This window comes from Pinus tabuliformis, chromosome 2_2, assembly GCF_031772625.1.
Source record: "Pinus tabuliformis cultivar Carrire ecotype Pingquan chromosome 2_2, CPIR1, whole genome shotgun sequence".
Taxonomy (NCBI): domain Eukaryota; kingdom Viridiplantae; phylum Streptophyta; class Pinopsida; order Pinales; family Pinaceae; genus Pinus; species Pinus tabuliformis.
Window position 1 is genome coordinate 818,169,661 of NC_142300.1, and position 133,960 is coordinate 818,303,620.

Below are 133,960 nucleotides of genomic sequence, written 5' to 3' on the forward strand. Positions count from 1 at the left end.
CAGTGGTATCAGAGCGGTCTGCTTTTCTTCTCTGTTTTTCTTTGCATGTCCCCAACGAGGTCGGGATATAAGGAGTTAGGGCTTGAACTGGTCGAACCTTTGCAAGACCAGCCTCGCAAATCCCGACGGCCTCCCATGGCGGATGAAAAGAAAGACGAGGGGGCAGGAGATCCTATCAAAATCTTGCTCGAAGAAGCCCTCGAGCGACAAAGGAACGCGATGATGGACAACTTTGCCCAAATCCTTCAGCGGCTACCCAGGGGCGACGCATCGGCTTCCAACAGCAACTCTGGAAACGACACACCATTTAAGGTACAAGTTAATTTTGAAATCCCCATATTCGAGGGTCAGATAGACGCAGATGCCGTCGATAAATGGTTAAATGTGCTAGAGGGTTATTTTTCTGTTCATGATTTTTCCAGTCGGGAAAAGATTATTTTCGCTCTTCTCAAAGCAGCCCCCCACGTCAAGGATTGGTGGGAAACCTACTGCGAACAGAAAGATGAAAGTACAGGCTCACTATTTTCAGTCGCACCGACTTGGGATTCATTCCGAGATGCCATCAAGGAGCAGTACTACCCTGTCGGAAGCTATGAGGATCAATACATAAAGTGGACCACGCTACGGCAGGGAAGGGACCAAGACGTACTAGAGTTTACCAATATTTTCCATACCCTTCACACAAAGTTGGGTATCAAGGATACAGAGCAGCATTTGGTACTAAAATACCGTGGCTGCCTACACAAGTACATCCAAGAAGAAATAGAATTTCTGAACATCTCCTCGCTTGGCATGGCATACCAATATGCCGTCAAGGTCGAGCAAAAGTTTAAACAGAAGAAGCGAGACTTTGGGTCTGCGAATCCGAAACAAGGGAAAGGTGCCCCCAAACCGCAGAACAAAGGACAAAGTCAAGGCGGGGCGGCCCAAGACAACCCGCCAAAGCTGCAAGCAAAGAACAGCGCCGCGAAGCCGAAAAAGGACACCGGAAAGTGGTGTGAGTTCCATAAGAGCTCCACTCACAACACAAGTGAGTGTTGGGCCAAGCAGTCACTGGTGGCCGAGCTAAAGGTTTCAGAATTAGATGCATGTTCTGACTCTGAGTCAGAACTCGATAAGGGGAATGACAAAGGGAAGCAGATTATCGATGCGGAGCCCAACGCCACTGTTGCCACCACGAAGATCCAGAAGGAGGAACCTGAAGATCCAGAGGAGGAGGAGCGTCTCTTCCACCCCCAGATGTGGGTAAAGGGCTCCCCGCTATAGTTCATTGTTGACAGCGGGAGCCAAAAGAACCTCATTTCGGCAGAAGTCGTGAAATGGTTGGGCTTACTGACCACAGCGCATCCACAACCATACACCATTGGGTGGCTGCACCAAGGACGGGATCTTCGCGTGAGCCAACAGTGTCGCCTTCCATACAACATCAAGCCCTTCACGGATGAGGTATTGTGTGACATTGCACCCCTTGAAGTTTGTGATGTGTTAATAGGACAACCATACTTGTGGAAGCGACATGCTGTGTATGAGTCAAGGCCCCGTGCTGTTATTGTTACTTTGGGAAATAAGTTGTACAGGATACCAGAGGTAGCACCGCCTACCGCCATCTCTTTGGTTACTGCAAAACAATGCAGTAAGCTCATTTCCAAAACCAGGAAGTTTGTTTTCCTGATGATACGCCCTCAAGAAAAGAAGAAGACGGTGGCCACGAACTCTAGACAGGGCCCCTCCGCACGACAACTACAAATGGACAAGGTCGTGGAGGAGTATGAGGACATTTTCACCTCCCCCGCAGGGGTTCCTCTGCACTGTCAGGTCAAGCACTCCATTGATCTAACCCCAGGTTCGCCGCTGCCTAATGGACCAATCTATCGGCGCTCTGTTCTGGAGAACGATGAAATCAAGAGGCAGATTCAGGAGCTGCTGCAAAAAGGTCACATCCGTCCGAGTTCATCGCCCTGTGGGAGCCCGATCGTGCTGGTACAAAAGAAGGATGGGACTTGGAGACTCTGTATTGACTATCGGGCGCTGAACAAGATCACTGTCCGTAATAGGTACCCAATCCCACGGATTGATGACCTCCTGGACCAACTAAAGGGGGCAAAATATTTCAGCAAGATCGATTTGAAGTCAGGATATCACCAGGTACTAATCGAACCCTCCGATGTGTGGAAGACTGCCTTCAAAGCCAAGGAGGGCCTTTTCGAATGGTTGGTTATGCCTTTCGGATTGACGAATGCTCCTGCAACCTTCATGAGGCTAATGGACGACATATTACGGCCATTCACCAACTCATTTGTAGTGGTATACTTGGATGACATCTTGATCTTTAGCAAGACTTGGGAAGAGCACCTCCACCACATCCGACAGGTTCTCCAAACACTACGACAACACAAGTTATGTGCCAATTTGGAGAAATGCACTTTTGGTATGACCCAGGTTCAGTATCTGGGATACATTATTGATGAACGGGGGGTGCATGTGGATCCAGCCAAGATCCAAGTCATTCGGGATTGGCCATCTCCAACAACTCTGACAGAGCTTCATAGCTTTCTAGGCCTTGCCAACTTCTACCGCAGGTTCGTGTTGGGATTTTCTCATATCACTTGGCCCTTGAGTCAGGTCACCAAGGGAGGAGCGAAAGCAAATTTTTTTTGGTCCGAATCTCAACAGAAGGCATTCACAGAGTTGAAAGATCGACTCTGCACAGCACCAGTTCTTGCATTACCAGACTTGCAACAACCATTTGAGGTCGAGACAGATGCCTCTGACTATGCTATTGGGGCAGTCCTTACTCAACACGGGCATCCAGTGGCATATCACAGTGAGACACTTTCAGACACAGTCCGTAAGTATCCCACTTATGACAAAGAGATGTATTCCATTGTGCAGGCCTGTCGACAATGGAAGCATTACATTTTGGGGAAGGAAACGGTCATCCACACAGACCACCGACCCCTGCAGTTCATACAGACCCAAGGGAAATTGCAGAATGATCGCCATCAGAAGTGGTCCACATACCTGCAACAGTTCCATTTGAATATCAAGTATAAGAAGGGCAACACCAATAATGTCGCAGATTGCCTCAGTCGACCACCGATCATGGCATTAACCACCGTGCTCAACTCTTGTGGGCACGAGACTTCTGATTGGCCACTGCTCTACAAAAGCGACCCGGAATTCGACCACACATACCAGACACTCTTGGAGGGTCAACATGTTCAAGATTTTCACCTCCAGGACAACCTGTTATGCCACCTGGGTCACCTTTGTGTTCCTTCAAGCGAGCGTGCCAAGATGATCTGGGAAGCACACTACAGTCGGGCCGTTGGGCATTTTGGGGTTGAAAAAACGGTGGCTGTACTGCAGAAATATTTCTATTGGCCGAATCTTCGACAGGATGTCAGGAAGTACATCAGATCATGCACTGCTTGCGCCATTGCCAAACCGACCATCAAGAAGCAAGGCCTCTATACCCCGCTGCCTATCCCTAGTCGACCTTGGGAATCCATCTCCATGGATTACATGTCAGGCCTCCCTTCCACTAGGCATGGAAATGACTGTGTTTTTGTGGTCGTCGACAGGTTCTCGAAGACGGCCATTATGGCGGCCTGCAAGAAGAATATCACAGCAGAAGCCACTGCTAAACTTTTCTTTGAACGAGTATGGGTACACTTTGGGATCCCACAGTCTATCATTTCGGATCGGGACAGCAGGTTCCTTAGTACATTTTGTTCTAGCCTCTGGTCGATGCTGGACACCAAACTCACTAAGTCCACAGCCTTCCATCCTCAAACTAATGGCCAGACTGAGGTCGTCAATAGGATGATCGTACACATTCTACGCATGTACAACTCAAAGCATCCACGCACATGGGACGAGAGCCTCCCCTATGTTCAGCACAGCTACAACCGGGCTCTCCACAGCTCGACTGGCCACAGCCCTTTTCAGGTGGGATTGGGATTCCAGCCACTATGTCCCATCGATGTGGCCATGCCATTTGCAGCTACTCACACAGATTCTGCTCATGTCCAGTCTGAAACAGATAAGGCAAACAGCTTCATTGAGCACATCCAACATATTCGCCAGCAGGTCCATGACATTCTGGAGAAATCAAATGCCAAGTACAAGCAGCGACATGATCAACATCGGGTGCTACACAAGTTTCGAGTGGGCGACAAAGTCTGGTTGCATTTGCAAAAGGAACGCCTTAACGGAGCCTATCGAAAACTCAGACCACTCTGATATGGCCCTTACACCATTACCAAGGCTGTGGGAGAGAATGCATTTGAGCTCAGCATTCCCCCATTCCTTGGCCTGCACCCGGTGTTCAATGTCGACCGCCTTCGGCCATACTTTCCACCATTACTAGACACGTCCGACATTGCAGAACAACTAACACCCACAGAGTTAAATCCAGCTTGCATGGAACAAGCTGCAACTGATCGGATCATGGACACACAGATCAAGCGCACTCACCAGCAGAATATCCAACTGTATCGAGTTGTCAAAGCAGGACAATTCCTTCACCAGGGCAAGTGGCTCACCAAGGACCAAGTGCAACAGAAGTTCCCTCATCTCATGGAGGAACTCAACGCAATGGGGACCATTGCTTCCTAAGGGGGGAGGAATGATCCAGGTGGATATTGGTGGCCACCTGCTAATTCCACTTGGATCCCCTCTAATGCTTCTTACAGTTTTTTTCAGTTTCCTTAATTATAGCACAGTTTACTATTTTTAGCAGTTTTTCGGGTCCTAAACTTCCGGAGCCGTTTTGAGGCCCTAAACGACGTTTTTTGGGAAATCCACCGCCAACGATTTTTTTGATAAAAATCGTCTTTTCCGTCGTAGTCCTCAGAGAGATCTTTCCAACGGGCTATCATGCACGTCAAATGGAGATAGTACGACCAATTCGCGACCCTGGGAAGTTGATGTACCAACTTACCCAAAAACGGGGCCCACAATTTGGCGTTTCATCTTCTAGGGTTAGGTTTTGGAATGTGAAGGGTTTTCCATTGTTTCTCAACAATAAATAGGCCTTCGAGCCTCATTGTAAGACAGTTTAGAGGCATGTAGCCACCACATCTCTTCTCAGAGATAAGCTATCATCGCCCTAGCTGGTTTATTTCCATTTCTGTTTGTAAGCATATTTCAGTATTTTACAGTAATGAATTGAGGTATTATTTCCGCTGCATATCTGTCTTTATGGTTATCTCTGTATTTTATTGCGTTCCTGTTTAAATCCGGATCATTGATTCATTGAATAGAGAATTTAGATTATGCTACAGGGATTGTGGTTCTTTTGCTTGTTTTAGTCACGTGTGCAGGTTCTAATTAGAGCACTTGGAGCTAGAGTTGGAGCTTACAAGAAAGGAGGAAAGGAAGGCTTGCTTCAGAATCTAGGTAGGATTCTTTCCCATTCTCTAATTTCTCTAAGGAAAAATTGAATCTCTTTCTCTTCTTTTGTTCTAGATCAGAGCACTTGATCTAAGGAATTAACCTTTATCCGCAATCATGAAAATTCTATATAACAAATTGGCGACTTCGCTGGGAAATGACTCTTCCCTTAGTGGTTTCCTTGACCTTAGCATCTTTTTCACCTCTTAAAGCTACCTTAATTGACTCACTCAGACATTGATTGACTTTAGGAAAACACCTTTTTAATCTTGGTTGGGTTTCTTGTGTCGTTTTTTTTACCAAAATAGCCCCATCACATTCCCTATTATGAGACAGAGCGCTTCAGCGCACCTGTTCCTTCTTTGTGCATGCGCTGCAGTGCACTAGTGTCTATTATACACCTGCATTGATCCCATAGGATGCAAAAATTTGCATTCCTTGGCCTTGCTTCTCTTTCTTCTTGAGTTCAGAAAGTCCTATTTGTGTCTCTAAGTTTGTCTATGTCTCTGTAAAGCCAATCCCTAGTGTGAAATTGTGTGTTTTTATTTGTATGAATTTTAACCACCTCTGAGTGTCATCATATTTTTGATAAGATTTTGTTTCGTTCTTTCTTCTTATCAATTAGGGTTTGTATGCATAGATTGATTGTTGAATTTGAAAAGTAAATTTTACATTATAGTTAAAGTTTGTGTGGTTTCTCTTAGTCAGTAATCAAGTGGCATTCATATGTTTCTTTGCATTTGAAACATTAAAAGAAAAGAAAATAAAACCAATTATTTGTATTACGTATATGACTTTGGTTTTGATTGGAATAGTGGAGTTGAGGAGATTGATTGTTTCATCACTTGTTTGTTGCATTGTTGATTGATTTCTTCTTCCCCTACTTTGTTAGTGCTTTCATTGTTAAAAGGAAAATTAAAATAGTTTGTTTTGTTATATTAGTTGCATCATAGGTGTGTTTAGGTGACATCGAGTTTTGAGCCTTGAAATCCAAACATAATTCAATATAAACTCTAAAATTCACTCTATTAACCTAAGGAGCATTTGAAACTTAACGACACACATAAAGGTCTCCACTAGAGATGTCTTTTGACATCTTTAAACATAAGAGATATTGTTACTTGTCAGCGTTACATTCTAGGGGTGATATCCCATTCCACGTATTCTGAGTATATCAGAACACTCTCATCGAACGGTTACGCATTAGACAACACTAATATGGACTATTCTTCCACGTACCTCCAGGTATATTTTGGAAGTCATCCTTAAGAATCTTAATCAGTCGCGTTGTCACTCGTGATACACCGAACACAACATTCGGGGAGATTGCCTACACGTACGTAAATCCTTGGTTTTCCAAGGTGGTATATTGTAATTCACAGTGACTTGGTAATCCTTATCTACCTAGTTACCCTTTGTTTTATTTTGTGTCTTTAATTTTTAAAATCAATTAACCAATCGTAGAGCAACATCCTCACCATGGAACAACTCCTTAGTGGATCTTAGGTTCAGACTAATGGCAATAATTCTTGAGTCTACTAGTCAAGGAAACCCCTCTAACAAGAATCCTGGTCCTTTTCCTTCTTTTGGAAATATTTGTTCTCCTTATATGGCAATGTTGTCCCTTACCGGATTTACAATTGGTTTGTCAATTTGGTTGCTTTCATCCCTGTTGTTGCTGCTACAACGCCCTCTAAAATTTCACTACATTCTAATTTGGAAATTACTTCATGGTCATGTTATGTGTATCTTTTGTCGTCAAGTATAATTTTATATTACTTCATATGTCTTAAGACTTCTCAAGCCTTCTCAAGTGTCATCGAATTGACTAGAACATCTCTACACACATTTTATGGTTGTAACACCTTTTTTGTTGTAAAACGACACTTTCAGGGCACAATCACACACACTTAATTGTTTATAGTTGGAGAATGTGAATAAAGTGGTGTTTGCATGGATATTCATTGTTGGTTAAGTTTATCTAATTTTTCTCGATGAATTAGTATGTTTCGCACATAGTTTATATCTAGAAATCATCTTGACCACCCCTCGATCAATCATCCATAATTAGACAAATTTCGGTTTCAAGTGAGTCCATTAAGGTCAAGAGTGCATGAGCGCACTCCGAATACTTTATGGGTGATCCTTCATTGCTCAAAAGTGCGCCTTCTACCCTCTTAAAGAGTTGAACACACTACAAAAGCACGAAGCCCCTTCCATGTTCCGAACTACACCCTCAAAAAGAGTCTAATTCTTCCTTGAGCACACTCCTTCGAATCGAAGAAGTGCACCATCCTTGAGCGCATTGGTGCATCTTGAAGACCTGAATCTCAGGCCTTCAGCCTTCCCCAATGTGCCATGTGGTCTACTGACTTGAATTGAGCGCATTTCCGCACGCTTCAACATTCAACCATCAAGAGTGTGCCCTGCACCCTTCCTGAGGCCTCTTAGGCACATGAGCGGACCTTGAAGGCATGAAGCCTCAGCTTTTAGCCTTCAGAAGTGCGCCTTGTTCCCTCCCTCTCTCCCCTGAGTGCATAACGCACTTGGGAAGCTCGAATATTTCCCCTTCATCCTTTAGACTTGCGACATGCACCCTGCCTTGATTGATTTCTCCCTTAGGGTGCATGAGCGCATTCTGAAGCCTTGAAGCTCCTCCTCCCCAACCCTTCAACCTCTAAAAGTGCACCTATGTGCCTAGAAGCACCTTTGACATATTTTAGTGCACCAAAAGGGTGTAAACAGAAAATATGCATAAAACATGGTAGATTAGGAGATTTTCAGGCTGATAGTTGCACGTCATGGGTGATTACAAAAGCACACATAAAGAAGATCGAGAAAAGAAGATAAACAAAGGAAGTATGAAAAGAACCAAGAACACACTTGAAACTTGATAATCACGACACCCCAAAGACTCCAAGATTAAAGACCCTTTGGAGGGTGAAAGCACCATGATCAGAAGATAAACAAAGAGCAAAGGTAGAGTGGTAATCATGTAACCACTAGAAAAATTCCATGTCATTAGTCACTATCAATCCCAGTAATCAAGGATAGTGACATGTCAAGTCTCATCATATGATGATGTGGAATTCGTGATGTGGTATTGTAATCATTGTAAAAGACAAAATGTAATGTGTGGAAGTCCAAGATTCATATGTGGAATGTGGAAAGTCACTTAGTCATATATGAAAAAAATGTCTTTAGGAGAAGTCCAAAAGTCATATAGAGAAGTCAAAAAGACATTGGAAGTTCAAGAGTTGTTTAGAAGTCCAAAGGACACAATATAAGTCCAAGAGTCATGAAGGTAATTCAAGAGTCATGGGGATATGAAAGGTCATTCCCCTTATTATAAAAGCAACCTCATAACTCAAGCAAAAGGCTTTTGGAGGCTTAAGCTTTGGAGAGCTAGTCTTGGCTTCTCTACTTGGCATAGGAGAGAAAACTATTCTTTGGAGAAGCAAGGAGTGACTTAATGTTCCACTATTGGAACTAGTGTTCGCCATTGTAATTGATGTACTTGGATCTTTCACCTTATAATTGAAGCTCTATGAGCCAACACATTTTCATGCATGTATCACAAATGTTTTAGGACTATTCTTGGGATGTTTATGATATATGTTGTGTTCATATGTACTAGAGAAATTGAACTATTTCGGTGGCTTTGGTACTCATCTTGTTGAATGTGTGTTGTATTCACTTTAATATCATTATGTGAACTATTTCGATAGCAAACATTTCCATGCTCTCGTGGGCCTCTTGTAGGACAATACTATTACTTTCTTCTTAGATACTCACTTCTTGTCTCCCCTCGTGAAGGTTTCCTTTTACATCTTGCACTTGGTGCTTCACAATGTCAACTTACTTGCTTATTTAAGGTTTACATATATAATCTCTTATGTTTCATTGAAACCAAGATGAACCTTTGTGTTATGGTGGTTGGGTCGATACTCCGGATGGGGCTCCTACTCCAAATGGTGTGAGGTCTAATTGGGACTTCACATGAGGGAGACCCCCTGTATGTTGGTGGTATCCAACACCGTCAACAGAACCCTATGGTTCTGAATGTCCAAACTGCTTCTCAACCAAGTAATCCTCCACCTGAACAACATCAACCTCAAGTTGACCCTTTGCCTTCTTCACCTATTGTTTCCTCGTCCTTTTCTTCCTCCTCGCATGGTAAAATTCTTGATTCTATTAACCAGAAAGCTAAGAAGAAGAAGAAAAGGAAGAATAAGAAGAAGCAAAATAAGCAGAGTGGAAACCAAGCAAACATTTCTATTAATGCAACTGATGTTGAGAAATCTTCCAACAAACCCCGTAGAGTTAAATTCCCTTGCAAGTTATGTAAGGGTGACCACCTTCTTAGAGATTTCCCTGGTATTCCACAAGTACTAAAAGTGTGGTCCATAGGGTCACATCATCCCTGGTCATCAACATCTGGAGATCATGCTGGTGACAAACCATTAACTAGTGATAGTAAGAGCCATGGGAAAAAGGGTAAAGTTAAGTATCCATGTAGGTTATGTGAAGGGAATAATCCAATTCACATTTCCCCTTATATGGATGAAGCATCCAAATTGTTATGAAACCTTACTATTTCTCAACCACAACTTTTAGTTAACTACTTGAAGCTTTCCCCTAATCCTCCACTAGTTGATGAAGTGATTGATTAGAATCCATCTCCAATCAATCCCACTCTCTTTGAATGTGAATCCCATGAATCAGTTCCCGACCAACCATTGGTTGTGAAAATGGTTGACTCCATTCCACCTTTAGTTGATCATACCTTTCCTATAGAGAGTGAAGTTCATACCACTCAGGTTCTTCTCATTTCTTTAGGTTCTAATGAACTAGGGGATTTATACTCACGTTCCAACAACACAGGGGGGAAATCCTCCCGTTCCCATGACACGGGGGGACATCCTCTTATTCCCACAACATAGGAGAGAAGTTCTCTCGTTCCAACGCCGCAAGGGGGCAGTTCTCCCATTCCCACAACACCCCGTCCAAGTAGTATGGTCATTTCCAAACTTGTCCAGGTATTCATTATGCACATTGTTCGTCAAGCACATAAAGGTAGTTGGTGCATTGGTAAGTCTGAATGGCACCATGTTAGGTCCATATAATACTAGTGATGCCCCCATTAATATTGTAATTGTATCCCTTATTAATATTGTTGTGCCCCTATTGTCCCCATATTGTTATTACTGTTCCCCATAGAATCCCTCTATTGTTATTTTTGTTCCTTTATTTTATTATTGTTAGGTCGGCTTGGTTATATTGTGACCCCTTAGACTCCTATATATAGAAAGGAGGTTTTGTCATTTGAATCATCCAATAATTGTTCATTTGTGTAATGTAAAGGAGGTTGCCCCCTCAAAGAGGCCTATTTCTAAGGCGTTCATCTATCTTTTCTATCTTTTTGTGAGCTGGTTTCATAACACACCACCACAAACTCACAGTGTTTATACCTTGTTCTAGATGTTGTATTACGGATGTCTTCATCCTTGATTTTGACTTGGTAGTAGCCTAACCTTAAGTCAATTTTTGAAAACATTGTAGCTCCTTTCAGTTGGTCAAACAAATCATACATCCTCAGTAACGAACATTTATTCTTTATTGTTGCTTTGTTCAGTTGTCAATAATAGATGCATAACCGCAATGTACCATCATTTTTCTTCAAAAATAGAACTGGTGCTCCCTAGGGTGACATACTAGGCTTAATGTACTCTTTATCCAACAACTCCTTGAGCTACAATTTTACTTCCACTAATTCAGGGGTGCTCATGTAATAAGGTGTCTTAGATATTGGCACCAATCCAGGAATTAGCTTGATAGAGAAACCAATGTCCCTCTTAGGTGGCAATATTGGCATTTCATGTGGAAATACATCACTATATTGTTATAAGATGGGGTGGTTCTCAAATCTAGCTTTGTTGTCCTTTGCTACACTTGTTCACTTGAATCATGAATAGAGTAAACCCTTTTTTACTACACTACTTTTCCTGTAACACTGAAATTTGTTTAAGATAAATGGGGTTATTTTGTCCTTGCAATTTCCTTCCCTTGCCTTCATCATGCAGGCATTCTAATGATTTATTATAATAATATACCTTAGTCCTATGGTGATCCGGGTGGATGTTGGTGGCCACCCGCCTATTCCACTTGGATCATGTGGTCTGTGAGCCAGTCCATGCCAATCAATACATGATATGAACCCAACAAAAGGATGTTGATATTCACTATTGTATCCATACCATCCAACTCTGAGTGACATGATTCTATCAATTTCGTTACTTACTTTTTGGATCCTGTGGCTAGTTGAACCATCAACGACTTGGTATGCTACTTATTTTGTATGGTGCGCTCTTTTACTAATTTAGGGCTAATATAACCAAGGTGAGATCTAGGATCAATTAAAAATGAAACAAGTCAATCAACAATCTTAACTTCCATCTCGATCACTGAGGCTTGGTGATCTGCTTACCGATTTTCTAATGCAACATAAATTCGAGGCATACTCTAGACTACACCATTCATTGTCTCTAACTAATTTGGAGGGCTGCTCTTTATTACCAGGTTTTGTTCATTGGAATTCACTTTTGGCATGTGTGGTGAATTCCCTACCGTTTTCCATATAGTTATGCCCAAAGCGTTTTGGTCCTTTCCCCTTGTAGTTGCTCTAATGTTTCTTTTTCCAGTTCATCCAGTTCTTAGTCTTGTGTTTGGATTGTTCATATTAGTATAAGATTTTCCATATAGTATCTTCCAATTTTTTGGGTTCATCGAATTCGACCTGATCTCTGAACGACTGAGACAACCCATTGAGGTATCTCTGGATTTTTACTTTTTCGTCCTTAATATAAGGTACATACCTTAGTAGTTTTAAGAATTTATCTACATATTCATCTAGAGTAAGCTGACCCAACTTGAGTTCACGAAACTATTTGACCTTAGCGTCATAATACCTCATGGACATATACTTGTCTTAGAAATGTTTTACAAATATGCCCCATGACAAATCCCTTTCTTTAATGGCTTTGACATTGCTAAAATCTTCTCACCATATGTCTGCCTTTCATTTTAGGATGAAAATTGTTACTCTAGTCTTCATATTTTTAGAGTAGTCATGTACTCTGAAAAACTTCTTCATCCCTAGTAGCCAATCTTTTGCCTCTTTGGCTTTCTTATTCTCTCCATCGAAGGTGGGGTCCTTGCTTTCTTAAATTTCTCCAGTATTTGTCTCTTGTCACCCCTTCCATGTCAGTAATGTCTCTGAGCTATTGTTATTGATGATTGATTAGGGTAATATGCTCTTCTTTTTGGGTTATTAATGGAGTCTCTCTTCTTACAATATCCTCACTCCCTTTCCTATGCCTTTTTTATTTATTGTCTTTTGTTTTATCATCTCCAAACCCATGCTTCTCTATTTTTGTGGGACTTTGCCTGGATTTAAGTTTGTCTCGTAAGCTGGCACTAGGATCATATTGTTTTTGTCTTTGCATGTCTAATAGACTTTACAATATCATCGCTTTCATCCATACTTGTTTCTCTTGAGCCCTAATCAGTCTTTAATTATATGCCTTACAACTTCTTAGCTCGACCTTCATACTTTTAAGGTTGTCCATCCAGTAAAGAGAATTTTTCTCCACCCTCTTTCCCATGGATTCTTATTCTTGATCGTACGTAGCTCTGTCCATATTGTAATGCTCCATGTTGCTGCTTATCTTTTACTCTCTGTTTATGTATATGTTACTTGCTTTCTTTCTATGTTGCTTCACACATATGGTTGTCAATTAAATTTGACATAACATGTCAACATCCTAATGGAGTATTTATTCATAGTAATCATGAGTGAAATTACTAAACATACTTCACTTTTATCCATGAATCTTCACTGTCGAAGGCCCATTCAATCTAAGTGTTGAACATGGTATTTGATACCACTTTGTAACAATATCAATCATGTAATTCATATTTGCATGATTAGGAGTGGGGTTATAAACATTTTAATGAAAACTTCTTAACGACCATCAATATACTAAGTTGTCAAAATTGTTACTATCTAAAATTTTGTGGGAATAGGTATTAACATTCCATCAGATCCAGTTTAATGAGAGTTTTCTGACGAGGAAAACCTCTCTTCAACCCAAGACTTATATTAACACACCATTTAAAGAAAGGTTCCATAGGGTTCATAGATGTATTTTCTTTTTTAGTTGATTTCCTGATGTACTAATGTATTTATAATGATGGCCAAAACTTATCGAATGTTTTTATCCATATATACAAATGTATATATATAAAACTTCATATATTATTTTTATGTGCATCAATGATTCTATAACAATTATTAGTTTAACCAATATACTATTTAAGTGATTATATATTTATATACTTATCACACGTTATATATATCACAACTGTTATCACAAATAGAAAGACATAGTCAAACAGGTTGTAGAATGATATCACAAATATTATTTTCGAGTCAAATTCTCTTTAGATTTTTACACTATTCATAATCAAGGGAGTTAATATTTGATTGCAGTTTTTTTTTTTTTTTCAATAGAACGTGTAGCAATTTCATTAATAAAGTTGGAAACAAGCCAGGTCCCTTACATTCATGGAGAGCATGCTCTCATAATTGTTCAACAAATTAACAAGCAGAGAGACCCTATTGCTACCTGTGTTATTCACATACATACTCTTTACATATTTTATACTATAAACCTTCCAAAAGACTCCACAATACACTATTGTTCGACAAAACATAGATTTTAACAAGAAAGAGACAACTGCTACCCACAACTTCTAGGGTCGACTTCTCCTAGAGCCTCATCAAGAGGCATGATCGATTCTTCGTTTCTGCCTGCCCCAGGATCCAGGCCACGATTTGCAGCGCCAACGACACCATCAGCTTGAAGAGCAAAGGCATCAACGACACCAAAAAATTCTTTCAGCACACCCACGGTGGCTGTATCCACCTTTACTTCAATCTTCAATATTTTGTACCTTATGACTTAGGTTCATAACATATGTAGTCAGGAGTTCCATGGTTTTTTGGAGCAATTCCATATCCTTACTGAGACCAGACAACTGAGCATACAAGACCACCATGTTTTCATTGATTTCCTTCACAATTTCCTTGATAACTTGCTTACAGGAGCTATCAACTATATCCCCTATATTCCCACTGCGCCCAGACTCCACAGCGTCACTGCCACTTCCATTGCTTACTGAGGCCATTTTCCTGGCTATTCTCCCCTGCACCAGCAATATCCTATGGTTTATCTGCCTCAACCAACAACTATAAATAAGCGCTTGGTCCTTCCCGACATTCCTTCCTATCTTATCAACCATAAATGAATATCGTCTCTGCACCATGGCGAAGCCACTACCATCCATCTCCATCACCGCCGAATCTTGCTTGGTTCGAAATGCGATGGTACCAACCCTGCCCTCGATTGAATCCATATTAAATAACCAGGCAAATAACCAAGGACTAAAAGGCCACATGTCATGGTTCATGGCCTCCTTGCTCCCGCGTTCACACCTGTGCAATAACTTCCTACCAACCGCCCCCTCTCCCGATGCACTGCAGTGAAACCTCATAATGTTATCCATCTTAACTACCTGTTTATTCTTATGCAGTCTCGTACTCCAGTTATACTGCACAGATCTTGTGTTATTAAACAACATTATGGGATATGACATATATGACATATATTGTTAATTCGTATAGAACCTTGCTCTAACTTCGCACCAATGTTGGCATGTGCGTTCACCGATTGGTTATTGGCTCGTTTTACATGGAAAATTTTGTAATTTTCAATTTTCTTTAAGAGATACATTATCCTTATAAGAATTGGAGAGGTTTCAGACTCAATGAGGTTCTCATGCTTGGCGAGGCTCAAACATTTTTGGATAATCACCATAGAATCACCAACAATGATCAGGTTCCTGATGCCCTTGGAGACGTTGATTTTCAAGCCTTGCTAGAGAGAGAGAGCTTCTGCTTGATTGTTCGTGGCATTGCCAAGTCCCCATGCGAACTTTAATTCAGTCTTTTCTTCGAGGTTTAAAAGCACCCCTCCCACTCCAGCCTCCTTGCGCTTCTTAGTAGTGTTGTAAGAATGTATTTCCTTTTGAGTGCAAAATGTAAACTATACACATAATGTTTTAAGTAGCTTGGGAGATTAGAAAATTTCATGTTGATTTGATATGAACCCTTTAATAGGCATATTGTTGGGTCCCTATAATACTAGTGATTACCCCATTACTATTGTAGTTATACCCCTTATTTATATTGATGTACCCATGTAGTGCCCATATTGTTACTATTGTGCCACATAGAAGCCCTCTATTGTTATTGTTGTGCCCTACAATATTATTGTTATGTAGGCTTTGATTATATTGGGACCCTTAGACTCCTATATATAGAAAGGAGGTATTTTCATTTGTATCATCCAAGAATTGTTCATTTATGTAATGTAAAGGAGGTTGCCCCCTCGAAGAGGCTGAATTCTAAGGCGTGGATCTCTCTTTTCTATCTTTTTGTGAGCTGGTTTCATAACATTTGGTATCAGAGCTTTGGATTCTAGGGTTTCGCTGCTCCAAACAGGTCATCGTGGAATTTTCGCTATAACTTTTTTTCTGTGACGTTTCAGAAGTCGCAAAAAAAACCCATTTGAGAAGAAATCGCGCTGAACCTTGGGTCCGAAATTCAGAGCTTTTCGCGCGATATTTTCGGAGATATGATCTGAGGAAGTTGGTCTTTTTGCAGACTCCTGAATTACATTCAAAACAGGTGACCTGGGGAAAATCGTCATAACTTTCTCTCTGAGGATCGGATTGAAATTTCGTAAGAAGGTACAGAAAGAGGACGGACTGTAGTTTCTTGTGGGTTTTTTTCAGATCCAAAGGTTGAAACAGTGACTCGTGGCACGTCGTACAAGTTCGCTCTACTGAACCAGTCTAAAAGCAAGTCACTGTGGGAGATTTCACATAACTCTTCCTTGGAGAATCCAATTTGGCTCAGACTTGTGGCATTGGAAAGAGGACGCAGAAGGCTACTACAGGTAGCAATTTCAGAATTGGATGATCCGAAATTACAGAGATACATCAGATTCAATATCAGGCTTCTATAAAGTGAAAAAAGGTGTGTAGTTTTTTTTTTTAATTTTTGTGTAAGCTTGGTTTAACGGAATTCAAAGGGCATAGTAAAGCATTATTATCGGTAACTGATGCCCCGAGGAAAGAAAATGCAAACACCTAGTAAGGAACCTGAAAGCTCTAGCATGACTCATGAAGAAGAGGAAGAAATGCTACATGATATATCAAAATTACAAGAACAAGTGCAACAAATGTCACGCTCACAAAAGCTAACAGAAGCTAAGATAAGTGGCGTGGAATCTAAGGTAAATGGCGTGGAATCTAAGATAAAGGGCATGGAAGCTAAGATGGAGGATTCGATGGCAAATTTGAAGATAGATTTGAATACAAACATGGAAGAATTGAAGAAGTTGCTACAAGAAAGGGTCACTAATGGTGAAAAGGTAGTAAAGGAAACTCATGATGAGAACAAAAGAAATGTTAATCATGATTCCATAGACTCTAATGTTGGATCGAAGACTCACCATGTTCCAAAAATCGATATGAGGAAGTTTGATGGCAAGGATCCCGCCACATGGATATTACAGATGGAGCAATTCTTCGATCTCAATAATGTGCAAAACACACAAAAGGTACGTATGGCAACTTTATATTTGGAACCAAATCAGTTTGTATGGTATCAATGGCTTTGTTCTCGTAAACAATTTATCACTTGGGCAATTTTTACGGAAGAATTGATAGCACATTATGAGGATACAAAAAGCAACACTTTTTTTAGCCAATTGATAAGTCTCAAACAAAAGGGTTCAATAATGGAGCACATTGAGGAGTTCCAAAAATTGAACATAAGGGTAAAAGATATTCCAGAGGAGCATAGGATTGATGTGTTCATAGGGTCTTTAAAGGATAATATCCAACATGATGTGCGCCTTTGGGAACCTGATTCATTAGAGAAGGCATTCAGGTTAGCAAGAAAAATGGAAAGCAAAATTATGGCAACTAGGAAGCATACCATTCACAACTATAAAGACGGAAGTGTTGTTGCCCATAGTCTTCCACAACCTACAAGGTTGACACCACAACAATTGGAAGAAAAAAGAGCAAAAGGGCTTTGTTACAATTGTGATAGCAAATACACAAAAGGTCATAAGTGTGCTGAGAAGAAATTATTCTACATAGATTGTGAAGAGGAAGAAGAAAAGGAGCAAGAAAGGTCAAAAGAAGAGGATATATTCCAGGAACAAAGCCTAGATGAAGAACAAATAAATCCGACCATATCTTGTAATGCATTGGCGGGAATTACCACTCCTCAAACCATCAAGATAGAAGGACAAATCAAGAAGAAAAAGGTAATAGTGTTGATTGATTCAGGAAGCACCCACAATTTTATTCATTGTAGGGTAGCAAAAGAATTGAATTGCTTCCTATATCCAGCACCAGAGTGTCAAGTGATGATTGCAAATGGAGGAACAATAAATTGTTCTGGAAAGTGCCATAATATCAAGCTATCCATGGGAGAATATGTATTGACTAGCCCAATGCTTTCCATTCCAATGGGAGGTGCTGATGTTGTACTAGGAGTCCAATGGCTACAATCCTTGGGTACAATAGCTTTTAATTTTCAAGAACTTTTCATGAAATTTTCTGTGGAAGGAAAGGAAGTTGAATTAAGGGGTATTGCAGGGAAACCAGGAAAGATAATCAGCTCTAATGGTATGACAAAGCTTCTAAAAAAGGAGCAAAGAGGTGTAATTGCACAATTATGTTCGCTAGATGTTTCCACATTGGAATCATCTATTTCTCCAGATCTCCAAAAAGTCCTGGACAATCATTCCAAGGTATTTGAGACTCCCAAAGGTCTCCCACCTATGCGTGATCATGATCATGCTATTCATCTGATTCCAGGAAGTGTTCCTCCAAACATCAGGCCGTACAGATATCCCTATGTCCAAAAAAGTGAAATTGAACGTATGGTTGCAGAAATGCTAGAGGCTGGTATAATTCAACCGAGTCAAAGTTCTTTCTCAGCTCCAGTAGTATTGGTGCACAAGAAGGATGGATCATGGCGCATGTGTCCAGATTATAGGGAGCTCAACAAGCTCACTATTAAAGATAAGTTCCCCATTCCTGTCATTGATGAATTACTGGATGAATTGCATGGATCAATTTACTTCACCAAGTTGGATCTTCGTTCGGGATATCATCAAATCAGAATGAAGATTGAAGACATTCCGAAAACAGCATTTAGAACTCATGAGGGTCATTATGAATTTTTGGTCATGCCTTTTGGCCTTACCAATGCACCTTCAACATTTCAAGGTTTGATGAATTCAATTTTCAAACCATTCCTTAGAAAATTTGTGTTAGTATTTTTTGATGATATACTAATCTACAGCAAGTCTTGGAAGGATCATGTTGAACATGTTGACAGGGTGCTACAACTATTGGAGGAGAAACAATTATATGCAAAAAGATCCAAATGTTTCTTTGGAGTCCAGGAGGTGGAATATTTGGGTCATATTGTATCTCATGAAGGAGTTAAGGTAGACCCTAGCAAAATTAAAGCCATTAAGGAATGGAAAATCCCCACATCCATAAAGCATCTGCGAGGATTTCTTGGGTTGACAGGGTATTATCGCAAGTTTGTTAAGAATTATGGGAGAATAGCAGCACCTCTAACAACATTATTGAAGAAAGATTCATTTTCATGGACTCCGGAAGCAACAAAGGCCTTTGAACATCTTAAAGAGGCAATGTGCCAAGCACCGGTCTTAGCTACACCGGACTTCACAAAAACCTTTATTGTGGAATGTGATGCTTCAGGAAATGGAATTGGTGCTGTTCTAATGCAAGATGAAAGACCCATTGCTTTTGAAAGTCGTCCAATCAAGGGAAAGTTTTTAAGCAAAGCTATTTATGAGAAGGAAATGTTGGCAATACTCCATGCACTTAAGAAATGGCGACCCTACCTAATGGGAAGACACTTCAAGGTAAAAACGGATCATGATAGCCTTAAATACTTTTTAGAACAAAGATTATCCTCTGAAGAGCAACAAAAGTGGGTCACAAAGATGTTGGGTTATGACTTTGAAATCATCTACAAAAAAGGGAAGCAAAATGTGGTGGCAGATGCACTCTCAAGAAAGGATGAGGATGTGGAAGCATTGTTGTGTGCCATTTCTATTATCCAACCAGATTGGATAAACGAAGCAAGGGAGGAATGGAAGAATGACGAAGAAGTGTGGGCACTTATTCGAAAGCTACAACAAGATTCCAGTACTTCTGATACATTTAGCTGGAAAAATGATTCGTTATGGTACAAAGATCGCTTATACCTCTGTAAGAATTCCCAGCTAAAACAAAAGATTCTTATGGAATTGCACACTTCTCCCTTAGGAGGGCACTCAGGATTTTTAAAAACTTACCACAGGGTTAAGAAGGAATTTTTTTGGGATGGCCTTAAATCAGATATTCAAAAGTTTGTGGCGGAATGTTTGGTTTGCCAACAAAATAAAGTTGAAACAATTAAGACACCGGGTCTATTACAACCTTTATCCATTCCAAGCCAACGTTGGGAGGAGGTTTCAATGGATTTTATCACAGGTTTACCCAAGTCTGAGGGAAAGAGTGTCATCATGGTGGTAGTTGACAGACTTACCAAGTATGCACACTTTTGTGCATTATCACATCCATTTAAAGCCAGTACAGTTTCTACTGCATTTATGGAAACAGTTCAAAAGCTACATGGAAACCCAAAGATTATTGTAAGTGACAGAGATCCCATTTTCACTGGAAATTTTTGGACAGAATTATTTTCTTGTCTTGGTACTCAGTTAGCTCATAGCTCATCTTATCATCCTCAATCTGATGGGCAAACTGAGATAGTAAACAAATGTTTGGAAGGATATCTTCGTTGCTTTGTATCTGATAAACAGACACAATGGGTCAAATGGTTGCCTCTGGCTGAATGGTGGTATAACACTTCCTTCCATACAGCAACAAAAATGACCCCATTTATGGCACTTTATGGGTATCAACCACCATCCATCACATCATATTTAAGAGAAAATTCTAAGGTTCAGGCAGTGGAACATCACATCGAACATCAACAACAAGTCCTCCAACTCTTAAAGGATAACCTCGTGTTGGCACAAAATAGAATGAAACAACAGGCAGATCAACATCGCAGTGAAAGAAGTTTTGATGTAGGTGATTGGGTATTCCTACGGCTACAACCATATAAGCAAATGTCCCTCAAGCAAGCTAAGAAGGATAATAAATTATCACCAAAGTATTATGGTCCGTACAAGGTGTTGCAAAAGATTGGTACTATGGCATACAAATTGGAGCTTCCTGCAGCTTCTCGATTGCACCCAGTTTTCCATGTTTCATGTTTAAAGAAGGTTATAGGCGACAAGCTCCCAGTTCAAACAATATTGCCAGAACTTGACGAGGAAGGAAAAATTATATTGGAACCGGAAGCAGTCACAGAAACAAGAACTCGACAGCTACGAAATCGATCAATTTCAGAGTATCTTATCAAGTGGAAGAACTTATCCGCTGAAGATTCCACATGGGAGGATGAGAATTTTATGCAGAAGTATCCAGAACTACTCAAGCGTTGAGGACAACACTTTTTTGAAGGAGAGGGGCATGTTGGGTCCCTATAATACTAGTGATTACCCCATTACTATTGTAGTTATACCCCTTATTTATATTGTTGTGCCCATTACCCCCATATTGTTATTATTGTGCCCCATAGAATCCCTCTATTGTTATTTTTGTGGCTTATATTATTATTGTTAGGTCGGCTGGATTATATTGTGACTCCTTAGACTCCTATATATAGAAAGGAGGTTTTTCATTTGTATCATCCAAGAATTGTTCATTTATGTAATGTAAAGGAGGTTGCCCCCTCGAAGAGGCTGAATTCTAAGGCGTGGATCTCTCTTTTCTATCTTTTTGTGAGCTGGTTTCATAACACATATTGAATGGTCAATTGAGAAAATAAATATGCAATCAATATTTTGTTTATTATGTTGAACAATGCTTTTAACTCTGTTCAAAAACACTTTATAACTATTTGGAAGATAAGGGAATGCCTTATAAATGAATGTCATCAGTGTTGAGTCCTCTTGAACGAATGGGTGAGAAGCCTATGTTGCAATTGGTTCTTTGAATTTATTCTTACGTCCAATTTTTCTAAAGGAGTACTTTTTGTGTGGGCATATGGGTGCATACAAGTTGACATGATGGCCTTTCATGTTGCCACCAAGGTGTTTGAAACAACTCACAATGCACCATTGGTTACTTTCTCTCTTCGTGATTTATATATAATTTCATTTCCATAGAATTACCGAGCCCCCAACAAATCCCCTTTTGTTGTTGGACATACATTTTACCCCTCTTCGAATTAATGCAAAAGATTACACAAAGAAATTTATACTACAATATATTCCTTTAAGAAATACATATCTAGGTTATTTAGTGTTATCTTTCTCTTGAAATTCTAATGCATCGGGTCCTTGTATATTCCAAGAGAACATCTTCACTGAGATGAGATTTGCGAGCATTGAAGGAAGGAATATTTCAACACAACGCACATATATGGGTCAATGAGGTTCTCTCCCTTGATAATATTTTATGTGATCACCTTCCTACGATTTTTCCATGCATCTTCTTTGGATTGCTCGAGGGTAGTATACTTGATTCACAAGGCTCTTTGAGCCAAGGCTTTTAGTTGACCATCAGATAGAGGGTCTATTTATATTTTTTTTAATGTTCCTCTACCAAGGCCAAGCCAATCTTTGCCATCTTTGTTTGCTCCTCTAACTCCTTGTTTCTTATGGTATTGATTTCGCGTGGTATTGGTATCGTTTCCTTCTTTTGGTTCAATATTGGCTATGCTTTCCCCACTTTCTTATGTTTAGCCCTTGCAAAGGAGGTTCAAAACTATTTTCCTTTCTCCCCTCCTCTCTTGATTTTGGTGTTTAGCCTCTCCATTTTTTTTGTCATGGAGGTTAGAAATTGAGGTTATTGATTGGCACCACATTTGTGCTCGTTGGATCAGAGATTGTTGTTGTTAGATCAATTTGTCTCCCTTGAATCCCACACCATTCTTTTGAAGAGGTAATGTCCACACCATTCCCTTCTCCTTGCTTATGGCTTTTATGTTAGTTTTAGTGGTCCTATTTTAGCTAGCATCACCATCATTCTCTAGGTTAGATAAAGCCAGAAAGAAGTTAGCAAGGGAGTTTTGAGATTATGATCTAGCAACCTTGACCTCGTAGCCTTCTTTACCCGGTGAAAAGCGTCCTTGTCTCCTTTCACCCCCTGTTGGAGTGGAATATTCAACACAAAGTTACATGTAAGTTGGCCATGTTCAGTACATTGCTTGTATTGAAAAGGTACATCCCCATGATCCAATGGCTGTATGCACATAGAGTCACGATAGTCCAAAATGTTTATTCTAGGAGAAGATATAGAACATTCATGTACATGTAGATACGAGTAGATAAAATATATTTGCCTATTCTTGTAACATTGAAGGAGTAACATGTATTCAACATATTTTCTTCAGCTGTTCCCATAGCATTTGAAAATTTATTTTGAACTCCAAGGATAATGAATGTAGGCAAACCAAAGGGCTTATGAAGAAGGCTAAATATTCCACAATTTCTATATTTATATATTTAAACAGCTTGAGTGGGCCTAATGGTTAAGAGAATGTATTTCCTCCTAAGAGGTCACAGGTTCAAAACTAGAGGGGGGTATAGTATGCATGCCTTCGTAGACTTAGCAGTCAAATAACTACCCGGGGGTGGGTCTCTTGTCCCATAAACAAGGGGGTCTCATACACCAATGCAGTGTCTGGCTTGGTCGTGACCTTAAAATTGGATAATAATAATAATATATATTGTTTTGCCATCACTGACATCTAATACACCAATATGGTGTCTGGCTTGGGCGTGACCTTAAAATTGGATAATAATAATAATAATAATATATTGTTTTGCCATCACTGGCATCGAATAGCGTGACCTTAAAATTGGATAATAATAATAATAATAATATATTGTTTTGCCATCACCAACATCCAATGGTTTGACATTAGTACAATTCAACTTTTGGAATAATTAAATTATTATTTTTAATGCAAAAATAAATTGAACACCTTCACATATCCCCAATACAACCATATTGTAAATATTAACATTTAATACAATTCCATCCCATTCATTTTTTTTTTAATAAAAAATATATATTAATTTTTCTTATTTTAAGCCACAAAAAATTAAAACTATATTATATAATATTTACATTTAATACAATTCCATCCCATTCAAAATAATTTTTATAAAAAATATATATTATTTTTTCTTATTTTAAACCACAAAAATTAATTCATACTATATTTACACCAAATCCTCTTTAATTACATGGAAATATTTTTACGTTAAACCTATTTAATATTGAATTATAACGTTTCAATATAACTTAATGGTAAGAAACCTTTAATACTCTCCTCATAATAATAATTAATATAATTTAAATAAACTTAAAAACATATATTATTAAAAACATATATTATAGTTAGAGAAAGATTTCAGCGAAAAACATATATTATAATTTCTCTGATGTAATTTTTTTTTTTTTTTTTTTGTTTTTTCAAAGGTGAAAAAACCTATCAAACTCAGTTTGTCAAACCAACAGTGAGGACAGCCATCTCTGGCTGCTATCCGCGAATGTCAGTTGACACATCACTGTTATCAAGGAAAACCACGCCACCTGAAATAACCCGCTGGTGGTCCGTAAGGGAGCAGACTTTCACTCCTGCCAAATGCCTCTGGGTCTTGGGCCGTTAACCTGTTTCCTTACGTCCGAGGAAGACGAACTCTTAGCCAAGCAGAAACAGTTTTAGGGCATACTCCAGGGCCATTCTCTGATATAATTTATACAAAAGACTTTACTTAAAATATATAATCTCTTTAACATATTCTATAAATATATTCTATGTGAAAAAATTCATATGTAAAACCCCAAAAAAATGTTAAAAACCATAAGGATGAGTAAGGGAAGTGCTAACAATCAAACCTGGTAAAAAACAGGAGGGAAAAAGTGCAAGCAATCAACCCTCGTCAAATATTACTCCGCAATGAAGGTACATTGTCACATAAACAAAGGAACTTAAAATTGATTTATTGATTTATTATATATTTACGCTGAGTCGGTTTCAGCAGGCTTTCACCTTTGCGATGTGCTCCACGATCCAAGATTGTTTAAAAGGGATTATAACCATGACCGGGCAGATTCTGATACCAGTAGACTGACTGTTACAGTCAGGATGGATATGCCACAGTAGAGAATATTGCGTTGGGATTAAAAGATAGTGCGCAAAATTTAGAAGAATAACAAAAGATTGCCTGACCAGACTCGAAGAATGCATCATAAAAGTGCCGAAGAGCAGTGCAAGCCCTAATATAGAAGCGCACAGTGAATTTGTTGAGAATTTTATGCCTAGTCTGCTCTGCTCATGAAAAGAATTCACCAAGAAGACACTAATTTGTTCCGCCCATGAAACGATCCACCATTGAAGACCGTCGTCCGACTGTAAACGGAGGGCAATGGGTTCAAATGCATAATTGTCCAAGCAGAGGCGACTTACAGAAGTATTATTTGTCTTCAAGCAATCTGCACAAGCATAAATTCCATCAAGAGGAGGTAAATCTTTAAAAGTTGATAATCATCTTTGTTTATTTGGAATTTCAAGGCGATTAGGAAGAGGAAACAATTTCTATTTTCAAAGAAACAGAGGATGTAGATATATACACAATTTTTATTTTATATAGAGTATTCCAGAAAGTTCATACAAAATAAATAACAGAGGTGTTTTTGTTAGCCTTAAAGTTGCTAGCCATAGAAGGGACGTCACATATTTGCATGAATTTAGAGAAGAGATGTCCTCACAGAAGACAGAGAAACCCTACCACGAGTAGAAGCATAACAAAAATGCGAAGAAGGGCAAATTATAGCACCCTACAGTGCTTGTTAGTAAATAGCACATTTTTTAGATGCTAGAAGGCAGACTTCAGAAGGATGCTTGTGTGTACGGAGTGGCAAGAGGAACCGAGACGTGAGAGAGACTTATGTTTCACGGACAGTTTTTATTGTTGAAATAAATGCGGGACGTTTCTCATTTCAGAGACTATGTATGATATTTTAATCAGTTTATATTAGACAGGAGATGGGCCATTTACCCCTCAAGAAAGCTAAAGAAAAACTGATACAACCCCAATGAAACAAAGTCAACAAATGACTGACAAAATCTGATTGTGAATTTTTGTTTTGATTGGTTAAATTTCCAAAACAGAAAGAAATTGGAGAAGGTTTAACTCCACCACATGGATTAGTGTGTAAGAATTCCAGGAATTTGAGAATTTTACTAGTTTGGGAGCTCGAGAATTTGAGGAGTTTATAAACTCAGAAATTTAGAGAATTTGGGAATTTCCACCTTTACAAGGGCGATGACATCATGGAGTACCTGCTTGATTTTGGGATTGTGAAAGAATGAAGTTATTTCAGAAGATTTTATTATCAATTTGGTATTGTAGCATTAAAATTGGGCCCTGTTGGTGTTGGAGTATGATAAATGTAATGATGACTGTAATATTTTCCTAGATAATGGTGACTTTATTAATATGTTAAGTATAATAAATATTAAAAATAAAGTGCTTAGATTATGTGATAATGTTGAAGAATGTAATTAGTGTTGGTTTTCATAATTGTATTTAAGCCATGATGTAATTTATTTATCAAAAGAAAGAAAAATAAATTTTATTATTAAAGTAATTGACTTATTAAAGCATGGGTTTCATACTTGGGTCATTTGTTTATAGGTCAAAGCCTCTATTGCAGGCTTCCATGTCATAATGTAAAGAACCCTTTTTGGTATTTATTTGTCAAAGAAGAAATTTATTTATTGTAAAATAGGTGAATTAGGTGTCCTCCACCAAGTCGGCCTAAACAGAGGGACATAAACTCCTATATAAAGGCGATGACTCAACCTCATTTGCCACTCTCACTCACCAAGTTTGATCTATCTTCTGGGGCCAAAAAAAGTGCGAATTTCAAGGAAGAAGAGAAAGAAGGCTAATGAAAAGGAGGAAGGTCTCTCTCAAGCACTGGAAGTCAATTTTTTTTTGTCTCTCTAACACTTGGAATTTGTTGAGCTGCTGGATGGGCCGAAATTGTAGTTCTGCTGTTGGGTCGAAGTTCTAGTGTTGGGGGTCGAAATTCTGTAGCTGGGAAGTCAAATTCCTGGATTGTTGCTGGGTTGAAGTTGCTGGATAAGAAGAGACTACTAAATCATCTCGGAGGGCTGGCTTGGTGGAGGAGGAAGGTCTGTTGGTCTCGGGTCTTTGTCCATCTCATTTTAAATTATTGAAGGAAGAGTTCTTGACTGAGTTTTGCCCTATATAGGGGTTTTATCCCTTGCTGAGTGCTTACATCTGGTGTCCCTGATCTTTGTGTTTTGGTTTTGGTAATTGCTTGATGAACTAAGATAAAAGGGAACATAAGAAAACTAATAAGAATTCAAAGATATCACAAGTATTATTAACTAGAGAAAATCTTTTTGCCTTTTCAATTTTCTAACATGGTATCAGAGCTAAGGTGAAGGAGAAGGAAAAACGCAGGTCGAAGCTTTCTTAAGGAAAAGGAGATCAAAGGAAGGTCATTAAGGAAAAATGATCATATAAAGAGACAAGCCTACTATTGACTGGAACTATGTCAAACTCAATGAAGGGAGAAAACAAACTAGAAGGTGCCTCCAACTACACGGCTTGGAAAAAGATGATAGACCTAATTTTGGACAAGAACAAAGTTTTGGATCTTGTTCAAAGAAAAATCAAGAAACTTACAGATGAATCAAGTGAAGCAAAAAAAGAAAAGTTTAGAGAAATCGAAATCTTGGCTATGAACCTTATAGTGGAGGCTATGAACCTTATAGTGGATGGAGTTAAAAACAACCTAATTCCATACATATCCAACATAAATTCCGCTCAAGAAATGTATAAGGCTCTTTCCGAATTGTTCACCATCAAGAACATTGGTCAAATAGAAAGCCTCAAGAATGAATTAAGGACTATTAAGATGAAAAAAGATGACACTGTATAATCCTACTTTATAAGGATATCTAGAATCAGAGATGAACTCCAAGCAATAGATGAAGTTGTTCCAGAAAAGGAGCTCGTAATTACTGCTCTTCTAGGACTACCAAAATCTTGGAGTGCCTTTGCATAAAGACTTAACAGTTGGAAGGATACTCCAACATTTGAACAAATGTGGAATGCATGCAATCAAGAAGAAGGTCAAGTATCGTTAATAGAAAATAAGGAGGATGAAGAAGAAAACACCTCTAATGCTTACTCCGCTCATCACAAAAAGAAAGGAACCTTCAAAAAGTTCAAAGGACCAAAGAAGAAAGTTGACCTATCCAAAATTGAATGTTACAATTGTCACAAGATGGGTCATTATAAAAGTCATTGTCCTGAAAGTCCAAAGAATAAGAAGAGAGATAGGGATCAAGCAAATGTTACCGATGAAGCTCCACCCAAGAAGAATAAGATTGAAGAATCGGAAGTCAAGGACTTATACTACTAAGTCCTCTCTCTCACATTTCTCTCTTAGTCTTCTATTTTTTGATTTGTTTTCCTTTATGATTTGATTTCTAGAATTTGTAGGTCTAACATGTCTTGTTAGAACATCTTTCTTTTGAATTTTGATAAGTTGTAGGTATCCCTCAAAGACTGGATTAAGAGGGAGCCTTCACCATTTTACCAAAAGATAAGTATCTTATTCCTTGTCTCCTCTTTTGTGTTTGGTTTCTCTCTCATATCAAAATATGTTTGTATTGTAAGCTAATAACCTTTTCTTTATATTTTCCCTGGTTAGGAAAGCTTATTGAATGCTCAAAGGCTATGAAGAAGACTTCAAAGGACAGACTTGAAGCATGGAAGAAGTTTTGCTGCAAAGAAATCCCTTCAAGGATTGATGTACTACAAGGTTTGTTAAGAAACAACTCAAGGTATGTCTTAGACTATAAGCTTTGTTATAAAGTTCTCTTCATGTAAAAGGTACAATCATTCTTCTTTTAAATTTTTGCTTTACATTACTAACATCGTTATGTCTAGGGTTTTGAATCGTAAAAGATTCTTGTTAGTGTGATTAATCATTAGATTGAATCTACCCTTATTTATCATTCTTGTGGAACACTAAAAAGGTTCACTATGTCAATATTTATGAAGCCCTATCTACTTAGGGTTGTTAATGAAATCTAGAAATCCTATTCTTTTGATATTTTGGGTTTTTGTAATGGCAAAATCCTAGTCTTTTAGGGTTTGTTATTAATGACTAAACCCTATATCTTTAGGGTTTGATAAATTAGGATTTATAAGCTAAAATTCTTGTGATAGTTGTAAGATCTTAGGAATGAAACCCTAGGTGTATATTCGCGTGTCTGTTCGAAACTCGAGCCTAGTCAAAATTGTTGTTAATGTATTGATGTTTGTGTCTTGGGTTTACCTAGTAGATATTATTGTGATATGCTAGTGCATGTTTATGAAATCCTAGTTATGTATATGTGAATATGCTTATTGATACTCATGTTTAGTTTGTGAATTCTAAGGTTTGTAACAAAACCCTAGTAGAAATTGATATTCTAGGACTTGATGATATTATTGATATGTTTTAGTTTTGATGATGAAAATCTAGGGTTTGGAACAAACCCTAGTAGAGTCTGTCATAGAATATATTATTGAAACCTTAGATGTATAGTACTGTGATTGGATTATTATTTGATTTGCTATCTAAGGTCTTGTGTCTCGAAATGGAATCTAGGGTTTGTGACAAAACCATAGTAAGAAGTTGAAGTCTAGTATGCAAATAGATGTGTCTCTTATCAATTATGAACCTAACTAGGTTTAGGTATTTGATGTCTAAAGTCTAAATGCTTTGATGCTTCCATTATAAGAATTTGACATAATTAACTTCATGCTTCTGTATATTTGTTTTTGGTTGTACTCACTGTTTAAGTTGTGCATGTACATAATCTTCAAGATGTTGAAGATGTTCGTAAGTGAAGATGACTTGATAATATTGGTAAGCATGATAAAGGAAGTTATGATGATCAAGACGACTTTGATGTCGTAAGAAGAATTGGAGCCATGAAAGGCTCTTCGATGTTATAGAAGAAGGAAGTGGTTGATCTCCCTAAGTTAAGAGGGAGCCTGGATAGAAGATAGGGTATGTCTCCCCAGTTGAGAGGGAGGACATATTCTGATAGTCATGATGAATACCTTGAAGAAAGAATGAAACCAAAGAATGAATGAAAGATCTATAGATAAATGTTCATGAAGTTGCAAACAAAAGACTTGAGGAAGATCTGAAGATGTATTTGGTGCTGCTAAAGAAACGAAAGAAGAAGAAAGCTTCCGACAAATTGTATATGGATAACTTGATGATGATAGTAGCATCATAATGATTAAGCACACCTAAGGTGTGTCTTTACTTATATTTGAAAGTTCATTGTTGATTGGAGTTTGTGTTTGTACATGTCGATCTCTCCACAAGAAGAATGAATACTTTGGAAGCATGCTTGGACAAATGGATATATTTGGTTAAGTTTATTAGGGAGAGATGAAGCATCTAATGGCACATGCTTCGGAGGATGTCTGACCAACCTTTGTGTTGACGTCTATATCCCAAAGAGGGAGGGTGGCATTGGTCTTGGAGCTCTAACCTTGGATATGCGCCTAGATCCCTGGGTTGATGGTTAGCATGTAAGCCTGATGGTACCTAGACTGGTTGAAAGCTTGAGTCCATCATAGTCCCACCTGGAGAGAATACCCTGGTCAGGTTTCTAGTCCGCAACACTGAGTGTGCTAAAACTCTTTGTAGTTCATTTTGGAGATCTTCCATGTACCTCTGTATAAATGTAATTATGAATACCTCCCTAGTTAAAGAGGGAGTGTTGAAGAATGTAAGTAGTATTGGTCTTCATAATTGTATTTAAGTCATATGATGTAATTTCTTTATCAAAAGAAAGAAAAAGAAATTTTATTAGTAAAGAAATTGACTTATTAAAGCATGGGTTTCATGCTTGGGTCGTTTGTTTATAAGTCAAAGCCTCCATTGTAGGCTTCTAGGGTTTATGTCAAGTGTCTTTGTCCATGTCGTAATGTAAAGAACCCCCCTTGGGATTTATTTGTTAAAGAAGAAATTTATTTTATTGTAAAATAGGTAAACTAGGCCTGCTCGACCAAGTTGGCCTAAACAAAGGGGTAAAAAATCCTATATAAAGGCAGCAACTTGACCTCATTTGTCACTCTCACTCACCAAGTTTGATAACTCTGCCAGGGCTAGAAAAGGTGCGAATTTCAAGGAAGAAGGCTAGCAAAAAGGAAGAAGGTCTCTCTCAAGCACCAGAAGTCGAAATTTTCTCTCTCTCTTTTTAACACATGTGAATATGCTGAGCGGCTAGAGGGGCTGAAACTGCAGTTTCGCTGTTGGGTCAAAGTTCTGTTGCTGGGGGTTGAAATTTTGTAGCTGGGAAGTCGAATTTCTGGATTGTTGTTAGGCTGAATCTGTTGGATAAGAAGAGACTACTAAATCATCTTGGAGCGCTGACTTGGTGGAGGAGGAAGGTCTGTTGGTCTAGGGTCTTGGTCCATCTCATTTTGAAGTACTAAAGGAAGAGTTCTTGACGGAGTTTTCCCCCATATAGGGGTTTTAGCCTTGGTTGAGTGCCTACATCTGATGTCCCTGATCTTTGTGTTTTGGTTTTGGTAATTGCTTGATGAACTAAGATAAAAAGGAACATAAGAAAAATAATAAGAACTCAAAGATTTCACAAGTAATTATCAACTAGAGAAAATCTTTCTGCCTTTCCGATTTTCTAACAAATGTAACTACACAATGAATGACATAAAAGAGGAGCACTCTCAAGTGATCTAAAGGAAGCACTCTTATTGTAACAATTGACTTTAATATAATAAATGCATATATTTTACTCTAGTCCGTTTTTACAATGTCTTTCATTGTTCTTATATCCTCCAAAATCCATATTATGTTTTCAAAACAATGTCTTTCATTGTTCTTATATCCTCCAAAATCCATCTTATGTTTTCAAAATCCAACACAACGTAGCTGAATTGAAAAAATAGGGTCCTTCCTCAAATACTCAGCCGTATCCTCTGTGTTGGAGAAAACTACAAAAATAAACTTTTGCAGAGAGTTCCAGTTCCCATTGATCAGAGTTCCATAAATCTGCATATAACTGCATTGTCTTGCATATATCGAATATATCTTCCAATGTTCACAGATACCACTTGGAGACGAGGGTTTTCCACTACCTACATTTCCCGATTTCCTTCCTATGACACCTAAACCTTGACCATTACCCAACAATGTTGAAGGATGCAGGATTTTGTGTTCTGCCACCACTGGAGGAAAGAGGGGCCAGTGCCAACCCTGCCCCCGTGAGCTGGAAGCTGTGACCTGCAACTTCCCACCCGAAACCCTAGCTGAATGCCACTCCTCCGAATCAACCTCCACTTAGTGCATATGTGTAACTCTGAATAAATGAAAATAAATTACAATAACTGCTAACTTAAAAAACAATTGTCTTAATATTAAAGAATGAAAGAGTAAACGACTTTGTATCTTTCTTATTTTGGACAAAAAATATTGAAGTGTACACCTTTGAGTTTTTTATCCCCTTCAATAATATATAACAAATAATAACAACAATAATGTCTCAATTAATCTAGTGTAAGCCTGTGATCTGTTTATGAATGCAACAACAAATTCACTCTTTTTAATTTATTTTGCACATAAAAATTTGTACATATATATAAACCCTGTGTTATCTGCAGGATCAGGGCAGTAGGAGAGCCAAAGCAACTCAATCCATTTTTTAAAATCTACCAGAGATCTGGGTTGCAATGGAGCCCCAGAAGGAGGATGACTTTGAACAGGAAAAGGAAGGCTGTGAACCTGAAAGAGAATTCGAATTGGAAGCTGCCATGTACAATAGTAGTAATTCATTGCTGTTAGGTTCAGATGGCTCTTTGCTTGGTCAACATGGAGGACCCCCCAGGTCTGGTGTCTTCAGGCATTCTAACCCTACAATGGGAGAGACACTCCTCCATTTCCTTCTTTGTGCCATTCGTGGTCCTGCTCAATCTGCCAAGGTATTTTTTTTGTTTTTATCGATATTTTGATTCTCTGCTTAATGACGTTTTCTAGCTTAAAGAAATAATTAATTCATGGTACATGGGAGTAGATTTCCAGAGAAGAACAGAAGGATAAAACTACCCAATTCTTCTGTTAGCAGATTTCTTTTTTGGATGTTTAGATTGCTGATTGTAATTGACATATAAACAATATAAAACCTAAACAATGTTTGTGATCAAAGTGGCTTCACATGGTACACTGAAAACATCAGAACAAATATTTACCATGCTGCATGAGCTTACAGAAGGGGAATGCCGGAATGGGTGTCCAGAATGCTGGGACACTCTCCCAAATTTCTAGGGAACAACAAAAAAGATAAATTGAACAATATATGAAATCCAAGAAACAAAGAAAACCACCTATAAGTTTGGAAAACGAACTCTTTTTTAACAACAAAAAATATTCCCATTGCTTAAAAAAACGATTTACATAAGCATGCCAATGGCAGTGGCTAGATAATCTCCATTGATTTTGCTGTTCTTTCAGAAAAAGTCAAAACTGACCTTTACCAAATTCTCCGAGCTTTCTTCTATTCCAAGCTCTTTTTGCATAGCAGACCCATAGCAGCGTAAGGCTATCTTAAACAAAGACAGAAACCTGAACACTTGTTCATTGAGATATATAGACACCGGCATGCATAAACATTGATTTACAGAACTGTTGAAAAGCACTAGCGTCTTCATTGCCTCAGCCACATCTGTGCAGAACTCTGCTTTTTCATAGTCTTAACTCCTAATATTAAACAGAGCTGTTAGAATCACAGGTTCACAGAACTGCATCTTATACTTATTTATTTTGGGCTCCCTGATAAATATAAATTTAAAAAATAACTTATACTGTACACACTAAATGCGATATTTTCCAGCTTATGCAGGTAGAGTTGTTATTCATGTTTTTGGGTTTTTTTTTCGAAGTCATGATATGCACTTATTCCTTAGATCTGAAACTAGACCTGAAACAGAAAAAACTCATGAAACAGCAAATCAAAACTGCTTCTTTTTTAAAACAAGTTATAGAATGAGAGATCAGGGAAATAGCCACAACATATCTGAATTTGAGAACAATCCTCCAAGTATTGAGCAGCAGATTTAGTTTTTCACCCACTGAAATTACCAGTGTTCCACAGGGACGCGTCCCCTAGGGTCGGGTGCACGCACCCCTCGCACCCGGGACGGGGAGTCTCTTGGGGGTGCGTTTCCCCACACACCCTTTTTGGGGAGTCTCGGGGAGATGCAAGGGGGTGCGTTTCCCTAGTGTGGGAGTCTAGACTCCCCAAAAAGGGTGCATTTGGGCGCCCCCCTTCAAAAAGGGTGCTTCTGGGCGTCCCCCTTTAAATTTCTCTAATAAGACCCAAATTAAAAATAAAAAAATAAAAAAATAAAAAATCAAAACAATTAAAAAAATTTAAAATTAAAACTAAATAGAACAAAAAAATATTAAATAACTAACAGTCTAAAACCTAGGTTCAAACTTTGAGTTATATAAATTTAGTGTTCAAACTTTGTAAATATACTAGTATGTTTTGCTTTCAATTTAGATTCTAGAATGATGAATTTAATTTTTAAATCAGTGTAGATTGTAGAATGATGAATGATATGGATCAATGTATTTGAATATTTCATTATTGATTTTTATTTATTTTTTATCGAATCTTATGGTATGTATGAATAATTCAATAATGAGACTTGAGTATGTCATATGAATGATGTATGTATCAAAATGAATGATGAGGATGGATCAATGATTCAATTGTCTATTTAATATTTTTATGCTTTCATTATTGAACAGTGAACAATGAATATGAACTTGAATTATATATATATATATATTAAATTATATACCTCGACGTCTCCCCGCACCCCCAAAATTTCCGTAAAATTTGAGGGTACTCCAACACGTCCCCCTTGTGCGTCTCCCCGCACCGGAGTCTTGGTGGAACATTGGAAATTACAAAGCAACAAACTGTTTTGCAGACCCAACACTCTTTTTTTTTGATGAGCATAAAAAGTGATTACAATGAAATGAATAACAAAAGGAGGATAGTGCCTAGCATTGTGGGGCAACCTCTTTGGATGAGTTAACCTTACATAAATGCCACTCGCTCTGTTCATACTTTTCTCCAGCAACCAAGTGTAGGAGAGACTTAAACAGACAAATCAACTCATAAAGGAGTTATAACTCACTTGTAACTCCTACTAACTTACAAATTTATTATTATAGGAGGGTCACCCAACTTACGGGATATGCATACCAAAAGTTTATTGACATGCATAAATCTATAAAACAAGCTTGAGTAGATCTAAGAATGTTTTTGTAGGAGGGGCACACAATGCAAGAAGAATTTCAAGGAGAAGTTGAAAGAATCTCTCTCGATATGGTGCCCTCAGTGACTCTTATGGTTTATCAATGCAAAAACAATAATCATGACTAATCACTATACTAGTTACCCTAAAAAAATAGTAACTCCTAAGATTAAGAAATCTTAGGAAAATAGGAGATGATGCCTGTTGACCTCTACTGGTCAACTACCCATGCAGTGCACCCCGTTTTTTTTGACAGAAAGGAAGCAGCACCTGATCAACATGTCCGTGCCATCCTGCCATCATCAGCAGCTTGATCATTTTTGTTGTAAACCCGGTCTGCATGTATAAGTTGTAAATAATCTAAGCAGATCAGAGTCATGTATGTAAAGTTGCCTAGGTGGACCTAACTTTCTAATGATGATCTGCGTCCCGGGAGGTTTTTCGTCTCACCGATCTACGATCGGCAGAGTTTTCCTTCAAACCTGACCCCAAAGCCGGGATGGATTTCGTCATCAGAACTTTAGGAAAATCCTAGTGTGTTAAATCTGCTAGATTATAGTTGTGTCGCAGAACTGGGTGTTTTGTGAGGGTCTGTATTAAATGGGTTTGTCCCTTAAGATGTATTTTTGTAAAAGTCATGATGTATTGTGTCCTGAGGGTCGAGAAATGTTTTAAATCCCCTCATGAGTCCTAAGTCCTAGGTCCTAGGTGATGTTTCCGAAAGGCTTAGTTCAGTGATCCATTTTAAAATGAATTAAAAAATTAAAAAATGAATAAAAATAATAAAATAATAAAAAATAATAAAAATTAAAAAATGAAGCAAAAACCCTAACTAATAAAATAATAATATTTTAAGTTAATAAATCGATGGATGAGATCAAGAGATGTCTTGATCCTCATCAACGGTCGAGATCATTTCTACATGGATCACTAGAACTAGCCGTTAGGATCATTTCCTTTATATAGGGTCTTACGGGGTCATTTCAAGGCATCTGATCTGTGAGTCTGTACTGAGAAAGCTCTCTTGTAATCTGATTTTCTGATTAATAAAAAGACTTTGGGGTTCAAAACTGGCTGGTGTTACTCTCTGGAATTGCTGTGAGATTTTCATTTTTCTGCATATTTCAGTTTTCAGCAGTTAATAATCGCTGGTTTTCAGAGTATTGTGAGTACAGGTATCTTGCTCACGTGCTAGGGTATGAAGGTTGTAGGGTTTTTGGAATAATGGCAGGTATCTCCATTATTCCCTGAAATCTAGCAGCATTTCTTGCCCTTTTTACTGATGTTTGCTTGAGGTGTGCAGGAGATCTTTAGGTAAAGGGTACAGGTGGGCGTTTGGGGAAGTTCTAGGCTGAACCAGCCGACTCCCACTGGCTTTTCTGTGCAGAGCCCAGCTGATTGTTCCCTGGGTTAATCATTCAAAGTTTCTTTTTCTGTTTTACATTGAGAGATTCTCCTTCTGTTCACAGTGAAGTTCAAAATTTCTGATATATTGAAAATATTTCTGCTCTTATTGTTAAATCTGGCTGTGTAGGGGCCAAAATCTGTACATTAATTAGCTGTTCTAGGGTTTCAAATTTCAAAAGTTTTGCTTTCTTCAGTCTTCATTAGGGTTTTGTATTTTTGTGTTTTCAGCTACAGGGTTTTTATCAAGAGCAATTTTTTGAGTCAGCTGTCGAAGAGCATTCCTGGAACCTGATCGTCAATATTACTTGCATTACATGAAATCAAAAACAGTGGAAAGCCCTCAGCTATCGAAGCCGTAGCATGCATCATTCCGAAACCGAAAGCATACGCTGTGGTTTTCCTGGGCAAATCGCTTCATCAGCTGAGGTTTATCGTTCCAGTTACTGCGTGAACAGATCCTTTGAAAACGACTGTGCAAGAAAAAACGTCGATGTATTTGGCATGAAATAGTATTGAAGAATCCAGTTGTGAATTTGGAGGCATCGGTTCAATCAGAAGCACGTGCTGGGGTTGTCTGAGCCGCGATCCGTGCATATTTAAAACCTGTTCCCTTTCTCAAATCCGCATCCAAGGAGATCCACGTCATATACATTGCAGAAATCGCATTTTTTTGGTGTGAAAAGGGCATTCGCGTGGGCATCAAACCCTACTCACGCCGGCAGCTAATTTCGATTTGATCTGCGGCTCAGTTTATCTGCCATTTCCAAACGTCGATAGTCTCCAGGTCACGTATTTCCTCCGGTGGCTGAGTATCAGCGTTTTCCAGGTAAGTCGATGTTGGCTCTAGTCATTCTGCGCAGTCACGGGTTTCTCTGTGGCGTCGGTTCTCATTTCCGATTTTACGGCTAGGGTTCATCTCGCATTTTGTTCTGATGCGTTTCACGTATTTAACGTAGGTTAATTCAGGCTAGGGTATTTACGTTTTTTTTGAAACTTAGTTTGTATTTTAATATTTGATTAACGTAGATTTTAGTTCAATGTTTTGTACAGTCACGTATTTTAACTTCAATTTATTTTTCTTTAGTTTAGTTTAGACTTTTGTATAGTATATAGATTTTAGATTTTTAGGATTTAACTTTAATTAGATTTAAATTTTTGTTTTATTTTTTGATTTTAGAATAAAAACAATAAAAAATGAAAAAATATTTTTAGTTTTATTTTTAATGGTTAGAATTTAGTTTTAGATTTTTTTATTTTTATTTTTAATTTCCATAACATTGAAAAAAAAAATTGAAAAAAGATTTAAAAAAAAAAAAAAATAAAAAAAAAAATAAAATAAATAAATAAATAAATTTGTGGAAAATCATTTTGCCAGTTTCAGTTGCTTTCGCGATATATCTTTCATGCTGAGATCTGAAATTTTCAAGTCGAAACACGAAATCCAATGTCTGGTTAATAATTCATGATGCTCAGGGTGGTTTAAGGCATTTATCTCTTCAAAGCTTTCAGTTGCCGGATATCGTTTTGGTCACATGATTTAGCTGATGATAGATGGTTGCTGTTCATGGTCCATGTTTCTTTATCATTTAAAAAGTAATCATTTAAACATTGACTCCACAAGGCACTGGTCTATTAAATCTCTAAATCCATCTAGTGCTTATCATATCGTGTATCGTGTCTCCCACCCAACTGTTTGGCAGTTGGTCTTCACTATCTCGCAGGGTCTACCCCCTTTAGCCGCGGGAGACGGGCTTAAACGGAGGGATCGGGGATCAGAGTGACAGCCCCCGGTCCGAGCGTTGTCGTGCCAATTTGCGCGACAACAATGCCAAATGAAATAAATGATATGGAGAAGATATTAAGAGCAACAAACTTACACTCCCTCTTCGTGAGAAATTGTTCTCCACCAAGCCAAATCTTTGTGAGGAATTTGTTCTCCACCGTACCAAATCTCTCTCTCAGTGACTTGACTTTCCCTTTGTCAGGGCCTTTTTTCAGATCATTGACCACCTGTGAATCTGAAGGAATATCCTTGAAGATCACTGGTTTTCTTTGTACATTGCCCCTTAGGAAATGCTATCTGAGCCCAGTATGCTTAGATCTGATATTGGAGTCTGAATTCTCAGAGAAGTCAATGCAATTCTAATTATTATAATAAATGACAATGGTCTCCAACATCACACCAATCAACTTAGCTACAAAATCGTAAACTCAGATTACCTTAACTCGCAGATGAAGCTGCAATATAGTATGCTTCCGCAAAGCTGAGCTAAGGTCATTTGTTCCCTATTTCCTGCTAAACAAAGTAATCATACATGTACCCATGCTAAAACAGTTTCTGAAAGTGTTATTCCTTGTTACTACATCTCTTACTTAATCTAGATTAACAAAACCATGAAGCAAACAATCATTATCCCCTTTGTAGCTAAGTTGCATGAAATGTGCAAATGTCTGGAAATTTTTGAAATGGGCACGGCTGGAAACGTGACACCCAAAAATGTAGATACTGGGCAAAACATCATATATATATATATATAATTTTTTTCTACAAATAAGTTAATAACATATTTTCTTGCAAGAAAGAGAGAACGAGACACATAAATGACATTTTAGAAGGAAAACCAAGTCTATAATAAATCAAATAGATGATTACATGATGCAAAATTCAAAATTAGCCTTTATAGATGAGGCTATACATCCGATTGATTTTTGTGCAGCATCGGGAGGTATTCTTGTGTGAAAATTTCAAGTCTGAAATCCTATTGCAGCGACTGGAAACTATTTTTCTAATTGTTAATTAATTTAACAATTTATCCGCCACGACAAAAAAAACTACGGAAAATAATAGCGCTAGAAACTGAGAAAATTCTAGCGCACACACATAAAAATGAACATAGTTAGTTTTGGATAAATGTCTTGGAAAAACCGAACTTGGGAAAACTAGTGTAACAATTGAGGGTTTTTATTATTATGTAGCAGTGAGAAATTCTAAGTTCAATGTGGATGCCGAAAACTGGCAATCCTACAGTGAAGATACTGGCAAAAATATATAGAGGGAAATATCCTTCACTTCGAGCAATCCCGACACTTGATTGCCACTGAAAAGCAAGCCGTCCAAATGTGTTTGCGGAAGCTTTGTATCAACCTGGAGTTGGTTGCCACATGTGCTGCCTGAATCGACTGCTAATCAAGCCGTCTTGCTTGCTGCTGATTGGGAAAACGCTTCTCCAACACTCTGGAACCTCTGCTTGGCCTTTGGAACTGAAAATATCTTCCTTCCTTAGCAAATCAAACTGCCCAATGAAGCCTCTGCGCAACTTCTCGCAGAAATTTCAGCCTCTCTGCAAATGCACTCACCAGATTTGGAAATCTTCCTCCAGCCTCACTGTCTCTGCCCCTCATTGTTTCTGCTGCCTCATTGAAGCTTGAACTCTTCCAACACTGTTGGCTGTCTAGAAAATCGAACTCTTCAAGGAAATCGAACTCTCTGTGGTTCTCACAAGTGTGTTCTCCATCTGCCCATTTAACTTCTTCTTATGATCTTTTGTTGGACCTCCAACTACCAAGATGAAAACTTTATCAAGGGTCCAAATTATTTCCCTGTCGATCTGTGTGAGTTTTTAGATGATTCACACCTTATGTTAATTAATTTTGATTAATTAGCCACTTTTCCTAAGTTAGGACTAAAGAAATATTTAAAAATAGACTAATAATCTAATTAAGACACTTTAGGAATTTCCAGAAATGATTTCTAGGTTATGGAGAGCTCCTGTGTTTTAGCCTCTCCACAAAGTTTCGAGATTAGAACACCTCCGATGCTATAGAAACTAACACTCCCTCTTAGCGAGGAAGGCGTTATGTCTAGTGCTGCACACTTTGCCACAAAACTCTGCCTTTGTACCACCCTTTGTCACGCTGCTGATGTTTGGTCACTGTGACTGCTTGCCATTGCCCACCAACTACTGCGCAACTCTGATGCTACATCTATGCTCACTGCTGTTGCTGACACTGATGTACTGCTGCCAACTCTGCATCGGCATTGCAACTCCCTCTCATCTGTTGCTGCTGCAACTACAACTATTGCAACTGAGAAGCATATGAAATATTCAATCAACTGTGTTCTGTATGATGCATCTATTTCCCGTATCCTGATTGCTACTAGCCACTGCACTGTCCACTGAAGATTTTGTGCTGCTATTGACTCTGCACTGCTGCCAACACTGCACTGCGTTCCTCAGTACCTGACTGCTACTAGTCTGCAACTATCACCCTGGAATCTAACTGCATCAACTGACACTGATCCATCCTGCTACTGAATACTGTGGGCCCCCGTAGCAAGGTAATGATCCATGAGGAGGACACCCCAATGGACGCTGCCCATGTCTGCAACTGTCTGGGGCTATAACTCCATATCGCCCCACCTCTCTCTTGGAGGTATCATTGCAAACATCGCGAAGTCTTCCTCCAGCCTGGAGGACAACTTGTCAATCTCTGCGGATGCGACTACCTAGTCCTGCTTCTCCTGCTTGTCCTTCTTTCTGAGAGGACACTACATACACTAGTGACCGAGCTCACCGCATCTGAAGCACTTGACCGTTGACAGGTCCTTCTTTTTCTTTTCCCATGCCCCTGATTGGGACCCTTGGATGCTAGGGTCACATTCTCCTCTTCACCCTTCGGCCCCTTGCTGCTGATGGTACTCTTAACTAGAGCCTGCCTCAACTCCTCCTGTTGTAGATCGGACCACATCCTGTCCCAATTAGGCAAGGTGTCTTTGCCCAAGATACTCTGGACAAATACCTACCAGTCATCTTAGACACTGTTCAGTGCTAATCATACAAGCTTTGTGGGTTGGGGTGCTTCCGCAACCACTGCTAGCTGATCTTAGACTTCCCAAAGTCTGATGAGGAAGCCATCTATGCTTTTGCCCTTCTGCATCTTATGCTCCTCATATTCTCTTGGAGAAACATCTTCCGCTGCTCGGAAGAACTCTAAAATAGCTCGGAGAGATCATCCAACATCTCCTTGGCCATCCCTTTCTCTGCCACATGTGAGACTAGATGATCTCAGACTCCATCCAAAATCGTTCTCTCGCCTTCGCCATTTCCTTCCTGTACTCCTTGAGTTGATTGACATTCTGGGGTACTGCTACCACATTCTCTGCGTAGGTCTTCAGGTTGTATTCACCCAGAAGGAAGGACATCCTAGCCTTCTAGATGACATAGTTGGAGGTGTTCCCTCCAACCTATCTTGGTCTCTAAGCCTTGTTGTGGTCATCTTTGAAATTGTCACAAACTCCCTCTTTCCCTTTTCTTAGTTGTTGGTTCTGCTATTCACACTCCCTTCTGGAATGAGGAAATCTGCTCTCAACTACTGCCAATTTGCAACTGAAAAATCAAACATCTAAAACTTGAAGTCCTCTGAGAGAAATTTTCCCTTTGTTTGTGCTATTTCTCTTCCACCGATGTTGATTTTGCTACTGCAAAACCCTCTGCATCAAACCAAGGAATCTGCTCAACGAAAACTGAGTTGCTGCTGCTCCCTCTGCTTGCTTGAGTCACTAATATGGGAAAATTGAATTTTCTGCCACCCTGCAACTGAAAATCGAACCCTCGCCCAACAATTCGAATTTCCTGGCCAGGCATTGCGTAGCACCAGAAAATTTCGATCTGCTGCTCCCCCTGAATAACAAAATTTTCTTCTCTAGCTTCTGAGCTTCTCGGCTGATCAATCACGTTCTGATACCATGTGAAAATTTCAAGTCTGAAATCCTATTGCAACAATTGGAAATTATTTTTCTAATTGTTAATTAATTTAACAATTTATCTGCTACGACAAATACCAAATAATTCACACTGCAACCTTCACAATTAAAATTGTGGAAAATAATAGTGCTAGAAACTAAGAAAATTCTAGCACACATAAAATTAACACAGTTATTTTTGGACAAATGTCCTCGGAAAAACCCAACTTGGGAAAAACAGTGCAGTGGCTGAGGGTTTTTATTATTATGCAGTAGTGAGAAATTCTGTGTATAATCTGGATGCCGAAAATTGGCAATCTTGCAGAAAAATACTTGCAAAAATATCTAAAAGGAAATTATCCTTACTCCAAGCAATCTTGACACTTGACTGCCACTGAAAAGCAAGCCGTCCAATTGGGTTTGCGTAGGATCTGCATCAATTTGAAGTTGCTTGCCACACGTGCTGCCTGAATCGATTGCTAATCAAGCCGTCCTGCATGCTGCTGACTGGAAAAATGCTTCTCCAACACTCTGGAACTGAAAATGTCTTTCTTCCTCGGCAAATCGAACTGCCCAATGAAGCCTTTGCGTTGCCTCTGCGCAACTTCCTTTAGAAATTTCGTCCTCTTTGCAAATGCACTCACCTGATTTGGAAATCTTCCTCCGGCCTCATTTTCTCTACCCCTCACTATTTCTGCTTCCTTGCTGAAGCTCGAACTCTTCCAACATTGTTGGCTCTCTAGAAAATCAAATTCTCCAAGAAAATCGAGCTCTTTGTGGTTTTCACAAGTGTGTTCTCCATTTGCCCATTGACTTCTTATAATCCTTTGTTGGATCTCCAACGACCAAGATTAACACTAAATCAAGGGCCCAAATTATTTCCTGTTGATTTGTGTGAGTTTTTAGATGATTCACACCTTATCTCAATTAATTCTGATTAAATAATTACTTTTCCTAAGTTTAGACTTAGGAAATATTTAAAAATAGGCTAATAATATAATTAAGACACTTCTAGGTGTAATTTCTATAAACGATTTCTAGGATATGGAGAACTCTTGTGTTTTAGCCTCTCCACAAAGTTTTGAGACTAGAACACAACCAATGCTACAAAAACTAACATCTTACATGCCAATAGGTCTCCTAAGTCGACCAAGAAAATCTATGGAAATTAAAATAAAACAAATTTTATTTTTGGGTTTCATGTAGACTTATAAGGGACAAGTTGGCCCCACCATGAAATGGTGCATGCCTTGGGGTAAATGCACCCATTCGACTTGTATATATACAAAATGTGAGGCTTCATTTGATCACTCACTCACAACATATCTCTTCAATAGAAGACATTTGTGGGAACAAAAAAATGATGAAGTGATTAAAGTTTGGACTTGGTTTTTGGCACAAATTTCTAGACTATTTATTGTAAATCTTGCTGAAGAACAATTTCTCCTAGAAGAAGAGTTGCTGGATTTTCTCCCAAGTTTGGGTTTCCCAGGGAAAATTTGTTGTCTCTATTGTGCATGGTTGTCTCTTATTGATTTTATTGTTTTACTAGATTACTGTTGCGATTTCATGTATATAATTGCTTAATCATATGTATGGCGCAAGTTAATTGAAAATCATTAGAAAACACTATTAGATCAAAAGATTAACTTCTACTGTGTATTATTGTAGAAAAATCAACATGGTATCAGAGTCAGGCTAAAAGAGTAGTCATCAAGTCAGCTTAAGAAGAGGAGTTTTGTCTTTGGGAGGCCGAATTTGGAATATTTTGTGCTAGTCGAGTTCTGAAAAAAAGTGGTTGTTTCGTTCTGTTTAGAGGTCGAATAAAGGAAGGCCGAAATTCTGTAGCAGGCTGTAGGCGTTGCGGGGCCTGTTTGGGTAGGCCGAAGGTCTCAAGGAGAGGAGCTTTAGGAAACTTTTAGTGGAGAAATTCATTCATTCAATCGTGCTCATGTAGAAGGAAGGTTTCTCGACTATGGATTTGGGCTATGTGCTCTAACTATCATTCGAACCTGAAGCTCACTCAGTGCTCAGGAACTCATGAAGGGGTTAACAGTGATACTGGAGTGGAGTATGTAGATATTGATTCAAATCATAATCTAGGCGATGATAGCTATTTTGAATTAGTTGAGGTCATTTTGTGTGATGTCACGTATGGAGAAGTCCCCCCTTCCAAACATTGGCAGTTTGATCAGTATGAAAACATGGAATCCTTTGCGGTTGAAATTAACAGCGCCAAAGAGTGATAATGCTACCTTTGACTTCTGTTAATTGATGTTTTTGTTGTAGTTTCAATTCTGGCTTCCTCAACTGATTCTTGCCAAAATAAGGAACAAGAGGCCGCTGGTTCATCAAAATTTGTTTTGTTTTTGGGATGTTCTTGATGGTCCATGGAAGAAGAGCATGATGAATGCTATATCTTGGCCGCAACTAGAAGTTACAACTAATGGATTTTCACATGGAGCAGTGAAGCACGACTCTTACAAGCCTAGACTCGTGAAGACTCACAAGTCTTCACAAGTCGATAGATGAAATGCGTATAGAGGCCAAGACTTGCATAAGACTCATATAATACTCGGGGCCGACACAACGCGAACTTCCTTGGCCGAAATTTGATTTTTTTTTGATATTCGGTGGAGGGAAAGGAAAATGGAGGGAAAGAAATGCTTTATAAGCACCTCCCACCTTCTCATTTCTCATTCACTGAGTGTTGACTAAAGGAGCTGAGTGACTCCATTGTACAGTGAAGGAGCTCTTGCAAGAGGCTGAAGGAGGCTAAAGGAGGCTTCATTAGACCTAACTTCATCACAACCTGGCAGGCTTCATGAAGTTTGATTAATTTTTTTTTTTTTTCATTTCAAATTTTTCTAGTTTCAATTTTTTTTCCTTTCTACGATTTGTTTTAGGTCCTGTGGTTAAGAAACTTAGCCACACACAGGCCTTGTGTGGCTGAGAAACTTAGCCATAAGGCTCGCTGGTTGAGTTTCTCAGCCACACAGGGCCTGTGTGTGGCTGAGTTTCTTAATCACACATAGGGCCAACAAATTCTCCTATAGACTATTAAATCAATTAAAAAATTTAAATTTAGAGCTAAATTTAATATTTTTTTCTCTTCCAGATTCCATGCCACCGAAGGGTAGTAGAAAGCCTCATGATTCGGCATGGGTGCATTATGTCCGAGTCATTCCCGTTGATGACCACCAAGTCAAGTACAATTATTGCAATGCCACAATGTATGCGGGCATAAACAAGCTGAAATACCACCTAACTAGAATTCCTAGCAAAGGTGTGGTGTTTTGTGATCATTGCCCTCCTGAAGTCACTATTGAAATGATAGCTTCTTTGTATGCCATTAGAGAACAAAATTCTAAGAGTGTAAGAATGAAGGTTGTGGTTTTTGGGATAGGTAGATGTCAGATGGCACCATGGGATCAAAGTGCAGGTAACTCCTCTTCAACTGTTGTGGCAAACAAGAGTATAAACTCTCCTTTCTTCCTTGTATAACTCCAGAATCTCAACCAACCTTGGAGTGTTTTAATGAAAAGAAGAGGAAGGATGCAAATATGGTAGTGAGGAGGTAGAAGAGGAAAGATGCAAATATGGTAGTGAGGAGGTAGAAGAGGAAGGATGCAGATATGGTAGTGAGGAGGTTTTGGTACCCTAATAGTCTTTCATTCAACTATGCAAAGTCTTAGTTTTATGAGCCCATGGTGGATGCCATTGCAACAGCTGGCCCTGGATACAAAGCCCCATCTTAGATGAGGAGCTCGAGTGTGTCAAGGCACAATTGGAGAGCATTAAAAACTCACAGAAGTTTACAAGCTGCACAATTATGTTTGATGGGTGGATAGATTAGAGGGCAGAACAATAATAAATTTTGTTGTAGCTTGCCCTAAAGGAACCATGTTCCTAAGATCCATTGATGCATTTGCACATGTAAAGGATGCACATTTGATTTTTAAATTGTTGGCTGAGGTTGTGGATGAAGTTGGGGTTGCGAATCTTGTCCAAGTAATCACGAACAATGCACCAAATTATGTGGCAGTTGGAAGCTTGCTCCGTGCCAAGTATCCCACCATTTTTTGGACTCCGTGCACTGCCCATTGCATAGACTTGATTTTGGAGGACATTGGGAAGTTGGGGTGGGTGCAAGATGTTGTGCAAGACCAAGTATATTTATAACCATGCTTGGGTGTTGAACCTTATGAGGGAATTTATAGAGGGTGAGCTTAGTCGCCCAACTGTCACACGATTGCTACAAACTTTCTTTCCCTGCAAATCATTTTGTATTAGTACCAAGCTTTGAGAAGAATGTTTTGTAGCCAACAATGGCTATTTTGGAAAGATAGCACAAAACCAGAAGCATTGGTTGTGAAAGCATCTCTCTTAGGTGATAGTTTTGTGGGAGAAAGTCAATGAGATTGTTAGCCTCACTAAGCCCCTTGTGAAAGTCTTGAGATTGCAATGGGATATATTTATGAGGGCATGGACAGGGCCAAAGAGGCCATCAAGACTTTCTACAAGGGAGGTGAATCTAAATATCACCCTTTATGGGAAATTATTGATTCCAGGTGGGACAAGCTGCTACATTCCCCATTGCATGCAACAGGAGCATATTTAAATCCAAGTTTATTCTATAATGAGGGGTCTAACATTCAAAAAGATCCCGAGTTGATGAGAGTTGTCGTGATATACATTGAGAAGATCTTCCCAGATCAAGATATGTACAAAGAAGCATTTGGCATGTTTGGATTCAGCTCAAGCCAACGTCTTAAGGACAAGAAAATGCCTTGTAAGTGAAAATTGTTAGAAATTAGCTTGTAATTTTGCTAGTTCTCTTTTACATGTTTGGTGTTGCGAACAAATAATCTTGTGTTGCGAACCAATCCCCTAGATCGATAATGTGCTTCGACCAAAACCATGCAATAAGACCCAGAGTAAATTATAACAATCCATAATCAGTGTATCATTACGAGTGAAAACCATAAACAATACAATGATTTCAATGGTGCTTGGCCTTCGACTTACATTCATATATTGAAGGTCAAGTGAAGTCAATGGTCTCTGCATTAAAATAAACAATTTCGAAGAATAATAGAGTTTGACCTTCTCGATATAATCATTGTCACTCACTCCGTGGAAGTCAGGAAGTGTCCTTCATGTTAACACAGAAAGCCACAAAGCAGAAGATGGATGCAATGAATCCAAATATCTAGAGAGCCACGCAAAATGAGAGTCCCTTAGTTTTTATTCGACAGTCTTGTGCCAAAACACACAGTAAATTAAATTGATCCATGGATGGCTGTCATTCAAATGTTCAGAACTTGCTTGGAGCCGACCAATAGTGCTTTGCTCAGAACTCAGACCAAAAACTCCTCAGACCGAACTTACAACTCTCCGGAACCTTAGCGTAGACCACCGGAACAAAATGAATTTAATCGCAAAGATTAGATACATTTGTATTGAAGAATTTTTGATTGAATATCAAAGGTCACGTATGAGATCAATATATGGTGGTTATGAGTGGGTACAATAGTTGGGCCAACCTATAAGATTATTTTTTGTCTCATAGCCAAAATCGAGCTGACTTGAATATACAATTGAGCCAACCTGTGAGCTTCAAAATCGTTTTTATAACAATCCATATTATCAATGCCTATTTCCACAAAAGGTTCACAATGTTTCTCAACAAAGCCAATTAATTTTCTCTCCATGGCGTTCTTGTTTAATCAAATTCATCACCACGTTCGTCATATCTCACGGAAACAAATGAATTCAACATGTAGCTGACATGTGTTATATTATATTGATAAATGGTTGGGGCCATCCTTTGCAAGTAGGGGCATCATAACTCCATTGGTTGGTGGCTAATCCACATTAGTATAGTTTGAGAAACATTCAATGCTGAGACATCCGTGAGCTCATCGTTTTACACATTATACGTACTAGTTTTCCCAACATGACAAGTCTAGATATATATGAATGCTTACTTAAGAATGCATGTTGAATTTTTTATGTGATCTCAATGAACAATGAATGGCTTCGACTCGTGAAACATGGCTTGGAATCAATTGCAATGTGATATCAAACCTGTCTAATTAACTTTCATAACTGATGCCTGTATGTCATAGTGATCCGAGCAAGCAAATGTGTTAAGTAAGCAACGGGTCTTTAAACCATGTATACTTGTTCACTAGATAACATTCCTCTTCTCATAACTTAGTGTCTTAAATATTCTTTTGACCCATACTACACTTGTCCTTATTCTTCGGTGTTGATCCAACACTTGTCTTGTTGACCTCAATGACAATTTCTTCCAACAATGGAGACAGGGGAACATGATGATACGGGGAGCATGATTGTTGACATCAATGAAAAATTCTTCCAACCCCCTTTGTCATTGATGTCAACACTCATGCTCCCCCTGTCTCCATGCTGCACTTCCTTTTCTCTCCCCCTTTGACGTCAATGGCAAAGGGTGTCTTACTTTTGTGGGGCTGCTCCCTCTGACGATAGTTCTTTTGTTAAATTTTGGTATGTTTTATGCTTAGAGCAATTTACTTCAATTTTTCATATTAGCCCAATGACAATAATCAGATTAGCAATCACATCAGCATGATAGTAAAGTGCAGATAGAACATAAACATAAACAACAGAAGACAAGCCAAGACAAGAGGACAAGATGTGGCACCAGCCAGGGACAAACCCCAATGTGGGGAAACCCTTGATCAATTCTTCTTATATTCTTCAATAGTTCAGCAGAGAGAGAGATAGTACAAATATACAAATCTGAGACAACAGCAGTAAATCCATCATTCTACTAATGATGACTAATCTAAGATGCAGCCCTGACAACATTCAATAAGAGTGATGTTGCATATCCCCTTTTGGTAGATCATCAATCCAGTAGTCCTCCTTACAGCTGCAACATTCCACTGATGGTTTGCAGCACCTACAGACTTCAAGCACTTATGAAGAGTAGATCATCAATGCTGCTGCAATGATCCTCTAATTGCCTGATCCTGCAATTATAGTAAGGGCACAGGGAGAAGCCCTTTAACCTTCCAAGCTGTTAGACAACTAAGCCCTTCAAGGGTAGCAGTCCACCTAGGAGAGACTCTCCTAATCCACGCTGCCACCTGTACTCAATGTACACTGCAGTGCTGCTTCACTGATCATGTCAAGGCTGCCCATCTGGCATCTTATACATGCTGAAAGAACTGAAACATATCTACAGGTTAGTGCACAAGCTCCAGCACCCTAAACATACTCCACAGTCCACTTATTTACTGCGGATAGCCTTCATGTAGTCCTCCAATGATACGCTGCCTTATAGGGTCTGAACGCAGCACTTGAAGAGGCCTCCAACTGCTGGCTATGGCCTGCGGCCTAGCCCAGCAGTTGACTGAAACCTTGTCCCTTCACACAGTGACCCAATCAGCCTTTAAACAACAGAGATTTCCATGCTGCTAGACGCTGATATATGGCTCCTCTTAATGCTGTGTATAGGGCTCTTTAGGGCTTCCTGTGCAGCGTATTGTAGTTCCTTGGACAGCTGATGAATCACACAACACTGCGGCTAGATTGACAGCATAATACATCTCCCTTTTTTCCTGCGGCCAGATCTCCTCACTGTTGCTAGGGCTTCATGACCTTCCACTAGATAGCATATAGAACTGTTCTCAATACAGTGGCTAGAGTCTCCATTATGGCAGCGGATTAGGACCTTTAAGGATTGCGGATTAGGAGCTACTCAGACATCAGATCAAGGCTCTCTTTTGCTGCGTTTGAGGGTCTCTTGTGACAGCAAATTATGACCTGCGGCTAGGGCATTTAGGACAGCGTATGAGGGCTTATCCTTCAGCTGTGTGTAGGCCTCTTTTTACCGCGGCTAGGGCTCCCTCTAGGACTCCTTAGATCTGCGTTGAAGCTCCCTTAGACTAGAGAGCCTTTTCTTGACAGTGTTGAGGGCTTACACTTCACTGCCCTCCTTGACTGTGGCTAGGGCACGTTTACCTGCAGCTAGGGCACCTCCAAGACTCCTCCTTTAGGACTGCATAGAGGGCATCTCCTTTAGACCTCTCTTTCCACCAAAACCCCAAACGAGTGGAGAGTGAGATCACAAGAGATGAGTCTAAAATGACTTGAAGGCCACCTCTATTTATGGTGCAACATTGAGGTAAGATGGGGGTAATTTGGTTGCTGGCCGACCTTGACGAATTGTCACATAACACAAATAAATACATATCTCCATGAATACATGTCGGAATTAGATGATCTTTAGATCAATCCGACACCTCTCGATGAGAGGAATCCAAGAAAAATATCAGCTGCCATAAATAAGAAGACCCACATGGAGTTTGGCCCTAGTTGCCAATTTTAACACTTCCTCTCAACTAGGGAGAATTCCATCTGCTAATCCATCTGCCAGTCCATACTATCTCTGCCATCAATGCAATGCGCTGCATTGCTTTGCTCTGCTGTACTGAACTATGAAGAAGAAGAAGTGATCGAGAATGTATCATACCATCCTCTATTGACCCAAAGTCAGTCCCATATAAGGAGAGTGTCTCATACCACTCTTATTGATCCGAAATCAGTTCCAAATAGGGAGTGTTTCATACCACTCTTACTAATCCGAAATCAGTTCCAAATAAAGAGAGTGTATCATACCACTCTTACTGATCCGAAATCAGTTCCAAATAGAGAGTGTCTCATACCACTCTTACTGATCCGAAATCAGTTCCAAATAAAGAGAGTGTATCATACCACTCTTACTAATCCAAAATCAGTTCCAAATAGAGAGAGTGTATCATACCACTCTTACTGATCTGAAATCAGTTCCAAATAGAGAGTGTCTCATACCACTCACTGATTCGAAATTAGTTCCAACTAGAGAGTGTCTCATACCACTCTTATTGATCCGAAATCAGTTCCAAATAAAGAGAGTGTATCATACCACTCTTACTGATCTGAAATCAGTTCCAATTTATCCTAGATCAATATCATCATAACATAGGGAGTATGGTAGTACACGATGCATCCATCGGTAGTACAATGGTCCCTATCCTCATTTCCCTGCTCATTGGCCAGACGAGAGGTACTTCCCATGAGTCCCAGACTGCATGGGTAGGATGTCTCAGCAGGAGAACAATGAACCACTCACCCTGCTTACATGTCGCCATGGGTATCCCAAGGGAAGGTTGAACCACTCACCTTGTACATAAAAAATCACTAGGGGAAGGCTGAACCACTCACCCTATGATTGTGTCTCAGTTGGAGAAGGATGAACCACTCATCCTGCCTATATAGCAAACCACTAGGGGAAGGTTGAACCACTCACCCTATGGTTGCTCATCGCTCCAAGAAGTATCCAAAGCCCCCCAGAGCTCCCAAAGCTCGATATATCATACAGGACCCTTAGGAGAGGGTCTCTCCACGACTCCTAGTCGTTCTCGGAAAGTCAAGAATTTGACCTTTCCCAGGGGCTTCATCTGAATATCGACGACCTGCACATTAGTCCCAAAGTGATGGAGCCCTATTGCTCCTCGCTGTACCATATCCCAGATAAAGTGGTACCTGATGTCTATATGCTTGGAGCGATCATAGAACACGAGATTCCTCAACAATCGAATCCCCCTCTGGTTGTCACAGAAGATCACGATGGTATCCAACACGTGTCCAAACAACTCACAAAAGAGCTTCCACAACCAGACAACTTCACAGGAGGCCATACTCACAGCTATGTATCCGGCCTCATCGGTGCTCAAAGCAACTGACTTCTGCTTCCTGCTCATCCAGGATATCGAAGCAGAACCCAAAGAGAACCAACACCCAGAAGTGCTCTTGCGATCCTCCACACTGCTTGCCCAATCAGCATCAGAATAACAATGCAGCCTCACAGCTCCAGCAGTGTATCTCAGTCCATGAGTGATTGTGCCCTGAAGATATCTCAGAAGATTCTTGGCACCAATCCAATGAGAGAGATGAGACTTAGGCATATGTTGGCTCAACATGTTAACTGCAAAACAAATATCCGGACAGGAGTTCACCAACAACATCAATGCTACTATGAGTAGATAAAACTCAGAGGCATTTCCCAAATCAAGTCCGACAACACTATCGCATAACTTCTTAAAGTTAAGCTCCATCGGGGTAGTCACAGGGTTGCAGTCCACCATTCCAAATTAGGAATCCAACTCCCTCTTTCTTTTGCAAATGAGAGGGTCTGTACCTGTCAGAAAGAGGTCGTCCTCATAAGGTATCAATATGAGAAGTCTATCATCCACAACCTTAAAGCAATGATTTGTATTGGCTTCACTCCTAGTGAATCTCAGCTTCATCAGATAGCTATCAATCCTCTCATACCAAGCCCGAGGTGCTTGATTCAAACTATAGAGCTTTCTTCAACCTGCGTACATGAGATGATCATGAATCTCAAACCCCTCGGGTTATTCCACACTTGTGGTCTTGCTATTACATGAGGGGAATGGTCCCCTTATAAGATTTCCTTCGGTACATCTCAGATATGTAACTTCATGCTCTTCTTTGAATTCAGGCATCCCTGTCACCATCTGTCTCACATCGGGTAGGGCCTTACAATGAAGATGGGCAGACCTCCAGTGCCATTGAAGAGATGTGTCACATGACATGGTCCCCAATGGACTTCCTACAACTTGATACAAATTGCCAATCCTGAATGCAAGAGTAAAAGCATCTTGAAAATTCCTCTTCCAAACACATACCTTTCCATTGATGAATGCCACCTTGTAACCTATGTCTTCGATTGCCGAAATGGACACCAGGTTCTTCTTGAGATTCGATACATAAAGAACAACTTGTAAATGAATCGAGTTACCCTGATCCAGTTGAAGAGTAACATTCCCTACACCCTTTGCGGGATAGGTGGCATCTTCTGCGTGAATAATCTCCAAGTTTGTTTCCTTCTCTATTAGATTAGAGAGCGCTTCCTAGAATTTGGTGAAGTGCCTTGAGGCGCCACTATCAAAAAGGCAATTTCCCAAAGAGTCCAGAGGAGAGGTAGTGGAGAGGGCCGATATAAGATAATACTCTTTTGCTTATCGGAAACAACATTTGATTCTTCATGCCTGGAGTTCCTTGCTTTCTTGGAGTGTCGACCATTTCCTTGATGTCCTGCATTCCTTTTTCCTTTGCCATTGTACGTATCATTCTTTCTATTGTCGCACAAGGTGTCTAGGTACCGTGACAACGCTCAGAGTAAGGGCTGTCACTCTTAAATCCTTACTCACCCCCTTTAGACTCTCTCCTACACAAGTCAACGAGGCTAGTCCTTGGATAAATGGATGAGGATAGCCTGTGAAAAACAAACTCTAGGAGATTTTAATGATGAACAACTTGACGAAAGTAAACGAATCTCGATTAATTCAGATGAATAGATCAAACGTTAATGTAACCAAGACACGACCACAAGATAGAAACAATTATAGACTAGTGCTTTTATTTTCAATTAACCGTAGATTAAGTAAAACAAGTTATCTAGAACAATTTTCCAATATGTGACAAATAATGACAATCACGAATAATCAATATAAACGCCCAAAACTGTAACATGCAAGAGATTCTAGATTTAAAATAATATTCACTAACTGCCCAGAGCTAGGATTAATCAAGTTTCTCCTATAGTCAATACAAATTTTGAAACATTAATCATACTGACAATAGAGAAATATAAAAATGCATTTAATCACCAAATAACACTAAGGAACTTCAGATAAACAATTTAATTATTTCTTAGGCAATAACTTCAATGTGAAAAATGAATAAGTAAAATAAATCAAAGGGTTAATGAATCGAATTTTTAATGGGCCGTAGTCCACGTTAAATTTTTTTAATGTTAAAGCGCAATTCCTTTAATTTATTTCTTTAGTCAAAATTTTTAGAATTTTTATTGTTTTCTAAGATTTTTTAGGATTTTTGAAATGTTATGATTTTTTAGGAAAAAATCAAATGTCAAAAGATTTTTATATTTTATATTTTATAGACTTTTTAATGAAAAATTAAATTAAAAGGGTGAAAAAAAAAACTAAATCGTTTTTTTGTTTGTTGAAGTCCTGAGTTAAAATTTAATGAAACATAAAAATATATACACCCTAACCATTTACTAACCTAAAATGAAACCAACGCATATATCATAATGAAAATAAAAATAAACATAACCCTAACCCGTATACATAAAATGAGAAAGTTGAATGTTTTTGGTGTATTGTTTTTGCAAGTCTGGCGGAATGGAACGAGGAGCTGGGAGATGCAGGGTTATGGAAGGAATGGACGTGCATAAAGAGCAGAAGACCCTGGTGTGGAGGATAGCTGCGGCTAGCAGCGATGAGGATAGGCAGAGAGGAATGGAACAGATAGGTGAATGCTGTGGCCAGAGGGCAACGAATGTAAGAAGTGAAGAGCAACGCGGGGGAGAATAGAGAAATGGCAGGTCGAAGGATGGAGCAGAACGTGACTGCGGCTTTTGATAGAAGAGGATTGTGCGTGGAGGAATAAGGCATCGGACAACGTGCAGCAAAAATCGATGGATCCGAAGCAACACACAAGGAGATCCGGATGGGTAGCGTGATGGAGCATAAATGAAAGGGACTTTTGAAGGGTTTGAAGGATGTTGCGCGCAGGCTGTGGATTAGGAGAGGCAAGTAAAACGAACTGCGTGAGGGTTTGAAGCAGGATGGACGGACAACTTCGAGGAGGAACAACTTGATGGCAGTGCTGAAATGGCAGATTGATGGCAGAAAAAGGGCCGCAAGAGGATTTTCGAGGGTGGATGAACTACGGCCAACAAACTGTGGACAGTAGAGAAGAAAAATTAGGGCCACGAAAGAAATTCGAATTTTCCAGAAACCCCAGAAACGCGGATAACAAAAAAAACTTCAAAATTTTTTGGACGAGAAGAATGCAGCAGAAAATTGAAAACTCAGGCAACAAACCAACCAACAAAAATGGTGGCCCAAAACCCCTTTAAATCCACCAGAAACTCTTAAAGAATTTCTAGAAAACTTAATTTAAGATTTTGAATCAACTTGCTTCGGATTTAACCCTGAAACCCTCACGAAATTTCTAGATCCGAATTTAAATTTAAACCCCTGGACTACAAAAATGCTGATTAATATTCTTGCAAAATGATGTTGATGAACTCGAGAGATCCAGATCTTACCCTCCAAGGCTTAGATCTGGACTCTATACAGATTTCTCCTTTAGATATGTAGCTGCAAGACAACAAAAAGCACCCAAACAATATATACAATGACCCAAAAAAAACTAAAACCCATAAAACCCAAGTCAGAAAACCAAAAATAATTATAGATCTATGTACATGAATAGTAGATCTATTGATTTAGCACAGAAAAAATTAAATTTTTTGAATTTTAAAGGAGGTACTGAGCTCAAAACCCTTCATGCATCACACATAAAAAATGTCTTATGATAAGCCCGAGATCAAATTAAGCTGAGCTCTTAAAAAAAAACGGATTGGGAGTTGGTTGGTTAATCGAAAACTTCCCTGAACGACCGATGATCTAAAAATCAAGACTTTCCTGCAAAACTCAATTCAGCGATCAACATAGAGCGAGAAAACAATAATAAAACTCAGACAAATAGAGATACCTGCTATTATGTTCAGAATTTAGATTATTATTCAAACCCCAGCGACTGAGCAAGATACTTGTACTCAAATCACTCTTCAGAAGCTATTATCAATGGCTAAAAAAATTTACGCATGAAAATGACACATCTTACAGTGTTTCCATGAAGAGTAACACCGGTGAAAATTAACCCCAAAGTCTTCCTTTATTATCCGAAAAAGTTTACACAAGAGCTTTTCGCTTAGTACAGGATCGAGAGATTGGATCTTATGACTCACAAATGACCTCCTATTTAAAGATAAATCCTCCAACGGCTAGTTCAAGTGATCCTCATCAAAGCAATCTCGATTGTTGATGAGGATCAAAATTTCTTTTAATCTCATCCGTTGAAATTTTAAATTTTTGAGGAAATTCGAATTTTAAAATTAAATGCATTTTAATTAATTCAAAAATTAAATTTTTGAATTAATTTCCTCAAAATTTTGACTTTGACTTAACCCCAGGGACCAAAGACTTAAAATTTAGCAAAATAATTAATTTACCTTAGTCCTTGGACCTCTTAAAATTTAATTTTTAAGGACCGACGAATTTTGCCTTCAGAGAATTTAAATTTATCTAGGACCTAGAATTAATTAAATTTCTAGCTTAGGATTTTAATTAATTTTGGCCAGAAAATTTAATTAATCAACTTATGAGGGGATAAATTATTTTTCCAACCTTCAAGACCCTTTACATCATGATTTTCACATTTTTTATATCTCAAGGGGGAACACCCATTTGCAAAAGACCCTCACAGACTACCTAGTTCTGCAACACAAATATAATCCAATAGACCAAACAATTTGTAATAAAATAACCTAACCAAATAGTTAGGATTATTTCCAAATCACTTTTACATAGACTTGATCTAGAACACTAGGACTCCCCTAAGATCCCAGTGACAAAATGCATTCCGACTTTGGGGTAAGGCTGAAGGAAAACTCTTCCGACCATTCGAGAATAGATCGGTGAGACAAAAAGCCTCCTGGAATGTAGATCGTCACCAGAAAAATAGGTTTACCTAGGTAATTACATACACGACACTGATCTGCTGAGATTATTTACATTATACACATGCAGACTAGGTTTACATTATAAGATGATGATCAAGTTGATGATGATAGCTGGACGACACGAACACATCGATCAGGCACTATCCCTTTTGCGTTAAAACAACGGTGTGCTGCTTTGGGTCGTTGACACGTAGTGGTCAACATCTGGCTCTATTTGGGGACACGTCACTGCACTAGAGGAATGTGAGAATCCAGAATATGCATCCAAGCAACACACAACATAACATAAGTAGCGTCCATCCAAAAATCATCATATAACGTTAAGCACAGGAAAGATATAAGCTCTTCATTTATTAACTAGTCTAATAACATGAAAAACACAAATCTAAATACAAAGTGAAATAGGGCATAAGGTTAGAAATACAATACAAAGATGCCCCATGGCATCAGATGTGTTCAATATAGCGCATACTGAGCATTTGCCTGCTTTTAGGCAAATCTGTCGGCTGTTTCTCGTATGTGCCATGTCCAATCCTGCACACAGTAGGAGTTCTTCCTATCCGAAAATCAAGCTGCTTGCGGCCATCTGATGCATCAAATCACTTTCTCATTCTCTTTCTCTTGCGCTTTTTTTGTGGCAGGCTGTATCACTGATGATGTGGAACATTCTGCTTCAAAACTCTTAGATGAAGTATGTAAGATATGCGTGACATGTCTTTCTTCATTTTGCATCTGTGATTTCCTCTCATCCAGCCTCTTATGTATTGAACCCATTTCTCTGGCATGTCTTACTATTAACTTCACTTGATTTGAGTTCAGTTTTCACGAATCTTTCTTGCAGAGTGACATGATTAGCTTGCATAGCCTTTATTTGATCATGAATTATGGACATTTGATTAGAATGATTAATTTCCATTATTTTTCATCTGTTTTTGATGATATGTATTCCATCTGTATTTATGACACATGGTACCTGCTTTTCTTCTATGGCCAATAGTCTATTCTGAAGAGATATTTGACCATATTCCATGTCCTTTATAATTTTATCATTCTTTTCTTTCATGCCCATGAAACAATTTTGCATATAGTTTATTTCCTTCTTATGATTTGCTTGCATGGGAGCTAACTGATTATTATAATCGAATCTCATGATGGTCATTTCTTCATCCATAGTTGACGATTTTTTGAATTGAACTTATTTCTTCTTGATAACTTGCTTCCATGGCAGTCACTTGATTTGAATGATTGAATTCCATGATCGTCATCCTTTCCTCTAGGACTAATAACTTGCTTTGCATAGAATTAATTTCCTCGTCATGATTAGCTTTCATGGTTTCCATTTCCTTAGCATGCTGACTCTGCATGTTGGTTACATGATCAGAGTGTTTAATTTTCATGATTTCCATCTCCTTATCATGTTTTTCCAGGTGGGTGTACAAAGTCCTCATATCCTTGATGTAATTAGTTACAAATTTTTCTTGTTTAAGTTCCATATTTTTTACCAGCTGCGTTTGATTGAACTGCATGTCTTTAACCGATTGCTTTAGTTCTTCTATAATTTGCTTATCATTTTCCCTTTCGTTGTCCTCACTGATTTGATAACTTGTTCCTGCTTTTCCACTGTCATGGATTTGATTTGCAACGGTACAAGTGGATGACATGTTCTGATATGGAGAATTGTCTTGAAATCTTTCACTGACAGCTGGATCCTTTACAAGATCACTCTCATTCTGTTGCATAAGATTAGGGGCATAAGGCGAGCTACCTTGATCACCATATCGATCTGTAAAAGCATTGACAATGTCTTGTAAAGAAGCGAATGAATCTTCAGGACAATTATTAAACCAATTCAAAGCATCACCCTCTAAAGAAAAAGCAAATAGACACATTTTGACATCTTCATGATTACACTGGGGAGAACTACAATATTTGATTATTGTATGAGAAACCTTGCGTAGATGCTTTATAACAGCGACTGAATCACCACCTGAGAACAAAGGCAATTTATGAATGGCCTCTTCTGGTATATCATGGAGAAAATCAGTAAAATGACACGGGGTAAATGAATCATCCATGATGACTTGCTTGAAGGGATAAGGAGGGACCAAATGGATGCTAGAGAGAGACCCTTGCTCAAGAAAATCAAGAGATCAACAAGAAGCGAGCTTCTATTAGAAATTCTTGTAAGAAATGAAAGAAGTGGAGTTGCCACTTGAACATGAATCTAGCTCTAAGATCCAAAAGGCAAACAACTGGATATAAGGGAGGGTTTCTTGTTTGAGAAATAATGGATGAATAAGTGGAGTCGCCACCCAAACAAGAAATGAACTGATATGTCCAGGTGCTAAAGGTGCAGATGAAACGATTAATGAGATGACGAAAGGCAAGGTGATGAAAAGATCAAATGACGCCAGGAAATGTTGTGCCGCTTGATAGGGTAATGAATGGCGGAAAAGATGAGATGATTAAAACGATGTCGAGAAAACCAAGGACAGAAAAACTCTATTCTTGGCAACAACGCTAAAAAATGTTGTCGTTGTTGGCTCAAATGAAAAGATGAGAAATGAGAAGAATGATGAGGAAATGTCGTTGAAACACCGAGAATAAAATATCCCCGGCAACGACGCCAAAAAATGTTGTCGCACAAAGTGTCTAGGCACCGCGACAACGCTCAGAGTAAGGGCTATCACTCTTAAATCCTTACTCCGTTTAGACTCTTTCCTAGACAAGTCAAGGGGGGTAGTCCCTAAGTAAATGGATGAAGATAGCCTGTGAAAAACAGACTCTAGGAGATTTTAATGATGAACAACTTGACGAAAGTAAACGAATCTCGATTAATTTAGATGAATAGATTAAATGTTAATGTAACCAAGACACGACCACAAGATAGAAACAATTATAGACCAGTGCCTTTATTTTCAATTAACTGTAGATTAAGTAAAACAAGTTATCCATAACAATTTTCCAATATGTGACAAATAATGACAATCATGAATAATCAATATAAACGCCCAAAACTGTAACATGCAAAAGATTCTAGATTTAAAATATTTTTCACTAACTGCCCAGATCTAGGATTAATTAACTTTCTCCTATAGTCAATATAAATTTTGAAACATTAATTGTACTGACAATAGAGAAATATAAACATGCATTTAATCACCAAATAACACTAAGGAACTTCAGATAAACAATTTAATTATTCCTTAGGCAATAACTTCAATGTGAAAAATGAATAAGTAAAATAAATCAAAGGGTTAATGAATTGAATTTTTAATGGGCCGTAGGTCACGTTAAATTTTTTTTAATGTTAAAGCGCAATTCCTTTAATTTATTTCTTTAGTCAAAATTTTTAGAATTTTTTAATGTTTTAATGTTTTCTAAGATTTTTTAGGATTTTTAAAATGTTATGATTTTTTTTTTAAATTTTTAGAATTTTAAATCAAAAATAAAAAAAAGGAAAAAATCAAATGTCAAAAGAATTTTTATGTTTTATATTTTTTGGATGTTAGATTTTTTTTAAAACGTTTTTAGATTTTTTAATGAAAAAAAAAACTAAATCAATTTTTTTATTTTTTTATTTGTTGAAGTCCTAAGTTAAAATTTAATGAAACTAAAAAATATATACACCCTAACTATTTACTAACCTAAAACTAAATCAACGCATATATCACAATGAAAATAAAAATAAACATAACCCTAACCTGTATACATAAAATGAGAAAGTCGAATATTTTTGGTGTATTGTGTCTGTAGGTTTGGCGGAATGGAATGAGGAGCTGAGAGATGCGGGGTTATGGAAGGAATGGACGCGCGGAAAGACCAAGAAGACGCAGGTGTGGAGGATAGCTGCGACTAGTAGTGATGAGGATAGGCAAAGAGGAATGGAACATGTAGGTGAATGCTGCGGTCAGAGGGCAACGGATGTAAGAAGTGAAGAGCAACGCGGGGGAGAATAGAGAAATGGTAGGTCAAAGGATGGAGTAGAACGTGACTGCGACTCTGATAGAAGAGGATTGTGCATGGAGGAATAAGGCAGCAGACAATGTGCAACAAAAATCGATGGATCTGAGGCAACACGCAAGGAGATCCGGATGGGTAGCGTGATGGAGCATAAAAGAAAGGGACTTTCGAAGAGTTTGAAGGATGTTGCGGGCAAGTTGCGGATTAGGAGAGGCGGGTAAAACGAACTGCGTGAGGGCTTGAAGGAGGATGGATGGACAACTTCGAGGAGGAACAACTCAATGGCAGCGCTAAAATGGCATATTGATGGCAGAAAAAGGGCCGCAAGAGGATTTTCGAGGGTGGATGAACTGTGGCCAACAAACTGTGGACAGTAGAGAAGAAAAATTAGGGCCACAAGAAATTCGAATTTCTCAGAAACCCCTGAAATGCAGATAACAAAAAAAAAACCTTTAAAATTTTCTGGAGGAGAAGAATGCAGCAGAAAATCGAAAACCCAGGGAGCAAACCAACCAGCAAAAATGGTGGCCCAGAACCTCTTTAAATCCACCAAAAACTCTTAAAGAATTTCTAGAAAACTTAATTTAAAATTTTGAATCAACTTGCTTCAGATTTAACTCTGAAACCCTCACGAAATCTCTAGATCCGAATTTAAATTTAAACCCCTGCACTGCAAAAAGGCTGATCAATATTCCTGCAAAATGATGTTGATGAATCCGAGAGATCCAGATTTTACCCTCCCGGGCCTAGATCTGGACTCTATACAAATTTCTCCTTCAGATATGTAGTTGCAAGACAACAAGAAGCACCCAAACGTTATATACAATGACTAAAAAAAAAACTAAAAGCCAGAAAACCTAAGTTAGAAAACCAAAAATAGTTACAGATCTATGTACATGAATGGTAGATCTATTGATTTAGCACAAAAAAATTATTTTTTTTGAATTTTAAAGGAGGTACGGAGCTCAAAACCCTTCATGCATCACCCATAAAAAATGTCTTATGATAAGCCCGTGATCACATTAAGCTCGGCTCTTCAGAAAAACGGATCGGGAGTTGGCTGGTTCAACCAAAAACTTCCCCGAACGCCCGATGATCTAAAAATCAAGACTTTCCTGCAAATTTCAATTCAGCCATCAACATAGAGCGAGAAAACAATAATAAAGCTTAGACAAATAGAGATACCTGCTATTATGTTTAGAATTTAGATTATTATTCAAAACTTAGCGACTGAGCAAGATACTTGTACTCAAATCACTCTTCAGAAGCTATTATCAATGGCTAAAAAAATTTACGCATGAATTTGACACATTTTACAGTATTTCCATGAAGAGTAACATTGGTGAAAATTAACCCCAAAGTCTTCCTTTACTATCCGAAAAAGTTTACATAAGAGCTTTTTGCTTAGTATAGGATTGAGAGATCGGATCTCATGACTCACAAATGATTTACTATTTAAAGATAAATCCTCCAACGGCTAGTTCGAGTGATCCTCATTAAAGCAATCTCGACCATTGATGAAGATCAAAATTTCTTTTAATCTCATCCGTCGAAATTTTAAATTTTTGAGGAAATTCGAATTTTTCAATTAAATGCATTTTAATTAATTCAAAAATTAAAATTTTGAATTAATTTCCTCAAAATTTTGACTTTGACTTAACCCCAATGACCAAAGGCTTAAAATTTAGCAAAATAATTAATTTACCTTAGTCCCTTGACCTCTTAAAATTTAATTTTTAAGGATCGATGAATTTTGCCTTCGGAGAATTTAAATTTACCTAGGACCTAGAATTAATTAAATTTCTGGCTTAGGATTTTAATTAATTTTGGCCAGAAAATTTAATTGATCAACCTATGAGGGGATAAATTATTTTTCCAACCCTCAAGACCCTTTACATCATGGTTTTCACATTTTTTACATCTCAAGGGGGAACACCCATTTGCAGAAGACCCTCACAGACTACCCAGTTATGCGACACAAATATAATCCAACAGACCAAGCAATTTGTAGTAAAATAACCTAACCAAATAGTTTTTTTTTTTTTTTAAGTAGTATTGATCTATTGATATGATACAAAAAATATACAGAGAGACCTGAAGTCAGAGATGTTACACATCAGTCATCATCACAAAATGAAACTGTTTGAAATGGACTGCCCCAACAGAGGGGAAACCAGTCCAAGAAGTTTTAAAGACTGCCCCTGTTATGGGGGAAACCAGCCAATGCACCAGAAAAACTATTTCAAAGTAGACCTTGGTTTTCCAAAATGAACAAAAAGGAGTGCAATTCTAGAACCAAAAAACAGGGACCTAACCAAGAAACAGTGAAACATGTCCACCTGGCGGAGATTCAACCAGAGGATCCAAGACACATGGCGTAGAAACAGAACACACCCAGACCACAAACCACGAAACAGTGAGACATATCCACCTGGAGGCCGGACACCTTTGCATAAGACAAGAAACCACAAAACAGTGAGACGTATCCACCTTGGAGCCAAAGACCGTTGCATGAGGCCACGTGTTAGGCCGGTGGTTCCTCCGGAGCTGGCTCCTCCTCAATCGGGCAGGCAAATTGATACCAATCGTAATCCGCTTCAGACGCGCCACGACTCTGAGCAGGTGGAACTTCCACAGTGCCTTTTGCATCCATCTGTCGCTTGCCAGAGTCGTCGTGCCTGCTGCCTGAAGCTTTTGTGCCTTTGCGCTTGTCCTCCTCACCAGAAGTGTCACCAGCATTGGCTTTGCCATGTAGAACCGTGCTGCTTTCACCTTGCTGCTTGTTGCTGAGCCCATAACTACCAGGCATTTCCTTGCTCTGTTCGTTCCCGCGGCTTGACAGAGGAGCTTGCGTCGCAGACTCTTCCTCGAAGGAAATTGTGATGGTTGCAGTGATTGTAGGCCTATTTAAGGCACTGCGGAATCGAAATTGGGTACTGTAAGGGGCAGAAAACGGAGGAAGTGGGAGATTCACAGTGTGGACAACATTGTCCCTCCTACCTCTACCACTTCTGGTATTCGGGTAGCGATGAGTGGGGTAAATGAGCGGGCTGGGCATTTCAGTAGTTGAGTCCGGGGAATCAGAGGCGGAGCTGGTTGAAGCTTGCGAGCGGATAAAACCTCCATGTGTTCCTCCACGTCTACTGCGCATGCGGTGCCTGAGGCGAGCCATGGCGTAGATGTAAGCTAAATTGACAGCGGAGGAATTGGAAGAAGGGCGACGCTGAGCGTGAGCAGGGGTGGGCGAGCCACAATCAAGGAGGCAATGATGAGAATGCGAGTAATGGAAACCATTACCAAAATCTTGACAAGGGAGAATCAGGCAGCGACTGCCTGTTGCAGTTCTGATACATGGTTCAGTCGCTTGCGGAGAACAAATGCCATGGAGAAGAGGAGGATTGACAGAATGATTTGCAGGGGCCATGATATTGAAGGAGGTGAGCTCGTCACAGCTTTCGGAGTCCATAAATGTCACCTGCAAGGTGTTGTTAATTCCTCTACGGTGGGCTCTCAGGACGAAGCAAGTAGCCAGATGGCCTCCCAACCCGCCGGCGATCCGTCTTATCATTTAAATGCTACTGTTGACACCCGCATCCGGGTAACCTAACCAAATAGTTAGGATTATTCCCAAATCACTTTTACATAGACTCGATCTAGAACACTAGGACTCCCCTAAGATCCAAGTGACAAAATGCATTCCGACTTTGGGGTAAGGCTGAAGGAAAACTCTGCCGAGCATCCGAGAATAGATCGGTGAGACAAAAAACCTCCCGGAATGTAGATCGTCACCAGAAAAGTAGGTTTACCTAGGTAATTACATACACGACACGGATCTGCTGAGGTTATTTACATTATAGACATGCAGAGTGGGTTTACATTATAAGATGATGATCAAGCTGATGATGATAGCTGGATGACACGAACACATCGATCAGGCACTATCCCTTTTGCGATTAAAAGGGGGTGTACTAATATGGGTCGTTGACACGTAGTGGTTAACACCTTCGATCATTGAAGATGCCCCTGAAATGATTGTGATCATCATCATGTGATGTGTCCCTTCTATTTGGACATTCCCTCGCATTGTGGCCAAACTTGTTGCAAGCAAGGCATCTGCCTTTCCTTCCACTTTTAGATCCGGACGTTCCATTGAAGTGACCTTTAGGTAGGCAACCAGACGCTGTCAGTGGAATCTTTGATAATCTTCTTTGCTTCGACTTCATCCTTGGTGTATTTGTTCTTTGGAGCAACCAGTGCATTTGATGGAGGCTTAGGAATTTTACCCTTCACGAAACCCAACACTTCTTGCTCTTCCAATTCAGTCGGGAAGTGGGATGAGGAACCCATTGAGCCTTTGACCTTGTCCAACTGTCTTTGGTGATTGCTCTTTCATTCTTGCTTGGGCTTTGTCTTCACCTCACCTCTGATACCATGTTAAATTTTGGTATGTTCTATGCTTAGAGCAATTTACTTCAATTTTTCATATTAGTCCAATGACAATAATCAGATTAGCAATCACATCAACATGATAGTAAAGTGCAGATAGAGCATAAACATAAACAACAGAACACAAGCCAAGACAAGAGGACAAGATGTGGCACCAGCTAGGGACAAACCCCAATGTGGGGAAACCCTTGATCAATTTTTCTTATATTCTTCAATAGTTCAACAGAGAGAGAGATAGTACAAATATACAAATGTGAGACAACAGTAGTAAATCCATCATTCTACTAATGATGACTAATCTAAGATGCAACCCTGAGAACATTGAGAGCTTACACTTCATTGCCCTCCTTGACTGCGGCTAGGGCACCTCCAAGACTCCTCCTTTAGGACTGTGTAGAGGGCATCTCCTTTAGACCTCTCCTTCCACCAAAAACCCAAACGAGTGGAGAGTGAGATCACAAGAGATGAGTCTAAAATGACTTGAAGGCCACCTCTATTTACAGTGCAACGTTGAGGTAAGTTGTGGGTAATTTGGTTGCTGGGCGACCTTGACGAATTGTCACATAACACAAATAAATTCATATCTCCCTGAATACATGTCGGAATCAGATGATCTTTAGATCAATCCTACACCTCTCGACCAGAGGAATCCAAGAAAAATATCAGCTGCCATAAATAAGAAGACCCACATGGAGTTTGGCCCTAGTTGCCAATTTTAACATCTTTTTCTTTCTCAACATGCTTTCTTCTCCAAACCTTAGTGGGTTTGCTTTCTTGCCTAATCGTTTTAGGAGTTCACTTCATGTCACATTTGCAGTCTCGACTCTCGACCAAAACCGTGCAATAAGATCCAGAGTAATTTATAACAATCCATAATCAATGTATCACTGCCATAAACAATACAATGATTTCAATGGTGCTTGGCCTTTGACTTACATTCATACATCGAAGGTCAAGTGAAGTCAAGGGTCTTTGCATTAAAATAAACAATTTCGAAGAATAATAGAGTTTGACCTTCTCGATATAATCATTGTCACTCACTCTGTGGAAGTCAGGAAGTGTCCTTCGTGTTAACACAAAAAGCCACAAAGTAGAAGATGGATGCAATGAATCCAAATATGTAGAGAGCCACGCAAAATGAGAGTCCTTTAGTTTTTATCCAACGGTCCTGTGCCAAAACACACAGTAAACTAAATTGATCTATAGATGGCTGTCATTCAAATGCTCAGAACTTGCTTGGAGCCAACCAATAGTGCTTTGCTCAGAACTCAAACCAAAAACTCCTCAGACCGAACTTACAACTCTCCGGAACCTTAGCGTAGACCACTGAAACAAAATGAATTTAATCGCAAAGATTAGATACATTTGTATTGAAGAATTTTTGATTGAATATCAAGGCCACGTATGAGATCAATATATGGTGGTTATGAGTGGGCACAATAGCTGGGCCAACCTATAAGATTAATTTTTGTCTCATAGCCAAAATCGAGCTGACTTGTGACCTTCAAAATCGTTTTTATAACAATCCATACTATCAATGCCTATTTCCACAAAAAGTTCACAATGTTTCTCAACAAAGCCCAATTAATTTGCCCTCCATGGCGTTCTTGTTTAATCAACTTCATCACCACGTTCTTCATATCTCACGGAAACAAATGAATTCAACATGTAGCTGACATGTGTTATATTATATTGATAAATGGTTGGGGCCATCCCTTGCAAGTAGGGGCTTCATAACTCCATTGGTTGGTGGCTAATCCACATTAGTATAGTTTGAGAAACATTCAATGTTGAGGTGTCCGTGAGCTCATCGCTTTACACATTATACATACTAGTTTTCCCAACATGACAAGTCTAGATATATATGAATTCTTACTTAAGAATGCATGTTGAATTTTTCATGTGATCTCAATGAACAATGAATGGCTTCGACTCGTGAATCATGGCTTGGAATCAATTGCAATGTGATATCAAACCTGTCTAGTGAACTTTCGTAATTGATCCCTGTATGTCATAGTGATCCGAGCAAGCAAATGTGTTAAGTAAGCAATGGGTATTTAAACCATGTATACTTGTTCACTAGATAACATTCCTCTTCTCATAACTTAGTGTCTTACATATTCTTGTGACCCATACTACACTTGTCTTTATTCTTCGGTGTTGATCCAACACTTGTCTTGTTGACCTCAATGACAATTTCTTCCAACAATGGAGACATGGGAACATGATGATAGGGTGAGCATGATTGTTGACATCAATGAAAAATTCTTCCAACAATCTCCCCGTTTGTCATTGATGTCAACACTCATGCTCCCCCTGTCTTCATGCTGCACTTCCTTTTCTCTCCCCCTTTGACGTCAATGGCAAAGGGTGTCTTACTTTTGCGGGGCTGCTCGCTCTGACGATAGTTCTTTTTCTTTCTTGGGATGTTTTCTTCTCCAAACCTTAGTGGGTTTGTTTTCTTGCCTAATCTATTTAGGAGTCCACTTCATGTCACATTTGTAGTCTCGTGCAGTGCAGTGTGTCCAAAGTTATGGCATTTAAAGCATTCTATTTGTACTTGAATTGTGGAGCAAATGTTGTGTACCTTTTGCTGGAGAATCCATTAGGGTTCCGATTTGTCTACTTATTAACATGCTCAAGAAATTTCAAACCCCACTCCAGTTATCAGTTTTCCTTATCACTCCATGCATTTAGTTTTAAATCCAAGCATGATAAAAATTCTAAAATCTGGAAATGACAATAATTTTCTTAAAACACAAATTTAGAGATTTCACAACTGCTGGAATTGCAGAAATAAGACACAGCGAAATTATGACAACCACACACATAAAATAACACAGTTATTTTTGGTCAATGTGACCCTGGAAAAACCCCCTACAATTATTGGGGAAAACCAGTTTGAGAGCTCTTCTTTATTTCTGAAAATGCTTTTACAGAGAAACTGAAATACATGGTAAAAATTCCAGCAACCACAAATTACAACTTATATTGATTTCCGTGCTTGCACTCCACTTCGAAAATTGTTCCAATCAGCAGACAGCGAAAACAAAAATTTTCCAGCAATAAAAAGAACATTAAATGCTGTATGACTTGCCTTGAAAAATGTGTGCAAAACTTGTACAGATTTCAGCAGTATGACTGCCTCGAAATTTGTGCCCAACCTGCCTCGAAATTCGTGCCCTTACTGCTGTCCCTCTTCTTTGATTTCTTTGTCATCCCTCTTCCTCGATATCTGTGCCGTTGTCTTGTTGTACGGTTCTGCCTTGGGATGCGTGACAATAAATGCTGCTGCTCAAATTTGCTGAAATGTCTTCTTACTGCTCTCCTTCACTTCCTCACTGCTCATAAATTTTCTCCTTGCTCTCTCTTCTCTTTCTCTTAAATGCTCATGAAAGAATGAATGATCTTATCTTCTTCTCTTCTGCGTTTACTTTCTAAATGATCTCTTGGGTTACCCTAAGATCTAATGGCGAAGATTCATTTAGATCTAGGGATGAGAATAAATGTGCATTTAATTCTCATTTTCTATTTTTTAACTCACCCGCTTAAATAAAGAGGCTTGCCTTGAAAAACGTATGCAGAACTCGCTGTACGGACTCTACGAATTTCAACAGTGTGATTGCCTCAAAATTTGTGCCCAAACCTGCCTCGAAATTCATGCCCAAACCTGCTGTCCTTCTTCTTCGATTTCTGTGCTGTCCCTCTTTCTCGATATCTGTGCCTTTGTCCTGTTGTACGGTTTTGCCTTGGGATGCGTGCCAATAAATGCTATTGCTTAGATTGGCTAAAATGTCTTCTTACTACTCTCCTTCACTTTCTCACTAGTACTATTCAGAAATTTTCTCCTTGCTCGCTCTTGTCTTTCTCTCAAATGCTCATGAAAGAATGAATAATCTTTTCTTCTTCTCTTCTCCTTTTACTCTCTAAATGATCTCTTGGGTTACCCTAAGATCTAATCGCTGAGATTCATTTAGATCTAGGGATGAGAATAAATGTGCGTTTAATTGTCACTTTATATTTTTTAACTCACCCACTTAAATAAAGATCCACTTAGCCTTTTATTTTTTTTTTCTCGGTAAAAACTAAATCTATTAAGAGAAATCAATATGGTACAAACAGGAAAGGCAAAAGACCGTCAGACCGGAAATGATAGATACATCAACCTCGGTCCCGGAAGAGAGATACAATCACAGAGCTGCAGGAAAGACAAAAAACCGACAGACCGGAAATGATAAATTCGTCAACCTCGGTCTCGGAAGGAAGAAACAACACTGATACACCTGAAGATTCGATAGCAAATACTAACTGTCAGGCTGTTACCCCAGCGGGACAGTGATTACACCACACTGTTTTTTCCCTTTCTTTTTGTTAACTTTTGTCCAACCCTCATGAGGAGTATGGGCAAGAACAACTTGGAGACTGGAGTTCTCTATCATTGGGGACTCCTTCTCTGAATCAGAGGAGGAAAACTCATGGGGACGTTTCTGCGCGTTTGCTGAGACATGGGTGTGCTCCATAATGTTCGTGGGCGGATCCATCGTCTGCGGCATCTGATCTGGTTCTGACTGATTTTCCTCCTTTTCCATACTTGGAACCTTTTCCATATTAGGGGGGCTGGAGCGTCTGGTTGGCGGCGGTGGGCAGGGGGCCCAACGCTTAGGCTTAGAATGAGCAAAGAGGCCCTTTTTTGCTCTTGCGGACAGCGAAGGGCAAGAGATATGTAGGTGCCCTGTTTGGTTACAATGACGGCATCTGAAGGCAGTGTTCTCGTACTCTATAAACTGGGTCCAGATAGCGTCCTTGATCTTGAGATTGATGTACTCTGGCAATCCCTTACTTAAATCAATCTCCACACAAACTCTGGCGTATGTGTAGAGACCCTGCCTCTCTCTTTCGTAGTCTCCCTTCCAAAAGCTACCCAGGGCATTGCCTATTTGCCTGTATACTTCTGTACGCCACAGGTGAATTGGGAGATTTGGAAGCCTGATCCAAACCGGAGCCTTGGTGATGACTGCTGAAGCTGGGTCAAAGTCGGGAAACCATGGAGTTAGGAAGAGACCAGCTGAACCCATGAACCAAGGGCCTTCGTCTAGGGCATTGTAGCATTGCTCTAGGTCATCGAACAGCACTATGAAATATCCTTTAGCACAGAAATAAACCTTACAACGATCAGTCCAGTTATCTTTGATCCAGTCATAAAGATCCTGTGAGCGCGGCCAAAGCCCATTGAATCTGCAGATGATGGCTCTTTCAGCAAATTTCTGGGTTTCGTCTTCAAGCTCAGGGTAGGAGATTTCAACTGATGGGATCTCCTCCACTTTGTCAACCAAAAAGGGCTTGGGTGCAGTCTGTATTGGTGGTTCCGTCTTTTCAGCCTGCTTGCCATGGACTGCATCTTTGAACGAAAAAGCCTTAGCTGAAGAAGGCTCTCCCCCAGCTCCTCCTCTAAGACGAAGGGAAAGGATAATAGATGCATCTTTCTCAATGCCATAAAAAGAAATAGGAAAGGGATCCTCAAGATGTTTACCTTGGTAGAGAAGCCGTTGGTCTGCCGAAGGGATTCCCAATTTGATGTCCAATGCATGCTTGAGATTCCGCACTGGATCCGCCTGGCAAACCCATTGAAGCATAGATTTTCCTGAAAGAAGCCTGATTTGAATCTGGAAAGCCGCGGATGATTCTGAAGGCCTTTTTCCCCATCTGACCTGAGAAGCAGTCTTTTCTTTCCCTATATCCCGGATCTGAGAATACACTGCTAGGGGCTCTGCTGGAGCGCCCTTGGCTGCTACGCCGTTGGTCAGATGATGGATCCATGGGCGTTTTGTGTAGGCGGGGGCCTGATGCCGCGCTGTTTCAGTACGATCTACCCATAGATCTGCATGGTTATTCTTGTCTGCGGCTCCATCAATCGCCACATCAACCTGGGTGTCTGCTGAGAGTGAAGGATCCCTTGATCTGTGCCTGCGGATCTTGCATCCATTTGCATCCCGGGCGTTCTGAGAACCCAAGGCGGCTGAGGGCTTCGCGGCGGCTCTCTCTGCACGGTTATTCTTGTCTGCGGCTCCATCAATCACCAAATCAACCTGAGCGTCTGCTGAGAGTGATAGATCCCTTGATCTGTGCCTGCGGATCTTGCATCCATTCGCATCCCGGGCGTTCTGAGAACCCAAGGCGGAGGGCTTCGCGGCGGCTCTCTCCATGTCGAGGGTTCTCTCAACAGATCTCATCCACTTAGCCTTTTATTTCCATAGTCATTTTTTCACTTTTTAATTCTTCATTGACTTTAATAAAGTCACCTTTAAATTAGAATGTAACTTTACCACTTGTAAAGTCACTTTTAAATTAAATTGACTTTACCACTTATAAAGTCACTTTAGGAGAAAAGTACAAATAAATTTGGACACTTTACCCTAGGCCAAAGATCAAAGCCTTAGGGAACCACTTGTCCTCTGGTACCCAAATTTTAACACTCCTTCTTACCGAGGAAAGTGTTCCTCACCACTCTCATCTTGTCTCTGAAGTAGACATGCCTGCCCTGTGGTAAGGTTTTGGTGAAAATGTCCGCTTCCTGCTCCTTTGTGGAAATGTACTCAAGTTTGACAGCTCCCTTTTGGACATAGTCTCTAATGAAGTGATACTTGATCTCAATATGCTTTGACTTGTCATGAAAAACTAGATTCTCCGTGAGTTTTATGCAACTCTGATTATCACAGTAAATTACTGAAGGTCTCAATGCTTGACCAAATAGACCAAACAACATCTTGCGAAGCCATATGGCCTCACAACTAGCCAAACTAGCAGCCATATACTCTGCCTCAACTGAGCTCAATGCAACTCACTGTTGTTTCCAGCTGATCCATGACACAACTGCCGAACCCAACCCAAAACAACACCCGGAAGTACTCTTCCTATCTGAAGCACAACCTGCCCAATCTGAATCCGTGTACCCTGCCAGTCTCACTCCATCACCCTATCTATAATCCAGACCAAAATCCACAGTCCCCTGCAAGTAACGAAGAATGTGTTTTGCAGCCACCCAGTGCACTCTCCTGGGCTCACACATGAACTGACTCATAGTGTTAACTGCAAAACATATATCTGGTCGAGTGTTGACCAAATACATCAAACAACCAATCAGCTGTCTGTATAGAGTAGGATCCACCAACTCGGAATCAGAAGCGTGAAGCTTCTTCCAGTTAGTGATCATAGGTGTAGACATGGGTTTGCAGTCCTCCATGTGAAATCTGCTAAGAATATCCACAATGTACTTCCCTTGTCCCAGGAAGAAATGCCCCTCCTCCTGCCACACCTCCAATCCCAGAAAATAATGCATCAAGCCGATATCCTTCATCTCAAACTCTGAAGCAAGATCTCCCTTGCAACTCTCAATGAGTCTCTCTGCACCAGTGATGATCAAGTCATCAACATACAACACCATAATGAGAGGCTCCTCACCCACCACAATGAAGTATAGGTTTGGATCAACCTCATCCTTTGTGAAATCCACTTGCTGCAAGTATGTATCAATCCTCGAGTACTAAGCTCTGGGAGCTTGCTTCATGCCATAGAGTGCCTAATTCAATCTGCATACATGGGACTCCTTCCCATGCACCTCAAAGCCCTGCAGCTGCTCAATATAAACCTCCTCTTAAATGAAGCCATTGAGAAATGCAGTCTTCACATCCATCTGGTGGATCTTCCAACCCGTCTCTGTTGCAATCGATATAATGGAGCGAATAGATGTATACCAAGCTACGGGAGCGAAGGTCTCCTCATAGTCAACTCTCTCTACCTGTGAGAACCCTCTCGCCACAAATTGAGCTTTGAACTTTTCGATGCTGCCATCTGCAACATGCTTTATCTTGTAGAGCCATCTGGAAGTAACAACTAATTTACCTTCAGGCCTCGACACTACCTCCCAAACATCGTTCTTCATAATAGAAGAATACTCCTCCATCATGGTGTCTCTCCAGACCTGCTGGCTGGCTGCCTCCTCATAACTAGAAGGCTCGGAGTCAACAATGCTTGTTACCAATGCCATGTAACTACAGAACCACTCAGGTGGTTTACTCTCTCTAACCTGTCTCTTTGGCCCAACAATTGATGTGGCCTCGCGCAAGGTATCTTGAAGCCACTTGGGCTTCCTCTTCCTTGAGCATACTTCTGCCACCAAAGTGAAAGAATCCTCATCATCATTAGAAGCCTGAACTCCTGAAGGCTTGCCAACTGACCTCATGCCTGAATCTGTGCCTGTAGATGCTGAAGTACCGTGCGAACTGTCCATTAGTGGACTACCCTGTGAACTGCTCTGTGCAGTGCCTTGCATGTTGCCTGAAGAACCACCCACCTGACTCTAAGAGCCACTGCTCACTGATGGACTTGACACTGTAATCGATGTACCTCCTAATCCCTGACCACTGGATCCCTGTGACTGACTCAGCTGCTTCTGAGGGTCTGTTGACTCTGGATACTCTAACTCCCGTGATCTCCTGAAAGCTCTCTCCTTCTCGAACTTCACATCCCTCCTGACAATCACTTTCCTCTACGCCAGAATATAAATCCGATAAGCTTTCGAGGTCTCGCTATAACCCACAAAGATGCCCTTGTCTGTAGTGGGCTCTAGCTTGGTCTTGTTTTCCTTGGGGACATAGGAATATGTAAGGCATCCAAAGATACGAAAGTGCCCAACATCAAGCTTCTTCCCAAAAACAGCCTCCTCCGGAGTAACATTCCCCAAGGCACGATGTGGACTCCTGTTCTGCAAGCACACTATAGTGTTGCAAGCCTCTGCCCACAAAAATAAAGGTAACCCCTAATCATGAAGCATGGCTTTGGCAGCCCCTGCAATGGATCTGTTCTTCCTCTCTGCAATCCCATTCTGCTGGGGGTCGTAAGGAACTGTGAACTCCCTCCTAATACCTGCATCAACACAAAAACCAACAAACTCACCAAGGGTATACTCCCCTCCATTGTCCGACCTGAGGACCTTGATCTTCCTACCTGTCTGGGTCTCCACAAGAGCTTTGAACTCTTGAAACTGCTTGAAGACCTCACTCTTGGTCTTCAAGAAATAAATCCAGGTCTTCCTGGAGTGGTCATCAATGAATAAAACATAGTACTCATAGCCACTCAAGGATACATGAGACATCTGACCACTCACATCGGTATGAATCAAGTCAAGGATCCCGGTCGCTCTGCTGTCATTGCTAGGAAAAGGGGATCTGGCAAACTTCCCCATAGCACATCCTCTGCATACATCAAGGTGATCAGAACTGAAATCTGGCACACTAGTGGTGATCTCCTGCAATGTACTCAAGGCCCCATGATACATGTGCCCCATCCTGCTGTGCCAAATCTCAGACAACTCTGAACTGCTAGATCTATTGTCGGTCCTGTCTCAGGTGCTGCTACTCAATGCCATTAGGGGCTGGAATGAGAACTTGTTCACCTTGGCATGGCGCACACCAATCTCTCTAGTTGAAGAAGTTGGAGTTGCCCTAGGATATATAAGCACCTTCCCTCTCCTGAACAACTCATCATACCCTCTGTCCTCAAGTGCTGAGACGGATATCAAGTTCTTCTTCATTCCAGGCACATATAAAACATCTAACACTTTCAAGGGAGGTTTGGATCCCCTATCAAATGTCAATGTCCCCACACCGACTGCTCTAACAATGCTTTCATCACCAAGTACTACCTCCATATCAGTATCACCCTCTAAAAGCTCTGAGAAGTATTCTCTGACCCCTGTCATGTGGCGGGAAGCTCCACTGTCAACATACCAAATGCTAGAAGATGCTATGCTAGTAGCAGGGAATGCACAGTCCCTCTGAACCTGTATGGTAGGTGATCCTGCACTAGTGGCCTCACAAGCTATGAACCCAAACTCCTGATCAAAGCTCTATGAGAAGCTCTTTATCTCTGCAGAAGTTGCCATGGGTGTATCTTTCCCTTTCTTGTTCTTCTTCTCCGGACACACAAAAACATAGTGTCCTAACTTTTGACAATTTCAACATTTGACTTTGGAATAGTCCTTCTCCTTGTTCTGCTGCTTGCCTTTACCTTTGCCTTTGCCTCCATTGTTGGAAGCTTGCTTCTTTGCTTTGCCCTTCTTGCCTCTTGCTAACAATGCCACATTGTTATCTTCCTCCAGTTGTTTGGCTGCCCCAAGATGGTTCTTTCTGATCTCATTCTGAATGCAATCATCCCACAACCTCTCCCAATCGGGAAGGCTTTCCCGTGCAACAATGCCATCCACAAAATTCTTCCAAGTCTTGGGAAGACCATTCAAAGCAATCCTTACCAACTCAGTGGGTGCAATGATCTCACCTACAATTGCCAACTCATCTCTCACTGAAGTGATCTTTGTGAGGTATGCTGTAGCACTACTTGTCTTGGCCATTTTAATGGCTTTTAGTTTCTCTTTTAGGACCATTTTTCTGTTTTCATTTGAGCTTTGGTAAAGAATGGTCAAGGTTGTCTGCATCTCATGTGCATAAATCTTTCCTCTCACATGAGGAATGACATGGTTTTTGATTCCTTCCAGAATCAATCTTTTTGCCTTAGCATTCTTTTTGTTAAACTTTGCCAACTGTACAGGGTCAACAAGTACTACTATTGGGTTCTGTGTGGTATTTACTATTTACCATAATGCCCCAGACTTCTGCTTTCTCAAAGATGCTCTGGATTCTCTCCTTCCATTCACTGTAGTTGTTCTGCCCATCCAACCTGTCTTCAATTCTCAAACCCAAAGACATGTTTCACTGTCCTACCAAACTGAAATTTTCAAATCTGTGGTAAAGGTTTCTGTTTTCTGTGTAAAAATCAGTTTGCTGTAATTTTCACTTTGCTGTCCCAAACTACACTTTTTAGCCAACCAAGCTCTGATACCATGAAGAAATTTCAACCTCCATTCTGGTTATTAGTTTTCCTTATCACTCCATGCATTTAGATTTAAATCCAAGCATGATAAAAATTCTAAAATCTGGAAATGACAATAATTTTCTGAAAACACAAATTTAGAGATTTCACAACTGCTGAAATTGCAGAAATAAAACACAACAAAATTATGACAGCCACACACAGAAAATAACACAGTGATTTTTGGTCAATGTGACCCTAGAAAACCCCCTACAACTCTTGGGGAAAACCAGTTTGAAAGCTCTTCTTTATTTCTGAAAATGCTTTTACAGAGAAACTGAAATACATAGTAAAAATTCCAGCAACCACAAATTACAGCTTATCTCGATTTCTGTGCTTGCACTCCACCTTGAAAATCGTGCCAATCAACAAACAGCCAAAACATAAATTTTCCAACAATAAAACAACATTAAATGTTGTACGGCTTGCCTCGAAAAACGTGCCCAGAACTTGTACGGATTTCAACAGTACAATTGCCTCAAAATTTGTGCCCAAATCTACCTCGAGATTTGTGCCCAAATTTGCCTCGAAATTTGTGCCCTTTCTATTGTCCCTCTTCCTTGATATCTGTGCCTTTCTCCTGTTGTAAGGTTTTTCCTTGGGATGCGTGCCAATAAACGCTGCGGCCTAGATTCGCTAAAATGTCTTCTTGCTGCTCTCCTTCACTTTCTCACTGCTCAGAAATTTTGTCCTTGCTCTCTCCTCTTTCTCTGAAATGCTCATGAAAGAATGAATGATATTTTCCTCTTCTTTTCTCTTTTTACTCTCTAAATGACCTCTTGGGTTACCCTACGATCTAATGGCTGAGATTCATTTAGATCTAGGAATGAGAATAAATGTGCATTTAATTCTCACTTTCTATTTTTTAACTCACCCACTTAAATAAAGACCCACTTAGCCTTTTATTTCCATAGTCACTTTTTCACTTTCTATTTTTTCATTGACTTTAATAAAGTCACCTTTAAATTAGAATGTAACTTTACCACTTTTAAAGTCACTTTTAAATTAAAATGTAACTTTACCACTTATAAAGTCACTTTTAAATTAAACTGACTTTACCACTTATAAAGTCACTTTAGAAGAAAAGTACAAATAAATTTGGACACTTTTCCCTAAGCCAAAGATCAAAGCCTTAGGGAACCACTTGTCCTCTTGTACCCAAATTTTAACACATGCTTCTAGGGTTGTATGATATTCTTTGTAGTTAACCTTACTATAAGATTTGCAATCCCTAGCCTTATGCCCAAAATTCGTACATGAATAGCAACCAAGAAATATAATTTGGTACCTTGGTGAGTTGGATTGCCATGGTGGTCTTCTGAAATTGTTCTGCCTTGGAGGAGGTCTAGTCTTCTGAGATTTTAGTTATGTACTCATTTTATGTTATTGCGTCAAGTGGCGCTTTCCAACTCAACATGGAAGAGATGTTGTAATGTAAACATAAACATTTTGACTCAGTGAAATAAAAAAATAAAATAAAATAAAAAATTGAAGTAAAATTAATAATTTACCATTGGTTTTTTGGCTCCAAGTTTTGACAACCCATGGTTTTTCCCATGGTATTTGTCCATGGTATTTGTTATGATGAAGCCTATTTAAAGGCTTGAGGAAATCCATTATGGAATGCAAGAGTACCAACTTAGATACATCTTAACTCTGGACGTGATCCCCCTCGGCACTTGGTATATCCGGACTTAAGATGGATCTAGGATGGTATCCTATGTTACCGGATCCATCTAGGCCAGTGGTTGGATCTTCGGATTAGAGACGGATTCGGATCTGGATCTGATTCACGTGTAAAACTCTTCGACATTAGCGCAAAATTCAAAAGCAAATGTGAGCGCAAAATTCCAGAAAGAAAAAGTCCATGAACGAGTCGCATGATAATGGAAAAATCAGTAGAGCGAGTGATAAACTAGGAAGCTGGCATGCGATAGTTCAATAATTTTTCTGGGGTTGACCATATTATGATCGTAATTTTTTTAACCATATAATAATCCTTAGTGCAAACCATATTATAAACTTTAATTCATATGAGTTTATGAGGTAAAGTTTGTAAGCTACTGACATTTATTTATTCTAATTAATCTTTTTTTTTTCTCGATTAAGACTAATTCTATTAAGGAAAAAATATTGTACAAGAGGATACATTCCAGAGATGCAAAAAACCGGCCACCGGAAATGATAGGACTATCAACCTCGGTTCCGGAGAAGGAAAAAAGCAAGCAAGGAGCTACAACGAGTCACTGGTGATCTAAAGGAGCAGTGATTCCTACCCTGAAAGGGTAGAGGGATCAACACGAATCTTTTTACCTTTCCTTTTTTTGACTTCAACCCAACCATTTTGGGGTGGATGAGCAATAATAACTTGAAGATTGGGTACCTCCCCAGGAGAACCTTCCTTTTCTGAATCAGAGGAGGAGGACAAATGGACACGTTTCTGAGCAATGGCTGAGTCAGTGGAAGGCGCCAGACCATCTGTGGGAGGGGCCTCGAAATGAGGCGATTGAAGCAACTCTTCATCATTGTCTTCATCTTCATCTTCAGAGCTGGAGGAATCAGAATTCTCGACAGGAGGAGGAGAACAAGGAGCCCATCGTTTAGCCTTGGGCTTGGAGACGTTGGCCTTGTTCTTTCTTGCTGGGCGAGATGGGCATGTATCTTGCAAATGCCCAGATTGGTGGCAATGTCGGCACCGGAAAGCAGTATTCTCGTAGTCCAGTGTCTGGGTCCATACGAAGTCGTTAATCTTGAGATTGATTTGTTCTGGAAGTCCTTTGCTCAGATCTAATTCTGCACATATTCTTGCATATGAGTAGAGACCTTTGGATTCCCGCCAAAGATCACCATTAAGGAATCTGCCCAATGTGTCTCCTATGGCTCTGAAGACACGAGTACTCCATAGGTGGGCAGGGAAGTTTGGAAGCCGGATCCATACAGGCGTCTTAGTAATGACTGCGGTAGCTGGATCAAAATCTGGGAACCAAGGAGTCAAGAATAGTCCTGCAGTTCCCATGAACCAAGGGCCTTCTTCTAAGGCCTTTTCATAGTGCTTACTATTGTCAAATAAAACAATGAAATAACCTTTGGAGCAAAAAAAGATCTTACAATGATGTGTCCAGTTTGCATGGATCCATGCATAAAGATCCTGGGATCGCGGCCACAATCCATTGAATCTGCATATGATGGCTCTTTCTGCAAAATTTTGAAGATGGGAAGCCAGTTCATCATGCCTGAGTTCAATAAAGGGAACTTCTTCAGCCTTGTCAACCAAGAAGGCCTTAGATTTAGGGGCTTCCGGGGGTTTGGGGATCTCAGAGTGAACAACATCTTTGTATGAGAAAGGCCGAGAGGAGGAAGACTGTCCCGCTGCACCTCCTCTCAAACGAAGGGTTACCACTACAGAGCTGTTCCTAAAAATGCTGTAGGCAGAGAGGGAAAAAGGGTCTTCAAGTTGTTTACCTTGAAAGAGGAGTCGCTGAATGCCTGCAGGGATCCCCATTCTGCTCTCTAGTTTCAGTTTAAGATCCTGCACCAGATCTGAAGGGCTAACCCATTGCATGATAGTGCTGCCTGTAGGCTGAGAGATCTGGATCTGAAAGGTGTCAGGTGAGGGCTTTGAGCTTCCTTGAGCAGATCTGCCATGGCCATTTCCCATCCAGGGGAGCAGATCTGCAAGATCTTGGCCAGGATGTGAACAGAACTCTGGATCTGGCCAGAGCGGGGGCTGTTCTTCCTTCTGGGTGACCGGATCTGGCTGATCTTTGTCAGATCTGAAGCCAAGACTGTGCTTCGGAGGGCGCGTGTTTTCCCCAGATCTAAACAAAGACCAAGCTAACTTTGAGATCTCCTGCTCTGGTTTGTGGCCACATCGCATGGTTAACTGTCCGGTCGAGGCCATAGTGGCGTGTGCAGATCTGCTGTGAGGGCATAATGAACCCGCATTGAGCTTGCCGCGGCTGCCCCAAATGCTGGATCGGAACGTTTCTTGACGGATTTCTGCAAGATCCCGCTTCGTTTCAGCTTGATTGCAGAGTTTATTACGGGTCAACACATGGGCCGCCTGTCCTTCATAGCCGTCTTGAGCACCGAGAGAGGCCCTAACCTGAGCGGCCGAAGGCGAAGACGAAGATCGCAAACCCTGCGCCGCTGCTGCTGCGTCCATCGTTCCTTCCAGCTCCAACCTTTTCTCCGTCTATAGCATAAGATATGTTAGGGCAAGTATCGAGCTAGAACCCTTCTTCTCTCAATAAGTTCTTATTCTAATTAATCTTTAAGTTTATTCTCAAATATAATAAAGTTTTATAAAGTTTAATAGCCATGTAACATAAATATAATAACTAATAATTAATGTTTGAATATTATGATAGATTGAGTCTAATATTATTAAATTAATAATTATTTTAAAATATTTTTAAAACTATTATATAGAAGACCGAAGTTGTATATTTACATATTTATTTTTATTTTTATTTATATATAAAGTTAATTAATATTTAATTAAATTTATAAATGATACATTAATTTTTTTTTTTTTGTTCAAGTAAGAGTGGAGCCTTCAATTAATCGATAAAAAGATTACATATGGTACACGTCTTTACAAGTGTAAAGACCAACAAAAGACAGACTCGTTGATGATTAACAGACAACATGGTCAACAAAACCCAAAACCTTACACACAAAACCTCCGACCATTTTAAAACCCGATAGCCATTCGATAAGAACCCCATTGATCCGACGGTCCTCAAAGAAATCACATCGGAAACTTGCGTGACACTTACTCGCTTCATGGAGCCGACAGAGAAAATAAACCATTGGTGTATAAAACTTCGGGTTCGCTCTTGGACTTAACCTCCGACCATTTTAAAACTCGATATCCTTTCGATCAAGAACTCAAATGATCTGACGGTCCTCAATGATATCGCACTGGAAACTTGCGCGACACTTACCTGCTTCACGGAGCCAATAAAGATTATAAGCCATTGGTCTATAAAACTTCGGGTCCGCTCTTAGACTTAACCTCCGATCATTTTGAAACCTGATATCCATTCGATCAAGACCCTTTTGATCTGACGGTCCTCAATGATATCGGATCAGAAACTTGCACGACACTTACCCGCTTTACGGAGCCGATAAAGATTATAAACCATGGATCTATAAATCTTCGGGTCTGCTCGTAGACTTAACCTCCGACCATTTTCAAACTCGATAGCCATTCGCTAACGAAGGCCATCAAAACCTATGGCCTGCGGCCCTTCAACTAGCACGTTGTTTACCAAATACTCATCCCCCATAGTTAGCTATGACTTAAGCATTGACTGTGGGATCGACGGTTAGGATTTACTGCGGCACTTCAACCAGGCTCAAGGACTTCCGCTCTCTCCTACTTCCGCTAGTCTTCCTCCTGCTCATTATTCATGGTCTAGAAGTACGCCATATCTTTGGCTGCCTGTTGTTGACAATCATCACGCAGTTTACCAGAGGGTATAGAATCCCAATCGTACCGAATATAGCTTTCCTTACATAGCACTCCTTCATTCGCCAGACGATCAACTAACATATTGGATTTTCTTCGCACATGAACGAAGCTGACGGTTCTCAGGGTTCACAAGTGGGAATGAATACGCTGAAAGACTTGCGATAGCCTCCAATGTTTCGACACTTTTCCAGGTGCCGTTCCATTACACATTTTCTTGGCCGCATTAATGACCAATTTAGAGTCAGCTTCAATGATGGCGTTGTGTAAATTTGACTCCATCAAGATTTCTAGGCACTGCTCTAAGGCCATGAGCTCCACCATGTTATTAGTGGCAGTCCCCAAATGACTGTGAAAGATATCCTTTATGTGCCCCTGCTCATCTCTTATGACACCGCCAAATCCAGCCATCCCTGGGTTGCCCTTAGAAGCCTCGTCTATATTGATTTTCAAAAAACCATGAGGAGGAGGCTGCCAGATATCTTTACCAACAGTTGTTTTGCTCACACCCTTGTCAGTGCCTTGGGGAACCAGAGAATGGAGACCCAACTGCAGCAGTATGCGAGCATCTTGGGCGAAGGAGGGTCCTCAGGAATTTTCCACATAAGGGCTCCTACTGTATCTTTGAGTTGTCGTAAAATTTGGACAATGATGTTCTGGGTCGAGCTTGTTTTGTTCTTGAAAATCCTGCCATTGTGTTCTTTCCAGACATCCCAGATAATAAAGCCTAGAACCAGAGTCCAAGCCTTGTTAATGATTTCATTACCTGAGAAGTCTTTCCTCCAATTCTTCAAAGTGTTGGTGATGCTGAGTCTGTCCCTGTCAGTTTTCCTGAAGACTGAGGCCGCCCAATCCCACAAGGTAGAGGTGAAGGGGCAGAGGTTTAGTAAATCTTCCATTGTCTCCTCTTGTAAGCCACATAGATGGCATTTGGATGGGCCAACAAATCCCCTTTTCAGAAGATTCTCCCATGTGAGAATTTTCTTTTGGTGAACCAACCACATAAACAACTTGATTTTCATCCATTGCGAGTTTTGCCAAAGGTCATTCCAAACCTGATCAGGGTTTGGATAATCAAAACCTAGGGCCATTCGTTTAGCTTCTTTGAGGTTAAAGGTGCCTTTGGTGTTTTGACCCCATCTTAGTTGGTCAGACGAGGATGACACCAAAATATTCCTCTGCTCCAAGTCAAGAGCAAGAGAATCCGCCTGGGCCTTCAAAGGACTCTCTTCACTATAACCAAGATCCTTCCACATTCTCCATTTACCATTTTCCCTTACCTGATCCCAGAAGTCACTTACCATAAGTAAACCTTTGTTGTCAGTGTCATTTTTGAGAGCGGTTAGTTCTTCTCTAAACAAATTTGGTTCCTGCTACCAGTTATCCTCCCAAAACCGTGCAAGGTTCCCAGCTCAGATCTCCCAGAAACTATGTTGCTAGACAATGGCTCTATTCTCCCAAGCAAGGTTCCAAATGTGGGAGCCCTTGATGAGCCTTGACATTTGGATATGATCCCTCTCCTGCCAATTATTTGCATATTTCTGCTTCCAAATCTTGGCCCAAGGGGTTGCCGATTCCTTGAGCCACCTCCACCAAAGTTTGGCTCTCGAAACTCTGCTGAGGGTTTCAGGGTCATGAAGCCCCAAACCACCATGGGCCTTAGGTTTGCAGAGCTTGTCCCAAGCTACCAAAGCCCACTTCTTTTTCTCTTCCCCTTTGCCCCAAAGAAAATCTCGTTGAATACTCTTGATTTGTTGCATAACTCCTTTAGGAGCAGGAAGAGCTGAAAACATGAAAATGGGTATAGCTTGCAGGACAGCCTTTGTAAGCACAAGATGCCCCGCCAAATTCAAAGACCTGCAGGTCCATTTCCTGACTTTGTCATGAAGTTTATTAGTTACCGACTCCCACACTCCCTTGCTCAGAGGTTTGTCAATAAGAGGCATTCCAAGGTACTTGGAAGGTCACTGATCCCTTTGAAACCTGAGAATTCTAGTGAGGTTCCTCTGAATAGCAATGTCAGTGTTAAAAAAGAACACCTTTGATTTGTCAAGGCTTACCTCTGTACCAACAGCCAAAGCAAAGTCGTTCAAGATTTGTTTGAAAGCTCTGGCTTCCTTGACCGTAGGAATGCCCTGCAGCATTGTGTCATCAACAAATTGTTGATGAGTAGAAGCAGTACCATCCGAGGTAAGTTTCAGACCCTGGATTCTTCCTTCAGCATTTGCCATTTTGATCACTCTGCCTAGCCCTGCCATCATGAGAACAAAGAGGAAGGGGGAGAGCGGATCCCCTTGTCTGAGACCCCTAGAAGGCATAAAGGTTCTAGAGGGAGAGCCGTTAAGCAGAATGGAGAAGCTAGCCGTGGATACAAGGTCCATAACCCATCTTATCTAGTTGTGGTCGAAGCCATAAGCTCTTGGCACTGCCTGATGTAAGACCAGCTTAGCTTATCATAAGCTTTCACTAGGTCAAGTTACATGGTGATACCAGCTTGCTTATTGCTCTTAAGAGAGTGTACCACCCCGTGAGCTTGTATGATGTTGTTGAGAATTTGTCTTCCTTCCACAAATCCAGTTTTCTCCTCTAAGACAAGAGCAGGATGAAGAGGCTTGAGTCTGTTAGCGATCACTTTGGAAATAATTTTGTACACCACATTACATAAGGCTATGGGTCTGAATCTGTCCGGTGTCATAGCTTTTTCTTGCTTTGGAATCAAAGCTATGAAAGAGGCATTAAGAGCCTTCAAAACAGTTTTGGATCTTCTAGAGTCTTCCACAACATCAAGGATATCTTGTTTGACTGTTTTCCAACAAGCTTTGAAGAAGTCCACATTGAAACCATCAGGGCCAAGAGCTTTCCCATTTTGCATCTCATTGATAACTTCACTAACCTCCTCTTCAGACACTGGCCTGTTAAGATTGTGGTTGTCTTCCCTGGTTACAAGCTTAGGAATGAACTTTGTGAATTTGTTAATGAACCGAGATCTGTCGACGAGAGGCTCCTCTGCTATGCTAAGGAAGTGTTGAACTAGGACAGATTCCATTTCTTTGTGAGAGACAAGCTCTTTCCCTTGAGAATCTTTAAGTTTTGAAATTTTGTTATGAGATCTGTGATCCAAGGTTGATCTATGAAAAAACTTCGTGTTTCTTTCTCCTTCTCTAATCCACTGCACCCTCGATTTCTGTCTCCAGAAAATCTCCTCTTGCATGCACCGATCTTCCCATTCGTTTTGAAGAGAGTCAGCCTGAATTAATCCCCTGGAGTTTTTGCTCAACTTCTCTTATGGCTTAAGAAATATTACCAAACTCTTTTTGTTTCCAATCTTTAAGCCTAGATTTGATGTGTTTAAGTCTCTGCTGCAACATGAACATTTTAGTGCCTTGAACGGGCATATCTTCCGTCCACCATTTCTCAATATTGTTGGTGAAGTCAGGGTGAGAGAGCCAGAGATTTTCAAACCTAAAAGGTCTGTTCCTCAGTGTACCCATAAAAGTCGCTTCAAGCTGGACAGGTCAGTGGTCTGAGCCTCCGAAGGGAAGGATTAAAGCTGACATATCAAGGCCTGTGAGAAGGAGGACCTCTGAGATTATGAATCTATTTAGCTTAGAGGCGACTTGAGAAGCCCCTCCCCTCTTATTATTCCAAGTAAAAGTGCCATTTACTGTTTTGGTGTCCACTAGCCCCATGTTATTCATGAAGTTCTGGAAGGCAATGGAGTCTCTGCCTAGTTTTCTGGTACCGCCTTTTTTCTCTGTAAGAGATCTGATCATATTGAAATCCCCTGCCAGAATCCAGGGCATATCAGGATATCTCTCTCTCAGCTCCTCAAGGGAGGTGAGAAGCTTAAGTTTGTCTTCTAGTTTTTGAGGACCGTAGACGTTAGTGATCATGTAGATCTCCTTATCACCCAAAGGTTGAATCACCAATGATAGATAGTTCCTAGAAGCTTCAGCATCCAGGATTCCAAGTTTTTGAGGATCCCATAGAGTAAGAATCCCACCCACTGAGTTATCCGCTTTAACCTCTAGATACTCATACTTGATTAACCATTTGCTGTGTATCTCTCTGATCTTGTCCATCAAACATTTTGTTTCCTGAATAAATACCATATCTGATTTTTCTTCTTTTATTCTATTGCTAAGATTTCTTTGTTTCCTTTTACTTCCTAGACCCCTAATGTTCCAGGTTGTAAGCTTCATTAAGAAAGGTTTGTAAAGGAGTAACTGGTAAGATCCCTCATCTTACCTGAGTTAATCATAAGTTTCCCCCATTCTGTCAGCAGCTCATTCTGTTTTTTTCTTCCTCTTTTCCTACCCGGGTTCTTCATTCAGTCATTCTTACAGTCTAGTTGGGTGGGACGGTGCCTGACTATCGGACTTCAGATACGTTATGCCAGCCGGGGTCGGGCCCTCGCATCAGATAGCGCCTCCTTCCTCTTGTCCAAGCACCTTGATCCGTTTTCCCAACGGTCCCGACCAATGTGTGTTCGCTTCCATAGTGTGTTTCCGCCTAACCCCTTTAGCTTTTGGCCCTGAGCCTAGCTTGTTCAGGCCTTACCTTCTTGCCCTTTAGCTAGTTTGGTCCTTACCCTAGCTGCTTCGGGTCCTGAGAATAAGGTGCGGCAAATCGGGAGAATCCACTTCCTTCTTCTCTCAGAGAATCGGCTTCCTTCTATGGAGGAAATATTTGGAAGAGTGCATCGGTGTATCCTCCATCGTTTTCACTCCCCTATTCTCCTGGCTATTATGGTTTCTTTTGACTTCAGAACACTTCGTTTGTGATCTCCAGAGGAAGAGCTGTTGAACCCTATCAAACTCCTCTTTTGGCAGAGAGTCTACCCCTTTGGTGATTCCCTGCTCCAGAAACTTTTCTAGATCTAAATTCTCCCTCTCTAGAATCTCCTGCAGTTCATGGTCTTCCGTTCCAGCCTCACTTGGGGTCATCTCGTGGTCCCTACTGAGCTCCATAATGCTTGGCATATCATCCTTTTGTTTGCTGTTTTCTGGTATATCCTCCATATTAGCATCCCTTTCCTTCTCAGTGGGAATATTCTCCAATTCCTGGTTTGTCCCGTTGTTTTCGACTTCTTCTTCTAAGATCTTGAAACTATTGTGGCTCGGTTGTCTGTCTTCATTAATTTTCTTTTGGTACCGCTTGCCTCCTTTCCCTTTACCCCCAACCTTAGTAAAACCTTCGGGATCCTTGCCTGTAGTGGCTTTCGTATTGCTCTCTAGCTTGTTCAATGGGCAGTCCCTGTATAGGTGCCCATGTTCATGGCACTTACGGCACCTAAATGGGACGTGTTCATAGTCCACCGCCTGCACCCATTCCTCGTCATACACTTCTAAAATGATTGCATCCGGAAGTGCCCCAGATAAGTCCATTTCCACACATATCCGGGCGAAGGAAGTGTATTTGCCTCTTAGAGTAGCATCTGAGATCTTTATAAAATGCCCTAGCTTGTTGCCGATAGCCTTTAGAGACTTCGACAGCCAATAATCTAAAGGAAGGGAGTAGAGTCTTATCCATACCGGTATCAATGTGAAAGTTTCTCGTTCTGGGACAAAGTTCATTACCCATGGTCGCATATAAAGGCCTGTAGAAGTGTAAAAATAGGGTCCTCCCTCGAACACTCTGTCTTTATCCTCTAAGCTTGTGAACACCACCGTGAAGAAGCCCTTGGACCTAAGGTGAAGGTTAATTTCCCCCTTTGGTTTCCAGTGGTTCCTTATCCATGCTTGCAAAGCCTTCTCCGTCGGCCAAATCCCCATAAATTTACAGATAACAGCATATTCCACCATGTGGTCTCTGTGCATCTGTAGCGCTGCGTCACTTAAAACGACCTGAGGAATAGTGGTCGACTTGGGTTTACAGACCCCTGTTGTACTCATACGAGCACCTTTCTGACTGGTAACCTCTATCCTCTTCTCCTTACGAGCTTCCTCATGGTTCTCTTCCTGTCCTTGAGGTCTGATAGTTTCCGATTTTTCTGTATTCGTAGCCTCTGTTACCACCTCTGTTGGTTTCTTGAAGCGATGCGATCCAACTCCCTTGCTTCTGTCCGCAACCACTTGACTGTAGGAGGGAGCTGAACTCCCTCCTCCGTGCCCCGCCATGGTGACCAGCGACAAAACCCTAACGCAAAACCCTAGTTCAGATTGCAGAGCCCCGCTTAACAATCAATTGATACATTAATTTTAATATTATTCATCTAATAATTATTTTTATAAGTATTATATTTAAAAATTAATATATGTTTTTATTTTATTTTTATTCAAATATAATTTTTAAAAACTATAAAATATTTTATATTTGTTTGTACTTGCTGTTCCTTGCTGTATCCGGATCCTGGCTTTTCAAAAAATTGGCAGATCCATATGCGCATCCGGACGCGAATCCTGGTAACTTAGCTGGTATCTCTCTTTCTTTCTTTCTTGGATAAGTTTCTTATTATTCTGCAGCATTGTTCTTAGGTCTTAGATCCTTTCCTGTTGCTGTAAGCTTAGATAAAGGAGCTGCTTTTGCACTGCCACTTTGTATGACACTGAATATAATCGTTTAGTTCCATTGACCCACTTTTTGTGGTCATTCGTTAAATTATCATATCTGATTTTATGTAGTGTTTGTTTTGTTTATTAAATGTATGTCAGAATCCAGAGAATTATGTAAAAAAATGGGTAAGTGCTATTTTTGAGTTTATTCCTTATGAATAGATTTCCCTCTATGGCATTTTGTGTTGAACTTATGCACTTCTATGTTGTAGGTCATGACTCATAACTTGCAGGGCATGGCCTTTATATGGGTCTGAAGTTTTAAAAGGTTGGCTAAGATTATGGAGACTCTATTTCATCTTAGATAGTTTGTTTATTTTAGAACCACTTACTAAATTACTTGTAGCCTATAAGGGACCAGGTCAAACATACTCAACACACTCAGATTTGTGACTTGTAACTATTCTGAAAGCACTAGTAGTTCAAGAAATAACTAACCCTCTATTAGACCTAGCCTAGAAGTACAGGATGCATAAGAAATAGCTAATACTAATACATAAAGTCAATAGATTTGGAATACTAATACATAAAGTCGATAGATTTATATGCAACATGTTTTTGGGTAAAGTATGTTTGATATGCTCTTTTACTCCTCAGGTTCAAGCATTATGTTACGAACAAAGTTCATATACACAGCAGAATACTCAAAAGATCTGAAATATATAAATATCCATGATAGGAAAATAATAAAGTTCATATACACAGCAGAATACTCAGAAGATCTGAAATATATAAATATCCATGATAGGACAATAATATATTTATATAAGAAATGTATAGAAGATATGAGATGATGGAATTGTTACGAATGAGGGCCTGCTTATATACCTCGGCAGGTGCCCCTTCATGATAAGTCATGTCTTTTGAAACACGCCTCCTCAGTACACTAATCATTGTTAACTTATTAATTATTAATTATTTACATTCACAAGTCATTAAGCAGTCACAACAGAATAAATTTAATATGTCACAGGAAGTTTAAGAAAATTTCTTTTATTTTCGCAGAAAAAATAGTACATAGCACACAATGTTTTTTACCCTCTGTTTTTATACATTCTCTTTAATTCATAGCAGGTTTTATTTGTTACACTTTTAGGGTCTGCAGGTTATAGGTCAATCATCAGATTGCTTTTTAATTGCAATATAAATTTTTAAATTTTAGATTCCATAGTTATGAGGGGGATATATTTGTTGCCTTTCTGCAGGATTTTTCTGGCATTTGGCCCATTTTTGATGCAGCACAGTCTCGAGATGTCCACAATGTAAGAGATTATTGGATTTCTTAAGTTGAATAGATTAAAAAATGCTATATTTAAAATTGCAGAACTGATTGCCTTCCTTATTGACTATATTAAGGTAGCTTTCAACAATAGTAGCTCAGAATAATCCCTGTTCAAACTATAATGCATTTTGTTTGTACTATATATAGCAAACAATTCCATGGAAGTTACAGTTCTTCAAAAAGTTTCTATTCTGTGTATTGTTTAAAAAATAACACACTACAGACTCTGTAGTGGTATGTAGCATGTAACTTATATGAGTTGTGGGAGTCCTACAGTTTGCCACTGCTGTTTGTGTGCTCAAGTCCCATTGACCTATTCTTTTGGCCACTTGTGGACATCAATAACACTATCTCATCTTATCCTACTGGTCATATTTTGTAGATCATGCAAGGGCGTACAAATGAGCTTGAGACTCAAGGTGCATTGCCAAGAAGTAATTCCCAAGTTTCATCACTTGCCGCTTGTGCTCCGAGGTTTGTGCATTTAATGCCCCTTCGTATTCTTTACTTTATGGTGAGGAAGATTATGTCTTTTTTGAATATCATGAAATTCTTTGAAATCCTTTGATTTTGTTTTTGGACTCGTAGTTCCATAGAGGGAAAGAAGTCCATTGGTCAATATGGTCTCACTCGGTCTTTCTTTAATTTATATTATAGATGTTTATATTTTTGATTTAAGCATTTAATATATCTTAGTGTCAACTTGTCAAGGACTCTGCATGCACTAATATCTGTATGTCAATGCCAGTGCTGATAATAGGGCTGCGGAGATGGCTTTGGCAGGGCTTCATGAATTTTTTAGTACAGGTGATGCAAATGTCATTGAAGGGTATGCTTCACCTGTTCTCAGAGCATGCCAGGAAATTTTGGAAGATGAAAGAACCTCCTTGACTCTTCTTCGATCACTTCTGAATCTTCTTACAGTTCTTTCAGTGAAATTTACGCGATGTTTCCAGTCTCATTTTGCAGATATTGTGGATTTGTTGCTCGGTTGGGCGCTTGTACCTGATCTTTCTGACACTGATAGATGCATAATTACTGACACATTCCTGCAGTTTCAGAAGCTCTGGGTGGGTAACTTGCAGTTTTCACTGAACTTGTTAACCAAATTTTTAGGAGATATGGAAGTATTAGCTCAGGATGCAACTCCTGGAACACTGCAGCAATTACGACGACTGCTTGCGCTTGTTTCCTGCTTTGTCACAGTTTTACAAGCCACAGCAACTGGTGTGCTAGAAATGAACTTGCTTGAACACATTATTGAGCCACTTCAGGAAATGCTTCAACGATTGCTTACATGCTTGTTAATGGTAACTAAAAAGTTTGGTAATACCAAATGGCTGAAGGAATCCTCAAGATGCCTTATTATGTTTGCTGATATATTGAAAGAACGCTTTGCCAACTTCTATCCTGCTGCAATGGACATATTATTCCGATGCCTAGAAGCAAAGAATGGAGTTGTTCTGGGTGCTGGTGCACTCTCATCTAAGCAAATTCAGGCAGTTCTAAAGACCAATCTGCAGTTAATGTCTGCACAAAGACTTGCCCTTCCAGCATCAGCAGTCCAGAACATTCTTAAGATGGATTCATCTTTTGCATATTTACGCTTACACCCAAATCATCTTGTGACAGGGGTGGCTGCAGCCACTTATCTATTTTTGCTAAAGCATGCGTCTAATGAAGTTGTGTTGCAAGCCATCAATTCTCTGATGGCAGAATTACAAATACTGAAGGATCTACTTTTGAAGGCTCATTCTGCAGGGATTCATGACCCAGAAGAGCCTGACAACAGAAATCATAATCAGGCTGCGGCAGATTCTCTTGGAAGAGTTCTTTCAGAAGTTGAGGTTGTAGCCTTGACAAGATTTGATCTGATGGTCTTAGCAAATTCTTTCTCGGATACAGGAAAAGCACTTTCAGATTCAATACATATGGTCAACTATAGGTTTGAAAGAGCAAAAGAACTAAGCAAATCTATCATAGAGAAGTTGAATCCTTTCAAGAACCCTTTCATATGGTACTTAGAGCTGCAGTATGCTCTAATTCAGTCTCTACATAGGATTTGTATTGTTATTGTTTTTGGAAAACATATGATTGGAGAGAGACATCCTGAAATGAATGTTTTATTCTCCGGGTCTAATGGAAAATCACATCCTTTAGCAGAGACAAGCAAGGAAACAAGCATGGCAGTATCCAAGAATTTAAATGTGTATGGGGTTTATATTGCTAAAGCTCTGCATATTTCGGCCAGTCTTTCTGTCAAATTGGAAGCCTTGGATTGGGTTAGTAGCCTTTGTAGGGGCATGATGACCATTATTAATGATGAGACATTCCAATTCTATTGTTATCAGGGTTGTGAAGATTTTCGGGCATGTTGGCATACCTGTTTGAGCAAGAATATATTGTTCCCAGTTTTATGCGCAGCATCAGATAGAGACTTGAAAGTCAGATTCCGGGTTGCATCAGTTCTTCAGCTCCTTTTACAAGCAAAGCTCATATATCCAGTATACTTTGAAGCAGTTGCAAATGTGGCTCTTGAAAAACTTGGAGACCCTGATTCCTCACTTCAAAGTGCATTTAGAAAAGTTCTTTCTCTGGTTGTCCCCGCTGCACTGTATTTGGGAGGTTGCATTGAAAATGATGATAACTATGCATACAAGCACATTATATCTTATGTTAAGGGAGGAAGCAGAAAGTATTCACACTGGAAGCAAGTGTTTACAATCAAGCACTTATCGCAATCATCAAGGTCACAGCAGCTTGTCTATATTTTGAACTACATTTCCCAACGTTCACAGGTTGTTCCTTCTGGATGGTTCCAGCGTCTTGTTCTTAGCTATCATGGAAATTTAAAGAGTTGGCTTCCAAAACCACACAAAGATCCATTAAACTCAGAAGCAGGTAGCCTGTGGTTGGACCTTAATGTAGACTGTGAAACACTTGAAAGAGTCTTTTCCACCAACAATCTTGCTGCTGCTTGGTGGTCAATACATGAAGCAGCTCGTCATTGCATCACTGTTCGGCTTCGTACTCATCTCGGTGGACCAACCCAAACATTTGCTGCTTTAGAGCGAATGCTGTTAGATGTAGCACAATTATTACAAGTTGATTCTGGGCAACGTGAATCAAGTAGTGGCACCAGCTCTTTAAGTGTCCATTTATTGCCAATGAGGCTCTTATTAGAATTTGTGGAGTCTTTGAAGAAACAAATTTATAATGCATATGAAGGTTCTGCTGTATTACCAGCTTCACCCACTCAAAGTGCATTATTCTTTCGTGCAAATAAAAAGGTGTGTGAAGAGTGGTTTGCTCGCATTTGTGAGGCACTGATGAATGCTAGCTTAGCAATCCAGTGTAATGCAGGTACATTCCATCACGCTGCAACACGTTTGCATGACCTTAGAAACGCAGCAGCATCAACATTAAGGGATATGGCTAGAAGTCAAACAGTGGATAATTCACAGAGCTTGAGAGCGAAATTACTAAATGATGTGCTCCGAATCCTACGCCATACATCACTAGCCTTGTCCAGACTTCATGAGTCAGATGCCATTGTTGGTCTCCAGATATGGGCAACATCGACCTTTGGTGCACTGCCTCTAGATGACAGTTCACTAGGACTGAAATCTATGGGAGCATTTGGACTATTTGGATGGATGACTGGTCTTATGTATCAAGCTCGTGGGCAATATGAAAATGCCACAGCCCACTTTACACACATGCTTCAGTCTGAGGAAGCTCTTTCTTTGATGGGTGCTGATGGAGTGCAATTTGTCATTGCACGTATAATTGAAGGCTATGTGGCTCTAACAGATTGGGATTCTCTAGACCACTGGCTGCAGGAACTGCAGTTGCTTCGTGCTAAGCATGCAGGGAAATCCTATGCTGGTGCATTGACAACAGCTGGCAATGAAATGAATGCTATTCATGCTCTAGCTCGCTTTGATGGAGGTGATGTACAGGGTGCATGGGGATACTTGGACTTGACTCCACAGAGCAGCAGTGAACTTACAGTAGATCCTAGGCAGGCTCTTCACAGGAGTGAGCAAATGCTTTTGCAGGCAATGCTTCGTACAGATTCCCAGGAAAAGGAGATTAAGCTGGAGACAGAGAAGGCGAAGGCAATGCTAGTGTCTTCAATTGATGGGTTGCCTGAGGCAGCAGCATATGCTACCCAGTTTCACTGCATTTATGCCTTTGAACAAGGGCGCAGAATTCGTTCTGGCCATGATGAATCTGGGGATTTTGCATCAGTTCTTAGTTCCCTGCAGCATGCAGTTCAAGTGCCGATGAATCCATTACAACAAGATTGTCTTCTGTGGTTGAAACTCTTACGTGTCTATCGTGTTGTGCTACCAGAGTCAAAGTCAACTTTGCAGCTCTGCCAACAAGTCATAAGACTGGCTCGCAAACAAACCAATTTCCAACTGGCTCATCGTCTGCATCAAGAATTGTTGAGTGGTATTTCAAAACATCACAAAGATGACTTTTCCGAATGGCTTGTTGCAAGCTTACAGTATGAGAGTATTCTGCTTCTGTTTGCAGACGGAAAATGTGAGGAAGCCATAGTAGAGCTTTGGTCATTGGTGCGTTCTTACATACCATTTTCTACCTTGTCTGTTTCTGGATCCGACAATATGTTGAAGGCAAAGGCATGTGTGAAATTGTCATTTTGGTTGAAAGAAAAGTATACTGACATACATTGGCCAAACTTACTCCCAAAAATGAGTTTAGATAACCCCAAGTTCAAAGCAAATGATAGTGCTACTAACTTGGATGAGGGAGCCTCTTCAAGGGAAACTGGCTGGATGTCAGCCGGCAGCTACAACTTGATAGTTGAGGAGGTGGTTGGTGCTTCCATTAAAGCAGCTACACTTCTGTGTCCAAATATGTCTAAAGCTTGGCTTTCATATGCCTCTTGGTGTTACCATCAAGCAAGAGCATCACTTTCAGGTGATTGTGCAGCTTTAAGGTCATGCAATTTGTCACCAATTCTGATTCAGGAAGTTTCTTCTGATGGGACAGGTTTACTTGAAGAAGAGGTAATGCAAGTGCGGGCCATTATCATAAGAGCTTTCTTAAAGAATGAGAAAGCAAATCTAGGAAGTGAGGAAATTTTAACGTGGCCAGACACTGAAGTATACATGAACAGTGAAAATATTAACTTTGTAGAACTGTTGGTCCAACGTACTGTGTATTTGATGCAGTCAGCAGCAGGGGCGGCAGGAGTCGAAAATTCAGATGGTGAAAGTGCATGCTCTCTTTTAGTTGCTCAACTTCAGCGAGAAGTACTGAGCGTCAAGCACAATTTAGATCCCTCTCTTATGACATCATTGATGAATGAATTGATAGACATCTGGTGGACTTTGAGGAAGAGAAGGGTATCACTATTTGGCCATGCAGCTCATGGCTTCTTACAGTATCTTTCACTATCAAATAGGACACATCTTGAACAAGGTCCTTGGAAAGGCTATAACTTAGATGTTCTAAAACATGGGAGGGAAGACTGCACACTTAGAGCAACTTTATACATATTAAATATCCTTCTAAATTATGGAGTAGAATTAGGAGAGACACTTGAACATGGTCTTATGACAGTGCCCCCTCTACCATGGCAGGTATTCTTCAGTCTGTTTGATGTATCTATGTCATTCTTCTCTAGAAATTATTGTGAATGCAATGTTTCTATGTTCATCTGATATGTTTCTACATTCATCTGATGTTTTATTTATTTCTGTTTTACACTTTAGGAGATAATCCCTCAACTATTTGCTCGTTTGAGCACTCATCCTGAACAGCAGGTTCGTAAACAGTTGGAGGGATTGTTGATTACATTGGCAAAGTTATCTCCATGGGCTATAGTCTACCCTACACTTGTTGATATCAGTGCTTATGACGGAGAGCCATCAGAGGAGCTTCAACGCATCTTAGATTGTCTGGTAAGAAAAATCAATTTATCATGTTGTATTTCTAGCACTCAGTAATTTTTCTGTAAATATTAAATAGCAGTTAAGTTGAGAATATTTCATGAAATTTTCTTCAGGTATTTAGAACTGGAAGAGCTTGAAACAGCTGAATTAAATCTTATTATCTTGAGCTCGAAGTTGATGGATAACTACTTTTTCTTTGTTGTTTTATAAACTATTTCTTTTGTTTTTTCTATACTTTTTCAAGTTGTGGGATCTGTTCATGCTTGATTTGGAGAAGAATAATGTAACTATTTTTACAGTATGGAAATGGGATTTCATACTTCAATCTGCCAGGAAATGTCTAGGAAATATTTCCCACATGTTTCCATTTTATTTTTCCATGAGAAATATCTTTATATTTAATATGAGGAATATACATGTTTTGGTCCTCAAGAGATTGCTCAGACAGCAAGGTTCCAAGCCATTACAAGAAATATTCATTATGACCTCAACTGTCACATGCAAGAATTGAACTCGGGAGGGGAGTATTTGTTGATTTTTTTGGGGTAGCTGCGGTAGGTATTCCCAACGATTTAGGTCGGCCCACAAAAGAAATTAAAAGGAAGAAATTTAAATTTTGAATTTAATTTGCCTCCAAAATGCTCAAGTTGGCCTCAAAAGAGCAGGTTGGCCCAGCCATAAAGATGCACCACTTGGGGCACCCTAATCCACTATAAATTGGCATTCGACCTCTGTTGGCACTATGGCACAGGTGTTGTCCTTGATGGCAACTCACTCAAATGGCAGATCACAGTCAGGCCCTCAAAATGAAAGAAAATAAGGTATACGCAAGTTCCTCGTAATAAAGTCGCATATACACGTGGGTGTACCGATCAGAAGGTGCGCGCGTATACGTATGCACGCACTTTCATGCTGATAATGCTTTGTATTATCACATATAGCTCAAGGGTTAGAGCTTGCTCTTTATGATGTAGCATTTTATATTACCCCTCAAGATGAGATGGTTTATCGCTCATTAGGGTTGGGACATGCAGGGGTTCCTTTTGATGTGAGGGAGCATCATGTGCTCAGGGATTGATGATGGCTAATGATGAGGATAGAGCTCATGCTAGGCTTTTGCCCACGTGCTAATCTTATGTCCTAACAATCTTTTGCATTTTGATTTTCTTCTTTTTCTTTATTGCGGCCATGATATGCTTTTTCATTCTTTTAGCTGCATCAACCTCCACGATAGTAGTTTTCCGACCCTACTCAAGGAATGTGGACATGTGGGTGCCAAATCCCAAAGTACGAATGACAAGTTAAACTTGAAGAATGGATGTGCTATATGGGGCTTGTAATGTGGCGTGGAAGGTGCTATGTATGGTATAAGGGATAATGAACATAATATCTCAATCATGACTTTCCAAGTAGTGCCCCTCCTATAACGCGAAGGCCTCAAGAGAGGTTCTGCTGGACTAGGGCTAAAGATTAACCCCACTGGTAAGGTGAGAGAACCGATTTATAGTCAAGATCAATCAATCTTCTAGATCACCCCTTTATCCATAATAAATACCCAAAACAAACAAGCATAAGCACCCGATTGCAAAATGATCAAAGTACCTTTTGAATAACATCCCACCTTTATTCAAGTGGTAATGTTGGATAGTGAGAAGCATGTGGCTGATGCAAATGGCAAAGGCACATGGCATAACATCGTGAAATGGTGGCTGTCAGGGGCTATTGGCTAGCTATCAAATGTAGGAGAATATTTTTTCCTTATGGGTTACCCTTTTTGATGGGTAGTAGGACCTAGCATGTCCCTAGGGCCCTAGGCTAGCCTTGACACTACTTGATGGGAATGCCTTGATCCAGAGCCCAAATGATGTTGATCATTCCTAGGATGATTAGGGAGGCCTTGTATTGCCTCATGGAGCCCCAACGCTTGAGAGAGATTACACTACTTTGTCTGGATAACACCCATGGAGATGACGCGGGGCACCTAGAGTTGGCTTTTGGACACATGGAGATGTTTTGAGGCTTGATTTGTGGATCCTAGCCCTAGTATAGCACTTTTGGAGCATTTTTAGTCTTAAAAGGGCATGACATCATGCTTAGAGAGGCCTTATGGCTCATTTATGTGGAATTTCTTTGGCATAGTTCGTGTTGTTGAGCTATTGGGTTGGCTTGTAACCCATTTACTTTGTGTCTACTTAAAAGTAAACTTCTTTAATGGAAGTCATAGACCTTTTGTAATAGAAGGATCGCTCCATTCATTTGTTCATCATCATCTTTGTGGATTTTGGCCTTCTTAGAGAGAGCTCAACTTAGCCTTTGTATTTCGCTACTTGTGGAGATGTGATCTTTTGTGGAGCTATTGGTATTGGAGACTAGTTTGTGTATTGGAGACATCTTTTTGGGATTTAAAGAAGGCATTTTCTTGGAAAATTTGTGAGTATTATTACACATCTTTTATGGTTTTACATGTAATGAAATATTGCTAGGGTTTTTTATTATTTCTTGTCTAAATGCACATTTTTATTGAAAAGTCTTGGTGAATTATTGCATGTTAAATCTATTTTCCTTGAAATCTCTAGAAGGCCTCCTAGAGAGCTATTCTTTTTGTTGATTTCTCCACTTAAAAAGATAGCTAGGGTTTTCAAGTGAAAGCAAGGGTTTTCCGCTTTACTCCATGCATGAATTTGATATATGTAAAGTTTAGCCCCTAAGACTTCATTACCCAACTAGGGGAAGGCATTGGGGTGTTTGTGATGGTCAAAATTCATTAAAATTTTACCTTTCTCCTTTTCTAGCTTTTTCGGGCCTTTAAGCAAGTTGCTAGGGCTAGGGTTGTCGAAGAAAAGTGTAACTAGGTTTGGTATTTGTCAATGTAATTTTGTTCTTTGTACTTGTCAAGAGAAACACATATTATTTTTATAACATTATATGAATGAGTTTCTTGCTCATTCCATAGGTCTAGGAAAGTCAAAGAGTCAAGATTATGTTAAAGAGCTCTTTATGAGCATTTATGTAATGTACATGGGTCAACCTAGTGCCAAGAAGCCCTCCATGACAAGCACCAGTATTCAACAAAGAAGACTACAAGCAAAACGATGAAAAGAACATCATGTTGGCCTACAAAAATGAATTAAACAAGTAAATGATGACATGTCGGCTCATATAAATGACACAACAATTCACTTGGTCATGTCAGCTCAAATACAGGGTCAAACTACTATAAATAAGCGTGTAAAGTTTAGAATTACAGTAAGATAATTTCGGATATCTTTGCAACTTCGGAGGTGCAGGAACTTGCATTCCTCTGTGATCTCAGATGGGTACAGGACTGTGTTTCTTCGTAGGTAAGGATCAGACTTCGAATGGACAACCTCACAGTAATCTCGGATGGGTGCCACCAAAATGGTTACTGTCTCGGCATAAATAGAATGATAAGAGTCTGTCTCAGCATGCTAAACAATATCATGAAGGCCTCGGTATAGGAAGAAAACACAGTCACAAAATCTCGGCATGACTAGTGATGACAAGGATCTATGGGATCCCACAATAGTATACACATTCTCGACATAAGTATGATAGAAGAATCTCACAGTGATTCACTCATCTCAACATACATTAAGGTGCAGTCATAATCCTATCATAGTCATGATCTCGTTCTTGATGGAGACATGGTCACAAAGGCTATGATCTCAGTGAAGGTACAATTATGATGACACTGTCACGATATCGGTGGATCTACATGCAACTCTCCTATACATATCACATTATGAAGATCCCGTTGATGAAGACCTCGGTGATGGTGCAACAATGATGATGATCTTAGTAGTAACAAAGGAAGAGGATTGGTGTCTTGGTCTTGGAGTGGCATAGAGGGTCAAGTGTAATGATCTTGGTGTTTGTCAATTAGAATCACTATAAGATGAATTATGTGTGGGTTTTCCTCTCCAAGAGGGAGAGATTTTGGCCCTCGCAGAATGCCAACTTCTTGTGTTCTTGTCTCTTTGTTTTGGTAGCAGTTTGATGAAGTAAACACACACACTCATAATAAGAAGAAGATCAAGATAAGATAAATAGTAAAAGCATTTCACAAATTGTTATCAAGTATAGAAGAATCTATCTAATGCTAACTCCCCTATATTCTTCAACATGGTATCAAAGCTATGGTGAAAAAGTCATAGGAAGGGCAACAAAAGAGACATACAAGGATCCTTTAAGGGTTTTGTCAAGAATAAAGGATCGAGTCTGCAACAAGCAGTCTACGTCAGCAAAGAACCTTTTCTCCACAGTCATCATCAAAAAGGTCACCAAGAACCTTATCAATATGACTACAAAGCAAGATAACTCAAAGTCAAAGATTATCATCTTGGAGAAGGTTGAAAATCCGAGAAGCAATCCTAATCTACACTACAACAAAAGGAAAACATAATCTTTCACAGTCTTAGTGCTAGGCTCAAAATTTGGATGTCATTACAAACCATGTCATACCACAACAATCTTAATGACTTAAGCAGTTTCGATGATTGGTATTGAACAATGCTCGAAGGCCACAAAGATCTTTGCTCATGCTAAGTCAACTCAAGCAAGGTTCTACTCCAGCAAGGAGCATTGCAACAAGGTTACAAAGATATATAGTCACAACATACATTACAACAATTTCACTTCAGAAGGAGAACACAATGCCTCATCTCAGGTGGACATCGTGATAGTGGTCTGAAAATTCTTGATTTTGATTCCATACTCTCACAGTCAAGGAATCAAATAATCTCAACATATCATAAAAGGCAGTAGCTGAGTAGTGCTTGGTGCTGAACAATGCAAGGAAGTATCAAGAAAGGTTTTCGAACTCTATTGTACTAGGCAGCTCAAGCAAGAATCTCATTGAAGGAGATCATTCATGAAAGCATCAAGGTGAAGATTTCATCTTCACATAAGTAAGTATCTTTTCATTCTATATTCAAGTTTGGTTAAATGACTTCATGATTGCAAGGACATCTATGAATTGAATGGGTTATCAAGATTCCTTGCGTGAAGAAGGAGAATAGACATAGTCCACTAAGTAGCTAAAGTCATCGAAAGGTCTCCTTTGAATTTATGAAAAGGGATGTTTATGAAAGATGATGTAGATGATAAACTCATTAACTTGAGGTGCAATAAAGAAGGTCAAATGAAATCTGATCTACATGAAAGTAAAAAGGCATTAGAGGATGTAGGATATCTTCACAAGATCTTATATATAAGATCTAGGAATGAAGACAGTCATCATTGATGCACTGGCAAGGTAACAAATATCCATGAACAAGAAGGTTACGTCATTCAACAACTTGTAGTCTCTATGCAAGATAGAGAAGGACAAGTTGATGGCAAAAATGTTGAAGTTTGAAAGAACTCAACCATGTGCAGAAAAGGAAGGCAAGGTTTGTCCTCAAGCAAGACAAAATAAGTATAGTGTGCAGAAAAGGAAGGCAAGGTTTGTCCTCAAGCAAGACAAAATAAGTATAGTTAAGATTCAATGCTATAGAAAGATTTTGGAAGCTCATATCACTGAAAGATGGAGGAAGCTGAAGAAAAGGGCGAAGGAAAGAGGGAATAACAAATCTCTCCTATGAGTAAGATAACATCCCTCACAAAAAGGTCCTATCATAAGCTCCTAGATCTTGTGATTATGATAATAAGATGCATCATGGCATTATGGAGCATTAGAAGCAAGAGCTCGTGACGTCACCATGGGAATCATGAAGGACAAAATGGACAAAATCCATGGCAGTGAAACACGAAGGATATAGCTCTTGCGAATCTCATTGAACATTGAAGGAAAGACAGATGTCATCTAGGACAAGGCTCATCATACTTCAAGGCAAAAAGGAAACATCTGCCAGATGGGGATATGCAAGATCCTTAAGGTTCTCTAATGGATTCCTCATCAGAGGGTTCACTAATCTAGAGAGGAAGCAAGTGTTTCATTAGGAACTCCAACTTATGGAATTCATGGGATGATGGTGTGATGACATGAAGCAGATCAAGGGATTGAAGATCTTTTCAAACAAGGAAGCTGCTGGAAGAAGCCTAGATGACCTAAAGGTAAAATGAGGTATGTATGCTTGTATTTAATATTATAATGTCATGTCATATGGTTGCAGGTGACATGGATCATTACTTCTATCTTGAGAAGCATGATCAAGAGAAAAATGATCTTCTCCTCTGAAAGAATGCAGGAAGGCATAAGTCACACTAGATGAAATCAACATAATATGTCCTCATATGAAGTATGAGGTAGTTGATTAAGAAACTCTGATTGAAAGCTCCTGGAAATGGAATGTGTGAGGAAGGAAGAGATCGTGAGAAATGCAACCATGATGAAGGCGATCAACATCCAAAAGACCAAGAAGATTTGACTAGGAAATCTCCTGGAAAGATACGAAGACGTTGATGAAAGTCTGAAAAAGATGAAGTCCCTTGACAATGGATATCTTTGGGAGATGTGTCAACATGTATGCAGGACGCTGATACCTACAGGAAGATGTCATGATGAAGAGCCATATCGAAAGGTACAATTTCATTTAATGTTATGTTTTGATTTCTTGAATTATATTTGGATGAGTTCATGCAGGGCTATTGGCACAAACGTTATAAGTACAAGTACAACTAGCATTCATGTGGTGGATGGAAATTCCTAAAAGAAACATGATGAGGAAGAAGTAGCCATATGAAGAAGGTTCGAGATATGTACCAAGAAGGCCAATGTCCATGAAGAAAGAAATGACATGACAGAATAAGAAGGAAATTGGTCGATGGTTGTTTCTCTACAAGGAAGAAACTCAACTAAATTTCATGACATCAAGGAGAGAAGTTGATCAAGTAGCTGATGGACCCACAAAGAAAAAGTTGTTGATATATAGAAGAGTCCCTAACTAAGAGGGAGCTTTGACAAGTCCCTGATCAAGAGGGAGCTTTGACAGGTCCCTGATCAAGAGGGAGTTTGAATTAAGATCACCCCTGATTACAAAGGAGTGACAATTGTGTTTTTCCGTGTCATGTGTCATGCACTAGACCAGGACTACATCCGTAAGTCTAGATGAAAGCCATGAATGGAAATGTAGACACATGATAGACACACCATTCTTGTCTTCACTTGTGAAGAAAGAATGGGAGGATTGGGTAATCATTTGGCATCGATACTCTTTGGGGATGTGTAGGGTATCCAAGATAAGAGTAGGCAAGAGGATCGATATTCTTTGAGGTCATACTCAGTGAACACCCAGGTGGGTATGTACCTTGAGAGACAATGATGAAGGTGTCTATAAATCATTGGTCTAGCCAACATTGTAGCTCATGATCTCGTGGAGAGATGGAGCTTTTAGTCAAGTTCTTGCACTATGACAATGCTGATTGATATGATGCTATACAGATGGGATTGCCAATCTGATTCTTCATATGAGAAATTCTTTAGATTGAGAATAACCAATTACCATTGTAAATACCTCCCTAGTTAAGAGGGAGTGCTGAAGAAAAGTGTAACTAGGTTCGGTATTTGTCAATGTAATTTTGATCATTGTACTTGTCAAGAAAAAAATTATTATTTTTATAAAATTATATGAATGAGTTTCTTGCTCATTCCATAGGTCTAGGAAAGTCAAAGAGTCAAGATTATGTTAAAGAGCTCTTTATGAGCATATTTGTAATGTACATGGGTCAACCTAGTGTCAAGAAGCCCTCCAAGACAAGCACCATTCTTCAACAAAGAAGACTACAAGCAAAACGATGAAGAGAACATCATGTCGGCCTGCAAAAATGAATTAAACAACTAAAAGATGACATGTCGGCTCATATAAATGACACAACAGTTCACTTGGTCATGTCGGCTCAAATACAGGGTCAAACCACTATAAATAGGCGTGTAAAGTTCAAAATTACAGTCAGATAATTTTGAATATCTCTGCAACTTCGGAGGTGCAGGAACTCACATTCTTTTGTGATCTCGGATGGGTACAAGACTGAGTTTCTTCGTATAACAGTAAGGATCAAACTTCGGATGGACAACTTCATAGTAATCTCGGATGGGTGCCACTAAAATGGTTACAGTGTCTGCGTAAGTAGAATGATAAGAATTTGTCTCAACATGCTAGACAATATCATGAAGGCCTCTGTATAGGAAGAAAACACAGTCACAAAATCTCGGCATAACTAGTGATGACAATGATCTAAGGGATCCCATAGTAGTATACACAGTCTCGACATAATATGATAGAAGGATCTCACAGTGATTCACTCATCTTGACATACATTAAGGTGCAATCATGATCCTGTCACAATCATGATCTTGTTCTTGATGGAGACAGTCACGAAGGCTATGATCTCAGTGAAGGTACAGTTATGATGAGACTGTCATGATATCAGTGGATCTACATGCAACTCTCCTGTACATATCATATTATGAAGATCTCGTTGATGAAGACCTCAGTGATGGTGCAACAATGATGATGATATCAGTAGTACCAAAGGAAGAGGATTGGTGTCTTGGCCTTGGAGTGGCATAGAGGGTCAAGTATAATGTTTTTGGTGCTCGTCAATTAGAATCACTATAAGAAGAATTATGTGCAGGTTTTCCTCTCCAAAGGGGAGAGGTTTTGGCCCTAGCAGATGTTGAAGTTTCTAAGTCTACCAGTTAGAAACCCTCCATGCACTTCACTTATTTATTCATGCCTACTTGTTCCGTTACTTAACAAGTTATTTACAATGTAAATACTGAAAATAAACACTAGTGCATGCTCAACGTATTACAGATCATCAATTGAAGGAAACAGATACAAACACACAAAATGACATTGTTATTTTTGGACCAATGTCCCCTGAAAAAACCAATGCGGGAAAACCGGGTTAGCTATTTGAAGGTTTTCTTATTAAACAGTTTCAGAGTACAATTTGGGTGCCAAATCCGGCTTACCCAACAAAGAATGCCCTTGGTAGTAGTACCTCTCAGTGTGAGACAGATGTCCCGGCTGAAACCCCGGATAAACCCTCTGACAGCTCCTCAGCTCCAATCTTCCCCAGAAACCCCAGTGTCAGCCTTTCTGGATTGCGTCAGCCTCTCTCTGCCTAGCATTGGCCCTGCGTCACCCTGAATAGGCCTGTGCTAGCCTCAGGAGGCCTTGCGTTTGCCTTTTGGCCCTCTGCGTAAGCTACGCTGGCCTCTCTGAAGCACTGTGCAACCCCTGGCTGCCTCTGCGTGAGCCCTGGCTGCTACTGTGTCACTCTCTCTGGCTCCTGCGATGATCTCTCGACACTATCTCTGCCTCTTTGTCTCTCTGTACTCACTGCCTCTTAGCTGCAACTCTGATCACTGATTCTATCTCTCTTAGCAAACCCCGCTCTAGAGAATAGAATGACTGATCATCTGGTGTATCCTCCAAGTGACCCTCAAGCCTCCTCTTATACTTTTCTCATTGACATATCAATGGCCGAGATTAAGTCTCTAATCGATAGCTAAGATTAGATCTGGCTTGATCCATGTCTTTTGGACCATTTTAACACAGTTTTATATTAATCCACATTAATATTCTAATTTCCCTAAGTTTAGACTTAGGGACTCCATTAAAAATATTAATTATTTTAATATCTCCTAAACTGTTTAGAATCTGCCCAAACCCTTTCTGGGTATTGGAGATCTCATGTGCCCCAACCTCTCCACCAAATTTCGTGGCTAGAGCACATCCGATGCTACCAGAAATCAACAGCAGAATGCCAGCTTCTTGTGTTCTTGTCTCTTTGTTTTGGTAGCAGTTTGATGAAGTAAACACACACACTCGTAATAAGAAGAAGATCAAGATAAGATAAATAGTAAAAGCATTTCACAAATTGTTATCAAGTATAGAAGAATCTATTAATGCTAACTGCCCTAGATTCTTCAACAAGGGTAAGGTTCTAATTCGACTAAGGTTTGAGGAATCACAACATTGGAGCTAATTTGGCTTGTTTTCACCTTGATTAACATCACACACTCAAAATCTAGCTTATTTTATGGTGAAAATTGCCTCATTAGGGCGTATGTCATCAACCCTAGGTAATTATTGCCATAATAAACCCTAATCCTACACAAGGATTCAACGTAGGGTTTGTTTGAAGGTTTTCCATCTCTTATTTTCTATTATATCTTCAAGTAAACCTTTTCATTGTGTTTGGTTGCCTATATGCACCTTTGTTGAACTATATCTTGAAACCCTAGGTATCAAGCACTCTTTTCTACGCCCAACTTATGTTACACTGCTCCTTTTACGTAGGGGATCGTGTCCTAATCCATAGAAGAAGTGCCTTTCTTAGCCATTCACATATATCACCTTGAGCCAATTGACTTAGAACATCCTTTAGGTGATAAAATGGGAAGCCTCATGTGTGGTAAAATGCTACTAAAGAGCAGGAGGTGGATTGCTAAGGTGACAGTGGCAACCATTTCATTATTACATCTTGGTATGGATCTTGCTTTGTCTTTTAAATCTCCTAATACCAACCCAGGTTTATTTTCTTACAACAATGATTTATTCCCAACAATTTTTTTAATTAACAAAATAAATCCTGAATTACCGAAAAACAAAATCACTGATACTTTAACATCTAGAAATATATGCAGCGTAAATAAATCAAAGAGTTCAATCACACATTACAATAGAAATAATTTACCCACAACAATTCTCAGTCATTTATTAATTTTAGATATTAGGGTTTCAACCCACAAAATTTACAAAGAAAAATACAGTGATTGGAACCTGCAACTTGGCCCTAGTGGAATAAGTCAACTCAAGGAAAAACGACCAGTTGGAAATCAACCTCAAATTCAACGTGAAAAAAAATCGACCCACCTCTCACTAGAAAATCGGCCTCTGCGCCTAGCTCTCGCTCGTCTGTTGTGCACTCACAACTCGACCTTGACAATTCGACCTTCCCAGCAACTACACTTCCTTCTTACTTCAACAATTCGGCCTCTCCAATTCCCAGTAAATCAGCCTCCTGAAAGTACTCCAAAATTATCCCTATATTTTTCTTCCTTCTCCTTAGTCGAACTGAGCCTCATGGCCTAGAGAATTTGTTCTCTCTTTCTTGAGAAAATCATTTTCCCAAAAATCCTTTAGTTGCCTCTCTCTTGTGTTCTTGTTGTCTTCATCTCTTCGCTAGGTTTTTTTATAATCTTCATTAAGACCAAATTGGTAATCCTAATCTCCCTTCTATATGATCTTGGAGATCAATGGTTGCGATTATTTCTAAGTCACTTAAATAATTGAATTATTTATCCTTAGAAAATGAATTAATAGTCCACGATTTAAGTTTCAGGAAATGTGGGTCGAGGGTCCGTTTCATGAAACGGAACAGGGAAACCCGTACGATACGGCCCGGAAACTTGTTTCTGGCCGTACTGGCATGTTTCTCGAGGAGGAGATGTGGCCAGTACGACCGGAAACGAGTTTCCGGGTCGTACGTTGGAGTTTCCTCTTGTAACTTGACTTTTTCTTGTATTTTTTTTTTAATTTTTTCGCTTTTAGTTTTTTATTGGGCGACTCAAATATCCTCTAGATGCTTCTGGATGTCTCTCAAGCTATAAAAAAAGGATTTTTTTGAGTAGGGTAGCCGAATGTTCAAGCCTATGGCCCTAGTTGATCCGGATTTAAACAGGAACGCAACAAATTACAGAGATAACCATGTACACAAAGATGCAGCGGAAAGAATACTTCATTTCATTAATGGAAAATACTGAAATATGCTTACAAACAAAAATGGAAATAAACTAGCTAGGGCGATGGTAGCTTATCTCTGAGAAGAGATGTGATGGCTACATGCCTCTGAACTGTGTTACAATGAGGCTCGAAGGCCTATTTATTGTTGAGAAACAATGGAAAACCCTTAACATTCCAAAACCTAACCCTAGGAGATGAAACGCCAAACTGTGGGCCCCGTTTGGGGGTAAATTGGTACATCAACTTCCCGGGGTCGTAACTTTGGCATATGATCTCCGTTTGACGCGTACAATAGCTCGTTAGAAAGATCTGTCCGAGTACTACCACTTTGGGAGGCAACATTGGTCCATGGACCCATGTTGCCCCAGATTCCCAAAAAAACGTCGTTTAGGGCCTCAAAACGGCTCCGGAAGTTCAGGACCCGAAAAACTGCTAAAAATAGTAAACTGTGCTACAATTAAGGAAACTGAAAATGCTGAGAAAGACAATGGTGGGGGTCCAGGTGGACTTGGCAGGTGGCCACCAATATCCACCTGGATCATTCCTCCCCCCTTAGGAAGCAATGGTCCCCATTGCGTTGAGCTCCTCCATGAGATGAGGAAACTTCTGCTGAACTTGTTCCCTGGTGAGCCACTTGCCCTGCTGAAGGAGTTGGCCTGCTTTGACAACTCGATACAGTTGGATATTCTGTTGGCGAGTGTTCTTGATCTGTGTGTCCATGATCTGATCAGTTGCAGCTTGTTCCATGCAATCTGGATTTAATTCTGTGGGTTTGAGCTGTTCTGCAATGTCGGATGTGTCTAGCAATGGTGGAAAGTATGGCCGAAGGCGGTCCACATTGAACACTGGGTGCAGGCCAAGGAATGGGGGAATGCTGAGCTCAAATGCATTGTCTCCCATAGCCTTAGTAATGGTGTAAGGACCATATCGGAGTGGTCTCAATTTCCGATAGGCTCCAGTAAGGCGTTCCTTTTGCAAATGCAACCAAACTTTGTCGCCCACCTGAAACTTGTGTGGCACCCGGTGTTGATCATGTCGCTGCTTGTACTTGGCATTTGATTTCTCAAGAATGTCATGGACCTGCTGGCGAATATGTTGGATGCGCTCAATGAAGCTGGTGGCCTTATCTGTTTCGGACTGGACATGAGCTGAATTCATGTGAGTAGCTGCAAGTGGCATGGCCACATCAATGGGGCATAGTGGCTGGAATCCCAAACCCACCTGAAAAGGGCTATGGCCAGTGGAGCTGTGAAGAGCTCGGTTGTAGCTGTGCTGAACATAGGGGAGGCTCTCGTCCCATGTGCGTGGATGCTTTGAGTTATACATGCGCAGAATGTGCACAATCATCCTGTTGACAACCTCTGTCTGGCCATCAGTTTGAGGATGGAAGGCTGTGGACTTCGTGAGTTTGGTGTCCAGCATTGACCAGAGACTGGACCAAAAGGTGCTGAGAAACCGACTGTCCCGATCTGAGATGATAGACTGTGGGATCCCAAAGTGCACCCACACTCGTTCAAAGAAGAGTTTAGCAGTGGCTTCTGCTGTGATATTCTTCTTGCAGGCCATCATAATGGCCATCTTTGAGAACCTGTCGACGACCACAAAAACACAGTCATTTCCATGCTTAGTGGAAGGAAGGCCTGACATGTAATCCATGGAGATGGATTCCCAAGGTCGACTAGGGGTAGGCAACGGGGTATAGAGGCCTTGCTTCTTAATGGTCGGTTTGGCAATGGCACAGGCAGTACATGATCGGATGTACTTCCCAACATCCTGTCGAAGATTCGGCCAATAGAAATAGTTTTGCAGTACTGCCACTGTTTTCTCGACCCCGAAATGCCCAGCAGCCCGACTGTAGTGTGCTTCCCAAATCATCTTGGCACGCTCGCTTGAAGGAACACAAAGGTGACCGAGGTGGCATAATAGGGCATCTTGGAGGTGAAAATCTGCAACCTGCCGACCCTCCAAGAGTGTCTGGTATGTGTGGCCGAATTCTGGGTCGCTTTTGTAGAGAAGTGGCCAATCAGAAGTCTCGTGCCCGCAAGAGTTGAGCACGGTGGTTAGCGCCATGATCGGTGGTCGACTGAGGCAATCTGCAACATTATTGGTGCTGCCCTTTTTATACTTGATATTCAAGTGAAACTGTTGCAGGTATGTAGACCACTTCTGATGGCGATCATTCTGCAATTTCCCTTGGGTCTGTATGAACTGCAGAGGTCGGTGGTCTGTGTGGATGACCGTTTCCTTCCCCAAAATGTAATGCTTCCATTGTCGGCAGGCCTGTACAATGGAATACATCTCTTTATCATAAGTGGGGTACTTCCGGACTGTGTCTGAAAGTGTTTCACTGTGATATGCCACTGGATGTCCATGTTGAGTAAGGACTGCCCCAATAGCATAGTCAGAGGCATCTGTCTCGACCTCAAATGGTTGTTGTAAATCTGGTAACGCGAGCACTGGTGCCGTGCAGAGGCGATCCTTCAACTCCCTGAATGCCTTCTGTTGAGATTCAGACCAAAAGAATTTTGCTTTCGCCCCGCCCTTGGTGACTTGACTCAAGGGCCAAGAAATATGAGAAAATCCCAACACAAACCTGCGGTAGAAGTTGGCAAGACCTAGAAAGCTGCGGAGCTCTGTTAGAGTGGTTGGAGAGGGCCAATCCTGAATGACTTGGACCTTGGCTGGATCGACATGCACCCCCTGTTCATCAATGATGTATCCCAGATACTGAACCTCGGTCATGCCAAAAGTGCATTTCTCCAAATTGGCACATAGCTTGTGTTGCCGCAGTGTTTGGAGAACCTGTCGGATGTGGTGGAGGTGCTCTTCCCAACTCTGGCTGAAGATCAGAATGTCATCCAAGTATACTACTACAAAGGAGTTGGTGAATGGCCGCAAGATGTCATCCATTAGCCTCATAAAGGTTGCAGGAGCATTCGTCAATCCGAAAGGCATGACCAACCATTCGAAGAGGCCCTCCTTGGATTTGAAGGCAGTCTTCCACACATCTGAGGGTTCAATTGGTACCTGGTGATATCCTGACTTCAGATCGATCTTGCTGAAATATTTCGCCCCCTTTAGTTGGTCTAGGAGGTCATCAATCCGCGGGATCGGGTACCTATTACGGACAGTGATCTTGTTCAGCGCCCGATAGTCAATACAGAGTCTCCACGTCCCATCCTTCTTCTGTACCAACACTATCGGGCTCCCACAGGGCGAAGAACTCGGACGGATGTGACCTTTCTGCAGGAGCTCCTGAATCTGCCTCTTGATTTCATTGTTCTCCAGAACGGAGCGCCGATAAATTGGTCCATTGGGTAGCGGCGCACCTGGGGTCAGATCGATGGAGTGCTTGACTTGACAGTGCAGAGGAACCCTTGCCGGGGAGGTGAAGATGTCTTCGTACTCCTCCACAATCTTGTCCATCTGTAGCTGCCGTGCAGAGGGACCCCGTTTGGAGGCCGCGGCCACTGTCTTCTTCTTCCCTTGAGGGCGTATCATCAGGAAAACAAATTTCCTGGTTTTGGAAATGATCTTACTGCATTGTTTTGCAGTAATCAAAGAGATGGCGGCAGGTGGTGCTACCTCTGGTATCCTGAACAACTTATTTCCCAATGTAATAATAACAGCACGGGGCCTTGATTCATACACAGCATGTCGCTTCCACAAGTATGGTTGTCCTAGTAATACATCACAAACTTCAAGGGGAGCAATGTCACACAATACCTCATCCGTGAAGGGCTTGATGTTGTATGGAAGGCGACACTGCTGGCTCACGCGAAGATCTCGCCCTTGGTGAAGCCACCCAATGGTGTATGGTTGTGGATGTGCTGTGGTCGGTAAGCCCAACCGCTTCACGACCTCTGCCGAAATGAGGTTCTTTTGACTCCCGCTATCAACAATGAACTGTATCGGGGAGCCCTTTACCCACATCTGGGAGTGGAAGAGACGCTCCTCCTCCTCTGGATCTTCGGGTTCATTTTTCTGGATCTTTGCGGTAGCAACAGTGGCGCTGGGATCCGCATCAATGATCTGCTTCCCTTTTTCATACCCCTTATCGGGTTCTGACTCAGAGTCGGAACATGCATCTGATTCTGAAACCTTTAGCTCAGCCACCAGTGACTGCTTGGCCCGACACTCACTTGTGTTGTGAGTGGAGCTCTTATGGAACTCGCACCATTTTCCAGTGTCCTTTCTCGGCTTCGCGGCGTTGCTCTTTGCTTGCAGCTTCGGCTGGTTGTCTTGGGCTGTCCCGCCTTGGCTTTGTCCTTTGTTCTGTGGTTTAGGGGCACCTTTCCCCTGCTTTGGATTCGCAGATCCAAAGTCTCGCTTCTTTTGTTTAAACTTCTGCTCGACCTTGACGGCATACCGGTATGCTGCGCCGAGCGAGGGGATGTTTAGGAACTGTATTTCTTCCTGGATGTACTTGTGCAGGCAGCCACGGTATTTGAGTATCAAATGTTGCTCCGAATCCTTGATACCCAACTTTGTGCGAAGGGTATGGAAAAGATTGGTGAACTCCGGCACGTCTTGGTCCCTTCCCTGCCGCAGCGTGGTCCACTTTATGTATTCATCCTCATAGCTTCCGACAGGGTAGTACTGCTCCTTGATGGCATCCCGGAACGAATCCCAGGTGGGTGCGGCTGAAAATAGTGAGCCAGTACTTTCATCCTTCTGCTCGCAGTAGGTTTCCCACCAGTCCTTGACGTGGGGGGCTGCTTTGAGAAGAGCAAAAACAATCTTTTCCCGACTCGAAAATTCATGAACAGAAAAATAACCCTCTAGCAGATTTAACCATTTATCTACGGCATCGGCGTCTATCTGACCCTCGAATATGGGGATTTCAAAATTAACTTGTACCTTAAAGGGTGTGGCGTTTCCAGAGGAGCTGCTGGAAGCCGATGCGCCGCTTCTGGGTAGCCGCTGAAGGATCTGCGCAAAGCTGTCCATCATCGCGTTCCGTTGTCGCTCGAGCGCTTCTTCGAGCAAGATTTTGATGGGATCTCCTGCCCCCTCGTCTTTCTTCTCGTCCGCCATGGGAGGCCGTTGGGATTTGCGAGGCTGGTCTTGCAAAGGTTCAACCAGTTCAAGCCCTAACTCCTTATATCCCGACCTTGTTGGGGACATGCAAAGAAAAACAGAGAAAAAGCAGACCGCTCTGATACCACTGATCCGGATTTAAACAGGAACGCAACAAATTACAGAGATAACCATGTACACAAAGATGCAGCGGAAAGAATACTTCATTTCATTAATGGAAAATACTGAAATATGCTTACAAACAGAAATGGAAATAAACTAGCTAGGGCGATGGTAGCTTATCTCTGAGAAGAGATGTGATGGCTACATGCCTCTGAACTGTGTTACAATGAGGCTCGAAGGCCTATTTATTGTTGAGAAACAATGGAAAACCCTTAACATTCCAAAACCTAACCGTAGGAGATGAAACGCCAAACTGTGGGCCCCGTTTGGGGGTAAATTGGTACATCAACTTCCCGGGGTCGTAACTTTGGCATATGATCTCCGTTTGACGCGTACAATAGCTCGTTAGAAAGATCTGTCCGAGTACTACCACTTTGGGAGGCAACATCGGTCCATGGACCCATGTTGCCCCAGATTCCCAAAAAAACGTCGTTTAGAGCCTCAAAACGGCTCCGGAAGTTCAGGACCCGAAAAACTGCTAAAAATAGTAAATTGTGCTACAATTAAGGAAACTGAAAATGCTGAGAAAGACAATGGTGGGGGTCCAGGTGGACTTGGCAGGTGGCCACCGATATCCACCTGGATCACTAGTGTTGATGTGCAGTTCATGGTAATGTTAAATTCTTAAAGTAAAAGGATGAAAATGAAAAATAAAGGAGAATATCACTTTTACTAAAAGGATGAAAATGAAAAATAAAGGAGAATATCACTTTTACTTAAATTTTTAACATTACCATGAAATGACTCATGATGTTTGAGAGTGGTTTCGCCCTCATTGGATTTCATATGGAGAAACTAGAATTTTAGATTTCACTCAAAATCCAGCAGAGTTATCTGTTTTTCAGGATTTCAGGATTGGGGGGATTGCAATGTTTCCATTGGATTTTGTCATGTACTAGGGTATGGAACTTGTATTTAATCAAGATAACCAAGCCCTCTATGCATGGGAGACTCCCAATAGTCAAGAGCATGTAGGGTACTAGGGTATGAAACTTGTATTTAATCAAGAGCACTAAGGTCGTTCGACTATGTAGGAGGAGACTCCCAATCAAGCACGAGACGAGAAATTAGAAATTTGTCGTGGCTGATTTTGGATATTTCTATTTTCATTATGTGATCATTCATGAGTAAATGTGATGTAAATTTAGAGACTTATAGTTTATGCATTGACAATTGACAATTTAATCATAATGTAATAAATTAGAATGTATCATATATGCTTTATGATTGCACATATTTCTTAAATGTCCTGATATATATATATATATATATATATATAAATTGCGTTTCCCTGTTTCCAAAATTTGGGGGGGGCCACGTTTCGTACCCGTGCCTGTTTCGGAAACTCATACCCGTTTCCCCGTTTTGTGCAACTTAGTCCACGATAATTAAATTTATTTAAATATTGTACCTTTCCTAAGTTTGAGTTAGGAAAGAAAACATAAATCATTTACTCCACCAAGCAAGCGGCTAAAGAGACAATAAATCATCTTCCATATCCTAAGACACCAAGCCTATGCAGAAGACCTTCTGAAGCTACCACAAGCTTCAACATTTTGAGGCCTCTCACAAGGCCTGCTAGATTTTGAGTTAATGGGGAGGGTAACGACATTTCTCCTAGGCACCTCAGCTAAACCCAATTGGCAGACATGTTTCCATTTATGAAACTGCTAGGAAGTGTTTTCCAGAAGTTTATGAAGAGTTTCCATAAGTTACCATATTACAATGTTTGCAGTGCATGAGCCTGGTGTTAGAACTGAGAAGCTTCGGATTTAGCTTGGGAGTATAAAACATGTCAATGGCAAGAGTGCAGAATTTTACATTAAGATTGAATGAAGCAGTTGTACTAAGAGGGTCATTACTGTGGGAGTTAACTTTATTTTCCAGGAAAGAGGGAATTAGAGAGAATCAAGATTTTCATGCTTAGAATGACTTCAGGAAAAGACACATCCATATAAGTTAAGGAGCAAATCAATTCAGATGTTAGTTTGACAACTTAGAGTTTCTGGAAAGGAATGGGTTTTATAATGCTCCTGTGGTTTCGAAGTTGTTTCATATAGGCTTTTGGTCCTTTTATCTTGTAAAAAGGCCCCTGGGCATTTGAGCTAATACAATGAAGCATTGACAGGAATAGTCATGTTTTCTCCATGTCACTGTTTTTTTTGGATTTGGATTGACTACCTCTGGGGTCTTGGAATGTTAGTAATTCTATTCCATTTTCTGAAGCAGGAGTTGAAAATAGTACATTCTATGGGTAAAAGGTGTATGAGAATTGACGTACCATAAACCATAGATGCTTTTTTGTTGCTTGAAAGTCTTCTTGAGCCAATTCATACATGTGCAAAATTTGACCAGGAAAATAAATAAGCATTTTATATTGATCAAAAGAAAACAACACATTAATCTTATTTCTGTGGTCTATATTGAGTTTGGGTGTGCAAGTCTAATGTTGTTTTGTTGAAGCATAGATTTTTCATTTGGAAACAATATTATACTGAACTCATGAATCACAGCTCTGCCATAATTGAGTTTCTTTGAATATTCTCTCTTAGATGGTGACTTCTTCCTGAAACAGTCTTTCCATTTTCTTTTTTGGAATAATAGTTTGTTAGTGATGCATGATAATTGCAAAATACAATAAAAGGATTAAGTATAAGTCTTTCATGTAACCCTGATTTGGTTGGCTTTCACATACTGTTCTTTGTAATGAAGCTTAAGTTTATTGCACATCATGCCTCATCCTAACAGGATTTTGCAGCCCTGATCTTATCCCTGACACATCTCTATTCATCCACAGCAGGTTTTAGTGCAATTTTGTACCAATGAGCTAAGACATGTATGAATTGTTTATAGCTATCTTCATTTATCACCTTATTTTTTAAGATATACAATGCTCTTGGGTACTGCTGTTCCTGACCTTAATATTTGGTGCCACCCATTGACTTTCACAAGTCGTGCTATTTATTTGTTGAAGACTTGATCATTAATCATGGTATATATATGCAGGTCAAAGTTCATCCAAAACTAGTTCAGGATGTGCAATTAATCATCTTGGAACTTGGCAATATTACTGTTCTTTGGGAGGAGCAGTGGCTTAGCACATTACAAGATCTTCATGCAGGTAGAATTTATTGCCAATGTAGCAGCATGCTTGATTTACTATAAATTGAGATCCTGTTATTTCTGTGTAACTTTGACTCAGTTACGAACAAGATATTATGTTACATTTTTATATTGATGTGTATTTATTAGGTTTAATCTTTGATTTCGTTTGAGCTTTGTGTAGCTTAAGTTGTTGGTTTGCATGGGAGCACATTGAAAGGAAGATGGAAAAAAGTTGTATCTTTTTTAAGGCATTCTAGTATGGATCACAGGTTGAAATTGAATTATAGACCATTGTTGGCTGTGTAGTTGTTCCTGTATTTCACCTTTGTGGTTATCATTTGCCCCTAGTCTAGTGTGACTTTCCTTAGGGTCTTTCTTTCACCTTCTAGGAGGGGGCACAAATAGGAGGCTCTGATGGTGTTAGTGTTCCATGTTATTCATACTTGACACTTACCACAATTCACCTTATTTTGTTATCACATCTTTCTTTGGTGGTTGTTAGTTGCTCATACTAGTTCCCTGTATACCTCATCCTATGAGAAGAAGCGGTTGATTACACCTAAGGTTGATGCAATTGTAAGAAAAGAAAAAACATAATTCAAATATCAAAATGCAAAAGAATCGCAAAGGATATAAAATAATCAAAAGCGAATTATAGCTTGAGCTCTACCCCCTCTTATATAGTTACTCATCCTTGAGAGTATCCACACATATTTCTCTTATCAAAGTAAAAGGAACTCTCAATGAACATCTTGACCTCGATAAAGGGATACCTACCCATCATTAAAAGGGGATTATATCATCATTATTACATGATAAATCAATGAAACTTGTTAAACAAGCCAGGTCAAAGAGAGAAAAAAAGCAAATATGGGGGCTTGGAAAAACAAAGACAAGGGAAGGTAGCTCAAGCAACTAGTCACTCCCTATATAGAGGCGCTCATGTACAATGGTTTTACATAGCCTCGTATAAGACTATGACTCACTTCATGTAGTAAACACCAATTCATAACATCTGTTATTTGCACCTATCATTTGAAAGGGTTAGTCTAGGAGTTGTTCCTTCCTTTTTGGTTGGAAGCACCTAATGGGGTCACGTGATAACCTTCCCATACCTAAGTATGGTAACATGTATACAATCATAAATTAGTAAGACATCTGAAGGTGATACTTGTGTGAAGTACCTTGATGGCTTTGACATTGAATATGGGCCACCTTGATGCTCTGATGGTTCTTGTACCCATGACATTGATCTCACTTGATTTTCTGAGTACGTGCTAAATGTTTTTTCTAGTTGCAATCAAGATCCCTTGAGGAATGATATGATACTTCAACACTTTCAAGACGACATCCAACAACTTTGAGGATGAGGCAAAGCACTTTGACAGAGGACATTGAGCACCTTGTGAGGGATGTTGACCTTAAGGTTGATTTGGCACAATTGATGAGACCTTACCTCAACTGCAAGACCTTGGATGTTGATGATCTAGGCTTGGATGTTGCTTCGAGATTAGGTGTCCTCAAGAGATGACAAGATGCCCCTATGATAGCATTGTACATTTTTGATGGACATTGCTCTTTTGTTGATGATGATGATGACTTAGGACCCCTTTGTATGGGATTTTACACCTACCATATTGACATCATGCCCCAACATGATTATGTCAACTTTATGATGCATTTTATGATGACATGGGCTTTCTCAAGGATGGCGTTGGGCTTGAGAGAGGTTTCTTTAGTGATGTGGCACCATTTTGGTAAGGAAATATCACTTACGGGATGAAACAAACCTATTGGGTCATCTATTGCACCTTTTCATGAAGAGACACACCTTTTGGACAATGCTATGTATTTGTTCCCTTACACCTTGGTGGTTATCATGTGTCCCTAGTCTAGGGTGACCTTCCTTAGGGTGTTTCTTTCACTGTTTAAGAGGGGCACAAATAGGATGCCGTGATGATGGTAGCACTTCATGTTATTCTTACTTAACAGTTGTCATCATTCCTTAATGTTTGTTATCCCATCTTTTGATTGGTTGATGTTAGTCAATCATATTAGATCACTGTTGGCCTCATCCTATGAGGAAGTGGGCCATATGTTGGATGTAAAAGAAGCAAAAGCAAATTTTAGCTTGACCTCTACGTCTTATATCGCCACTCGTCCCTGAAAGTATCCATGCATATCATGCCTATCAGAGTAAAAGGAACTCATGATAAACATCTTGACCTCGATGAATTGTAAACTGCCCATCTTTAAAGGGGAATTGTATGATCATTATTATTGATAAATCCATAAATCTTGTTAAGCAAGCCATATCAAAACAAGAAAGAAAAAGGCAAATATGGGGCTTCAAAAAATCATTGTTGCGAACATCGGCATTGGGATATAATCGGCAAGGGTTCGAAAAACAAAAAAATCCTAAAAATCGGGAAAATATCGGTAAAAAGTCGGCAAACATCGGCAAAATTAAGATACCATAAAAATATCTTTAATAATCGGCAAAAATCGGCTAGGACAAAAAATCGTGATTTTAAGATAAAATCGGGATGTTATCGAGATGTTCGCAACATTGCAAATAATAAAGGCAAGGTAACTCAAGTAGCTAAGCATTACCTCCATAAAGGCACTCATGGTTAGTGGTTTGCATAACCTAGTATAAGGTTATGACACCTTTCTTGAAGTAAACACCAAGTCATAACCAGGGCTATGAGGGAGCCCCGTCCACCCTCTGATCAAAAGAGCTCAGGGAGTGACTTGGGGAGTGCGCTCCCATATTGTTACCGTTTGAGAGCGATTTTCGGGAGCGCACTTCCGCAAAAAAAATTGCGCTCCTTGGTTTTCTAGGAATGATCACTCCCCGTCACTCCCGAAGCGATTTTTAACGAAGGGGAGAGATATGGGAGTGATTGCTCTTGCCCAAAAAAACTGTTCCCGTGCCCAAAGACACTCGCGCGTGGCCAAGAGAGTGGGGATTTTGTTTTTGAGGGAAGTGGAGGGGCAAAAAGAATAAAAAGCCTCCTACCCTTCCACATAACATCACTTTATGATTGTGAGAGAGATTGAGAGGGTTTGAGCTTGCGGAGCTTGTGGGAAATTGAAGGGAGATTGTGGGAGCTTGCAAGGGAGATTAAAGGATGCCATTTGTGAGAGCTTGGGAGATTGAAGGTTGCCACCGCTATTGTAGAGCCAAAGAGGTAGGGTCTAGTCCTGTTCTTTTTTTTTCCATGTAACATTTGTGTTTTTTATATCTTGAATGAATCTAGAATCTAGATGTTCTCTTCTTCTACTCTTTCCCATTCCTCCCTCTTTTTATTGTAGGCAAGAATCTCAAGCTTTTGTAGGGACCATCCCTATGACCATAAATAATGCAGTTAAGTTTGAAATACAACCATAACCGAATAAATATTTTCAATTTAACTTATCATAGCTAGTGACATTCATACCAAGATCACATAATACAATGCATAATACATAAATGTTCATAATTTACAATGCATTCCACATATCATCTATTTTCACATTTTGGTAACTATAGATACAACAAAATCATGTAATAGAACATCATGAATACAACATGTACCATTCACCCCGAAGTGGAGATTCGATCTTGGCCTTGCTGCTACTTGCACTCCCTTGCTGTCGTCCGTGTCCAAGTGTGTATGTTGATGTGCTCTGACCGAATATTAGTGATCCACCGGTTGACTTCCCAACCTACTCCTTGGGTTCTCTTCTTCCATGCAGACCCCCGAGCTGCAATGGGTACAATAGAGGAAATATGCTAGCTGATAGAGATGAACACTCCTTGGTTCAAGAGTTTCCTATCTAAAGACCTCCACCTCACCAAACGCACTATAACTCGTGGCCACTCACAATGACATAATCTCATCCATCCAATAATAGTGTAAGCAAAAAGTCCCTTCTCCCATGGCTTGCCCCTTCTTTTATAGGAGGCTTCGTAGGTGACACTTGGCAGTTCATGCATAACTGATTATTTTTATTAATCCAAAAGTTTGATTATTCACCCACCCATGTGTCACTCTCTCACAAAGGCTCTCTGAAATTATCTACTTAAATTTTAACTCAAAAAATAATATTCTTCCTCACCCCAACAAGACTCCTTATTTCTTCTCCTAGTTGTCTCTTGATCCCCCTTTTCTACTCCTTACTTTGTGTTCATTACTGAAATCAACTGATATGTCTCAGGTTTGGTCCCCGAACTACCTCCTAATTTAACTCAATTTGCCTCTTAAATGGATATTCTTATGCTGGCTCTTGCCACAGGGAGGTTCTCTAAAATTTTCTAATTTAATTTATTAATCTTTATTATAATTCACCACCCTCCTTTCTTAATGAAGTTTAATTATTTTAGGATAAATCTTTATAACTAACTCTATGCCCCTCTTCCCCGCTTTTACGTATTAAAAATTCTTATGTACATTACCTACCTAATATTTTCTAACATGGGAAGAGTAGAGTTCTCAAGGTATAATATTTTTATTTCTTCCTATTCTCCCTTTACCCCAAGTTCTATTCTTGATTTAATTGCCTTGGTTCTAACGTCATTTACCACGTGATGTGAATTAGTAGGATTTTCATATCTTGATTATATTTAGTAGTTTCTTTTTGATGCCAAGGGTGCCAAGTTGGTCGTGACCTTCAAGAAATTCCTTTTGAAGTTCCAAGGGTGCCATGCCTAACGATTTCTGCTTGATGCAAAGAGTGCCAAGTCAGTCGTGTTTGTCGTGCCCTTCAAGACTTCCCTTGAAGTTCCAAGGGTGCCACACCGCTTGCCCTTCATGCATCCAGTGACTATGAGGGGGAAAATCTAGGTGCAATGACAGAGACCGCTATCATATCTCAAGTTTCCCTCTATAGTGAGACTAATGGTGTTGGGGATCAATGAATCTGCCTTGATGCACGCCCCCTAGTAAAATCCTCATGAGTGATCGAATTTGGGACTTGCCTCCGCGACATCGTGACCTTCAAGGCGAAGGTGTCCCAACCATTCCAACCCAAGTCACGACGGGAGTCCTAGCGGGTGAAATCAAGGAAATTGTTCCACCCGTCCCATGTAGTTCCATCTATTTATACAACCCCATCACCCATGTGTGAGTCATTCGGCCAAGCAACAAATCTGTGCCTGCAACCACTAACATGCCATTAGAATTTATAACATGATTCAAACTGAACTTTAAAATTTTGAAGACAAAATATTCGATTCCATCAAAGGTCCCTTCTACCATGGCTTGCCCCTTCTTTTCTAGGAGGCTTCGTATGTGACACTTGGCAGTTCATGCATAATTGATTATTTTTATTAATCCAAAATTTTGATTTTTTACCTACCCATGTATCACTCTCTCACAAAGGCTCTCCAAAATTATTTACCTAAATTTTAATTTAAAAAATAATATTTTTCCTCACCCCAACAAGACTCCCTATTTCTTCTCCTAGTTGTCTCTTGATCCCCCTTTTCTACTCCTTAATTTGTGTTCATTACTGAAATCGATTGATAAGTCTCAGGTTTGGTCCCCTAACTACCTCCAAATTTAACTCAATTTTCCTCTTAAATGGATATTCTTATGTTGGCTCTTGCCACATGGAGGTTCTCTAAATTTTTCCAATTTAATTTATTAATACTTATTTTAATTCACCACCCTCTTTTCTTAATGAAGTGTAACTATTTTAGGATAAATATTTATAATTAACTCTATGCCCCTGTTCTCCCCTTTGACATATTAAAAATGCTTATGTACATTATCTACCTAATATTTTCTAACATGAGAAGGGTAGAGTTCTTAAGGTACAATATTTTTATTTCTTCCTCTTCTCCATTTAACCCAAGTTTTATTCTTGATTTAGTTGCCTTGGTTCTAACCTCATTTGCCACGTGATGTGAATTAGTAGGATTTTCATACCTTGATTATATTTAGTAGTTTCTTTTTGATGCCAAGGGTGGCAAGTTGGTTGTGCCTTCAAGAAATTCCTTTTGAAGTTCCAAGGGTGCCACGCCTAACAATTTGTTCTTGATGCCAAGGGTGCCAAGTCAGTCATGCTCGTCGTGCCCTTCAAGAACTTCCCTTAAAGTTCCAAGGCAGCCACACCGCTTGTCCTTCAAGCATCCAGTGACTCTGAGGGGGAAAATCTAAGTGCAATGACAAAGACTGCTATCATATCTCATATTGTCCTCTATAGTGAGACTAATGGTGTTGGGGATCAATGAATCTGCCTTGATGCACGTCCCTTAGTAAAATCCTCATGAGCGACCCAATTTGGGACCTGCCCCCATGACATCGTGATCTTCAAGGCGAAGGTGCCCCAACCATTCCATCCCAGGTCACGATGGGAGTGCTAGTGGGTGAAATCAGGGATACTATCCCACCCCTCTTATGCAGTTCCATCTATTTGTACAACCCCATCACCCATGTGTGAGTCATTCGGCCAAGCAACTAACCTATGCTTGCAACCACTAACATGTCATTAGAATTTATAGCAAGATTCAAACTGAACTTTGAAATTTTAATGATAAAATATTCAATTCCATCAAACCAAATGTCGTCGACTCATCACATGCGAGTGCATCTGGTGGTTTCCTGTCATACTCGATAATCATCAGTAACAATGTTTCACAATGTTAGTTATTCACATAATAGCATGTTAAATAAACATGACATAGTCATCCACATCGTTGCTCATCGTGAACCAAAACTAGTGCAAGTAGCCAACATAATGAACACATCCATCACGACTATCATCATCATAACATCAATGATAAACGCACATATCCATCAAAGCTATTATCATTGTTATCCACAATTTTGTCAACAACCCGAGGATGCAGTGTACCAAAATTTTTCAAGGATCAAAGTCATCAAGCAACATGAATATGTCATTGTAAACCCAATTTCTACAAGTTTTATTTGTAAAAGATGCTAGTATGACTGTTTAATTATGTAATGACACCTAGGTAAGCCTCTGATTTTGGCAAAGTATTTCATCCTAGGAAATTTTTTAACCTCCTCGAATTATGTGTGTTTGTAAACATGCATAATCGGTAGAGTTTTTCTTTTAGCTTAAACCCCCCAAAGGTAGGGTGAAATTTATTGACAAGGTCTTAGGTGAGTTCTAGTGCTTATCGAGTCTAAGAATAATTTTAGTGCATGGTCCCTCGCAATCAGGAACCATGGCTAAATTATTTTATTATAGATACAATTGGTTTCATACAAGATCATATTGTGTCGCAGAATTGGGTAAATTATGTTGAAATATGTAACTAGGTTCGGTCTTCATAATGACATATGTAATCATGATTTTATGTAACGAGAAAAATAAATTTATAATTATTGATCTTGAGGCATGGGTTTCATGTTCAATGAAATTTATTTTGTAGGTCAAGCTCCCATTGAGAGCTTCTAGGGCTTATGAGTCATTGTCATATATGAAAGACCCCATCTAGGCATGTTACATATTGTAAAATGAATTTATTTGGGTCAAAGTCAAGTCAAAGAACCCTCCAAGACCAAGTCATAATGCAAAGATCAAGTCGACCTTCACTCATGATCAAGTTGACCTAAAGAGGAGCAATTCGACCGAAAGGAAAGCCTATATAAAGGACACCTCAACCTCACTTGGAGACACACAACACTCACACTCAAGTTTGATCACAAGAGAGAAAAGGAGTGCGAAAAAGAAGAAGACGAAGGAGGAAAAGAAAATCAAGTTTTTGGGCTAATTCTCTCCACACGTGTGAAGGAATTAGGGTTCTTGCTACCTCAGAAAAGTGAAGTTGTAGAAGAGAAGTTAGGTCATCAAAAGGAGCTATTTTGGAAGTCGAATTCATTAGTCAAAATTTGCAAAAGTTGCTAGAAGGTTTGGCTTGGTCTTGATCAAGGGTCTAGGTCTTGGAATTGGTCAATTGAAGATTCTATAAGAAGAAGAATTCTTGTGGGTTTTCCTCTCAGTTGGAGAGGTTTTGGCCCTGGATGATAGCCTACATATTGTGTCCTATTGTCTCATTGTCCTTTATGCTTTGGTAGATGTTTGTTGATAGAGAACAATGATAATACTAAGTGAAAGAAGAAGCTAATTAAGTGAAGTAAAAAACACATCATAAGCAATTATCTAGTTAAGAGAAGTCACCTACCTTACTGCCCCTGGATTTCTCAACATGGTATTAGAGCTAAGGTGACAAGTCAAGGAAGGGCAGCTTAAATAAGGAAACTTAAGGAACAAGGCACTAGAGGATCATCAAGAGCATCATTCATCAAGAAGGACCACTTATCTCAAAAGGACAAGGATTACATCATCATCTTGAAAGAAGCCACTAAAGGAGACCTCAAAAACCCTAGAAGGATTCTACACTTTAAGCATTCTTGGGAACCTCGCACAAACATCACCTCGAAGAAGGAGGCCTCAAAAGACCCTACCTCTACTAAAACAAAAGAACTACAGATTGGAGCATCTTGAAGAAAAGCAAAGAGAAGGCATTGCCATCATCAAAATCAAGGAAGCAACAAATTGAAGATATTGTTATCAAGGAGTATCTTCTCAAGTAAGTATCCTTGTGTCCACATCTGAATCTATCAAAATTTCTCTTTTGCAAAGGAGAGCAACAAGTTGGTTGGGGCATCAAACTTTTTTGCATGGAAGAAGAGGACATATTTGATCCTCATAGAAAATGAAGTTGTGAATCATGTTAAGGGCTCAATCACTAAACCTCCAGAGGAAGAAGCTCAAGCTCTTGCAAAGTACATGAAAGGGGAAGTAAGGGCTCAAAGGATTCTCATAAAATCCGTTAAAGATCCCCTCATACCCTATGTATCAAATTAGAAACATCAAAAGAAATACATCATTGGAAAGGAGCATTTGCAGGATGAGGATAATTAAGATCCTCTGTTGGAATCTTCATTAGAAGGTTCATCTCTTGGAAGAAGCAAATGTCTCGCTAAGAATTCCACTTTGGATGGGATTCATTGTTTGAATGAATGATGGTATGATGATGGAGAAATGCAGCATGTCGAGATGGTTGAAGTACTTTCAATCAAAGGAAAGAAGTTGCTGAAGGAAGTCTGGATGACCAAAAGAAGAAAAGAGGTATGTATGCATATGTTTGACAAAGTCATGTCATTATGTAGTTGCAGATAGCATGGGTGAATACTCTACCTCATGAGTATGATCAAAGAAAAGGGATCTCTTTCAAGAATGCATGAAGGCATGGTTCACATATTGACTAGATGAAATCAACATAATATGTCCTCATATGGAATATGAGGTGGTTGACAAAATGAAGGAACTATGAATGGAAATTCTTGGGAAGCAATATGTGAAGAGAGAAAGAAGAGATCATGAAAGATGCAACTATGGAAAAGGAAATCAACATCCGATGACTAGAATAAATTGACCATGATATCTCCATGGGAAAGATATGAAGACTTTGGGAAAGTCTGGAAAGAAAGAAGACCCTTGACAATTGAATATCTTGGAGATGTGTCAATATGTATGCAGGATGTTGATTTTGCAACAAGTAGATGTCATGATGAAGGTCCATCACAAAAGGTAATTTCAATTTGATGTTCATTTATTTATTTATTTTTGAACAATATCTAGATGGGCTAATACAAGACTGCCGAAAGAGAATTGTGGAGGTCATCTACAAATAAGTACTCATGTGGAAGGATGGAAGATCCTGGAGGATACATGATGTGGAAAAGGTAGTTGTATGAAGGAAAGCCAGACATGGACTGGCATATCACTTTCTAATAGGATGACATGACTGAGATGGTTCATGAAGGAAAGTGATGGATGGCCGATGCCTTACAACACGAAGAAGATGAAATTCATGACATTAAATGAGGGAACTCTACAAGCAGCTAAAGGTACCATGATCTCCACCAAAGAAGAGATAATTGCTGTTGGAAATAGGTCCATTGTTAAGAGGGAGCCTGGAAACAAGTTTCTGGTAAAGAAGAAACTTGGAAAGCAAGTCCCTAGCTAAGTGGGAGCTTGGACAAGTCCCTGGTTGAGAGGGAGCTTGGGTACATTTCTTTTATGGGAATGGGTACATTCCTTTATAGGAATGGGTATATCCTCCCTAGTTGAGAGGGAGAGATAGGCACATCATTCTTGTCTTCATTTGGGAAGAACGAAGGGAGGTTTGGGTAATCATATGGCATTCGATAGTCTTTGAGGATGTGGTAGGGCATCCAAGATAAGAGTAGTCGTAGAGGACTGATATTCTTTGAGGACTGGGAATCCAAGATAAGAATAGTCTTGGAAGGGAATACCCTGTGAACACCCGGGTGGGATATGCTCCTTGAGAGACAATGATGATGGTGTCTATAAATCATTAGTCTTGCCAGCATTGTGCTATGATCTTGTGGAGAGATAGCGCTGCTAGTCAAGGCCTTGCTATGTGACAATGTTGGATGATATGATGTTATACATATGGGTTACCAAATCGACTCTTCTTATGAGAATTGTTCAGATTGAGAATGTCCAAGTACCTTGTATAGATTATGAATACCTCCCTAATTAAGAGGGAGTGTTATTATATGTACCTAAGTTCGGTCTCATAATGACATATGTAATCATGGTTTTATGTATTTGATGTAATGAGAAACTTAAATTTATTATGATTGATCTTGAGGCATGGGTTTCAAGCTCAAGGAAATTTATTTTGTAGGTCAAGCTCCCATTGAGAGCTTCTAGGGCTTATGAGTCATTGTCATGTATGAAAGACCCATCTGGGCATGTTACATATCGTAAAAACCCATCTGGGCATGTTACATATTTGAGTCAATGTCAAGTCAAAGAACCCTCCAAGAACAAGTCATAATGCGAAGTTCAAGTCAGGCTTCACTCATGGTCAAGCTGGCCTAAAGAGGAGCAATTCGCCCCAAAGGAAAACCTATATAAAGAAGACCTTGACCTCACTTAGAGATGCACAACACTCACACTCAAGTTCGATCACAAGAGAGAAAAGAAGTGCGAAGAAGAAGACAAAGGAGGAAAAGAAAATCAAGTTTTTGGGATGGTTTTTGGGCTAATTCTCTCCACACGTGCGAAGGAATTAGGATTCTTGCTGCTATAGAAAATTCAAGTTGCAAAAAAAAAGTTAGGTCATCAAAAGGAGCTATTTTGGAAGCCGAATTCATTAGGAGAGAGAATCTACCCAAGCGAAGGAGAAAGGAACAAAATCTAGGGTTTCTGCAGAAGATTTTTCTGGGCAGGTTGAAGTTGCAGAAGAATTTGTTGGACATGTTGAAGTTGCAGATGAATCTGCTGGGCAAGTAGAAGTTGCGAAAGTATCTGTTGGGCAAGTCGAAGTTGTAGAAGAAGCTGTTGGATAGGTCAAAGTTGCAGAAGACGCTGCTGGATAGGTTGAAGTTGCAAAAGACGCTGCTTGAAGTCTAAATTTGCAGAAGTTGCTAGAAAGTTTGGCTTGGTCTTGGAGGGTCTTGGTCAAGGGTCTAGGTCAATTGAAGATTCTATAAGAAGAATTATTCTTGTGGGTTTTCCTCTTAGTTGGAGAGGTTTTGGGCCTGGCGGATAGCCTACATACTATGCATATTCTTTCATTGTCCCTTATGCTTTGGTAGTTGTTTGATGATAGAGAACAATAATAATAATAAGAAGTGAAAGAAGAAGCTAATTAAGTGAATTAAAATTACATCACACACAGTTAACAAGTTAAGAGAAATCAAGTCATCAAGTTGCTGCCCCTAGATTTCTCAACAAATTATTGAGGGTCTATGTCTAAAGGTGTTTTCCCCTTTCAGGGGTTGAATTTTTTTGATGTAAAAATATTTTGGTTCATGGTCCTTCACAATTAGAAACCATGGCTAAAATATTTGAGGGTGGAAAAAAATATTAATCCCCTCTATAATCAATTAATTAATTTTTTTCGTTAAATTAAATAAAAAATCCTAAGCTAGAAAATTAATTAATTTTGAGTCAAAAGATAATTATAGAGAAATTAATTTCTCTCGAAGTGGAAAATAATCAAAATTTCGTGGGTCAAAAAGGAGTCAATTTTTGGAGGTCTTCCACCAAGGGAAAAATTGAAAATTTCAGAAAATTTGAGTTCTTGGACTTTAGTGGTTAAATCAAAGTCAAATTTTTGAGGAAATTAATCCAAAATATTAATTTTTGGATTAATAAAAAATGTTTTTTAAGAGAAATTCGAATATTCCATTAAAATTAAAAATTCGACGTTGGAGATTTAAAGATGATCAAGTTATTCGACAGTCGAGAGTATTTTGACGAGGATCAATCCAACTAGCCGTTATTTTCCACTTGGAGGGGTTTCTCTATATAAGGAAGCTATTTTGCTTCTATTTCTCATCTTTTGGGTGAAGTAATTTTCTATTGATGTATTGAGCTTCTGCTCTGTTGGAATTATTTTTCTCATAATGGAACGACTTTGGGGTTTCAGTTCATGGTGTTCTTCTATTCGCTAATCTATGGTATGTGCTAGTTTATTTGTTTATGCTCTATGTTGTGCCAAATATTGCAACTGATTTTCATTTTTCGGTGATAAGAACATTCTATTGGTACGAGTTATCTTAGGTGATCTGATTCACTATATGATCTAACAATTATTCTTAAGATTGAATAGAGATTTACATGTACCCTAGCCCTTGAGCTCCAAGTTCATAGACTATGGGGAATGACTGACATTGTTTGAGCTCTGGGGTTTCATTGTGACGAATTATTTTGCAAGAGAGTTTTGGCCAATTTTTTTTTCGAAATTACTCATCCATAATATCTATTTAAAAATTCTCAAAATTTCTATTTTATCTTGGACTACAAAGATTTAATCCGCTAATTAGAGCTTGTAATTTTTTTTGTAGATATTGTGAATACTTCGTAAATAATTTTGTAAATAAATTTTTAGTCGTTGTATTTTTTTTTCATTATGTAAATATTTTCACTAACCCTGTATTATAAATTCTCCTGGTATAGAATTAATTTGGGGTTTTATTTTGATTTTTTTTAGATATTGTGGATGGCTACTTTGATTTAATTTGCAGGTGCCATGATTTAAAATGTAAAGGCAAATTCAAAATTTTCTGGAAGTGAAGCCCTCGAGGATCAAGGGAACTCAGTTTTGTGAGGAGGCCATGTCTTACAAACCCTAGATGTCTAGGGTTTTCAGGCTTATTTTGTAGGTTGGCCATCTTCAATTTGACGAAGAGATCTAAGTTCTGACGGCCCTAACCCTCATTCAACCTAAACAGCCAGGGTTTAGGCCTATTTTTTCAACCTTTGGAGGACGTTTATCAGCCAAACATGGCCGTATAGGGTTTTTGCAGAACCGCTAGGGTTTGAGGGCTCCTTTATGCGTCGAAAGATTTCAATTTAGCATATTTTGTGGTCGATTTTTGTCAAAGAAAAATTTGGAGGCTGTAGGTAGCTTTCTAGTCTCAAATCTAGCTTTTTCTTGGCAATTTTTGTAAGGACTTTATCACAAACAATTTTTGCAGTAATTTATCTAACTGGGGCTTGATTCTTGTAGGTAGATAGACTTGTCTTGGGTTCAATATTAAATTTTTACTCCTCTTCTGGCTAGTTGTAAGGGTCACTATGTTAGTTTTTGTAGCATTGGATGTGTTCTAGCCTTGAAATTTGGTGGAGAGGCTAGAATACATGAGATCTCAAAAACACAGAAATTGTTTCTGGAAATTCCGCCGAGAAATGACTTAATTAGATTATTAACCAATTTTAAAATATTTCCTAAGTCTAAACTTAGGGAATATGGTTAATTAATCAATATTAATTAAGTCAAAGTGAGAATCATCAAGAAACTCACACAGATTGATTCAGAGATGATCCTAGCCATTGATTATGTTTTAATCTTGGCAGTTGGTGCTCCAACAAAGGATTATAAGAGGAGGTCGATGTGGTGATGGAGAAGACACTTGAGTAGTTCGATTTCTTGGCAGATCGATTTCCAGAGTAGCAACAGTCAGTTGTCGGAGAGAGCTAGAGATTGAAGCAGTGAGTGAGGGGCAGAGACAGTGAGGCTGGAGGAAGTATTCCAAATCCAGTGAGTGCATTTGCAGAGAGGCAGAAGAGCCACAGAGAAGCTGACGCAGGGGCAACACAACAACTTCTAGAGGCAAGTTCGATTTGCTGAGAGGGAAAGATGTCTTCAGTTCCAAAGGCCGGGAAGGAGTCCCAGAGTGTCGGAGAAGCATCTTTCCAGCCAACAGAGGGAAAAACGACTTCATCAGAGACTAGTTAGAGGCTTGACGTCAAGCAGGAAACACAGAGGTTGAAAAGAGGGTCAGAGGGCCGAATTTTTGAAGGCAAGTTGTGTCGGGAATTGCCTATGGGGTGAGGAAATTCCTCACTAGAATTTTGCCAGTATTTTTCTCTATAGGATTGCCAGATTTCAGCATCCAGTGGTACTCAAAATTTCTCGCTGCTACATAATAATAAAATCCTTAGCTGCTGCACTGGTTTTCTCGCATTAGGTTTTTCCGGGGACTTTTGTCCAAAAATAATTGTGTTAATTTTATGTGTGTACTAGCATTTCTCAGTTTCTGGCGCATTATTTTTCCACTGTGTTTTGTTTGTGAAGGTTGCAGTGTGTTTATTTCGATATTTGCTATAGCAGGTAAATTTTTAAATTAATTAACAATTAGGAGAAATAATACTAGTTGCTGCAATTGGATTCCAGTTTGGAATTTTCACATGGTATGAAAGCACAATTGATCAACTGGAGAGCTCAAAGGTGAAAAGAAGGAATATCGCTGCTTAGTGTGAGCAGCGGGCCGAAATTCCCAAGGACAACACCGTCTTTTTCCAAGAGGCCGAGTTGCTTGAGGAAGACCGATTTTTTTGAGAGGGGTAGAAAAATTCGACCCTTCCAGATTGAGTGATTCCAAAGGCAGAGGGAGTAGCGCAGAGGTTTTTGTTGGGCAGATTTCGAGCTGGACACAGAGGTTTTTGTTGAAGAATGTAACTAGGTTCAGTTTCCATAAATATAGTTATGTAATGTACTTATCAAAAGAATGAAAAATAAATTTTTATTATTGTTATAATGACTTATTAAAGCATGGGTTTCATCCTTGGGTCATCATTTTATTAGTCAAAGTCCCCGTCGTGGACTCTTAGGATTAATATTGAGTCAATGTATGTTTTATGAGACCCTTCTTGGGATTTTGAACTATGTAAAAAAAATTATTTTTGAGCAAAAAATGAATTATGTCACCTCCACACCAAGTCGGTCTCAACTGGGCAATTTGACCTCACCAGTGTTGAGAAATCTAAGGAAACGATATTAAGTGATTTCTCTTCTATTAGTAACTGTTTGTGAGTACTTTTTACTTCTTTAGATTAGAGTCTTCTTTTACTTGAGTTATTAGTGTTCTTCTTCATCAAACAACTACCAATGCATGGACCATAAAGAGACAGGAGACATAGAATATAGGCTATCAGCCAGGGCCAAAACCTCTCACTCTTTGAGAGGAAAACCCGAACAAATTCTTCTTATAGAGTTCCAATTGATGAATACGAAGACCAAGACCCTTGAGCTAGTTGCCACTCTAAGACCAAGACACAAGTTCTTTTGATGAGATCCTTTGATAACGACAATCAACCTTCTGCTCTTTTTCCTTTTCTCGGCTCCTTTTCTTCTTCGACCTTCTTTAGCTTCAAACCTTCGGCCTTCCTTCTAGACTTGACCTTCTTCTTATCTCGACCTTCCTTCTAGATTGTACCTTCTTGTTTTGGCCTTCCTTCTGCTGCAAATAAACTCGGACTGTGCTCCTCTTCTTTTGCTGCAAGTAAACTCGGTGGAGGTGAATATAAACTCAAAAACAAATCAGAGAGGAGCTCGGATTATACTCCTCTTTCCTCTGCTGTACTTCGTTGCACCTTTTGCTTCAGACCTGTTGTACCTCACACTTCTCTAACCATAGACCCTGTTGTACCTCGCACTTCTCTAACCACAGACCCCTACTGAAATTCTGCTCTGAAATTTCTGTGTTCTGAGATTAGGTCGAGCTGCCTATTTATAGTGGTTGGAGTCTCATAATTAGCCGACATGACTTCAGCTGAACTGACATGTCCTTTTTATGAAAAAAATATTATTTCTTTGAAGCCAACCTGTAGGAGGATGCTAGCGCTTATCTTGGAGGGTTGTTTGACACTTCTATTGACTCATACAAAATATAATAAGCCCAAGAAGGGTCCTTCATACATGACATAGACTAATACTAAATTTTACTTTTATGACTAGATGACTCAATCCTAAAAGCTCATAGTGGGAGCCATTACTAAAATAAAATTCCTTGCTCATGAAATCCATGAGACAAGCATTACAATAATTTTATTTTCTTTTATTTTCATCAATTACATAAAATCACAATTACACATGTCATTGTGAAGATTGAACCTAGTTACTTTTCAACAACTTGAAGCCTATATATTGGAGCAGATCGAATTCATTTGGATATACTCTCTCTCACAAGTTCGTTATTCAAGAAAGAGTTGGGAAAAAGTGTGAAGTTGAAAAGGAGGCTAAAAGGAGTGCGAAGTTGGTCAAGAAGGAAGGGAAGGAAAAAATCGAAGTTTTGGGCTATCTGGCTCTCTCTCGCGTGAGCTGCTTTAGGAGATCAAAGTCTCTTTGTCAAAGTCGAACAAACTGTTGCTGCTGCTAGTTGTTGCCAAGTCGAAGTTGCTGGGGTCGAAGTGCTGTTGCTAGGTCGAAGGTTTGGATCGAAGAAGAAAGGGATGACTTGGTGTGGAGGAGGTCTGTGTCTAGGTTGAAGAGTCTCAAGAAACACTATTCAAGGAAAAGATTTTTCACTCGGTTTTCCCCTAGATAGGGGTTTTGCCCTGGCAGAGTGCTTACATCTTGTGTCTTGTGTTTTTGGTGATCTTCATACACACATAATTTGGTAATTACTTGATGAAATATAATACATCAAATAAGTAAAAGAAATCAACATAATTCACAAGTGATTATCAAGAAAGATAAATCTAACCCTAATTCTACTAGCATTGATTTCTCAACATGGTATCAAAGCTAAAGTCAAAGAAGATTGATGGTCACTTTGTTGGCTTGAAGGAAATGATTTCTCCCTCTATGATAAGAATGGGATTCAATATTGTAGAAAGCTGGATCAAGAATTTTTTCTACTTCTTATTCAACAAGGTCAAGAGTCAAGGGTTCTTAGCTGCACTTACAGATTCTCTTAATGATGATAATGCATGGATCATTGAAAGTGGAGCATCAAGGCATATGATAGGGGAAAGTAAACAACTTCAAACTCTATCAAAGGAACCATCTTCTCATGCAATGGAATTGGGAGACAACCAAAATCTATGCTGTTAGAGGCCTGGGATCAACATCTTTGAAGTTGGAGAATGGAGCAAAACTACATCTCAACAGCATACTATATGTTCCAGGTTTGAAAAAGAATTTGCTTTCAATTTCTTTCTTAGAAGATAAAGGGGATAGGGTTGCTTTTGTTGATGGAAAGGTCTTGGTTTGGGGAAAAGATTCAAGTATTAATAAAGCTAGGGTTATTGGAGTTTGTGAAGGAAGCTTTATATAGGGTCATTATTCCAACTCCTCAAGCCCTAGTTCATATGGAAATCAATCCCATTGAGCTATGGCATAGAAGATATGGTCATCTTCACTACAAGGTCATTCCCACTCTTAAACAACTAGTTCATGGCATCCTCGATAGTTAAGAAGATCGTGAAGGAGTTTGCAAGGGATGTTGTTTCGGCAAACATACAAGAAAACCATTTTCAAATAGTGAAACAAGGTCTAAAGAAATAATAGACTTCATACATTTTGATGTATGTGGGCATGTGTCTGACAAATCACTTCGAGGTCATCTTTACTATGTAACATTTATTGATGATCACTCTAGAAAGACATGGCTCTACCTTCTCAAGAAAAAGGATGAAGTATCTGAGAAATTCAAGGAGTTTAGATGTGAAGCGAAAACCCTAACTGAAAGAAAAATAAAGACTTTGAGATCCGACAATGGTGGGAATACACTTCTAAAGAATTGATTGCGTATTGTAAAGAAGCAGGAATTAAGAGGGAGCTTATTGTTCCTTACTATCTTGAACAAAATGGAGTGGCTGAAAGAAAGAATAGGACAATTGAAGAAGGTATACGAACAATGCTTCTTGATCGAGACTGACCAAAATTTCTTTGGGGAGAAGCAACAATGACAACTGTATATATTCAAAATAGAAGTCCTCATAGAATCCTTGGAAATATGACACTTGAGGAAGCATTCATAGGGGAGAAGCCTAGTATAGACCATCTACGAATCTTTGGGAGTCTTGCTTATATCTACATTCCAAAGGACAAACAAAAGAAGTTAGATTCTACAAGTATCAAATGGATCTTCGTTGGCTATAGTCTCTCCTCAAAAGGCATATGGAACCTACATCAAGG

At 39.8% G+C, this 133,960-nt stretch overlaps 1 protein-coding gene across 1 annotated transcript; it reads left to right on the forward strand.

The window, feature by feature from the left end:
• The first annotated feature begins 24,755 nt into the window (after positions 1–24,755).
• LOC149195480 (uncharacterized) lies at positions 24,756–115,703 on the forward strand. Its single transcript, XM_089407930.1, has 8 exons — positions 24,756–25,233; positions 32,445–32,762; positions 89,503–89,559; positions 89,962–90,053; positions 90,328–95,197; positions 95,330–95,518; positions 115,435–115,549; positions 115,681–115,703. Exons 2-8 carry the CDS (start codon positions 32,514–32,516, stop codon positions 115,701–115,703), a joined length of 5,595 nt encoding a protein of 1,864 aa, XP_089264056.1. The 5' UTR covers positions 24,756–25,233; positions 32,445–32,513.
• Positions 115,704–133,960: the final 18,257 nt, after the last annotated feature.

Coding starts and splice junctions, on each gene's coding strand:
- LOC149195480 (XM_089407930.1), top strand. CDS start 32,514: ATGGAGCCCCAGAAGGAGGATGACTTTGAACAGGAAAAGGAAGGCTGT. Junction 89,560..89,961: donor AGTCTCGAGATGTCCACAAT/GTAAGAGATTAT, acceptor CATATTTTGTAG/ATCATGCAAGGGCGTACAAA. Junction 90,054..90,327: donor CTTGCCGCTTGTGCTCCGAG/GTTTGTGCATTT, acceptor TGTCAATGCCAG/TGCTGATAATAGGGCTGCGG.